The sequence below is a fragment of the Callionymus lyra genome, chromosome 5, assembly GCF_982586985.1.
Source record: "Callionymus lyra chromosome 5, fCalLyr1.hap1.1, whole genome shotgun sequence".
Lineage (NCBI taxonomy): Eukaryota > Metazoa > Chordata > Actinopteri > Syngnathiformes > Callionymidae > Callionymus > Callionymus lyra.
In genome coordinates, this window is record NC_141822.1 from 17275848 (window position 1) to 17417259 (window position 141412).

Here is a 141412-nt window from a genome sequence, read left to right on the forward strand (position 1 = left end):
AAACGCCTCTCGCACCGGTAACAGGACCACTGCTCTAGCACAAGGTTAGGTAGAACTTTATTGATCTCTCAGGAGGTCTCCTTCAGAAAATTGTTTAAGTTACAATTGTTACAAGTCTTTATCAACAAGAATGTTTGGTTTTCTGAACTTAAACGTTCTTAAACTACGATGATACATGGAGTAGAAGGCCTGACAATTGGATTATTTTTTTTTGGGTGGACTTTAAAAAAAAGCACAACATCTCTTGTGAAAGTAAACTGACGGTTAAAGTCACAACTTCCCACGTGCTTTTACAAGAGCAATAGTTAAAGCACTTTTGGTCGTCGTCAACTGTAGTAAAGTGGTTACAAGACATTTGGTATCAAGATGGGCGTGAAATATTTTGAATTTATTGAATACTAACACCTCGGTGTTCTCTTTGAATCCTCAAAAATGTGTCAGAATTAATTGAAATCCATACTTTTTTAGTCATAGTTACTGAGAAAACGGATTGTTTTTCCGTGTTTGGAAACTCCCACATAGATTCAGCATCTACCACGATAACTAAAAATAAAACGCTTTCAACAAATATTTGATGCAAGCTTTATTTGAAGCTTGGGAATTATTTTTAAAAAAGTATAATTTTTTCTTTTAGAATCCATGCAGTTTTAAATATCCCTCATGACGCTCATGTTTTGGCTCTTTAAGAAAAAAAGCTTTGTTTCTTTAAGTGACATCACAGATGATGATGAGTTTATTAATATGTATTTGTTCTCTTTGGTAATGACATAGGGTCAGTTTAGTTGAACTCAGGGTTGGGCGATTACATTTCACAGAAGTGAAGTGAAGAGCTATGATAAAAAAAAACTGAAACTGCCACTGAAATATAGAAATAGAAACTAAATATGATGTCAATATTTTCTCCATTTATTTTGAGGGCGAGACATTTTCACAAAAGTTACAAAAAAAAGGGAAAAAATCGAACACAAAAAAATTAAGAAAGTTTTATTTAGTTAATAATAATAAACACAAAATAATCTTTTTCGCTGTCGGGCAGAAATGTCTATGTTCTAGTCTGACCTCTTCAGGGCCGCATCAATACTGTCAAAGGGCCAATGTGGCCCACGGGCCGTTCTTCATGAAACGTAATCAGTAAAGGAACTGTTGTAAATAAAATGACTTTTTAAACTGTAATGAAGAGTTTAGTGATTTAAAAAAAAAAATCTGGATAGATTATTGCATGTGTCCACTTTATACTCTGGGGCCAAATCTGGCCTTCCAAGCCATTTTGTGTGGCCCGTCAGATGATATGCTCAAATCAAAGTAGATACATGTTCGTGGTGATATTGTTTTTAAAATAAATAAAATAAGATTAAGGACAGAGATTATGGATTTCAACAATCATAGAGACACGTCCTGTAAGAGTAGAAGTGAAGTTGAAGGAAACGAACACACAGATAATTAAGATGAATCGTCTGAGATATTATTTACTTACTTATTTACTTAAGATGAAAAGTTTGGCATATTTTTCAGCCTGCAACTCTTTAAACTGTTTAAAGATTACAGCCCATTGCGTGATTGAGTTTTACAATTTACTCTAGTTGTTAACGTTGTAAGCAAATTACATTTTGTTGCTCTTGATTATGATCTAAATTTATGGGATATTTCTAGATACATAACAAACCCATAGTTTCCAATGTAAAGTTAAGTAAGTAAGTAAGTAAGTAATTTTTATTTGTATAGCACTTTTCCAGACCAGGGTCAAAAAGCGCTTAAACAATCAAAACAATATTCAATAAAGTATATATTTTAAAGATCAAGATAAAACTGATAACACAACAGGAGTTCCAGAAAGTCAAATTATTTATCTGTTTTGGCTCAAAGGGGGTGTGTCTTGTGACTGTAACAGGATGATGAAAATGAATTCACCTCTTCTATAAAAATGACACCAGACACATTAAAAACAGGATCAATTCAACAAGGATTTATCAGCGATGAGTGCAAGGGTCCGCTCAGGTCACCGTGGGTTTGCGACTCACTCGGCACCCTGTGTTTATCTGTGTTTTTTAGCAGCGTGTGTGTTGTTGTGTTTTGCACATATCAGTATTGATCTGAAGCCACTTCCTGCCATTGTTTTGTCACTTCCCCGCTGTCTCGTCTCTTCCGTCCATCTTTTCCCCGGCAAGGAAGTCAGCGACTCAGAGGATACACAGAAGGAGGGGGGGGGCTGCAAGTGTGTGTGTGTGTGTGTGTGTGTGTGTGTGTGAGGCGCGGCCCCGGGCCCCTGATAAAAACCGGGACTGACTTAACTGGGCCAGAGAGATACTGATAGAGGAGCTGGAGGCCATATCAGCTAGAAATAGGGCCAACGACATCAAAACATCAACAAAGTTAGCAAAACAAATTGACATTTTGTTTCTGCAAGAAAAAAAACAAACATCAATATTTAGTTTGGAGACTTTTGGTAATTACTTGACCTGTGAACCTGCGTCTGGTTCGACACGATAATGAGAATGTTGTCCGTGTGTTCAGGCTCATTAAATAAAATACAGGATTTAATGGAGTTTGTTGTGTGAAATGTTGAGATACATTTTTGTATGAGAGATAAGATTAAAAACAGGTCGAATAAGTGTTTGTATCTGGACATTTATTAACCGTTTGTGAACCAGGAAATATGAATTGCTTAGATTAAAACATGCAAAAAAATGAAGAAAGGTTTTGTCATTTATATAGTTTTAAAAAGTCATTTTTTAGCTAAGTTAAGACAATTAAAATGTCTTAATAATTGTTGCTTCTGCTTAAATCATCAGACAATATTTTACCTAATGTTTGTCTCAACGTTTCAAAACACTTTTTCATTTATATTGCTTGAGAAACACATGAGTTGAAGGTAAAAAATGCAATTACTAGGGAAGTATATCAGTGCCATCAGAATATTCAATGGTTTGATTGTTTAATTTAATTTTTTTTCATTGATTTTCATTTTTTATTGAAATGTTTTTGTTTTTGTTTTTAAGCATCTTTTGAAACAATAATAATTTAATATTTAATAATTTGATTTAATAATTTCCATATTGAAAGGTTGAATCTATTATCCTCCATTTAATTAATTTAACGTCTTTCCAGTTTTATTCAAAAAAATAATTTGCTTTACTCATAGAGTTTGTGATTCTTATTCAAATGTAATATATAACTACTGAAGTAAAATATTTAAAAGGCTACCAATGTTTTTAAATAAGGGTTTTGACAATTTAAATCAGAAAATCAAACTTTATCATTCATTTTAAACAAGTTTGGCTTTTATTTCTTTATTTAATTGTTTTTAAAAAAAACAACTACCTTTCAATAAACAAATGATTCAATTAAATGATTCAATAGTTCATAGTTTAACATTAAAAATGTTAAATTTAATCAACAAATACTGTGATTGCACTGATACTACTATTGAACTTTAACCATATATGACAATAATGTATTGCAAATATTAACTTGTTGTTAATGTCTTTAGTTTGCAGGTGTGTGTGTGTGGGGGGGGGGGGGTGTGTGTGTGTGTGTGTGTGTGTGTGTGTATATGTGTGTGTGTGTGTGCAATGACTTCATATTGAGTTACAATACAATCTAATGACAAAAGCATCTGGGCGTGACGACCAATGTTCTGCGGCTACAATAGCTCATTGTGTGTGTGTCGTGGCCGAGTGTCACATTGAAAAGTGTGTTCGGTGAATATGTGTGTGCGTGTCCGTGCGCGAGCACGGGAAATAAAGCGACTTAAGTTTTGCTGCGTCCGTGAAGTTCTGAGCGATGTGACGGTCTATAAAAGAGTTTGTGTTACATGCGATGGATAAAACTTAAAACCTTCGCTCACAATACTCTTGGAATAATTCACAGTGTGGCAGCTTGACCCTTGACCTTTGTGACCCTCACGAGTAGAAAAAAACGTCCTCAGAGTTGAGTATCAACTTTGTAACTTCAAAGCTATTTGTTCTGGTTGTCTTATGACTGCTTTCTGCCACATTCCTTAGTGGGAAAAAAAGTATATTTTAGCTCACGAAACATTGATGTAAACAATCAGGTTTTTGCACTCATTTGCTCATTTGACAAAAGTCAAAATGTTGCTTTTCCTGGGATTGAACGGCAAACTTCATTACTATGATGATTTGTAACAGAAGTTCTGGATCAAACATCTAAAACTTATCTTATATGGTTCTCTATGGAAGTAAATCAGAGCCTTTAGAATATTGAACTGTTAAATTTAACATTTCAAGGTTATTTTTTTGCATTTTGTTTTTTTTCAAATGAACAAATTCAATAATTATAATATTTTGAAATGAAGTAATTATATTTTGACACGTAGAGTATGATGTTCTAAGTCCAATACTTAAACAATATTTATTCTTAATTCAATATTTTCAAATTTGCTGCCTTTTAAATTCAATATACAAATGTTGGTTTAATAGTGCCACCAGACAATACCAAAAGAGCCAATTGGCCAATCATGCGACACGCAGTCGATCACATGACGACGTAGAAGCACATGATCAAGAAGCTCAGGAGGGGAAAAAAAGAAAGTTTCAACATTTGAAATGGTAAATTGAACCATTCAATATTCTGACATACTTCCATATTCCCCGTCACGTTGATCCATTCTTAAGACCGAAGGCGACATCCTGAGTCGTTACCTCACTGATTCTAAAAATGACAAGCCGACCTCTCCCTGCTGTCTCTCCCCCTCCTCACCCTCCCCCCCCCCTTTTTCTCCCTGACCCTCGAGTACAAATCAAACTATTTATACCTTGTCATGAAACCCTGGGATTCCCCGCCTCTGTTTGTGCTCGTCTGTTGGACAAACACTGCTTGTTTGTCTCCTGCGAGGACCTGAAACATCAACAGTTTGGACGCAGGAAGACTCGTGTCAACAGAGTCTCCCGGTCAGCTGACCCGCAGACGCTCGCTATCACTGGGACGAGCGAGAGCCGCGAGGTCAGTCGTGAAGACAAATGTCTTGTGGTGGTCATTGTCATCTATTGTGAACCTGGATCTGGGGTACTTTATACTTGGAGGACTTCCTAAGAGGACTCCGGTTTCCTCCCGGAGCACAAAAACTTGTAATTGTTTGTGGGTCTGATTGTGTGGATATGAGAAAGTTTCTCTGTAATGGATTGAAAATGAACTCTTCTGTTAACACGACAGAAAGGATACCACAAACACATTTGTTTTCGGGGGCCTCGGGGTCACTTTGACCCTAATGTACTGCATTGTAATCCGTTGCTCCTCATAGTCCCCAAAAATATGGTATTTAAACAGAAATTGAGTGTCTTTTATACTAATTTTTATATTTTTCTTAACACACATTAAAAGATACGTCTAGATCAATTAATTTATACCAACTCGTAAGAGCAGTTGTTAATGTTGCAATGTTTTTCTGCCCTGAATTTTACCTTAATATTATGATATTGGAAATACTTGGTTTTATTTATCCATTGAAGAGTCACAGAATGTATCTTAAAAATCTTTAAAATATACGAAGATACCATTCTTATTAGCTGGTATGTTCTTCCTCATGATAACTGCGGCTAGCACTGTTATCAACGAGCTAAGCTAGCAAGTATAAGCATTCACCTATAAAGTTCCTTCTCGTTGAAAACATTTCATTTTTTCAAATTTCCTTTGAGCCTTCTTCAGACCTTGGCTCCTGTAAGGGTGTACAAACTTAATCACAAAAGTTAAAAAATCTTTCCACAGTGGGCAAAAATATTGTATATTATCTGTAATTGTCTATAATTAATGTATCATAATTATGTCTTTGTTTGTTCACCCATTATATTCTTCTCTTTCGACAACACATGTTTACTCTCTACAAAATATCCTCCTTTTTTAATTCAATAACACAATAACATAAACATTCATTTCCTTTTATTTGAGGCAACATGTTAGGTTTAACATGTGCCGTCTGTGATGTCACTCAAAGAAATGAGAAATTAATATGAATTGTATTATTATTTAAAGTGTTTGGGGCTTAATAATAAACCACTTTACTACTGTATTTCCCAGTGGAAATCGATCATGTTTTTGGTACAAAAAAATGACTTTAAAATGACTTTAAAACATCTATAATGTGAACACTTCCTTCAGCTTTTTTAAAAACCCTTTGAATAGATTTGGACATATTTTTTAAGCGCTCATTAAATGGACCGGACAGACGCCACCAAGTTATAAATAGATCATTTTTCAAACACTTCCTGTCTTCTTCATTCAATACGAGCGCGTCGTCCCAGAACCGTCGCCACATGTCGCATTGAAAGTGACGCACGCTTCCGTTCATTCTTGTAAAAAAAAAAAACCTCTCCTGAAGAGAACCGGTGTCACCTCCGTCCTCGGGACTTGGGGGGCGTCTGACAAGCGGGTGTCAATCACTCTAGCGTCTGTGCAGCAGGCACACGGGGGTCCCCCTCGCCCCCCAAATGTGGAGGGTTTCCCCCCAGACCTGGCCCGGCGTTTGTTCTGGCAGCATGCGGCCGATTAAAGGAGCGTTGATGTGATTGCAGGAGTAAGTGGATCAGTATTCGCCCGCGGGTCTGAATACCTCGACACGGGTGTGACGTCACAGAGATGATGATGTGAGTCTCCAGCTGTCTCAGCGGAGTGTGGGGGTGTGCGGGGGGGGGGTCGGCATGTGGTGTGTGTGACAGCTTAATACACACATCAAACAACTGTCAGCCCCCCCACACACACACCTAAACAAGAACACACACCTTCTGCCCCTTTTGGTGCCGCGAGTGTCACCTCACACAGCTCAAGTTCGTGGAGTAGATCTGGAGATACAGAGAAGCTCCTGATGTTTGTCAGCGTCGTCATTAAATACTCTTCCTTCCCTTCGGCTCTTACTAAACCATCTCCGGGCACACGATGTTGGCCGGTGTCTCTGTGGTGGGAAAAACATGCTAGGAAAAAAAACAAAAAACCCCAGGAAGCGTCCGGCAGAAGTCACGGTGTGTGGTTTACAACAAGGCCACACACACAACAACAACAAGCAGGGGGCGACGCACACACAGGTGGACAATGACGAGGAGGAACACACCAGAGTTGGAAGCTGTCGCTCTTGGAAGATGGAAACATAAATGTAAAAAAACGGGAGTCAGTTTTCCCGGTGGAATTACAAATATCTGCCGGACGAGTTCAGCCTCACAGCACTTGAAGTAAAAGCTTCACATGTTGACGTGTTAACTGCAACACAGAGACACAAGTTTGTACATGTTAGCAGATGTTAGTGCGTTCGACCAGTGAGTTCACCGTCTTCTCGCATTATGTCAGAAGATTTCATCTAGTTTGACTCTCTACGGCAAATATGGTTTAGAAAAATGTGTTTATTGAGAACAAATCAAAGGTTTATGGATGTTAAACACAAACAAATACCCAGAGGTAAAGTAGGTTAATGTACTTTGATGATATTTTAGCAGGAGACATGAGAGATAAATTGTATTCTGTATAAAAGTGCAGAGAAAAAGTGTGTTCAAGCCTCAGTCATGGTGAAAGCTGTGATTAAAGCTCATTGAAATGATAGCTTTAAACCTGGTATGTTCTCTCTTGTATGGGTTTCCTTTAGGTGCTCTGGTTTCCTCCCATATGACTGTTAAAATACAGTTACTTGATTCAACTCGATTTCCTGTAGGTGTTTGTGTGCTTTCGATGGGTCTTTCAATGAGCGAGCTTTCCAGGGTGTCCCCCACTTTTTGAATTGTGTAACTTCTTATATAGGTGTACCGATACTCTTCTAACAAAAAAAGTAACACACATTATGGTGCTTTTTTTTATGTTTTTCACTTCATTTTCATCTATAGAAGTATTTATCTGGGGAAAAACACATTGAAAATATAAACGATTTAGCACCAAAATAAATATCACTGAACTAAATACAGACACAAAAGCCTTTTTGAATAAATCAGAATTCATATTGCATTTGTATTTTGTCAAAATCGTTTAAAATATTGCTTTTACTTTTTAAGCAAAACAGAGCAGCTTAAAAAACCTTTTGGACTTAGTGAGTTTTTTTCCATTTTTTTTAACATTATTTTTAAATAATGTCGATTTTTATTTCTTTTAAATGATACCACATACACACATATCTCAACTTATTATACATTTAATTGAAATTAAAAAGCAGTATGATGAGTTATAACCGGAACAGAATTATTTTCTATAAACATCTGTGAAACAATAATCAATTATTAGCTATTTTCATCGTGTATCTAAAATTCCATGAAATATTTTGTGTTCGTCAACTTTAAACAGTAACTTCTTTGGTCCGAGCGAGAGTTTCACACTCAAGTCCCGCTGTTGAGAGGAAGTCAGAGATGGCGAGGAGGAGGCGAGCGATGAGTGATACAGTAGTTTTGTCTAAAGGTCGCGGCCTCGGCGCCACTGTTGGCTCTTTGCTGAGAGACGGAGCTGCCGGCTGAATGAGGCGACCCACCTGGACCCAATAACAAAAAATAACAACAGAGAGGAAGTCAGCTTCCAGAAAGTAATTCAATAACGTTGGGTTTTTTTTTACTTCTTATGCAACATTCAAGCTTTGTATTGAACGTTTAAATCAATCATGAACAAACCTGTTGTTTCCCCTAAAATATGATAATTATTACGTGAAATGCTACTTTCTTCAGTCTCTATGAAACTTAACTTTGTTGTATCGTAGCTCTAGATCGTAACAGTATATATACAACTATATATCTGTATATGTTATGTAATTGGTATCTTACCAACTAAAATAAATAATAAAACAATCTAATGTAAAAATATCTTTCATTAACACATGTTTGAAACATACTATCCTGTTAACAAATATTAAATCTCCTTTGCTGAGGTTAAGCAATTCTGGATTAATGTTTCTTGTTATGACGACAGGGACAGAGGAACTGAATAAAAGTGTTTTTATTTATGTTAAGTTTATGTCTAATAGTGTTGCTGCTGACACAGAAATGGTATTTGGTTCGAAAATGATGAAAACATGTCGTAGTATTAAAGTATTTGAAAGTAAAGTTTCATTTTTTCAGCACATCAGATCTAGCTAGCTGCTACATTTTACATAGAATTTAAATTAAAAAACACCTTTTTTAAGTCACTCACCTGTATTATCTTTTTCTTTATTAACTTCCATCAAAAAAGTTCCTTCTTCCCCTCAACGATCCATAACAAACTTGGTCACTAGTAATGACCTAAACCACATTTTTATCTGGTCTGTGTTCTGAGCCACGACATGTCGGTGCATGTACAGTCTCACAGATACAGACCAGCAGCAGGGATAGGAAGAGACCATTTGTAATTCGTGAGATCTGAGTAGAAACTGAACGACTGTCACTATTAATTGAAATGGCCCATTAAGGTGAAACTGTCCTGTCCGGACGTGTCTGTTCTGCCTGGTCTAGTTGCACTTTCACTTTCCAACACTGGATATTTGTATCTTTATCCAATAGTGGGTTTTTTTTTAATCATATTTATGTTCCTTATTGGGTAAAACATACATAAAACAATAGTTGCTGTTATCAAAGTTTTGCCATCATGGTCAGTGTCTCCTAAGTACATGTAAATGTATATATGTTTTTATTTGTGCTATTTCATAGCATCCATCTTTATATATATATATATATATATATATATATATATATATATATATATATATATATATATATATATATATATATATATATATATATATATATATATATTTTATATTAGTTAAGTTATTATTTTATATATTATTTTATATTTTTTATACAATTTTATATTAGTTATGTCAGCAATTTTTTAAGTCAATATTTTAGATTAACAATTAAATCTCATCTCCTTAGACGAACAAAACTGTTTATAATTATAGCGACATTATTTTATACATTTCATTATTAACTTCTAATCTAAATAAGTTATATTGATTTAAAAGTGCAATTCCATTGGGAAAATTAAAAAAAACAACGTATATATACATTTCAAACATTGCTGCAGCTTGTTTTTTTTAATCATCTTTTTTTTTGTTCTTAAATAATTGCATTTCTAATTAACAGCATGACAACATGACCAAAAACTCCTTAAGATATATATAATAAAAAAAACATTTATTTTAATTTTCACAGTAATAACCAAATATAACTGATGTTAAAATAAAGCTTCAATAAAATAAACTCATTTGTGTAAACAAAAGTTTTATTAGATATATTGGTCAGATCTTTTTACAAAGTTTTTATTTGTAACTTATGTGAGTTAATGTGCAGCAGATAGTAATATTCAGTTGCAATGAATGTGTGTGTGTCAGAGCGGGGAGGAGGTGTGTCGTGGGGTCGGAGGGGGGGTGGTCTGGGAGGGCTTAAGGCAGAAGGGGGTATAAAAGGCCTGCCAAGTCCTGCATGTAGCAACAGACATCAGCGTGTTGTCAGCCAGTGAAGAACTATCTCGAAGCAACAACTGACAAGCAGTGAAAATGGAGCCGACCGATGGTCCTTACGAGTACTACGACTACGAGGAGAGCGAGAACTCCACCATGTGCGACTACTCGGAGTGGACGCCGTCTTACTCGGTCATCCCGGTTCTCTACATGCTGATCTTCATCCTGGGCCTCTCCGGGAACGGCGTGGTCATCTTCACCGTGTGGCGGGCCCAAGGGAAGCGGCGAGCGGCCGACGTCTACATCGGGAACCTGGCCTTCGCCGACCTCACCTTCGTGGTCACCCTGCCGCTGTGGGCCGTCTACACCGCCATGGGCTACCACTGGCCGTTCGGGGTGGCCCTGTGCAAGATCAGCAGCTACGTGGTCCTGCTCAACATGTACGCCAGCGTCTTCTGCCTCACCTGCATGAGCTTCGACCGCTACCTGGCCATCGTCCACTCGCTGTCCAGCACCCAGATCAGGACCAGGGGACACATCCGAGCCTCCCTGGCGGCCATGTGGCTGCTCTCGGTCGTCCTGGCGGCGCCGACCCTGGTCTTCAGGACGACGAAGCACGACCTGAACAGCAACCGCACGTCCTGCGCGATGGACTTCAGCCTGGTGGTGACCAACAAGGAGCAGGAGAGCATCTGGATCGCCGGCCTCAGCATCTCCTCGTCGGCGCTGGGCTTCCTCCTGCCTTTCCTGGCCATGATGGTGTGCTACGGCTTCATCGGCTGCACCGTCACCCGCCACTTCAACACCCTGCGGAAAGAGGACCAGCGCAAGAGGAGGCTCCTCAAGATCATCACCACCCTGGTGGTGGTGTTCGCCGCCTGCTGGATCCCCTTCCACGTGGTGAAGAGCGCGGACGCCCTGTCGTACCTGGACTTGTTCCCGGCCACCTGCGACTTCCTGCGCTTCCTGCTGCTGGCCCACCCGTACGCCACCTGCCTGGCCTACGTCAACTCCTGCCTCAACCCGTTCCTCTACGCCTTCTTCGACCTGCGCTTCAGGTCGCAGTGCCTCTGCCTCCTCAACCTCAAGAAGTCTCTGCACGCCAGCCCCGCCGGCTCGCTGTCCTCGCAGAAGACCGAAGCCCAATCTCTGGCTACCAAAGTGTAGAAAGCTCCACCACGGTTCCAGAAGGATTCTGGGCGGACAATGCAGGGAGTGAACAGTGACAGTTTCAGGGGTACCCCTTCTCCCTCGGTGGACTAATGTTGGGGTTTCACTGGACATTCAGGCTAGTGGGTTTCTGGGTGCAACCACACACACCCCCCACTTCCTTCACAAGTGCAGTTCAGAGCTTAAAAACAAGGGACCAAACATCCAGCGGCGAGTGGGCCGTGGAAAGACTTTGACCAGAACTCTTGTGTGTCGCTCATGCTGTCCTTGTTTTCATTCGTAAAAGCACTTGAGGTGTGATATCAGGACCTCCAGCTCCGTCTGCACCGCAGCCTGGTGTCAAGATGTGTCGGCGTCTGATAAGAGAGTTGTAAGGAGAGACGTGGTGGTGGGGTGGAGGTGGTGTTGGAGGGGGGGGTCTGAGCTCCAGACAGACAGACAGATGGCAGCTGACAAATGTTTTCAGGCTGCTGCTGCTGCAGGGGCCCAATTAAAAGGTGACTGATTTGACAGTCCGTGTGATGGTGTGTGAACCAATGAATTTGTGTGTGAATGCGTTTGTTCCTTGACGGACACGTGATATATTTGTGAACTTGCATCGATTACCATGTTTTTTTGTTTTTTTTACAAAAAAATAAAAAACGATCTCTGAAGAAAAAAAAAAGTTTTCTTGTGATAGTTTGTTTCGTGGAATGTATTTTCTCCTGTCCAGTGAATGTGCGTCTTCCTGTTGCGGGCTCTGAAGGGAGGTATTCTGCCTCCCATTGTGTTCCAGCACAGCTCAGAATCAAAGTGTGTCTGCAGGAAATGCAACGTCGGACTTCTGTTTCCCCTCTCTTCCCGCGTTTTGAGCGAGCGCAAACCATTGGTCTTGTTTGCGAAGCGTCTGAAGACAACCGGTTGATTAAATGAATCATCACTTTGGATTCTCTTAAGAGCTCCGACAGAATCTGATTAGCAACAGCAGGGAGACGGATTGAGCTAATCCAGGACTGCTGATTCTTCCTGTAATGCCCGTCATGTGCGATGATGCTTCCTGTTATGAGGGAAAACAACAACATCCAACAAGCTATGGAGAGAGACTTAAAAACAGAGGCTGAAGTCTGTTTAATTCATCAATAATAATTACAAAAAAAGGTTGTTACCACCAAGTTCTCTAAAATAAAAGCATAATTTTTTTAGTTTGTTTCTAGTGTTGCTTTCCCATAATCCCCAGTATTTCTACATCAAAATGTATTGATTCAAGTAGATCAATCGAAACGATCAAAGGTCAATTCTCTAGAATAGTAAAGCTGCGGGAAACTCGGTCCAAAGCTGCGTACGCGGCACTAGCTGAAAGAAAAGGAATGAGTCCAGTGTCTCCGGACTCAAGACAGGTGAAACCCCAAAAACTCTCGTGGTCACTTGAAGAGAAAGAAGTTCTGCAGCTGCCATGACATTCACTCCGTCTCTTTCAACGCCGCCTCAGCTCTTTCATATCTGCCGCGGCTGCTCACAGGACGCCAACATGCACAGAAAAAGATGAGAGACGGAGACGGTGTGCCACTGAGTGTGTGTCTGTGCATGTGTGTGTGTGTTATGATTCTTGCTAACACAGCACTTTAAGTACTCATTCACTAATTCAGTGTGTAAAATATATTGGGAAATTCTTGAACCCTTAGTCATATATAAGCAATTCCTGAAAAGCAAAATCAAAATGACTTTTTGCTACTTTAACTTAATCACAATTGTTCAAAGTAAACCAAACTTGTGATCATGAAAACCACCACAAGCAACTTTATTCAACTTTAAACCTCAAGACACAAACTACTTTCTACATTTTACTTATGAAATGTCAACTTGTATTAATTTTCTGTCTTGATTTGAGTGTAGTTTTAATAAATGTAAAAGACAGAGACTGAGTTATGAGCAGTTAAACTATCAGGGTCAAGCTAATCACCGTTTATTATCCGTTAAATTGATGATAAACTTGCTGCTAGTAAGTAAGTAAGTAAGTAAGTAATATTTGTATAGCACTTTTCTGGACCAGGGTCACAAAGCGCTTAAACAATCAAAACAATACTCAATAAAATAGATTCTTAAAAGGTCATTTATCTTTGATTTATTTTGTATTAAGATAAATAAACATCTTGTAAATGCTAGCTTAGCGTCATTATTGGCCAATTTTAGCTTTAGCTGATGCTATCTTGTCAAGTTTATGTTAAAAACATGTTAAGCATTGATGCTAGCAATATTTGTTGGAGCCTTTATTCAATTACTGTAATTTATTTGTCATGAAAAAAATTGAAATTTTCTCGGATGAGATTCAAATTAAAAAAAAAGTCTTTAAAGTAGGTGATGAAATGATACAAAGTTCAGATCTGGGTCGGTCCACAGAGTTAGAAAGTTTGAAACCCTGTGTGAGAAGACAGACAAGGGAGTTCCTCAGAGTCATGGATCTTAAACTTCTCAGCAAAATTCTTATTGTGTTCAACAGGTAATACCGTACAAGGAGAGGTTCTTAAGCGGTCTTTGCATCCTGCACATGGCTGAACTGACAGACAACCTGTCAATCATGCAGTACCTGATAAAAAACATAAATCAACATGCGATAATGTTCTTATCCTTTAAGCACAGAATATTTTTAAGGCCTGAATGTGCAGAAGAAAACTTATCAACACTTTCAGTTTGAAGTAAAAATGTTTCCAATAGCAACACATCCTGTTATCTAAAATTATAATTCCAAACCACTTATACTGCTGCGTGAGTGAAACACAACCGCAAAGAACGTAATAATAAAAACAACACATGGTTAAATACACATTCGTACAGAGAGGGTTGATTTTACAAGTTTTCTTGTTACGATCTACTCCACCTGTCGACATGAAGGTCAAAATCTGCATTAACTCTCAGGGTTTCTGTCTTTTCACGAATGATGTGGTCACGTTACAAAAGGGGTTTCATGCCATCAGAACAAATGATCTGGTACTCGGTTCAGAGCCTTTGAGCCACATGTTTGTCAGACTCTTCTGAAGTGATCGCACAAATGTTTTCATTCCAAGATAATAACAGTGTGTTTCTGGAGACTCGCCCGAAGGAATCCTGCGGCAAAACCAGACACTCGCTGGAAAATGACAACAATATTGAAGCATAGACATTTTAGAAAAACCTTTTATTTGAAATACAGTTTCAATACATTACGACTTGATTGGTGAAATTATCCTTGATTACTATTATTATCTAAATGTAAGTGTGCTTGTGAGTTTGACTTGTTTTTGAGTAAATAATGTTAGTTTTCATTATGATATATAGCTATATAATGTTATGTTCAGAGATTCCTGATTTATTAGAATTATATATAATTATTTTATATACTTATTGAGTGTTAATTTTTCCTAAAAAAGGTCTGGAAAAGCGCTATACAAATAAAAATTGCTTACTTACTTACTTACTAAAATATAATGCTTCTCTTTTATTATCAAACTGAGGCTTTTCTTGAAAATGACATTTTTTAAAAAGTTGAATAAATAAGATCTCTCATGTGATACAGTAATATATTTTCCTCATATTGAGATTAAATTTAAAAAAAGAAAGTCTTAGACAAGAGCAGTTTGTTGTTGATAAAACTGAGACATGAGTGATAGAGTTCACACTTCCACTGGTGGTCAAATGTGTGCTGGTGGGGGAGTTTCTGCGGGGGTTTCAACCGTCAGAGGTCATTGTCATATCAATGGGTGATGAAGAGCTCTGGCCATTGTGTGAACCTAATGTATATCTCAGGCGTGCCTCCACGTGTCATAAATCACAAACTAATGAACCGGGTCAGGGAGAAAAAATAGGCAAAAAGGAAGTCTGCACACGTTTCTTCTATCACCCAAACAATAGTGGAGTAGGACTGACGCCAGCCAACTGGACCGTGAGCATGGTTTGAGTGTAAAGCCGTGTGATGAGGAGGTGACCTCTGAAGCGTCTTGGAGGACCCGAAGTTTCCTGCCGCCCGAGTCCGACTCCCCCAGCGAGGTCTCCGGAGGATGAGGGACCTCATGGACAGGATAGAAGTCAGCAGGCCAAGCAGGAAAGACTAAAAGTGCCGGCAGGCGTGTGGACAAGGGTTCCTGATCAGGGAAATCCTGCCTTAAGATACGGCTCACTAATTTTAGGGCTCTCAGTTTTGCCAAACCTGAGTACGACCTGATAAGAAAAGGTTAATGTACAAGATCCACTGGAAGATTACGATCGTGATGTTGTAGTCAAACACCGACAATTATTTCATTAACGACTTGTGTTGTTTAATTTCATTCCAAACAAAAGGATCTTAAAAACCTCTACTTGTAGGGAGTTTTCCTCTGAGAAATAAGAGACACCTGAAGTGACAAACTCTCCGTCTCCTTCTGTCTCCTGCGAGGACTGGCATTTCAAAGGCTTTCACACAAGATGCCCATCGTTAGGGAAGACACGTCGTTTCCGAGTGGAAGCGCCCAAGCTTGGGGAGACTCCGGATCTTATGTTGCGTGGGCCTGGAAGAGGATCATCTCCGAGCACAAAGTACCCGTTCATGTCTCTTCTCTGCTGCTGCTAAATGGAATGCCTGTGAGCTGCGGCAGAACTGCGGTCAGCTGCGCTCATTTATGGAAACATCACAGGTAAGAAGATAAAGTCATGGGTTGTTCGGAGAAGAAACCGTGAAGAATAATCACTAATGGAGCAACGTTCTCACTGACGGAAGAGTGGATTTTATGGCCCTTCTTAGAAAACGACTAAGTTGATTAAGGCGTTAAAATTCATCATTTCTTTTCATGCCTCGACACCAGAAACGCTAGCATGTCTTTCCTATGATGAACTTTGACCGACTTATGTGTATGAGTTTTGCTATAATCCTAATAGGGAGGGTTGGCCAATGATTATGACACTGGACACCCAACTTTAATCAAAATTCAAATAAATCCCAGAGTGAAGAATCTAAACTTGCCAAAGAAGTTTCACAAACTGACAATTAAACATAGCATTTGAGAGACCCGCCGCAGTTATGTGAGTGAAAATAATTGTGACTGTAAAAGTACAACTGACGGGTGTGCTGACACACAGGAGCCCACACATGACCTCTTGACATGACGGCTTCCTGACAGGTGGTGTTTTCAATGGAGGCCGAGACGTTGAAGGTCTTGAGAAAACGGGGAGAGTTCATCACTATAGAATGAGGTTAAAAACACCCATAAAATCCTAAATAAAGGCAATAAATGAATACTTTGATGTTTATATTTTCAATTTGGGAAGGTGATAACTGGATTGGACGAATCTACATGATTTGCAATGCTGAGTCAACGATGACTTGTTAACCGTTGTGGCTGATTTAGAAACAATGCTGACCCCTTGTGACAACAAAAGGACACGACTTCCCTTTTACTTACGTTCAATAAGTCGAATCAGAAACTTTTATTGCCACTGCAAACACAGCGTCGATTTTTTGTTGTTATTGTGGTATAATAATAATATTAATAATGATAATAATTATCTCATTTTTATTAATCATCATCATAATAATAATAATAATAATAATATACTGTGACATATTTTACCAACGGACTGTGTTATATTAAACTATTAATATGTTGTTATTCAATTGAGATTGTATCATTATTATTAATATTTACTTAATTATTCTTCATTGTTAAACAATGTTACTTATAACTTAGCTATATACATATAACTTCCATTATTGGTTGTTTTTTTTAATAGTCACAACACCAACTCAGCAGAAGGATTTTAGAAACTAAAAATAATAATAATTTATAAGCTATAAAAGTAAAGCGATCCTTTAGACTTTACTTTAGAATACGCTCTCTATACATATAATATCGTATTTTACTTGAGAAACGCTTGACTGCGAGTTAACGTTATCCCGGAACCGTTCTTTCCGTGCTGCAAAAGTCGGACTCATTTAATTGAAGGACTCTGTTAGCATAGATGCTAACAATACCGAGGCCTGTTGATTTTAAAGAAAAATGGTGTGAATAAACGATGCTCGGACGATTGCCATGGTGTCCCACAAACAGAAAAAACTTTGGAAGTATGTAGAGGAGGGTCGCTTGTTAAAACTCAAGTCGTATCTCCGCAAAAACCGGGACTTGGATGTCAATTTCTCCCGGGGGAAGCGAGAGAGGAGCCCGCTGCAGCTGGCCTGCAGCCTGGGGGACGACGCTGCGGTGCGTCTGCTGCTCAAAGGAGGTGCTGACGTCCTCTTTCGAGACCGAAAAGGAGACACAGCGCTACATATAGCTGCCAACAGGGCATTAAAACACGGTGCATCAGGTAAGACATACATTAGCCAATATGCTAACCTAGTTTCCAACTGAATTGAAGAGTAACTATTTCGTTTGTTTGCATTGCAGCCTTTAACGACCTGGTGGTTCCTCTCAGAGAGAATTGTCCAGAAGCCATGTTCACGACCAACTCAGCAGGGGTCTCACCTGAAGACCTGCTCAACTGGATGAAAAATTCTGGGGTATTTTCATAAACGTGTATATATTTTGAAGTGTTTCTTTGCAGGGTGATTGATAACAAAGTAGATTATATTTTCCCCAGGAAGCAAGAAATGATGGGTACAGACTAAGAACGCTTATGGGGTCTTGGTCGAGTTTTACAGTTTTTATGATGGTACATATGAACTCTAAATTATAGGCTACAGTTACCTTTATACAGTATTGAGGTAGAAAATGTAATGTTTTGATTCTTGTTTGAGTCTGGAGATTGGTGTGATGTTCCAGAGACTGACCACTGCCAAAGAGTAAATGATTAAGAAAATGATGTGGTGGTTTCTGCTTTCTATTTTACATTAACATCTCAGTCGTCAAGTTAACCATGACGGATAGCGGAGTTATACGTGACCGATTGTCAGTCCATATTGTTAATGATGGTGTGTCTATAAACATCCCTTTCCAGCTCTTTTGTTAGAAGGATGTCAATTATTTTGGTTTTATTTGGACTTGAACTTTCAAAAAAATAAATCTAAAAAGTGAACTTTACATGTGAAATTTAACAAAGTCTATAAAAGCAAATGTTTTATGTGTTGACAGGATGGAGCAGCGAAGGCGAGTCATTCTCCTAAGGTTGATGCTGAGAAAGTATGGATGGAAAAGCTATTTGGAGAATGCGAGGACGAATTCTGTGAAACATTTGGAGTTTATGATGGTACCTTCAAACCCAACGTATTAGTTTCTTCTTCTTTTTTGTTCAATCTTAATACTTATACCTATATTTGCACTGACAGCTGACGACTTCCTGCCGGTGGATGATGATGAAGAGGACTTTGGCGACTGGGCTGATCGGATCAGACAGGAGTATTTTTCAAAGAAGAACGCTGAGGCTCAAAGACTGGCAGCGTCTGGTTCAAGTCGGAAGAAGACGGGAAAGAGTAAACGAGAGAAACAAGAGCGAGAGCAGGAGGAGAAGAGCAACAAAGAGCTGCATGAACGTCTGCTTAAAGAACACCAGGAGTACCTGGCTCGAGCTTCACGTAAAGAAGAAGAGACTCGCCTGGGAAAGAAGCGAAGGTATGATGAACGATGTGAGGCTACCTTCCAGGGAGGCTCCTCGGCTGCCGTCACTAAACTGAGCTACGACGACATCCCATGGCCGGCACCGCTCGGTACAGTTAAGGAGATGGTGGACTTGATGCTGCACGGCGTTGACCGCAAAGACGTGCCGGTGTTCCGTAAAATCCTCCGCAAGCAACAAACCCTGTGGCATCCCGACAAGTTCGCTCAGAGATGTGAAGCTCGGCTGGAGGAGAAGGACAAGCAGAAGATCCTGGACACGGTCACGGCTCTGTCACAGGAGCTCAACAGACTCGCTCAGAGTCTCAGGACTTGACAGCATATCGTGGGATCAGCACTTTACAATTAAATAGATGCTGGAATTTAACTTGTCTATTTATTTATTGCTTATTTCCTCAGAACAAAGTGTTGTTTTTTTGTAAATCGTTTCTATGTATTCTTTACGAAATTAAAATATGATACACAAAACTATTCTAGTCCTTGTTTTTAAAAACTGCCTTAAAATAACAAGCATTTTTGAATAAAGAAAATTCTTTAATACACTTAACATCCTGAAAGAAAATTATAGAGTCATTAGACATTTCTTATTTACCACATTAATCCCAAACGAATCTAAAATGTATTTTAACGTTTCTCTTGCCTCCATCTCAGCATGGTTATAATCTAGAAAAAAAAGATGAATTGAACTTATTTTTATTTATTTATACATTATAAAATATAGGATGTTGTACACAAAGAAGGGCAGATGGTCGCTTTCTATGATGGAAGGGAATAAGTAGATGCGCCGGTTGCCAGATTTGCAAAAACATCCCCCCTTTTTGATGTCCTGTCGGCGCTGCCTGTTTCAAAAGGATTGTTCATAAGTTTGTAGTTAAATTTACAGAAACGATCGAGAAAACCTTCACCAGAAATATATTTTACTTCTGAACGTTACAAAATAAGTTTACATTATAACAAGTGAACATTTACTTGTAAGAAGTCTCGGCATTCATTTAAAACAAATGCATTTTCAAATAAGGTTTTTATTATCTATTTGTTTTATTATACATCCATGTATTTCAATTTGAATGAAATTGAATCAGACACCGTGGGTCATATTTATTTTAGGGGTAAATTATATTTATTGTTGTTTTTGCGATCGTCTGTCTGGCGATACAAAAAGTGGGATGCGACCAACCTGGCAACCCGGAGACGCAATCTGTGTCAATTGCCGGGCGACGGAGAATAAAGGCCGAGAGTCTATTTCTGACACCGGCGTGTTTTTGTTCAACGCACGTTTATCTTCATCCAACGATCTCGTCCTGAAGATATTTGTTCTGCGTTGTATTTGTATCGTGGTCGCGCCATCTTGCGCTGCGTGTTTTTTAACGCCGCTATGTCAGGTGTTCAAGGTTCCGAACCGACAGGATGATTCTTCTGCTGCTCCATCATCGATCCATAAGGTGCTCAAGGTGGATCTAAAACCTTCTTGTTTCTCTACATCCACATGTGAGCTCTGACTGCAGAGACTCAAGTGCTTCTAAAGTCCTAGTAATGCTGTGGTTTCAGTCAAAGATCAGCAGAATGTTAATTGGTTTAATGGGCTTCAGTCAACATTGTGTTCTTGTTCACTCAGAGCGCTGTAGGTGGAGCAGACGTGCGTGTGCGTGCGTGTGCGTGTTCTTGAAGATAAAGATGGAGTTCAGGAGTGAGGAGATGTGTCTGGCCCAATTGTTCCTGCAGTCTGGTTCCGAGTATGACTGCATCAGTGAGCTCGGGGAGCTGGGACTAGTGGAGTTCAGAGATGTAAGTATGTCGTTTTTACAGGTGACGTTTGGTGTTGTTGTTTATAGTGTGTGTGTTAAAGCAAGTAAACAACAAACCAAATTGTTTAAAGAATTAATCATTTGTACATTTGTATAACGAACCAATTGTTACAAATTCTTTATGAATTTAAGTCAGAATTTACCAAGAGAACAATGTAATATTTTTACACGTGGTTTTCCTTATATTAAGATGTTCATAATGAGCAACACAGCTTCTCAGCACTCAGTGTTTTGCATGTATAAAAACACACAAGTTGTAATTAAATACATTATGATTAAATAATGATATATTATTATTTTTATTATTGATTATTGAAGTATATCAGTGCAATAAGAATATTGGATGTTTGATTTTAATATTTCAGTGTTGAAATTTTGTTTTTTTTCTCCTATTTTTTTTATTAAAATGTTGTAATAAAAAAAAATCTATTTAATAAAATGTGTATATTGAATGGTTGAATTGGAATATATATTTTTTAAAGTAAATTTAAAAAAACAAATAAATGTTGTTTTTTTTACACAAAGAAATTGATTTTTGAAATCCAAATAATTAAAAAATAAAATGTCTAAATGCCACACAAGAACTGAGCTACTTGAACTGTCATGATGGTAATATTACACCAACGTTCTTATATTGAACTTAAAAAGCTATAAAAAATAGAAAAGATTCAATACAAAAAATAATTTGGCATAATTGGAATTATAATATTAAACTTGACATGAAACTTACTTATTTTTTTAACTTATGTGCAAAAATAAAATGTTTCAAATGATTTAATTCAATTATTCAATGAAAACAAATGAAACCTTTCAATAAACAAATATTAAATTCAATATATAAAATACAATTCAATGCTTTATAAAGAAAACAATCCTTAAATTTAACATAAACTTTCTTTATTCTAATGGCACTGATCGACTTCCATATGATTCTTCATTTCTCTACGATGCTGTATTAATTGTCTGATCAGAAAGACAGTAAAATGTGATTATTTATGATACAACAAAACATATTTCCAACCAGTTCATTGTATTTTTAAATACTAGCATTTTTGTTACTGGCTGAGTTATTACAGTATATTTTATAAACATTAAGTCCTGACATGCGAGTCGAAAAGAGAACAAAAGACAAATAATAATGTTTATTTAATCAAATTCACAGAAGTGTAATAAACCCTTCGAGCAATAGGATTCCTCAGAGATGGATCAGCCCTTTTCTTACGGCACTATTATAATTGCCACAAAAAAAGTATCCATGCATGCAAACAAAATGAAAAGTTGCTGAGTCAACATGTTTATATCATAGTTAAAGCTAATTTGCTGTAAGCCTGAAAACACTTCATGGCTTGAAAATCACTTTATCTTTCCCAGTTTCTCACCATGAATTCATGTGAAGCGTAAAATCATATTAAAAAAAACTACCATCCAAATAGTTAAAGTCCCTTAAAATATATTTTATTCAACATTATTTTACTGAACGTTAAATTGTATTTTTTCATTTTATTTGCTGGAGTGGTTCGTCTCTATCGTGGTCCTCCTGACATCTGGATCAATGAAGACGATCTGATAACTTCCGTAACGTTGTTAGATCCGTTACATGCGACTCTGGCCCGAGGCGGCTCAGCTCAGTGCAGAGCAGATATTGAGCGGCTCCGGCGTGACCTACCATGTTGCTCTGGTTTCAGCTCAACCCGAGTGTCAGCACCTTCCAGAGGCGCTTCGTCAGCGAAATCAAAAGATGCGAGGAAATGGAGAGGATTCTGGGTAAGACGTGAATCAATATAAATACACGTAAAACTATATATAATATTCTTGTATATAACCATGTTTAATTTCCTTATTATGGATCTAAAGTCATTATATTCATTTGGACCAAAAATACCTCTCAATATCCGAGTAGCTTTTCTTCAGGTGTGTTTTTGTTTTTTCACCGTATCTCCACGTCTGTGTCCAGGTTACCTGCTCCGGGAGATCCAGAAGGCCAACATAGCCGTTCCCGAGGACGATGAGAGTCCTCTCGCACCCCCGCCCAGACAAGTCCTGGAGATCATGGTCAGTTTGAAAATCATTTGACTACATTTTCATAAAGTGAACGTCACAGGGTCGTGAAATCTACAACTACTGGCTTAGTTTTTGAAGAACTCTGTCAATTATACACTGAACCTACGTCAACAACTTCTGTCGTCAGCAGCTTTCTTTCTTACACTTGAAAATATTGTATTTAGCATCTAGATTTTAAATTAATATGTTATATTTATTCGTTTTGGCTTCTTTTTTTTAAACTATAAATACCTATGAGCAAGTATAAAAATAACCTTTTTTTCTAGCTTTTATTTGTTGCTTTTAAATAAACCTTAGGTATTTTTCATTTTGATGTTTTTCTAATGTCAGGGGAGTCAAACCTAACTATATGAAGAGCCAAAATCGTTTAACTGATTCAGTCGCAGACGAAACAAAATTTAAATTTACCAAGAGAAAATATGACTCTGGAAGTATATCAGTGACATCACAATACTCAACGCTTGAATTTAACATTTCAAATGTTTTATTTTTATTTTTCAGATGTTTTTTGTTTTTTTGCATAATTTTAGAAATAATTGAATTAATTTGATTCTATATTCAGGGGTTAGATTTGTTTTTTTTTTAGTTCAATAAACTTTATATTAAAAGGTCGATTTTTATTTCATTCAATTACTTTTAATTTAAAGGGTTCAATTTGTTTTTTTTATTAAATTCATTAACTTTTATATTAAAAGGTTACATTTATTTTAATTAAATCATTAACTTTTATATTAAAAGGTTAAATTTGTTTTCATTAAATTCATTAACTTTTATATTAAAAAGTTGGTTTTGTTTTTATTAAATTCATTAACTTTAAGATTAAAAGGTTTTATTTTATTGAATTCAATAACTTTTATATTAAAAGGTTCATTTTGTTTTAATTACATTTATTAACGTTTATATTAAAATGTTTGTATTCTCAATAACTGAATACAAAGTGAATTATTTTACTACACATAGAGTTTGATATTCTAATTCCAATTATTAACATTTCTGAATTCAATATTTTCTAATTCTTAAACTTTCAATTCAATATATACAAGTATAACAACCTGTATAACCAACTTTGATATTGAGGCGGGCCACATAAAATGACTTGTCAGACCACATTTGGTCCCCGGGCCACAGTTGGATGTTGTGAGCTGGTCTCGTGCACAGTTTCACGTGGACGTTGTGTGCCGTGCAGGAGCAGCTGCAGAGGCTGGAGATGGAGCTGAGCGAGGTGGCGAGGAACAAAGAGAAGCTGCAGAGGAACCTGCTGGAGCTCACCGAGTACACGCACATGCTGAAGATCACACGCACCTTCGTCCACAGCAGGTCCAGGGTCAGTATGGAGAGACGGAAACACGTCTGTGACGTTCAACTGACTCCGTTTTAAGACTAGAATAGAATGTGAATTTGATGACTCACAGAGGCTAAGATAAAAAGATGTACAACATCATCACCTCCTCTTTCTTACGGCGAGAGTTGAGGCAAGCTAGTAGCTGCACTCGGTCGCCATGACTACGCTCATCATTCATTAGTGCGCTAACCAAACTGCAGCTCTTAAACTCCATGTGTGTCACATGTTCTCTCTCTGAACCAGCACGAGGCTCTGGGTCCTCAGTACGAGGAGTTCCCCACCATGGAGACGGAGTCCGTGACGGGATGCACAGGCATGCAGAGACTGGGAGCCAAGCTGGGGTGAGCGGCGTCGGTGAAACAAACATGGAGCACCTGAGCTACATGGTACCTCCGTCTGCAGGTTCGTGTCCGGACTGATCCAGCGCGTGAAGGTGGAGGCCTTCGAGCGGATGCTGTGGAGGGTGTGCAAGGGTTACACCATCCTCAGCTACGCGGAGGTGGACGAGAACCTGGCCGACCTGGACACTGTGAGGACACTTGTTACTGCTGATGAGATTCATTATTGAGCACTGAGCAACTTTGGCAAAAACATATATGTTGGACTCCATTCACCCTGTCATAGGTTCATCCATCCATCCATCCATCCATCCATCCATCCATCCATCCATCCATCCATCCATCCATCCATCCATCCATCCATCCATCCATCCATCCATCCATCCATCCATCCATCCATCCATCCATCCATCCATCCATCCATCCATCCATCCATCCATCCATCCATCCATCCATCCATCCATCCATCCATCCATCCATCCATGTCTATTCACCCTGTCATAGGTTCATCCATCCATCCATCCATCCATCCATCCATCCATCCATCCATCCATCCATCCATCCATCCATCCATCCATCCATCCATCCATCCATCCATCCATCCATCCATCCATCCATCCATGTCTATTCACCCTGTCATAGGTTCATCCATCCATCCATCCATGCATATGTCCATCCATCTATTATCCATCTATAGGTCCATCAATCCATCCATCCATCCATCCATCCATCCATCCATCCATCCATCCATCCATCCATCCATCCATCCATCCATCCATCCATCCATCCATCCATCCATCCATCCATCCATCCATCCATCCATCCATCCATCCATCCATCCATCTATCCATCCGTCCATCCATCAATTCATCCATTATTAAAACCATCCATATGTCCATCTATCATTCACATGTCCATCCATCCATCCATCCATCCATCCATCCATCCATCCATCCATCCATCCATCCATCCATCCATCCATCCATCCATCCATCCATCCATCCATCCATCCATCCATCCATCCGTCCATCCATCAATTCATCCATTATTAAGACCATCCATATATCCATCTATCATTCACATGTCCATCCATCCATCCATCCATCCATCCATCCATCCATCCATCCATCCATCCATCCATCCATCCATCCATCCATCCATCCATCCATCCATCCATCCATCCATCCATCCATCCATCCATCCATCCATCCATCCATCCATCCATCCATCCATCCATCCATCCATCCATCCATCCATCCATCCATCCATCCATCCATCCATCCATCCATCCATCCATCCATCCATCCATCCATCCATCCGTCCATCTATCAATTCATCCATTATTAAAACCATCCATATGTCCACCTATCATTCACATGTCCTACCATCCATTCATATGTCCGTATGCTCTTCCATCCATCTCTTCATGTATCCATCAGCTTGACCAACAGCATTATATGCACTGCACTCTTACACCACTTCCTATCCTCCTTTTCTGTGTATGAACCACAGCTTCCATCATATCTTCTGTTCCAGCTGCATGAGTTCAACACATTCTCACTGTCAGCCTGTTGGCCTTTCTAGGTGAATCTGTTCTGTGTCCAGAGTCTTACCCAAACATTACTTGGGGTTATTTTATATTTTAATACATCTTAATACATGAATTCTCAGCTCAAGTTTATTGTTTTTATCTCTGTCTCATGATGGTGTCTCATCTTTACAGGGTGAGATCAGCAAAAGTGTGGTGTTCCTCATCTCCTTCTGGGGGGACCAGATCGGACAGAAGGTCCAGAAAATCTGTGATTGGTAAGAATCTCTCACAGCGAGTGAAGTCACATGAAAGACTGATGGTTGATCTCGTTCAGCTACCACTGCCACCTCTACCCGCACCCCGAGAACGACGAGGAGAGGGTGGACGTGATGGACAGCTTACGGACGCGGATCCAGGACCTCAACAACGTAACGTTTGTCCAGAACTTACTCGGTGACACTCTGAGCCACACAAACAAACACTCTGGGGTCGGTCGGTCCGCAGGTGCTGCATCGGACCGAAGACTACCTGAGGCAGGTCCTGCAGAAGGCAGCAGAGTCTGCGTACAGCTGGGTGCTGCAGGTGAAGAAGATGAAGGCCATCTATCACATCCTCAACCTCTGCAGCTTCGACGTCACCAACAAGTGTCTGATCGCTGAGGTCTGGTGTCCGGTCAGCGACCTGGCCAACCTGCGGGGGGCGCTAGAGGAAGGCTCGGTGAGAACATGAACATTTATTTGTACTGGAGATGATCTCAGCCACACTTAACATTTGCTGGAATCTTCCTTCCTCAGAGAAAAGGCGACGCCACCGTGCCATCGTTCGTCAACCGCATCCCCAGTGCAGACACTCCTCCGACGCTCTTGAGGACCAACAAGTTCACCTGTGGGTTTCAGAGCATCGTGGAGGCCTACGGTGTCGGAGACTATCGCGAGGTCAGCCCAGGTGAGGAGGAATCTTCAGGTGTCATTTTTTAGGAAGGATGTGGAAGTAGATCAGTGCCAGCAGAATTTTTGGAATTCTAAATCTTTTTATTGAAATGTTTTTTTAAACATACATTTCTTTATTTAATAATTGAATTATATTATTTCTACTTTAAAAAAAATAATAATTTAATTAAATAATTTCTATATTTAAAATGCTTTTATTAAGGTTTATTTTTTGTTTTTGAGTAATTAAATAAAGAAACAGAATATTTTCAAATAAATGCAATTATACCTCACAATAATTCATATTCTTCTAAATTCAAGGTCAAAATGTTGGATTTCTATATTGAATTAAGATGTATTTTATATTTGAATCACATTTTTTTTAAACATAGAGCTTGAATTAGTCCAATAATGAAAATATATGTTTTCCAAAGTCAATACTTATTAATTCATAGGCTTTTTAATTAAATATAAAAAATATTGGTAAACCAACATTTATTATATATATTTATTTTTCATTATTCTAATTAAAATTAAAAAAAATACTATAATATGAAAATATAAATTGTTCATTCATTGTGTATTTATTAGAATATTTATTTAAAATAATTAATATATTATTTCAATACAGATGCTATTGAATTGAATTATTCTAAAAATAATGAAATACTTAAAAACTACATTTTAATTTCAAACACTGATTTATTCCATTAAATAACAGCTGCTAAATCACCAGCATCAGATATATTTCCTCTCCTCTGCAGCTCCCTACACCATCATCACCTTCCCCTTCCTGTTCGCCGTGATGTTCGGAGACTTCGGTCACGGGATCATCATGAGTTTGTTCGCTCTGTGGATGGTGTTGACGGAGAAAAAGGAGAAGAAAAAACGCTCCAGTAATGAGGTGTGTTGAGTCTTCAGAGCTTCTTGTTGTCACTCAGCTGATGCTGTGTGTGTGTGTGTGTGTGTGTGTGTAGATCTGGGTGATGTTCTTCAGTGGTCGCTACATCATCCTGATGATGGGACTGTTCTCCGTCTACACCGGACTCATCTACAACGAATGTTTCTCCAAGTCTCTCAACATATTTGGATCCAGCTGGAGCATCAAGGCCATGTTTGCCAGTCAGCAGTGGACGTATGTTAGCAGCACAAAAAGAAACTGCCGTCGCACACGTGACCCATCCATGCTTGACAACACTGTCTTTACAGCAACAAAACTCTTCAGACCAACAAGTTCCTCACGCTAGACCCCAACATCAGCGGCGTCTTCACCGGACCGTACCCGTTGGGCGTCGACCCCGTGAGTTCTCTGACGACACCGTTAGCATCGTGCTTGTGTTCAATGCTAAGAGACTGTGTGTGTGTGTCACAGATCTGGAACATGGCAGAGAACCGACTGTCGTTCCTGAACTCGTACAAGATGAAGATGTCGGTCATCATCGGCGTCATCCACATGAGCTTCGGCGTTGTGCTGAGTGTCTTCAACCACTTGTGAGTGTTTACACTTCATGGATTAGTGACAGGATTCTGCACAAGCATCCATTAGCTATAAGATATTACCCTTTAGCTATAAGCTATTAGCTATTAGCTTTTAGCTATTACCCGCTATTAGCCGTTAGCTATTAGCCCAGACCTGGGTGCCCGGGGGCCACATGCGTATTGACTGTATTTATGCGGCCCTTGTTATGTCAAAGTATGATCATGTATAAATGGTTCTAATGCATTAACAAATGTATTTTGTATTTAAAATTAATTTACATTTTCACATAACAGCTCCTTTTTGTCTGTAATTTTTTGTGTATATCCCTCAAAAAAATATTTTTAAATTAATTGAAGAAAAAAACTCATCTATACAAGAATAAGATTAAAGCTTATTTAGCTTAATAAATGTCATGGCCTAATGACGAATATCCTTTTTCTTTGGGGATTTTTTCATCTTTCTTTTTGCTTGACGGCCCCTAACAACATTTGCATAATTTAATGTGGCCTTTGAAGAATTTGAATTGCCCAACCCTGTATTAGCCTTTAGCTATTAACCTTTAGCTATTAACCTTTAGCTATTACCCTTTGGCTATTAGCATTTAGCTATTACCGTTTAGCTATTAGCCATAAGCTATTACCCTTTAGCTATTACCCTTTAGCTGTTAGCATATAGCTATTACCCTTTAGCTATTAGCCTTTAGCTATTATCTTATCATTTAGAACTTGTTAAGTTACACCAGTTAATAACCTCAAAGTCTTACTTGCAATAATGATGGTTTGTGTTGAACTGTTCACTACATTAATGCTAACATAATGACCACCTGATAAAGGTTGTAATCTATGTTGAGAAAAACGTGTATTAATTGCTTTTCCAAATATTTTTAATTTAATGTTTGTAATTGAAATATGGACTAGCTCAGAATCAACTAATTTAAAAACATTGCAGTATCTCAACAACTCAAAAGTACCATCACAAACCCTGAAGACTTAAATGCTCCTAATTTGACTAAAACAACTGTTTTCAACTTTCAGCAAGATCACCCTGTTCTCTTTTTATAGTTGCTTTTTTTTCATGAAAAAATATGTGTTTCCACATTACTTCATTTTACAACGTATATTCCATTGACCTTGTAGTTTCATACTAGAATTCTAGAATACTAGAAGTCAGACAATGCATTGCAAAAGTTAGAGAGTTTGTAAAAGAAAACTTGTTTTTGAATGATCTGTGTCAAAAAAACTATTATTCCGTTCTTTTCGGCAAAAATGGACACCTTGAGTATGATAGAGGTTCTAGAGAGTTATTTGTGAATATATTATTATAAATTGTATATATAAGGTGTCTCACATTAAAGCAAAGATGTACGTATCCAAAAAAAGACAAATTCATTTGTAAAATAATGAAATATATATTCATCTTATAGGAGGGTGAAAGCCAACACCTGATGCCACTCACCCGTCTCTCTCTCTTCTCCTTCAGGCACTTCCGACAGAAGTTTAACGTCTACCTGATGTTTCTCCCTGAGTTGCTGTTCCTTCTCTGCCTCTTCGGCTACTTGGTCTTCATGATCATTTACAAGTGGTTGGCCTTCTCAGCGCGGGACTCCAGCCGGGCCCCCAGCATCCTCATCCACTTCATCAACATGTTTGTGATGCAGGGGAAGGACATCACGCCACTGTACCCTGGCCAGGTCAGAGCAGCGGTCATCCAGATAAACGGTCCATTACATTCAACAATATCTTGTTTATTTTCCAGACCGGACTTCAAATCTTCCTCATTTTGGTCGCCATGTTGTCAGTTCCTGTGCTGTTGTTTGGGAAACCTTTTTTCTTCTACTGGCTCTATCGTGGAGGGAAAGGTCTCAGAAGGCGCAGGGTCCGTGTGAACGATTCATTTTTCACTATTTGATGTGTTAGAACGCTTTTTACAAAAACTGACTTGTGTTTCCTTCATCAGGGTTATGAGAGGGTGAGACGCGCAAGTGAGGACGACGGTTCTACGGTTCCCTCGTATGAAGATGAGGATGAAGAAGAAGGAGCGGAAGAAATGAATTGCAGACAAATTCTTCCCAAACAAGTAAATAAAACAGTCGTTGCTATCCTGAATAACATGTTTAAATATATTTTTATTATTGTCATTTTTTCTTCATTTTTTCCCTATTAATCATTTTAAATTATGATAAATTAAAGGGAAGGTAAATTATTAAATAATTGATGATCAGTTCATTTTAAAACATAAATTATTTTCAGCCAAAAAATTAAAAAGGTCTCAGACCTTCCTGCCTTTCCGTCTTTGATCCAAGATCATCCCAGAAACTCATGTTTTAAGAAATATTTAGAAAAAAATAAAATTGAGTATTACTCAGTACACCGTGGAGATTTTTACATATGACATTTGTTATCCATATTGTTCCCAATGCGATCTTAACACTTACTGCAATACCATATTATACCACTAGGTTGTAGTGTTATTAAAAAATACTTTTTTAGTCTATACTATTTTAACTTAAAATGTATTTATTATTTTAAGATGTTTAGCCTGTTCATGTGTCACAGCACCAAGACAGGTGATAATAATTATATATCCATATTGATGTTATTTTATATAAAAGTAAATAATCTTAAAGAAATGCGTTGGATATTTATATTTCAAAATATTTTTGTTGTGTCTTATTTGTTTTCAAATAATGCAAAAAATTAAAAAGCACCTTACTATTTTAAAAACCTTTTTAAAACGTGTCTGTCTGTCTCAGTTTGATTTTGCAGACGTGATGTTACACCAGTCCATCCACACCATCGAGTACTGCCTGGGCTGCATCTCCAACACGGCGTCCTACCTGCGACTCTGGGCCCTCAGTTTGGCTCATGCACGTAAGTCTTCTCCATCACGAGAACATCAAGATAGACTAAGGTTACATAAGAACATGATCTCTGATTAATAATTAATGTTCCTGTCACTGCTGAATCCAGAATTGTCAGAGGTGTTGTGGGCCATGGTGATGCGACTGGGCTTTAAGATCACCACCAAAGTGGGCGTGGCTCTTCTGGTGCCGGTCTTCGGCCTGTTCGCCACCCTCACCGTGTCCATTCTTCTGGTCATGGAAGGCTTGTCAGCCTTTCTTCACGCTCTCCGCCTCCACTGGTGAGTCACTTGTAAAGAAACTCTTTGAATAGAGTCACTTTTGGATCTTTATTAGCACTTCTGTTCTAGTGAAATCTAGGTTATACCTGTTATTTTCAAGTGATATTGTATTGTTATGTGACGCAGAGTTATTGTGTTTGTAGCTTACAATTTCGGAGTAATTTTTAATATAAAAACGACATATATAGGCCTGCTTTATTTGAAGATTGAAAATCCTTTTCATTTTTTATTTCAGGGTGGAATTCCAGAACAAGTTCTATCACGGGACCGGAGTCAAGTTCGTGCCCTTTGACTTTGCACTTCTGCCCTCTATATTCGAGCAGGACGGCTTACTTTAACAGAGGCGAGAGACTGGAGTCGAAAGAGGATGCTGGTCGGGAGGTGGGACATCACTGTGATATCACCAACTAGAGAAAGAAAATCCCTCTTGTAGCAACGTTTTTTCAATGTTTTCAAAGCTGTGCTGACTGCCTTACTATACTACCCAGCAATCCTCCGACTATACCGAGGTTCAAATCCTTCGACGATTTTCGCTTTTGGAGCCGATATATAGTTTGAATCACTTATTTGACATTTAAAATTTGCATTGTACTCTTTTGTGTTATTTAAAAGGTGTTATAAAAGAGCAGTAACAATACAGTGCACGTTAAAACTCTGTTGAAATTATATTTAAGCATCCTGACGTAGTGCCATAGAGATTTGCTTCTATATTCTATATTATGTGGGGGATGCCATCAGTGGTGCTGTTTAAATATGTCCCTTTTAATTCAGCCTGTACCTTTGCTCCGATGAAAGCCGTCCTCATTTAACTCCTCACAGGTTTATCTGACGTTACATGAAGAAAGCACTTTGCGAAAAATGATTGTACAAACGTTTTTTCCACTAAACGGTCTTGATGATGCCAAATGAAAATGCTCTTCAACTGTTAGCTGTTTGCCTATTTATTCATGATCGCGTTCGACGACTTGTACTCCTGAATTCACGTGAGGCGCCCCAGAAGTTTTTTCTCTGAAGGATCTGCTTTGTTGATGTGATTATCATGTTTATATGACTGTCTGATATTTTACCATTTTAATGTTCTGATTAAAAGTTTCAAGCATTGACTGAGCGTAAATTTTTCACATCATTAAAAATGTAAATGTATCTACATGTTGAAATAAAAAGTGTTGCTTCACATATAAAGAGAAGTATTTATCATTCCATAAACGTAATTGGGGTTAAATACTTAGTTTTAATGCAAAAAAATAATGTTATTTCTTCTGATTTAATATTTTTTAAAGCAGTTTGGTACATTAATCAAAAAATGTTTGTTTATTAAAGGGCAAGTTAAGTCGAAAACTCAACTCACTTGACTCGCATGTTTTAATTGTAGCTGTACTCCAACCCCGCTTTGTTTATACAATGAGGCCTTGGAGGTGAAGACTTCCTGGATTGATGATGCCCAGTGACAAACCTTCACAGACCACAGCATGGTTAATCTCCAAAAGAAAAAGGCGTTTTCAGTGGGCGGGGCTTAAGATCATTAATGTATATATTTAAATTAAAATGGAGTTTTGTACAAACAGACACATACTGATGAAACAATAGAGTCCAAGATTAATTTAAGATACAGTTAAATCAACACATTAGTTTCCCTTTAAATAAAACAACTCTTTAATTAATGTAACACAAAAAGGGTTTCAAAAGAACGAAAATTACAATAAATGTCCTCTCTATTGATGGGGGTTCATGAAATCTGAACAAAACAAACAGTAGAGCTAATATAATATAATAATAATATAAAATATTGTGTTTTACGTTTAATTATTGTCAAAACAACAGGAGCAGTCAATTAAAAATCAAACAATAATTAAAAAATATTAATATATTTAATCGAATATTTTGAAGTGAAGTTACACTGAAACGAACAAAATGAATTTAAAATTTAATTCGAGATAGGTGTGGAAACCATTTTTACTATGACGTCATCATCCCAGTCATCCTCAAGCTTAAATATTACAGTCAAAGTCAAGAGTGTTTTTTCCTTTTATTCATTGCGTGTTTCAATGTACTTTTTTGGGTGTTTTTTTCTTTTCTTTTTCTTCTTGACTTTCACTCGTTTGCATCAGGGTGGGCGAGCGTCTCAGGGGAAGGGGGGGGCGAGGAGGGCACAGTCCCGGGTCAGCCGCATGCTAACGCTAGCATTAGCGGAGGAGAGACTGACGCCTGCTAGCGGGTCCAGCTGTTAGCATCATCTCTCAGACCTTCACAACACCCTCCGCCGTCCCGGGAGCAGATGGACGAGCTGGTGAAGAGCCTGCCCTCGCCGACCCTCCCGGGGGTCCGTCTGCCGGGCTGTGACACCCACCGAGGCTGGCTCTTTAAATGGACCAATTACCTGAAGGGCTACCAGCGGCGCTGGTTCGTCCTCAGCAACGGCCTGCTGTCCTACTACAGGTAACCCGCAGATGTGGCCGCAGCTGCCGCTGGAACACTCGAGTATTTCCGCCTTAAACTCCCGTGAAAATGTTTGATATATTTAAATAAAGATGTAAACTCTCTATGACACTGTTGAAGATGCTCAGTCATCCTCAAAGTTAGTCACACGAAGCTGCTAAATAAGTGCTAAGAATTCAATTTTTTATAAAGGGTATTTTTTTACAGTTGTTTTTAAAACATGTAATGCCTTTGTGTTCCTAATGTTAGTAAATATTATTCCCGAATAACAATGTCTTTAATCCTACCAGGTTCATTTCCTTATCTTTTATTTATCTTATTTGCTTGTCATATTTTCTGGTCGTGGGGGCAGCAGCCCAAGTTAAGAAGCCCAGACCCCTCTCTCTCCCTTTTTACTTGGTTATGATATTTACTGACTCCTGTGAGTCCTGTGCTGTATCTCAAATCGCATACTTCTCTTAGTATACTAGAAGTTAGTATGCATCAGGATAGTGTACGTACTAACTAGTATGCAAATTCTCCACAGATAGTATTGCTGTGTCTCAAATCGCATACTTCTCTTAGTATACTAGTAAGTAAGTAAGTAAGTAAGTAATTTTTATTTATATAGCGCTTTTCCAGACCAGGGTCATAAAGCGCTTAAACAATCAAAACAATATTCAATAAAGTATATACTTTAAAGGTCAAGATAAAACTGATAACACAACAGGAGTTCCAGTACACTAGAAGTGAGTATGCATCAGGATAGTGTACATACTAACTAGTATGCACATTTTCAACAGATAGTATTGCTGTGTCTCAAATCGCATACTTCTCTTAGTATACTAGAAGTTAGTATGCATCAGGATAGTGTACGTACTAACTAGTATGCAAATTCTCCACAGATAGTATTGCTGTGTCTCAAATCGCATACTTCTCTTAGTATACTAGTAAGTAAGTAAGTAAGTAAGTAATTTTTATTTATATAGCGCTTTTCCAGACCAGGGTCATAAAGCGCTTAAACAATCAAAACAATATTCAATAAAGTATATACTTTAAAGGTCAAGATAAAACTGATAACACAACAGGAGTTCCAGTACACTAGAAGTGAGTATGCATCAGGATAGTGTACATACTAACTAGTATGCACATTTTCAACAGATAGTATTGCTGTGTCTCAAATCGCATACTTCTCTTAGTATACTAGAAGTTAGTATGCATCAGGATAGTGTACGTACTAACTAGTACGCAAATTCTCAACAGATAGTATTGCTGTGTCTCAAATCGCATACTTCTCTTAGTATACTAGAAGTTAGTATGCATCAGGATAGTGTACGTACTAACTAGTACGCAAATTCTCAACAGATAGTATTGCTGTGTCTCAAATCGCATACTTCTCTTAGTATACTAGAAGTTAGTATGCATCAGGATAGTGTACGTACTAACTAGTACGCAAATTCTCAACAGATAGTATTGCTGTGTCTCAAATCGCATACTTCTCTTAGTATACTAGAAGTTAGTATGCATCAGGATAGTGTACGTACTAACTAGTACGCAAATTCTCAACAGATAGTATTGCTGTGTCTCAAATCGCATACTTCTCTTAGTATACTAGAAGTTAGTATGCATCAGGATAGTGTACGTACTAACTAGTACGCAAATTCTCAACAGATAGTATTGCTGTGTCTCAAATCGCATACTTCTCTTAGTATACTAGAAGTTAGTATGCATCAGGATAGTGTACGTACTAACTAGCACGCAGATTCTCCACAGATAGTATGTCTCAAATCAAACACTGCTGCTACACACTAACAGGAAATGATGCGACAGCTTCTTCTTCTACTTCTATTTAACGATGTTTCAACCAGCTGTTTGAACGCTATCGCCGACACCTGCTGGTAGAACGTTTTGCAAGTTTGAAAGATGAAATAAAGAAAAAATATGAGAATCTAAATATTCGCGAGATATTTAAGCTGGTATCAGCCCCGAAGACGTGTCATCCTCCTACTGCTGCTGAAAATGCACCTGTAAATATATGAATATATATGCATTTATATATGACGTAACTTCCGTTTACAACATCACTAAGATGGCAGCCGTTTAGGATAGATAGTGTCCATCGAACCATACTCAGTTTTGTGGGCGTTTTAGTACGCCACTTTAGTGTGCATGGCGCACTCAATTTTGCATAATAAGAATTGAGACGCACTTACGCACTAAAAATACTAACTTTGAGTACGCTAGTATGCGATTTGAGACACAGCATTGGTTTTATATATGTCTAAGTCGACGACAAAATTTCTATTCAACGGTCCATTTACAGAACTATTTTTCACATCACACACTTAGTTCAAATTTATTATATTATAACCTTCATTAATTGTTTGTTTAATTAAACCAACTTCTGCTTCGACATTCTCTAATTTTCTTAATTTTATAATGTTCTTTTTTAATAATATTATTGTTATTACACATATTAATGAGTACAGTTGTTTTTAAATTATAAATTAAATTGTAATTAATTAAAAAATGTATTACTTTAGCTAAAATTGTAGAATATATGTAGAAAATTCGGGACATACTACATTTATTTTTTAAACGCTTTAATGTATAGTTAAAATTTCTAATCCAAAAAGAGTGTATCCTTTCTTCTGAGGGTGTTTTGCTTCATCTGCTCGATCTCAGGACTCAGGCTGAGATGGCCCACACCTGCCGCGGCACCATTCCCATGGCCACGGCCCACATCGAGGTGGGCGACTCCTGCCACCTGGTGCTGACCAGCGGGGGTCGGAGTTACCACCTGAAGGCCACGTCCGACGGGGAGTGTCAGCGCTGGGTCTCGGCCCTGCAGCAGGCCCGGGCCATCGCTGCGCCGCTGATGCATCACTCTGGTAAGAAGAGAGAGTTTTGGGAAGATTATATTATTGAGGGTTTAATTCCCGACCTCCGGCCGACTGAGCCAGGAAGTGTGCGGGAATGATCTGCAACAGATGGTCTGCCCGCACGGACAGATGCAAGGGTGTTTTTGGACTATTTTGGATTTACTGAGCCCTGATTAAACACTTTCTTCACCGCCTTTGAAAATATAGTAAACCGTGTATTCACTGATTCATCTTTAATGCTGTACACTTAAAGTTGCATCACAATAGTTTATTAACCCTATTTATATTTGCTGTTAACTTGTTTGTCTCTTCTTAACAAGCGTATTTCATCAACTTTACAAAGGTGGAGAAAGCTTATGAGTTTCCTTATATCGTTATATTCTCTTTTATTTTAGTCTACTTTGGTCTCCATCTAATGTTTTGATAAAAATTGGATTTGACTTTTTCAAAAACGGCTTGACTTTGAGTTGACCTTGCACTCTGGTTGAACATGCTTCTCAACCTCTCTTCTATTTTCTTGTCGTACATTCAGTGCACCATGTGTTTTTAAAATGTTAAATATTAACTTGAATAGATGTCGAATAAAATCAAAAAAATTAAAATGAACATTGTTTAAAACAAATCATAAATAGCATATATGAAGTACATTTAAGTAGAATTTATCAAAGAAAAAAGACAAAAATTAAAATTGCGATTCAAATTAAATGATTTTTTTTTTATACAATAAATGTGTCAGTTTGTTAGTTTCTATTATAAAATTTTACATTAACATGTCAAGCCCCAGTTCACAGATGTCGGTCTGGTCGTCATCTCTATCAAGACCACCAGAGGGCAGCATTGTAGTAGTACACCGCTAAACACCTACTAAAAACTGCTTAGATCAGAGGATTTAAAAAAAATCTAAAACCTTTTTTCCATCACTTTTTAAAATCATGTTTCAGATATACAGCCACTATTGTATATAGATAGAAAAGCCTGGTGTCTGTTCAGCTCTATTAGTCTCTGTTACACAAACGTGCGGATACACTTGCTCACGGTCACAAACGGCATCCTTCATCAGATCCCTCCCTCCATCCCTCCCTCCATCCATCCCTCCCTCCTCTTCTCACTGACTATGACGACAGCAAGAGCTGAATGAATTGACCTTCGTTTGGACTCCTCCTCCTGTTCTGGTGGCAGGAGACGCTCTTTCATTCAAAATATTTCCTCTCCATGTGGACAATAGCTGCGTTTTCTGTCATCCTCACTTTGTAAGTAGCCGATTACATTTGATCCATACAAATATTATTTTTTTTAAATCTAAGAGCAGCTGTTTGTGCATGTGTATTTGTGAATGTGCCACTTTGTGATCTGTGTACTCTAGTGTTGTGACAACGAACACACGCGCGCACACACACACACACACACACACGCGCACACAAAATTTACATTTTTACGCATTTAAAGTAGACCCTTATACACAGAAGGATTTGCTTGAGTGTTAGTTTTTATTTAGACCAAAACGTATTTTAACCGCAAATCATGGCCAGTCAATGCTTCCTCCTCCTCCTCTGCCACGTTCGCTGACATGGCTGGAGTCTATGATGGACGTGTGGTCTTTAAACTCTCGTCCACTGGCCTCACAAAATGCACTTAAGTGTCCACATGCACAGGAAGAGATTAAAGCTCCAAATAATTAGCAGGATTGAAATAGCAGAGCCGTTTAAGAAGATTTTTTTTTTTAAGGCTTTACTCACTGGGTGTCACTTGATTCTTGTGCGTTTAAATCAAACAAGATTTGTGCAAGACGAGCTAATGCTCCTAAATACTGCGATCACGGTAGTAGTTCTGTTGTTCAGAATTCAATGTACAGCGTCAACGTGGGGAAAGACATGAATGTGAGTCTAATGTTTGTTGTTTGTTGTCATGACAAATGTAATGTCATTACAGTTCAATAACAAGAATGCACTTCAACATATTATTTAGAATATTTATGATTTCACAAACGTACAAACCATTAAAGACTTTAACAATTAGTGTATTTTATTTAATTTAAAATGTATTGATAAGGCGCTAATTATTAGTAAATAATAATAAATGAACATAAATAACTTCATGTTTTTACACTACTATACAAGGTTAAAATATGTATTTTTCTTTCATTAATAAAACAGGATGCATTGCAAATTAACGATTTGACTGATGACGATTTTTATTAGTTTGTGTAAACATTTTTACATGCAAGCCATAAAACATTTCAAGGAAGATACTGTTACAATTCAATAACAAAAGCCAGCGGGGTTAAATCCTTTCTGAGTTAAGTCTGTATCATTAACTCTTCATTTAACTTTTTATTTTGCAAATACTTGTGAATACTAAAGACTAAAATATAGAGCAATCAGCTGTACACACTTCATTATTCAAGTCAACATAATACTTATAGTACTTGTTTTAATAGTGTTATGGTAGATTCGACCAATCACCAGCTGCGTTTCCATCCAGTCTCCTAATCTGAAAAAAATGCCTGATCTGATTGAAATTGCTTCATGAAAACTTGTCTGTTGGAATGAAATCATCCGATCTAAACATTTTTAGTGGAACTGAGCCACACCTACAGTGAGAGATCATCATACACAAGGAAGTCTTCCTAGAATAATTCTCATACACACATTTTACAGCATCACAATTCACACACACTAGTGTAAAGTCTACAAAAATCACAGCGCATCAAGTCTTGTTTCAGATCACTGAGAATTAGATGTCTGTCAGTCAAATGCTTGGAATAGATGTTAAATCCCCCAAAAAAGGCTCTTGATTCTCTTTGAGATTCAACACCGACTCACTCTGCTTTCCTGCTTGAAACGTTGTTCTGCACTTCCATCTATAAACATTACAATTAGTAAACATTTTGAAAGATAATAAAGTATATTGCAAGTGTTATCCTCAGTTTAATGGCTCTCATGACTGTCGAGAACATGACATTCAATCTAAATCTGGAAGTGGAGACAGTAAATCTATAACGTTCCTGCTCAGAAGGAAACACGAGTCCATCCGTCACCTGTGGTTTCAAGACCCAGACGTGAGTCACACAGACGTCTTTTTTGCTTGAAAATAACCAGCATCAGGATCGGGTCGTCCCACTTCTGCTCCGTCAACATAATCTCCCCTCACGAGAGGAGGAGGTTTAACATCCACACAGACATGGATGACCCAAATAGGAAGCGAGCCAAACTCCTGTGAGTTTGTCTTTCGTTTGAATAAAGGTTACATAACTGTTGAAGCACTTTTCACTTTTATTTTAATCTCCCTCCCTCGTGAGACTCTCCTCATCACTTCAGCCCAGATTACTCTTTTCTTTTGCTCCTTTAACGGGAACTTGGTCCTGCCTGAGGAAACATAGACTTTGACCCATATTCAGAGAACTTTTCGTCTCAGACAATGTTCGGTGCGAACCTACTTAGTTCATACATCAACTATATTAAGAATCTCTCAACTCACCTTTGACCTAAATGAAACCTTTTTTTGGGAACAAGGAAAACATGATTTAATTAATGATTATTTATTATTGATGTCACATTTGTGTCTCCTTTTGATGCAAAACTGATAAATAGGTTTCAATGGGATTTTCAGACTGAGTCACCATCTTTTTATTCCCTGTAGTATATAATAATATAGTATATAAATTAAGTAAATAAACAATTTCCCAAATTGATCTGCAGCTGGAGCTCCCATTGTCACATGTCAGCACATATGTTGCAGACCGCTGCTGCCCCCTGCTGTTCCATTGAGCTCTTTGCTATCAACACTATTTCAAACGCTAAAAAAGTATCAAAATAAATGCTTGAAATAAATGATATAGTGTCCTGAGTAATTTTCTGTTTTTTAAGATCGTCGTTTGGAATGTTTGTGGTTCTCCCATTGTGTGACTGTATGTAAGATTGAGGCATTTATATGTATTTATTAATTTATTTTTGCATCAACCATTTTAAATCACGGTACTTATAGAAAGATTGTTGCTTTGAACAAGCAAAACATAACAATAAAAGACTCTCCTTCCAAAGCAGAACTAAACATAACATCCCCAAAGAGGAAACATTTGAATAAATCCTAAAAAATATTTTTATTAGAGACGATACCACAGTCTGGAGAGACAGGAACGATAAATTGATATACTGTGTTGTAGAAGAAGAAAAACGGAACCAGCGATGTTAACAGGATGAAGGAGTGTGACCTTTATATAAACGACCTGAAAAAGTTCTTTATTAAAGTCCTGTTTATTAAAGAATCCTGAGCTGGTACCAAAAACCAAGCGTCCAGAGGCAGAACGAAGGCTGCAGCTGGACCACAGTGACTGAAGGTGATGCTGCGGCTAATGCTAACCTGAAGGTAGATAGAGGGAAAAAAAAAGAGAGGACGAGGGTAATGCGTCATCTTTTTTCCCCTCTACTTCTAAAAATAGACGAGCCCCTCTGATTGCACGGACTCACGTTTCCAGGGCAACGGTGTTTATTCACAGCTTCCGTTCTTGGTGAGGATTTATGTGGAGGCTCAGGGTGTGAATCATTCCTCCCTCACCCGTCACCGCAAACTCTTGTTTTCTAACATATCAAGTATTTCCAGTGAACTCCATCTTCCACCATGAGCACTCATCTGGTGTGTGTTGTGTGTTTGACAAGATGACTCCGGCGATGAAGGCCCTGGTCAGCAGGAGGATCAGGCTTTAACTCCTGCTGTGCTCAAGACTCTGGCCAGCAGGTTGGACGACCTGAGCACGTGTAATGAGCTGATAGGGAAGCACGGCGCTGCACTCCAGCGCTCCCTGAGCGAGCTCGAGGAGCTCCGTGGATCCACGGAAGGCACCGACAGAGTCAAGGCGGTCACCGAGCGAGCCACCCTCTTCCGCATCACCTCCAATGCTATGATCAAGGTGAGTCCAGGCCACAGGTTCGAGGTCCAGCCTCTTCACGTGACGTTCTATCTCCCGGTCGCAGGCGTGCCGTGACTTCCTGGATGTAGCCGAGTCTCACAGCAGAAAGTGGCAAAAGAGTTTGCAGTATGAGCGAGAGCAGCGCCACCATCTGGAGGAGACACTTGAACAGTTGGCCAAGCAGCACAACAGTCTAGAGAGAGCCTGGAGGGTGAAGCCCACCTCGTACCCGGGTGAGACACACACTCATTGCACTATAATCTCTGGATTGTAAAAGTTTGCTGGGTCAGAAAATTCATCTTTTTGATTGGACGAATCTTTCTGTATACTGTATACTGTGACAGCAGGAAAAGAAGAAGAGTTGAGGAGAAGAAGCTAAAATGTGACGGGGAAATCTTTATTTAGAAAACTATTAATTATAGAAAAATATAAGTTTCAAGACAAAAATAAAGGGCGAGAATGCTCTAGAATATTAATGTATGTTATTATTCCATTATTATTTAATTGTATACGTATACATATACACATATATAGGGGATGGATATATTGAAGGGTAGTATAGCTAACAAAATGTAAATATGTTTTATTTACTCTATTTTTATTTATGTCTTATCATCAAAAGAAAGAATGAAAATAAGAGTATTAAAATATAATAATTGAATTAAAAACTAAAATAACGGAGATAAAGACTGAAAAGGATGAAGAAAATACAAGATACAATAAATTTAATTTAGATGTTCATTCTCAGTTTTAATAAGGGCCACAAAAATAGAGTCTGTGTTGATACATAATCAAATAGAAAATGAAAACTCAATCTATGTGAATGTTTTTTTTTCTGTAACAAAAACAAATCCAATGTTCTATTGTATTTGTTATTCTTTTTTTCCGCTTATAATCAATTATTTGCAATGTACAATGTTTTATCGTTTAATAATGGTTTACATGTAATATATAACATTGTATTTTTGTCATTTTAATTTTACTTGATTAAAAATCTTTACATTTACAAATAATATTTAATTTCCTTGTATTTAAAAAAAACTTAATATTAATTTTTTTCTTGTGTATTTCTGTCTTAAAAAAAAGGTTGATATATGTTGCAATAAATGGCGACAGTGTGACCTCTATATCATTGCTCTTGTGTGTCAGGTGTGGAGCGATCTCAGGAGGGGGATGCAAGTGATGAGAACGATGATGCAGAGTTCTTCGATGCCATGGAGGAGTCTCCTGCGTTCATAACAGTGACGACCGGTGGTGAAATACAGCACAAGTGAGCAAACTCTCACATCAAGGAAGAGTTTAAATAACTGTCATGTGATCTAAATGTTTGTTTTTTGTCCACCAGGCGCTCAGGAAGTAACCAGAGTATAATGAGCAGTGGACTTCCAAATGACTGGACTCACAACCACAATGTAGGTGTTGATTATTATCTTGGAACTTTCAGATGAAGGATCGTTCTCTGTCAATGTTTTCTTTCTGATTTTAGTTCATACATTTGATGTATGGTTTGTGTCTTCAGGACAACTCAGGCTCCAACAACATCCAGCTCAGACGACCACGTCGCAGTCGTATTCCCGACAAACCCAATTATTCCCTCAACCTGTGGAGCATCATGAAGAACTGCATCGGGAAAGATTTGTCCAGGATCCCCATGCCTGTGAGTGCGCTTGTTTCACACACACACACACACACACACACCCCCACACACACACACACACACACACACACACACACACACACACACACACACACACACACACACACACACACACACACACACACACACACACACACACACACAGGTATGTTCATGCTTGTGATGCTGATGTTCTCCGCAGGTCAACTTCAACGAGCCTCTGTCGATGCTCCAGCGTCTCACCGAAGACCTGGAGTACAGCGAGCTGCTGGACCGAGCCGCTCGCTGCGACTCCTCCCTGGAACAGATGTGTCTGGTGGCGGCGTTTTCCGTCTCCTCGTACTCCACCACCGTCCACCGCACCGCCAAACCCTTCAACCCCCTGCTGGGCGAGACGTACGAGCTGGACCGAGTGGACGAGAGCGGATATCGCTCCATCTGTGAACAGGTAACCAGACCAACACTTGGATTCTCCGCCAACTCATTTTATTTGGTGTCAGTTCTTCATGTATGATCAGGAACAGAGAGTATTGACGTCGACAGTCACACCGGTACTTCAAATAAGAGTATAATGGATGCTGAAGGAAAGGAATTTGATGGGAATGATTGGTGAAGGAGACAGTTTGTTAAATATATATGTATAAATAATATATATATAATATACATTTTGTTCCACCTGCGACTCAGATTGATTAAACATTTGTGATTGAGTTTGTACAGAGTCCCTAGAGGCAGAAATGTAAAGAAAGACATCTTGAAAAGTTGAAAAATAGAGTTTTGAGAAGCTTAAAAGGTTGACTTTAGGCTATTTTTTAGCCAAACCTCTACTAAAGATCTTCTTATCTTTGGCTGCTGAGAGCCTCCGTATTATTGTGTGAAATCTGATTTAGTGATGGAGAAAGAATGACTAGACTTCTTGTGCTAAAGAGCGATTCCTGAAGAGGAAATAAACGCCCAGAGTCAAAAAATGCTTTGTGACTAACATGACTTCTTGATGCTATAATGCACTTGAGGAGTCTCTCACATCTGCAATGGTTGGATCTTTTCTAAAGAACTAAACGCATGTCCCTGAACTTGAGGCTAAACTCAAAGTAAATGGACCTGAAATAAATAACAGCAATTATGTCTCGTAATAAAAAACCTTAATGTTGTCCATTGTCCAGATATTTTAACCTTTTAGAGATCGTTTTAAAATTTCAAGATTTATTTTTTCTTCATCCATGTACCCTTAGGTACATCACATACTGTATATATACTTTGTCTATACACTAATATGATGGTTAACTTGGAAAATAAATGCTGTAGTAACACAAAAAAACTGAATAAATGTTGTAAGAAAATGTTTTAATAAAATTACTATGTGAAAATAAGATTAACATTTAATGTTATTATTAATTATTATTTTTATTATTGAGCTCAAATACGGTCATATTTTACCCACTTTCCCTGGTAAAAGTTACATTTTAATGTAAAATTTCTTGCAGGTTTCACACGTATAGTGTATAGTTTGGTCATCATTCGTTGTTCCTCTCTGTCAGGTCAGCCATCATCCTCCAGCAGCCGCTCACCATGTGATCTCACAGAGAGGCTGGACCCTCTGGCAGCACATCACCATCGACAGCAAGTTTCGTGGAAAGTATATTTCTGTGATGCCATTAGGTGAGAAAAACATACACAAAAAAACCCGCTGCTTAATTGTCTCTAACAATCTTTTGATTTTCCTTCCAGGACAAATTCACCTGCACTTCCACTCCAGCGGGAACCGCTACGTCTGGAGCAAAGTGACGTCAACAGTTCACAACATCATCGTCGGGAAACTGTGGATCGATCAGGTTCGTTTCTCTTGTCTTTTGGAGACAGAATTCATCGCTGTGAGTGTATCCATAGTGACTTAAAGTTTTAAAGATTAAAGAAATATTAGTATAAAAAATTTCAAATATTTGATTACTAATTTAATGTTTCCCTCAAGACTATAAAACATATTGCCAAATTAATTTCACTACTTATTTAACCTTTAGAGTTCCTTCTATTATTTAGTTTTATAAAAACGTTTTTTGCCAAAAAAATGTTTGTATGATTACAGTTATCTTATTACTACAATTACAACAAAATGTATGTTCATAACAAATTTTGTTTCAAAATAAAAGTAGATTGATGTTCATTTTGATAAGTGGCTTATTAAGATGCCAGTGATTAAGATAATCTAAGGAACAGAGATAATTGATGTCGACAATTATACAGAGACTTTAATTAACAGTCAAACTAAAGTCGATTGAAAGGCATTTAATGGTAATTCCTTCTGTTTATGAAAGTAAATAAAATAAATAAAACATTTTTTTATGTGATTATAGTTTGACATGCGTGATTTAGAATGAGTTTTTTTTCTGAAATTTCAGATAGAATTGTTCAGATTTTTAATTGGCAGTTGCTGTAGAAGTATTTCGCTGACAAACCTTACATTGTGTTTAAACCACAATAGGTGTAATTAATACAATATTATGAAAATAATGTCTAATGTGGCTCATAGTTCAAAGCAAAAAAAATGGAAAAGAACAAAAACTGTATTATGAACAGCGCTTGTTAATATAAGGACCTTCTCAGTAAATGTAAACAATAGATGTTACTTCCAAAATCTAGTGTGATGCATATTAAAGTAAGTTTGAAGGTGGAGTTAGTGGTTAAACTACTACTTTAAGTCTAAATTATGATCCAGTTAATAATAAGAAAACTTGTGTCACATTCTTATTTAAACTCTTATTTTCTTCTTTGTGATGTTCAATGTTTTTTTTAAGCAACACAACTTGGATTCTCTGTAAGGTTCTTTCTTTCCTCTGGCTGTTTACAGTCTGGAGACATTGACATCGTGAACACCAGCACGAAGGACACATGTCACCTTAAATTCTCGCCCTACAGCTACTTCTCCAGGGAGGCGCCCCGAAAAGTAAGACTCTTGGAACGATCAGACGTGAACTCTCTGTGAACGTGACTCTGAAATGTTCGCTTCATGCAACACGATGTCGTTCTGCTTGTCATGTTAGGTGACAGGAATGGTGGAGGACAGCAACGGCACCGCTCACTACATCCTGTCCGGCACCTGGGACGAGAAGATGGAGAGCGCCAAGATCGTGGACAGCAGTCAAGGCTGCAGAAGCTCTGAGGGGAAACAGAAAACTGTTTATCAAACGCTTCAGCCCAAACTGCTGTGGAGGAAATATCCTCTGCCGTAAGTTCCGCTCACATATTTGGACGCCGATAATCCCTTCGACCGCCCGCTGACGTCTTGTTCCTCTTCTTCTTCAGGGAAAACGCAGAGAACATGCATTATTTCTCCTCTCTGGCACTGACGCTGAACGAGCCAGAAGAGGGCGTCGCACCCACCGACAGCCGTCTGAGGCCGGACCAGCGGCTCATGGAAGCAGGTTTGTGGGACGAAGCCAACACACACAAACAACGGTTGGAGGAGGGTCAGAGGTTGGAGAGGAAGAAGAGGGAGGCCATCGCCAACCAGGCGCTGGAAGAAGGTGAGAAGAAAGAGATGATGGATGGACTTGTTTGCTCACTCAGTGTATGTTAGGTTCCATGTTTATATTGTCCACAATGTACCTTCTTCGTTTCCTAAACTGAAGCAGTTTTACAGTCACACAAGTGAATCTCTGGTCCACGTTTCTGCTCCTCATTTTCAGGGCAAGACATCGAGGGCTACCAGCCGCTGTGGTTTGAGAAGAGAACCGACGACGCCACTGGAGAAAGCACCTACAGCTACAGAGGAGGCTACTGGGAGGCCAAAGACCGTCAAGACTGGAGCCAGAGTCCAGACATCTTCTAGGACAAGACACAAAACTGATTCTCCTAAAGAAAAGTCTGTAGCGAGCTGGCGTCTTTTCAAAATGCATGGCCTCACACTTTAGCTGCCAAAAAACAGAACAGTAGAGATAAGAAACAGGATCTACAACATGGTTCAGATGCGTGGAACTTTGTCACAGTCCTGCACAGAATGTCAAACATGTCTAGTATGTATCAACAGACAGAAAAAAATGTCTCCCCAGAACTCACCCCGCTCTCCTGTCGGGTCAGTTCACTGGTGTTTAAAACCCTCGGATCGACGGACACCAGCATGCAAACGAAACACAACGAGACTAGAACCGACTCGATCCTTTCCTGTCACAGATGCACACACTTGGTCAGAAGACACATCAGGAAAACCCAGCTTTGAATCACTATGTTCTCTGAAATCTGTAAATTGTCGTGATAGACTGAAAGCTAATAAGTGGAATTGTGAAAAAAAGAAAAAGAGATATTTGTGTTCTCATCACTGTTAGGAGAGAAACATGTCGATCATCATACTTAAGAAGAGTACAGGAAGTGCAGTCGCCTCAAAGTTTCATGGAAATAATTAACCAAAAACCGTTCTATTGACAGCAAGAATTGGCTTTTTTTAGGCTGATTTGCACTGATGTGTGTTGCTGTTTAATTTAAACACCTTGAAAGTAAGGAAACAAGTTTGAAGAAGTATATCAGGGCCATCAGAAATGTTTAATGTTAACATGTTTTTTTTATTGAAGTTATATATATTTTTTAAGATTTTAATAATTTCTAAATTGAAAGTTTGCATTTTTATTAATTAGTTTAAAAAAGAAAAAACGAAATTCTTTAAAATACACATTGAGTATGATATTAAATAATTAAGAAATACATTTTATAACTTGAATATGTTTTAATTTGTAACCTTTTAAGTTCAAAATACAAATACCACTACAACTATACCTATACTACTAACTATACTTTAGCAATTGAATATAAAAGGCTAAAAATTAAAAAGTATAGTTACAGTTTCATTTATTGGAATAAAATTATCAAACTAAATCAAATACTAGTCCAGATGTTGCTATTTTTTTTCAATTAATAGAAAAAATTCAACCTTATCATTTGGAAATTATTAAATTATATATTTTTTTAAATCCAATGCTTAAAAAAAAGTTCCAAGTTAAAATCAAAAATGACGTAATGGTGTTGTGGTAGATACAAGACGCTTGGTGTCACTAACAGGATAAGCTCGTCATAATACATGCATGTCTTCGCGTATTGATCAACATGTTACACAACAGCCTTTGCTAATGATGTTTGCAAAGCTTTTTAAATATCTTTGGCTTAAGGGTGAACTGATGTGTCTCATGTTTACCTCTGAAACATCTGAGTTGAAGCCACCGCATCACAAAACTAGGTTTCCTGTTGAATCAGATCCATTCATGAACCCGAGCTAAGAAAAGAGGAAAAAAAAGAACGGCGCACTTATTATTCACATGATTTCTGTATCTTGCTGTAGTTATAAACACACTAGGCATATCCACATCTGTATTTAACTAAATATTGTAGATATAGATTCATCACATGTTTCTCATCTCTGAGGAAAAATGCCAATGACTTGAATATTATTCCACCTCAATAGTGAAGTGTTGTAATAAATAGTGAGGGGGGGCGGGGCTATTTAATATACGTGTAAAAGATGTATCATAATAAATGAGGATTCAAGCTGAAGCACAATGTTACACTGCAGGTTAAATTATGTGTGAATCAATAGGTTTCCGTGGCAACATATAGCTATGCATGATGTAGTAGGAATCCTCTTCACGTAGCTACTAGTGCGCGGACTCGGAAACATGATGTGTCAACTCACCATTTGTGCCCAAAGACCTGAAAGATTTTAAATCTTTTGTTTTTTTAATAAAAAAACCTTTAAAATGTAATTGTTCTCTTCCATGTTTGACCTGGTTGAATGTGAATTGTTTACATTAACGGATATGATTGTCAGACAAATAAACTCAATAACAGTGGGAAAAAAAGAAGAACAAGAAGTTTTTTTCATAAGAATGTTCCCCTTTTGAATATGATTTGGAAAGGATTAGTCATATTAAAAGTAAATGTTTATTTATTTATTTTCTTGGTCATTTGCTTTAAAAAAAAAAAAGTGTAACCATGACCAGCTTAGCAACCACAAACAACAGTTTTATTCCAGGTTTTAATCTGCACCTAATGGCCACTTTAATACATTTATTTGTATTATTTTTCCAGCTATATTTCGGTACTTCATTGTAAATTATGAGCATTCTAATTTTCCACAATTAAACAATTGGACATATTTACATTTCTATTTCCCCTATTGTTTTTTGTTCCCACTTTTATATATCTATATGATTTTATATAAAATGTTACATGTAATAATAATAATAATAATATAATGTTATATAAATTATTTATTTTAACATGCAGCAGCATGTTTTTCCAGAAGCACACAAACCATAACTATTCATACGATTTCTATTTTTAACGCCGTAATAGTTTTGGTCGTCCAGCATGTCGCAACAGAACATGTTGTCGTCGCCCTTTAAACATCCTCCAGCGCCGCGTCCTCCTCGACGTGTCCGCCAGGTCTCCTGTCATCGAGGGCCACTGACGCCGCGATGCTGCCTCGGTGCTCCAGGGCTGTCCACCTACTCAACCACCAACACGGTAAAACAACCGACACCATTATTTTCGAGGCGCAATAAACGCTCGTGTTAGCCAGCGTGCTAGCTTTAGCTAGCGCTAGCATGACAACAACAAGAGGTCTGACGTCATCATGCGATGTCAACGATGGATCACTTTTCAATGATCGCCGTTCGTTATTGTGTCCAAAGCAAAGAAGCTATTTCAAGAAATAAAATGGCACCAGGGACATTTATAAGATCGAGTTACAGCCAAGATGAATCGCTTGTTTACCACCACTTGAGATACACTTCCATAAGGATTCGCATTCAAACAAGTTTTCTCAATTATTGAATAAAAATGGAATTATCTGTAAATATGTTTACACATGAGGCTCTTTCGACATGAATCTGGTACAACTAGATATTCTTGCATGATAACAGCTCGTCTAAAAATGGTGTCAGTCTTGCTATGACCACATAAACCGCTTCTTAAATATGTACAACTTCTATTATCACATGATTGACCGTCTTTTTGTTGAGAATTACCTCAACAAAGAGAATACTTAGAAACATGTTTCTAACGTGTATTTACCGGTTGTGACACAGTATTTATGGCAATAATGGCCACAATAACTCTTGAAAATTGTTTAAAAAAAAACAACATAAAATCTGTCTTTATTAGATGCATTTGAACATACAATGTTTCATTTTTAAATGCATTTTCAAAAAGTTGAAATCCCAAAATGTGGAAATATTTTAATCATTCTGAAATTATTGTGTGAAAAAACAATTAAAAAATATAAAGAAATAGAAATGGAAGCATGTTCAGGTTGTAGTACATATGTCTTCTTGTTTTGCATTTTCTTTTTAATTTCCAGTTTTACTTTTCCACTTTGTTTTAAGAATGTGTTTGTCAATATTTAAACTAGAATTACACTGTCAGTCATTTAAAAGTATCTTGGAAAAAAGTTTCAAGACAAGCATCTTTTATATATTATACAAACCCAATTATTTTGAAAGCGTTTTGATACACACACAACAAATGGAGAGGCTACTAATCCTACTTTACACACACTTTTAAACAATCCTGAACATATTTGAACCAAGAAAAACATTTACTTTCTCAGGTGAAGTGATACAGAGACGACTTTGATTTTCCTCGTCTAACTTGTCATGATTCCATTAACCTCTTTGGGAAAAATTGAGTTTAGGGTCACATGACGATACAAGTAGTGACCAGTGTATTTTAAACCAGGACTAATCCAGTAGGTTTAGGTGTTCGTCAGACTTCAGTCAAATTTATTTTTATATTTATGTTCTCACAGAAGTTTTTTTTTTTATAACCAGTCAAGAGTCAATAAATCAAACAACTTTGTGTCGCAGTAGTTTTTCCACATGATTGTCTTCAGCGGTTATGTTTTGAAACCTGAGTCGGGTGACTCAGAGTTTACTTTTTTTCAAGACCCGCCCGTTCGGAACATTTCTCTCGCCCAGTCGTCTCGTCTGACTGGAGAACTCAGACATGCCGGGCCTGTCGTTTCCCTGCTCGGTTACATAATTGTTCCGTCATACCAAACAGAGTCACGTGAGGTTTGGCGGGGCTAGAAGAAAAAGTTCAGAGGAGGAACCGTCTCGGGAGCAGAGAGGACGACGAGTCTCAAGCATGTGTCTTCCTTACAGAGAGCACCATGAGAAGAATATGATCCAGGCCGATGGCTTCTCCAAATTCGAGGCGACTCTGCAAGAGAGCGGCAGGAGGAGGAGACCCCCCGCTGAGATGCTGCATCTGCTGTCGGCGGTCATCGTCTGGCTGGTGACCGGCACCACCATCTCCAGCCTCAACAAATGGATCTTCGCCGTCTACAACTTCAGGTACCCTCTGCTGCTGTCGGCGCTGCACATGCTGACGGCCATCGTGGTGGACTACGGGCTGATCAAGCTGCGGGTGGTCCGACACCGGGGCCCCGGCGAGCAGGACCTGACCCAGGGGGCCAAGTGTAAAGTCTTCTTGCTCAGCCTGACGTTCTGCGCCAGCATCGCCTTCGGCAACATGGGCCTGAACTACGTCCAGCTGTCGTTCGCGCAGATGATCTACACGACGACGCCGCTCTTCACGCTGGCCATCTCGGCGCTGATCCTGGGCAAGCAGCACCACGTCCTCAAGTACACGGCCATGATGCCCATCTGCCTGGGAGCGTCCTTCAGCATCATGGGGGAGGTCCAGTACGACCAGACCGGCTGCCTGTTTGTGTTCGCGGCCACCATGCTGAGAGGGGTCAAGTCCATTCAACAAAGTAGGTCACGTTTGTGTTTAACTGTAACTTGAAAGTAGGTCAAATTTGACAAAGATGTGATTTAAGTTTGAGACTCTTTTTATATTTTTGTTTTATTACATTATATTGACTCTGGTAGAGACATCTGCTTCTCTACTTTATGATCTAGATCGGACACGTGTCCATCTGGACCCTCACTCGAGAGGGTGTCTAAGATTTCATGAATCGTCATGGAACACGTCTGACCATCATTCTTACTAATGGACTTCATTTTCACTTGGCTTTTCAAGAAGTATTTTCCCACCTCAGACATGAATCTCTATAAATAACAGTTTTTGCAAACAAGCTGTCAAAATAACTTGTCTTTACCACCCCATAATACATAGAGGACACACCCCGCTAAGACAAAAGTTTGTCTTATAAATGTAGCTTTTCTATTGTAAAAATTGCCTAAATTTAACATTAAATTAAGGATTGTTATTTACTTGTGGATTCACAGAATGTGTGTTACAATCTTACATGGTATATCATAAGTCAAAAAGTAGTACTAGGTAGTAAGTGACTGAACTAAATAATATATTTGCTAATTTGGCTGGTGGAAATAACAATGCTAGCTGTAGTCAAAAGTTATTTTACTGTACATCAAAGTTGAAAAATGACTTTCTTTTATCCTGCTTAAGACCTTGGCTTCTGAATGAGTTAATTTCCTGTCATCAATGTCACTTAACCCTAGTGTTATTTCAGGGTCAAAGTGACCTAAAGGTCCTGAAAACAAATGTGTACGTGGTATCCCTTGTGTTGTCTCTGGGTTAAGGTGAACAACCTGTTTCCGGGCCTTCGGGTCACCTTGACCCTTAGATAACACAAGGGTTAAGTGTGTGTATGTGTGTATATATTTACTTGCATACTTTTTTGTAGTAGTATTAAAGGCACAATTTTTATAATCACAATCATTATAATTTAAACTTTTTGGTTAAAAAAGTATTGATTTTACATTTACTGAGACTGAAGCTTGCAATATGTCATTTACAAAACTATAATTAACAAAATGTAATTAGCATTTTAACGGACTGCTTTAAGCAAATTAAATGTGCGGTACTCTTAGAATGTTCAGGTACACACTGTTGCGACTACATGACGATGCCAATCACATATAAATACTCAACTGTATGTTAATAGAGGTCACGTGTGACAAAGGGGGGGCACACCTGTCCTCTATTAACAAGGTGAGTGAGTCTGAGTCACTCTAATGAAGGTTTCATTAAAATATTTACAATTAAAATGTATTCACGAGAACCTTTGAACAATGATTGATTTAATGATATTATTATAGAACATTCTATTGGTCACAACACTCTGAATGAGGCGTTCACTCGCGGTGACTCACTCAAGTGGAATCGTACTGAAACGACTTCAACGGTTTCCAAGCAAAAACATTGATACAAACACGGGTTATTTACACTCGTCCTGCTGGTTCTACCCGCCGATGATATCCTGTTGCGTGTTTACACAGTTTTCCACTTTGCTTTTTCTGTCGGTTCAGAAAGAGGAAGGGTGTGTCCGGTCCACATGTGTCATCCTCACCCAAACAAGTGAAGCCTTGTTTTGTTTTTCATTTTAACTTGAGGTCCTGGGAAAAAAAACGTCTCATGTGCTGAGACGTGCACATGATCTTCACTGATCCGATATTACCTAATGTATTTAAGAAAACCCTTGACGCCATTAAACTTCTCTAGTACATGAGATCCAAGTTGAAAATAGCAAATTAATTCTGTTATATCATTACCTTCTATGACTCAGACCCCTGTGTGTTTACACTCTTGGAGGTTTTTCCTTGTGACGCAACACTAAATCAGATTTTTCTTTAGCAAGTTCTTAAACTTCTGTACCACAAGGTCGTCGGTTCAATCCCCGAACGCGTACAGCTGCTAAATATATCTTCTAAGGGGCCAGCAGTGTTTAGAAAGCTGCTTTGTTGACCACGGAAAAAAAGTGCTGCTGTCGTCAAGACTGTATTGCCATGATGCGTTTTGAACATGTGAAACACGCTAGTGAGTCGAAGAATGTTGTCTCGTGTTACCTTAAGTTCTTTGTCCCTTCTTAGACGACCTTTCTCTGACACTCTGTAAATACATTGTGTTAACAGGTCAAGAACAATGTTAAAGGTCCAGCAAACGCTAATTTGTGAAATGTCAGCAGGTACCCAACAGAACTTTAAAAGCTACTTAACTTTTATTTATTTCCTTTCATCAATATCTAAAGAAAATGGATTTGAACTCTATTCTCATATTAATGGATAATAAATTAAACATTGAAAAGAAGGTTTTGAATTCACACTAAAAAGATAATTATATGGGTATATGAGTTCAATTTTCAAAAATGTTCTTTAATGTTATTCGTTATGGTGTAATAGTGGCACCGTTTTGGCTTCATAGCTCCAAGACAAACCCTGAAACTCATGAACAACCAAATAATGTTCTGGTTTTCTAATCCTTAAAAGCTGAGGCATGTGATGCTCTAAGCCAACATTGCAGTTATAAATAAGCAGAGTCGGGGTAGATGTTCCTTAAAGTATTGTGAGCAAGCTTGATTTTAAATTTAAAAAGTGCAACAATATCTGTTCTGCCTAGCATTGATATGCTAACTTTAGCAACAAAACCTTTTTTACAGAGCGTGAAGATGGAAGGTGCAGGATAAATATCTTTTCTTTTTTTTTGACATAATAATTCCAATTATTAAATAATACATTTTATAAATTCTATATTTATTAATTTGTAGCCTTTTGAACTTAAAATAGTTGTATATTATTGACAAAATTATTTGAATTGAACCTTTCAATATAGAAATGATTTGACTTCCTAAGCTTTGGAACGATCTTCATCTCTTTGCGCTTGAAGGATCTACTGACTCCTTTAATAAACATCTTAAGACGTTTCTATTTGTTCAGGCTTTTCCTTGAATTTCTGGAACTCCTGTTGTGTTATCAGTTTTATCTTGACCTTTAAAGTATATACTTTATTGAATATTGTTTTGATTGTTTAAGCGCTTTGTGACCCTGGTCTGGAAAAGCGCTATATAAATAAAAATTACTTACTTACTTACTTACTTTAAATAATTAAATACTGTTAAAACCCCACTAAGATTTCAATTAAAAAAAGCAAAGTTTCGTCATTTCAAATGTTAAATTTAACCCTTCAACAATGGCACAGACGTACTTCCATAGGTTGCTATATATATATATATATATATATATATATATTTTACAGTTCTGGTGGGTCCTCCGATCACTAAAATGTAACATTGTTTGTGTGAGAGCATTTGAAATCTAGATGTGAAATTAAATTAATTTTAAGTGAATATAATAAATATTAATATATCTAATATTAAGTGAATTTTCATTTAAAACTGAAATGAAAGTGTGTTGCAGGACAACTGTACCTTGAAATAGTAAACAAAGTGTAAACTACTCTTGAATAAGTGCAAGTTAAAGAGCGTTGATTGTTTGACATGAAGTCACTGATCTCTGCATCAAACTTGTCTCTCCTCAGGTATTTTACTCCAGGAGGAGAAGATCAACTCCGTGTTCCTGCTCTACATGATGTCCATCCCCAGCTTCTGCATCCTGGCCGTGGCCGCCCTGGCCCTGGAGAACTGGGCCCTGCTGGAGTCGCCGCTCCACTACGACCGCCACCTGTGGATCTTCATCCTGCTGAGCTGCCTGGGCTCGGTCATGTACAACCTGGCCAGCTGCTGCGTGATCACGCTCACCTCGGCCGTCACCCTGCACATCCTGGGCAACCTCAACGTGGTCGGCAACCTGCTGCTGTCGCAGCTGCTCTTCGGCACCGAGCTGTCCACGCTGAGCTGCGTCGGCGCCGTGCTCACGCTGTCCGGCATGCTCATCTACCAGAACTCCGAGCTCATCGTCAGCTACATGGACGCACGCAAGGCCAAGGCCGAAGCGGGCGCGGCACCGGCGCCGGATCCGGACCGAGCGAGTCCGTCGTCCTCGTGGTGTCAGAAGGCAGACGAGGAAGATCACGACAAGGCGGATTGAAAGGAGTCCTAACGGTGTCTAACAAAGGTGTGCAGAAAACACCGTCCACATCGTAGCTCGTCACGTGACCCCGAGAGATCCAACCTTCAGGTCTCCAGGGTTCCTCCTCACGCCCCGATGCATGTGTGAGCACGCCGTCATCAATACCTCATGAGGTCCTCGCACCACTGCGGGTGAACACCTCGACATTCATGTGATCTCTAGATCCTGCTCAACAGTTTGTTTGCACTAAGAGTCTCACGACTCAGAGTTGGCAGTTGTGTCGTTGAAGGCAGGAAGTCTAGAGGACCGTTTATCTGCTGATGTCGTCAAAACAAAAAATGTTTTTCTGAGGAGGATCATAATAGGAATTAGATTTTTGCTCAACTCTTGATGGGGGAAAAAAACCACTGTTGCAGTGCATTATGGGACGTGTAGTCCAACAGGTTAAGATAATGTAGAGGTTTCATTATGAGACCAAAAAACTCTTGCTGTACTTAATATGCAGGAGATGAGACGCCGTTGTGTCGCAGCTGAACATTGTGTGTCGACCTTTCAGGACTAGATTCTGAGTCGACACTTAAACTCTCACAGCTGATAACATATGGAAGTATATCAGTGCCATCACAATATCGAGTGGTTGCATTTAACATTAGAATTGTTGAAACTTAGATTAATTTGATATGTTTTTGTTTTTTTTATGCAAAAACTTTTTTTTTTCTAAATAATTTGAATCAATAATTTCCTTTTTGAAACGTTGAAATTGTTTATTATTTTTTTCAAATATTTAAATTAAAAATTATGTTTTAATTATTGTAATTTATATGTGTCTTATTTGAAAAATATATTCATAGACCTTTAAATTCAATACTGCAATAAATCACTGCAAGCAATAACAGTTATAATATTTTTGGAATTTAAAAATGCATTTTCTATTCAATTATTAAAATAGTTTGATAATGGTAAACAAATGTAATGTTCAGTATAGAAATATGGCAATTCATTTATTCGTTTTCTCTGGAAATATTCAAACTTAATTATTTAAAAAATAATTCAATGCTTGAAAACTAAACCTAAATTGAATAAAATGCAGGTCTAAACATTAAATTATATTAAATTCAACCATTTGATAATGTGATGCCACTGATAAACTTCCACACCACAACAATCAGTCAACTTCAAATAATTCTTTACATTTCCACTTTATGTAAAAGGGTTTTTCCAGCAATTTTGCTTCTCATATTCGCCATTTTGACTCTCCACTAACTTTAGATCCCTCCCAACATCTGAATGGCTTTTTATTAAACAAAAAAAAAGGGTTTGGTCTTCATCAAGTTTGTCCCCTTTGAATCAAAACTTTAATGGTGAGAGGAAGAAAGAATCTTTTTAACGTCTTTTTTTTTTAACAGATAAATCTTTCTTACTCAAAAATTCTAGACGGGAAAAGAGTTGTATATTTGATTGACAGGCAGGTGTGAGTTTAAAACTATTTTTCAGTGGAACCTTGATGTCTCGATGATTTCTGTGATAAATCTTGGGTCTTCCACCTTCAGTATTTCTGGTCCTGGATGACTGTTACCGGATCTTGAACTGGTACCTTTTAAGTTGGGTCCAGATTCTTTGGCAGCTTTTTAGGAGCTTGTTGAATCTTCAAGTGTGAGGAGGTTGTACTTATTTTCAAGACAAGACACTCGATTTGTGTCTCTGTGGATTCTCTTCATTTAAAGCTGGAATCTACAACTGAGCCCAATAATCGGTTCAAACCTTCTCCTCCCAGCTTTGAAGTTCCCCGCACAGTGGCGACCCCTGCTGGGTGATATTGTGTCAACGTTAACACTGACTTATTTATGTTTGTGCGCCATGTTTGATATGATGTGTATTTATTTTCGAGTTGGTGTCAAATACGATCACGTGATCATGCGTTGTTTGTCGTGACGAAGCCATACTTTTGTGTTGAAATATATCACTTTTCTGTTGCCATTAAACACATCCGCTGACAGCAGGTGGCCACTTAAAAAAAGAATCATATTATTTCATGACTTTTTTTTTTTTTTGGTTCAAACCTACTTGAGTTTACACTAAATTAGCTTCATGCTAGCTAACAGAACTCTTAGCTAACCTCGTGCACGTTTCTTAAATGGCCGCTCCAGCGCACAAGCATGCTAGTGCTACCGCTCTCTCCTTACTTAAGAACGCAGTCAAACATGTTTATTCATGAGTCAGTTTCATCTTCTAAAGATAAATTATATGTATTTTAGTGCTAAAAACAAAAAAAAATAGTCTTATTAGCTCCGAGCTAATAGCTTGTCACTTTTATACGAGCAACATTCTATTAGAGAACCGTCTTCCTGGTATTCTTGGAGCTGGTTATACATTTTAATATCAAATCAGTCTCTTTTGTGATGTTTTGTTTCACATTTTGAAAGGATAGGAATGTAAATCCTAACATTAAATTAGACAATTCTTGGCATATAACCTGCGTGTCAGATCATGTTATGAATAAATGTATTTTTTATTTCAGGGGAATAAGTTGGTAGCACTCAGAGCTGAGCAAAACATTTGATTTTCACCCAGTAATGGAGATAATTGGAGGAAATTGATTGTTTATTTTTAAGGGTGGAATTGTTAAGAGTTAGAAAAAAAAAATCCTGAAGGAAAATGTTGTAAAAAATCTACTTAAAAGTAAAAAAAAACAAATGTAATGCTAACATTAAAAAGATATATATATATATTGAGGTATCCAAGACACTTAAAAATACCTCCCTGCTTTTTAATTCAAATCGCTGACGATGCATTTTTTTTTATGGCTACTGGGTCTACTTTTTTTGGAATTGAATGTTGGTCATTATAATATCGCAGACAGTGGATCAATATAACTTGATTAAGTTAGTTACATTTAAATGATATCATATACCTCGGATGTGAAACTGTTTATAAATCTAAAGTCAACTGCACTGAGATGATAATCACTCGCAATAACATCCAGCATGTGAAATGAACCTTTAAAAAAATGACAACATCATCATTTCAACTCCTCATTGAAATCCATCCGTGCTTATATTCCTGGTTTGATGTTTGTGTTAATTTTTACGATGAACTTCATTGTCTAAGCTTCTGTATTACTTCAAAGGTCCAGTCGGATGTAAATAGTTATTTTAATATATTTATAGACATTAACGGCTGGTTTAGAAAAAATGCAATGTTTGCCTGATGCCTTATTGAGACGTCCATTGAAAGAAGAGAGGTTTTCTTCCTGATGCCGTCATGTCAGTTTGAAATGCTGCTGTTGAGAGAAATATCATTCATAAGAACACTGTTTGCTTACATGAAAATAAAGGAATTGGCGAAACAAATTGTCTTTATTTTCATAGCTTTACATATTTTATTAATATTAACATAAGTTGTCACAATTCTTAAGTCTTTGTTATAACTAAGTCTAAAATAAATCCAGAGAAAAAAACATTGTAAATATCTGCCATTAAATGTGTGTGATTCATTTAAACTCCTTGCATAGACTATTTTAAACTGTAATATTTAAAAACTTTAAAAACCTTTTTTTTATTTTATTTTTTTTTAATCAAAGATATTTATAGAATATTTAATCCCCAAAGCCTCTGCAATTTTAGTTTTCGTGCAAAGATCTTTAATTGTCGCTGATAATTTAAACAGAATAGTTGTTTTTTGTTGTAAATTAAGACAACCTTTTTGTTGTTCCAATGAATGTTTGTCACTGTATACAAAATGGTGGTGAAATAAAAGTAATTTTAATTGCCTAGAATGTTTTCAAGTGACGAATATGTCAAGAGTCAACATGTTTAAAACTGTGTTTGGTCTTAATATTGTTTTTATTTTAGGGTTATCAAATAATGTCTGGATAATTGGAAACATATTTTAAAACGAGTTTCATTATATATTTTCCTATATAAATAAAGCATTTGCAATAAGTCACCGCTAGATGCTGCTGTTTCATCTGTTTAGCTTTGATTAGTTTTCTGCCGTCTTTCATTTTTGCAACCGATTTAAATGTCTCCACAATTTTCCTCTGAGAAGGTTAAGACCAGGAGTGATCTTTCTTTTGAAACATTCTAAACTGATTGAGAAAATAATTCTACTAATGTTGGACACTGTTATTTTCTGAGGTGGGGTCGAAGGGGCAGCAGATAAATTGCAGAGACCCAGGCTCTTTATCGTCTGTCGAGAAGCTCTACTCCGAGTCTCTCCCTGATGGCCGAACTCCTCACTTAAAATCTGTCGCAAAGGTCCTTATATATAGTTATAAGATTATCAGGTAAATGAGAAACTTGGTCTTGGGTTTGCAGTTTAGTGAGAAAATCATCTAAAAAAACATGTTTCGGTTCCAACAAACGCTGCAGTGGAAACATAGATTTCTTCCTGATTAATATGAGGAATCGGTCACAATGAAACCTCATCATAACAGTTGACTTCACCCCGATAATCGAGGATCCAAAAAAGTGAGATTATTGTTTAAGATTGTGAGTCACTGAGAAATGTAAACAGCTGCTGCTGAGTTTGTGCCTGAATAAGGTAACGTAGCTGCTCTGGTCTCACACGTGCTCACAGTCTTTTTATTCACGAATATTGATGCTTGTTGAAGACGCTACTTGTTCCTTGAGGACGTTGTGACAGCGAGGACAGAGACTGATGGAGGCTCGGGGTCTCCTCCTCCTCCTAGGGTGGGACGTGAGGACTTTCTCGTGAAGTGAGCGAAACCCTAAGCACTCGCAGCAACAGGACCCGGACTCTCTGGACCAGAGGTGAGTCACTCGTGCTGCTTTGTTTTCATCAGAACTCACCGGGTTCATCTAGTTTCTCACCGATCCTCTCACAGGTTCTCACAACATGACTATATTTGTTCGTGTTTTCGCTCCGTGCTGCTCGAGCTCGGTCGCTAAGATACAGACGGAAGGTTTAACTGGAATAAACACTTTATTTCCACAGCACGTAACTTGTGGAAACATTTCATCCACAGATGCTTTCTCCAATGAACAGACTTTCTTTTTATATTCTTCCTTTGCCCTTTCTCAACAACATCACTTTCTATCTCTCTCTTATGTTTCTAAACTTTCTTAAATGCTCTCATATGTGTCAAACTTAACATGTTGACCAGTGCTTAAGATAAGATAAGGAACAGAGATGATTCTTTTAAAACACTGAACAGAAAACAATAAATTAATAATATAAATAATAAATTTAAATTGTCCTCACTATTTTCTCTTTTTTAAATGGAATGTGTTTCCAAAAATACTTGTTTTTTTGGTCAAAATATCTTACACGTTCGTGTCGTATCATATTCTGAGCAGTTGTTGGTAAATATATCTATTAATTAATTCAAAATTCTCGATAATATTTCCAACTGTTTTTAAGGATAAAGATCAGTCCAAGTCAAACATGGACCCTCCTGCTCGGACCGCCGAGGATCTCGCAGCCATTGAAGACGAGGAGGTTCTGAACAAGATGGTGAGAAATGAGTCGACAGAGATATGCACTAAAAATGTGTTACTCTGATCACAATAGTGTTGTCGTGTAGCTTCCAATCCAGATCTACTTCCTGATCCTCAGCTTGACTCACTGATCATTTATTTATCTCTCCTTTAATTCAACGTATGTTTAAATATCTTTTTTTTCTGCTGATACTCGTGGACAGTAGCTATGAAGCAGCAATGAGATTAAACATGTTTGTTTCTGGCTCCCTCTACTGTTAAACCAGTGTAGTTTCCCAGTTCTGTTTTAATGTTGTTGAACGTTAATAGTTCTCTGGGCTGGAGAAAAAAAAGGACCATGTTTGGCCCACATTCTGTACAGAACATCTTCAAGAGCCCCACCCACTCAGTTACTACCTCCTCCAAGTTGCTACTTTATTATAATTCAGCTTTTGTTTTTATTGTTTGTAATGTTATAAGTAGGGGTTATAAATATCGATACAGTTAAAAAAAAATTCTTCATCATTCTGAATCGACATTCAACCGCACTGTATTGTTTTTTTTTATTATACATTTTATAATTTTCTTTGGCTTTCAAATGACATTTTATTTTATTGTGTATATTTTTAATTAACAATTAACAGCACATTTTCATGGACTTTGTTGATTTCTATGTTATAATTACACTTCTGTCCACTAGATGACAGCAGTCATTATGTGCAATCAACCTGCAATGACTGAGGACAAGAGGATACAGTCTGCTCCTGCAACTTTTGAAGCTGATGTTTAGACATATTTTAGTTTCAAAACAAATAGAGTCATGTGGTCGGTAAATTCTACTGTTTTACCCACAGAATCGCAATATATTGAACTATATCGTATCGTTGCCACTGTATCGTGATCATATAATCAGATTCTTGCCAATACACAGCCCTAGTTATTATCAACCAATCTTGCTTTTATTGAGAGGAAAGACAATCAAATCATCATCAATTCAAATCATGTTTTTAAATCATGCTTATTTTATAATCATTAAGTGGTTTAATGTTTCCTTCGCCATCCCAGGTTACAAATAGCAAAACTACAAGAGATAAATACTCATTAAAATCTTGAGTAATGGACATGTACGTCTACATGGACCTGGTCTCTCTCTTCAGCTGGACACTGCAGAGGACTTCGATCAGAGGAAGCTGATCCGAGCCGCCTTGAGGGACCTGATGAAGAGGAAGAGAGGTGCGACTCCATTGCTCTTGTGACTCTCAGGACATTCACAACCATGACTTCTCCTCAGACAAGCGGGAGCAGGATCGAGGGTCCAGGCAGCAGGACCTGAAGCAGCAGGGTCTGAGCAAAGGTGGACCAGCAGTCGGAGGAGGAGGATCTCACGTGAGCCAGCAGCAGCCAACAAGCTGTGAGTGACGCCGTTCACTGAAATTCCTGTTTGTTTGTGGTTATTAATTATTGATTTTATTCCACTTTGGGCAGCCGCCGCTCCTGTGGGCAGGACAGTCGGAGGGTGAGTCGCACTCTTGCAACAACAGGATGGAGGGAAACTTGTATTCAGGCATATTTCAATGCAATTCAATGAGAGATTCTTTCTACTAGATTTCTAACAGTATCTGTTTTGGAATTGAAGTACAATTTATAACCGTTAATTTAATATTTAACTAAATTGTACTTTCACTCAAAAGAAAGTTCCTTTACACCCTGAAACTCTGCTCCAGGGTCTGAAAAGGAAAGTTTGAATGCAGCAGCTGAGGGACTGAACCTCAAATCTCATGCAGGCGTGTTGTTCCCTCTTTAGAAGAGTTGCCATGGAAAAGTGAATATTCAAGACTTAGGTGGAATTCTCTTCTGAATCAGTTGGGAATGTTAAAAAAAAAAGAAAGATCTCTATGGTCCTTAACTTCCTCAACCCCCAGAACTACCTCCGTTTCCAGAAAAATCAATTGTAGAGACAGTTCCACACTAATGACCTCCTACAGGGCGAAGGATGATGAGGTCATCTGTCAGCTCCTAAATGGACGAGTGGGTTTGAGTGTTTTCTCGATAACGCACACACACGTCGTGAAAAAAGTGCAGAGTAATAGAAGAAATCGGTCACTACATCACATCTGAAGCATCTTTAAACCAGTTTATATCCAGGTCACCTTGAATTGGTGAGAAATGTTCAGGTGTTAGAACTAGAATCCTCAATTCATGCTCAGAAATCAAATAAACCGTCACAACTTGCCTTATAACTAAATTAAAACCACTTTCCAACTTATTTTATAACTCAATAAACCCGTCTTCTTCTCACTCCCACTCAGGGAACTCAGTTAACCTTTTTAACATCCATTATGTTTGTGCATCTTATTCTTGGTTTACTTTCAGAAAATGTTAATCACAGACTGTGAAGCTCGTAAGTCAGTCTGGTCTGTACTTGGCTGTTTTTTACGGACTATGTAACGACACCTTTTAATCTTTTTATTGAAATATTGTTCATTTTTAAAGGATTGAATTGGGGTTTATTTTAATAATTGAATTCAATAATTTATATATTGAGCGGTTTAATTTTTTTCTTTAACAATTGAATATAAAAATGTGTGTATAAGAGTACCATAATGTCTGTATTGAATTTAAAAGGTTAAGAATTTTATTTAGAAAATGTATTTTTAAATGAAATTAGAATATTCAACTCTGTGTGTAAAACAAAAACCTTGTATACAATTTGAGAATTTTCAAATTCTTTAATTCTTTAATTTAATTCTTTAATTCTTAAATTCTTGAATTACTTCAATAAGTACAATTCAAAATTCAACCTTTCAATAAACACATTATAATCAACATTTTAATATAACAATTATTGAATTAAACTGTGTAAAAAATATAATTCAAGTCTTAAAAATGAACATTTCATCGTAATTCATAGTAAAATGTTAAAAATCAATATTCTGATTGTGATATACCTCCATAGAGGATTAACAGTCATTTGAATGTCAAACATGGGACATCAGAGAAGGTTAATGGAGACCTTCATGCTTGTGCTCCTCTGAAGGGTGAGTCCAGCTGCAGCCACAGCCCAGAAATGTCCTCCCGCTGCAGCACACAATGTTAAAAATGTCAAACAAATGCTTCTTGACTGGTGCCGGGCCAAAACAGAGCCTTATGAGGTAAGTTTGTCGCAACGACCGGCCCGTAGATTTACGCTCTGTTTAGCTGTACATAACTCTACTTTCTCTCTCTCAGGGAGTCAACATCCAGAACTTCTCCTCCAGCTGGAAGGATGGCATCGCCTTCTGCGCCCTGGTGCACCGCTTCTTCCCGGACGCCTTTGAGTATTACACCCTCAACCCCAACAAGCCCAAGGACAACTTCCAGCTCGCTTTCAGCACCGCAGAGTGAGCTCTCGCTCCTTTTATGAAGACCACGATGTTTGGTTTGGTCTACGATCCACGGATAAGGAAGTTGTTAAGCTTAAGGTTATGCTGACCAACTAGAAGAAAAAAAGACTTTTATTTTGAAGGAACTTTAACATGAATATATTTAGTACACAACAGTCATGTTAGTATGTGATAGATGTAAAGCTTTTAACTTGTAACTACATGTAAATCATTAAAAAAAATCAGTATATTTATAGATAGATAGATAGATAGATAGATAGATAGATAGATAGATAGATAGATAGATAGATAGATAGATAGATAGATAGATAGATAGATAGATAGATAGATAGATAGATAGATAGATAGATAGATAGATAGATAGATAGATAGATAGATAGATAGATAGATAGATAGATAGATAGATAGATAGATAGATAGATAGGCAGACAGACAGACAGACAGACAGACAGACAGACAGACAGACAGACAGACAGACAGATAGACAGATATATAGATAGATAGATAGATAGATAGATAGATAGATAGATAGATAGATAGATAGATAGATAGATAGATAGATAGATAGATAGATAGATAGATAGATAGATAGATAGATAGATAGATTAGATAGATAGATAGATAGATAGATAGATAGATAGATAGATAGATAGATAGATAGATAGATAGATAGATAGATAGATAGATAGATAGATAGATAGATAGATAGATAGATAGATAGATAGATAGATAGATAGGCGGGCGGGCGGGCGGGCGGACGGACGGACGGACGGACGGACGGACGGACGGACGGACGGACGGACGGACGGACGGACGGACGGACGGACGGACGGATGGATGGATGGATGGATGGATGGATGGATGGATGGATGGATGGATGGATGGATGGATGGGCGGATGGATGGATGGATGGATGGATGGATGGATGGATGGATGGATGGATGGATGGATGGATGGATAATATATAAAGAACATACATTAAAGGAAATAACGCAAAGAAAAGGATATAATAGCACAAGAAATGAACGAGTTCCTGAGTCTATTAGTGTTGCATTGTAAGTAAGTAAGTAAGTAATATTTATTTATATAGCGCTTTTTGTGTCGAACTCAATCACACAAGGGTCTAAAATATGTTATTGTCTTATCTTAAACCCCTATGTTAAGGTGAACATTAATCTACTTTGCTTTTGATCTAACCATCCGACTGGCCACTTCAAATGAATCGGTGTGGTATAGATGTAGAGTAATACAAGGACATTCAAGGACAGAGTCGTCTGTGTTACCAGGCTCCTTCGCCAACATCAGACAAATATTTTGAGCAAACATGTAAACATGGCAGGAAACACACGTTGAAACAGTTAGCCAGGTTTCTCAGGGAAGAGTCACAAGAAACGAAGATCATGAGAAACGACGATCATGTGGTTTGGATCTGAAATACTGTGATGTCTGTCTGTAGGAGGTTGGCCGGCTGTCCTCCACTGCTGGACGCTGATGACCTCATCCGGATGAAAGAGCCCGACTGGAAGTGCGTGTACACGTACATTCAGGAGTTCTACCGCTGCCTGGTGGAGAAGGGCCTGGTCAAGACCAAGAAGCGAGCGTAGACGCCTCCCTGGTTCACTTGTTGCTCACATCTTATCCAGATTACATTCACTCAAACACTTACACTGATGTATCAAGATGTAAGTAAGTAAGTAGAGATTATTTAGTAATCCAGAAGATTCGTCATTTCAATGTAATTCTGCAAGAGTGCTCCTGTCAGTCAACATCTGGAGATGAGGATTAGAGTGTTCCACCAGATTACACATCTGCACTCAACATGCACATGTTTCATAATATTGATGGTCGCTGTGCAAAACAAACATTCAGACACTGCTTCTCTGATCGCCATTAAATATTATTTAATTAATATTTAACATTATAAATATACGGACACCTTTCAAGATTTTTGACAGTCACAGTTAAAAACTATTGAATGAATGCTTTATTCCGAACATGTGTAGGTACATAAGAAAAAAAATGTTCAGACAATAAAACAAAATCAATGACATAAGAAATAAAGATAGCGTTAGTCAAACAATAATAGTCAAAACAATTATAGTCAAAACAAATATAGTCAAAACAATTATGATATCAAACCAAATGTCCAAAAAGGAGTAGGCTTATTTAAACCTACCCCTTCTTGACAATGCAATTAATAACCACATTTTTTATATGTTTTATATGAGACTTCCAGTTTATTTTCTCATCAATTATTACACCAAGAAACTTATTTTCATTAACTCTTTCAATATCCACACCATCTACTTGCATCTGTAATTGTTTACTTTTATTGCAATTGATGAATAGCATGAATTAAGTTTTATTCAAGTTTAATGATAATTTGTCACTGTCAAAACCACATTTTCAGTTTGCCCATTTCCGTTGTGATCTTCCCCAGCAGTTCATGTAAATCCCTCCCCGAACAATAAATGTTGGTGTTATCTCCAAATAAAACTAATTTTAATATTTTTGAAACTTTTCAAATGTCATTTATGTCAAGTAAAAACAATTTCGGACCCATTACTGACCCCTGTGGAACGCCACAAGCAATGTCCAAGCGTAATAATGAATATTCACCCAACTTCACAAATTGTGTTAATTAAGTAACTTCTCACCCAGTGCAAAACCGACCCCCTGATCCCATAGCATTCAAGTTTATTTATCAATATGTTATGATTTATTCTGTCAAAAGCTTTTTTCAAGTCTATAAATACCCCTGCTGAGTGCAGTTTTTGATCTATTGCATTCATGATCTCCTCAATTGATTCTTTTAATGCTAGTGATGTTGAACTGTTTGCTCTAAATCCATATTGGCTGAAAGTAATTTATGTTTGTTGATGAAATGATCTAATCTGTTGTTGAATAGTTTTTTCTATCTTCATTTAATCTGTAAACCATGTCTTTACGTTCGATTAAGTGTTGTGAAGTTTTGACTCAACAACAAACAAACTTAAAGATCCTTTTAGAGATAAAGATAATTTCAGCATTTATGTGATGCGGATGATTGTTTCTTAAGAGCAATCAATTTAGATTTCCGTGATTACACTAAAGACTGTGAGCAATTGAGCCAACAAGTAAATACGTGGTCGACAAGCATTACCACCGAATTTTGATTAAAAAAACAATAATGTATTGATTTTATGAATATATTTTTTATGAAAGATTGCTGTATTTTCTGTGGCTATTGGAAAAAAACAATTTCCCGAAGGAGACCTCCTGAGGGATCAATAAAGTTTTACCTTACCTTACCTTATTTATTTTGCACTGAATTCAGCTGCGGAGATAATTCGGAATCTTCTGTAGAGTACCGAGTACTTCGATCCCATGTGAACCCACAAGTCTAGGTAGATGGTCATAATGTTATGGCAGCTTTCTGTGCTTTGACTTGTATGCTATAATGCTTTAGCAACACATTTAACAGGATTTTTCAAGTTGTGTGAACACTAAAGACACAATAATGTTGGAGTTTGGCCAAAAGAATGTGAAACGGGAGCAACTTCTCTGTAAGTGCATCCATGTTTCTGGTTTTGAACTCATAATTGTGCTGTAGACGCGACCACAAGAAGGCAAGTCAACACTTTTGTTTGGGTATTTATTATTTATGATGATAAATATTTGATTATCTGGTTTGGGGTGGAGAGAGAAGAGAATCGAATACACCAAAATAACTACACAAACATCTCTCAAAGGAGGCAAAACAATATATTTAATTAAATACTACAAACCAAAAAAATGGTGATAATCTGAATATAAATTATATGTTTTCTTCTCTTTTACTTTATCATCCATTTAGTTGATTTTCAGTTGTTGTTTTTTGGGGAACCAAAGTAACAGAGATTGTTTGTTTTTTAGTGTCTGATAAAAAGTATACGCACACAAGTCTGATTTGCTCACTCAACTGCTCTGGTGGAGAAATCAAGCTCCCATGTTGATCAAGCAATAGTTCATCTGTGCACTGGCGTTCCTTGAGTTGAGTATATATAAATCAAGTTAATTTGTGTTACATTACGGGAACTGGGATCTGAAAGCCTTAACAAATTAATCGATATTTCAAATTCATATAATACAGGTTGTATTTTTTTTTAATGTATTTCTTTTCTCCATATAAACACAAAATTGAGACAGTTGGAGAAATGATGGCATGGAATGAGCGTTTTTTGTTGTTGTTTTTTTAACCTGGATGAAAAGGGACATTTAAAAAACTGACAACAGTAATGTATTTTCGATAGATCTTAAGAATGTTTCGCATTAAAAAACAAAATAACTTACCAAGACTACTACTTATACTACGACTTTAACTTCCACTAATATTAAATAAATAAATCATGCTAATAATCGTAATAAAAATACACTATATATATATATATATATATATATATATATAAAACCATTAAATATTTATAGAACTTGGTATACCATTTGTAGATAAGAATTTGGTTTGAATCACAGAAATTAAATCATGTTAATAATCGTAATAATAACACATAATAACAAATAAATGGTCCTTCAGAGTGTATATATATATATATATATATATATATATATATATATATATATATATAAAACCATTAAATATTTATAGAATTTGGTAGACCATTTGTAGATAAGAATTTGGTTTCAATCACAGAAATTAAATCATGTTAATAATCGTAATAATAACACATAATAACAAATAAATGGTCCTTCAGAGTATATATATATATAACCATTAAATATTTATAGAATTTGGTATACCATTTGTAGATAAGAATTTGGTTTCAATCACAGAAATTAAATCATGTTAATAATCGTAATAATAATACATAATAACACATAAATGGTCCTTCAGACTATATATAACTACTAAATATGTATAAAACTTGGTATAGCATTTGGAGATAAAAAAAATATGGTTTCAATCACAGAAAATGTTAACAGACATAAAGGCTTGTTTAGCCTCAGATAAAATCTCACTTCGATGTGATTTCTTTTTAAACAGGTTTATAGATATTAATGACAAAACTGCACTTGTGGATAAAACGCAATCGCTGGGTTGTTGACGTTGTGACAGAAGTTTTTTTTTAACGCAGTGTTGACGCAAACACGGATCGGATCGATGTGTCACTCGCGGTCCCATCGCTCCTGCCTGACTGGGTCGTGGAGCTGATGTCACGAGTGGGCTCCTGCGGCCCCGCCCCCCGCTCGCGCTCAGGAGGTCCACATACCCACGGAGGAGGAGGAGGAGGAGGAGTGTGGATCCTGTGCACGTCTTCTCTGCGCATTAGACGTTCGGCACCGTGATGGAGGTGGACGAGCACGCGAACACGCACGGACCTGCACCCCCCCACCATCAGTCCTGACCTGCTGTGTTTCCTCCTGCCTTTGTTGTGGATCCTCGTCCTTCATAGATCACCTTGATGGAGAGCGCGTGAAAAAAGGTAGGTCTCGATTTCTGGGCTGTATCTTAAAAGTGTTCTTCAACTCTGACCCCGTGTGACGCCCTCTGTCGTGGACCCCCCAAAAACTGTCTATTGACAAGTCATGCATTATTCAGTTCAAGGTGTGCATTTCTGTGCAGGACAGGTCAACAAAATGGTGGGAGGCTCTAGTCTACCTTGTGTCCTCTGCTGCTCAACTGGTATCAGACCCTGGTTCTTCATGATGTGATGAAGAGTTGAGCTCACCTTGAAGTCAAGCTAGCTTCCTCCTCCTTCAATCATGGTGATCCATGTTTTATTTTGAAGGTCTGTTGAATCATGGAGGTTCAAAGTAAGAAAGTGAGACGATGTGGTGTTAAGATGACCTGGTCTAGAAATGAGTTTTAGAAATAACCATTACTTACTTATTACTATCAATTTACTGTTTAATTGAATTCCAGGTCCTGTAATGCAGCCGACGCTTGATGATAAAACATGTGTTTTGAAACTTCAGACCTGAAAACTCTCTGAAGTACTGATAGATAGAGTGAGAGGATGATCAGAGGTCAGACGTGGTCAGACGAAAGACCACTCTGAGACAAAGTAGAGTACTAATGTAACTCGACAAGTACACAGCAATTTGGGGAGTAAAAAGTAGAAGAAAAAAACAAATCAAAGTTGATAAAAAAGAATGCATTAACATACACTAAATGTCCCTTTAATTAGTTTCTCATATTTGACATGTTATGATGCACATTAACAAAAAAATACAAAAAACACACTCTGTGTGTTTATTATAATTTAGTGCCAACTATATGCAATAAAGGATTTATTTATTAGGATATATCTTCAGCCAATATAATTGCTTTCAGGTTTTCTTAGCTCCTAAAGTCCTCTGCTTTTTTCTGCCCACTGCGCTCATTTGATTTAAAAAATACAACGTTGTCATTATAACTCCCCACTTCTACACCTTCTTTGCCGTGTTTGCACTTTACTACTGCTTATTGTTGTATTTTGGACTACTACTGTAAAAGCAAATGATTATTTTATTATTATTGTTATGTTATTATATTACTATCATCTTACTTTTTTGATTATTATTATTATTGTTGTTGTTTAATTGCACTGTATGTTTAATCTAATATGTAAGTAAGTAATGGTTATTTCTAAAGTGCCTTTCTGGACCAGGGTCACAAAGCGCTTTAACAATCAAAAACAATACACAGTTAAAACTATATACTATAAAAGGACAATGTATTTTTGTTCAATCTTTGTGTTTTTCTTGTTATTCTCTGAACAATCCAAATAAACGAATGAATAAAGGAATATTTTATGAAACATCAGATTATAGTCCAGCACATGAGTAAAGCTGAATACATAAGCAACATTATATCAATAGATGTAGCACGAACAGAAATAAAGTACAAATACACAGCGTTTATATAAAAGTCTTGTTGAATTTCTTCAGGAAATAATTTCTACATTTGCATGTGTTGTTGCAATTAAACTACTGTCAATCATGAATGATGACAGTCATCCTCTGAACACTGTCATCAGTGAATAGAGAAGCAGATGGAGTGAACGGATGCTCCTCCCATGATGCAACACTAATAGACTCAGGGACTCATTCATTCCTCGTGCTATTAGACTTTATAAAATTTAAATTTGTGAACAGCGGCAGAGCGACGGGATGATGTTATTGTACCCTTTTCTTTGTGTTATTGTGATCTACATTGTTTATATTTGATCTTTGTTCTTTTTATTTGCACTTTGTTCTTGTTTTTATGAAACTGTCGTCTGCTGTGTACTGGAAACCCAGTTTCCCGAAGGAGAGGGATAAATAAAGTCTATCTAACCTAATCTAATCAAACCTACTTATGAGACCAGAATCCGGTTAAATATGGACACCAGAATGTTAAGACCACCTTAAAAAGTAAAAGTCAGTCGACCCCCATCTTAGTTGGGACCAACAATGAAAGAGTGAGTTTAGACGGTAAGGAAATGGAGAGAAGCAGCTGAAAGTAAAATTAAACTCCACTGCAGTCGACCATTAGTGTCTTTCTCCTCTTTTAAAAGGGTCAGAGGGTAATTAGTGTTGCCGCAGCAACAAGGAAGTCATCCACAGGGACGTTCAGATTAGTTCCTCGGATCCAGCACCTGAAATCCTGACGTTCTGTTCCAGACTCCAGGAATCGTGACTCACCAAAGCGAGTCCCAAACTTCAACATCACAGAACTCCAACAGAAATAGAAACAAAGCTTTATTTAAGTGATGTTTTCTTGTGAATCATTTCAACAAATGTCGAGATTAGCTAATGCTAACTAAAGCGTGATTGATATGACAGTTATACAGATGTTGGAAATGTATTTTGATTTTCTAAATGTAATTTTGAGGGACATTTTGTGTTGTATATGTCAGATATTGTTTGGGCCACTATAGGTGTTTAAACGGTCCATTTTCAATCTGGAAACTGTTCAAATGAAGGGCAGGCATGTACAGAGCACTCCATTTCAAGGACGGTCATGTATGAAATGTATGTTTCAGTTTATTCATTTAAAAAGACAATGTGCAGTTACATTAAAAAAAATGGCTGCACCAGATTTAGCACAATGCTACTTCAATATTCAACATTATCGTATTGATAGTTCTTTTTAATATTTCTGTCAAGTGTGTAAAATACAATGGTTTGATTTTTTTAAATGTATTTACTATTTACATGCTGATATTCTTGGTGTTTGTTAATTGTTGTGTTGCAATTACAATTCCAGCTGCTAGATGGCATCAGCCATTACGTCCTCTGCAACTAAAGGAACAATTAAATCCCGGCAATGACTTAGGACAAGAGCATACAGTTTTTAAAGCTGATTTTTGGACATATTTTGTTCGGTTTCAAAATAAAATAAACGAAAGCAGTTACTACTTTGTCAAAAGTCATGTGGATTTTGTAACACCAGAGTCCTCAAAAGCAATATTACAAATAAATCCTTGTTGCAGTACAGTATCACAATATATCGTATAAGGTAAGGTAAGGTAAAACTTTATTGTTTTTTCCAATAGCCACAGAAAATACAGCAATTTTTCATTAAAAATAAATCAAGAACAAGAACAAAGAGAAATATATAGTATAGTTGTATTGTAATCCTATTCTTGCAATACTTACCCCCAGAACCTGTTGACCTTCATCCGTCCTCTTGTTTCTCGACAGGTAATGGATCGCATACAAAGAAAACCCAACATCCCTCCAGGGGTCCAACTACAAACCCCTCCATGCTTGCTCACTGGACCTGGTCCTGGTTCCTCCCCAGCGTTCCTTGCCCAGGACCCGACTATCCTGAAACCATCAAAGAATCCGCCCGGGATGAACCAACGAACCTGTGTTGCAGCAGAGATGAACGTCAACGCTCAAGGACCTCAGAAGTCCGGTCCACCTCCAGCGTCTCTGTCCAGCATAAGCAGGCCGAGACCGACTGCACTCGCGACCAAATCGGCTCCAAAAGTGGCCAGAATCTCCATCGACCCTCTTAAGAAACCAGATTCGATGCCGAGACACGACTCTTGCAACGTTACAGAGGCAACGCATCGTCTTCAGAGCCCGCCCGGACCCCAGCCCGCCCTGACCCCGACCTCGCCCCAGCCTCCTCACAACTCCCCCTCCAGTCTCAGTCCTCAGGTCGCACCTTCTCCTGGGAACACGTCCCCGAACCGGAGCGGCGGAGAAAACACCGACTTCAGGTGAGGGTTCTGTTCTGCATGTCGCACATGAGTGTGGGCTCAGCAGATACACACCTCTGTTCATGTACACAAGAGCACATCAATCAGAGCCGCAAATTTTGCTAAAAGCTTTATGATGCACTCAGACCACTACTGTCGCTGTTCGTTGGCCCAACTCCCAGAAAAATACTTGTGTTGTTGTCTTTGCCCGTGAACAGAGGAAGTGAGCTTCAATCATTCTGCAACATATGGGAAAATATCAGTTGTTTAATTGTTCAAATTCTGATTATTGATAGATAGAAAATAGTCACTTATAACTTCCTCAAATATCTTTACTTTCTATTTATCTGTCTGTCTGTCCAACTGTTGGTCTGTCTGTCTGTCTGTCTGTCCAAATGTTAGTCTGTCTGTCCAACTGTTGGTCTGTCTGTCCAACTGTCCGTCCGTCTGTCTGTCTGTCTGTCTGTCTGTCTGTTTGTTTGTCTGTCCAAATGTCCGTCTGTCTTTCCAACTGTCTGTCTGTTCAACTGTCCGTCCCTCTGTCTTTCCAACTGTCTGTCTGTCTGTCCAAATGTCTGTCTCTCTGTCCAACTTTCCGTCCGTCTGTCTTTCCAACTGTCTGTCTGTCTGTCTGTCCAACTGTCCATCTGTCTGTCTGTCCAACTGTCTGTCTGTCTGTCTGTCCAAATGTCTGTCTCACTGTCCAACTGTCCGTCCGCCTGTCTTTCCAACTGTCTGTCTGTCTAACTATCCGCCAGTCTGTCTTTCCAACTGTCTGTTCAACTGTCCGTCCGTCTGTCTTTCCAACTGTCTGTCTGTCCAAATGTCCGTCCGTCTGTCTTTCCAAGTGCCCATCTATTTTTCTTTCTGTTTTTATTTTAATTGTTGGCTTGTTGGCCCCTTACAGCAGTCACCGCTTTTGCGTACGATCCCTTGGGAAATTAAATTTTCCGCTAAGGGAATAGATTGTAAGTCGGGACAATTAAGTCCTTACCCTCTCCTGTCACTCTGGGATTTATCAAACCAAACCTGTCTAGGAGCACAATATAAAGAAGATATGATAAATCGTTTCTCTCGTTTGAAAGCAGTGTTTTCAGTCTATTTATTCCCTGCAGGGTTCACATCGTCACATGGAACGTGGGAACAGCCGTCCCTCCAGATGACATCTCAGCTCTGTTCGGACCAAATGTTTCAGATGGAGGCGTGGACATGTTCATCGTCGGGTGAGCAACGGTTTTCTCTCGTCAGCGACTGAGGAGGCGAGCCCACGTGGTCATCTGTCAACTCTCCACCTCCGTCCTCTTGTTTATCTCTGTTTCTGTGCCTCACTCTCCAGCCTGCAGGAGGTCAACTCCATGATCAACAAGCGGCTGAAAGACGCTCTCTTCTCCGACCAGTGGAGCGAGCTCTGCATGGACACTCTCAGTCCGTCCGGATATGTTCTGGTCAGTCATGCTCACAGCCGCCATCGGTGGACCGACATTAAAGGGTGTGTCCCTCTAGGTGGCGTCTCAGCGCATGCAAGGAGTCCTGCTGCTGGTCTTCTCCAAGTTCTGCCACCTTCCCTTCCTCCGCGGCGTGCAGACAGAGAGGACCAGGACGGGACTTGGTGGATACTGGGTATGTTGTCGATGCTACGGCAGTGATATTTCAGCAGGCACGTGTGTGACCTTCCCGGGTGTGATGATGTCAGCAGCACCTCTGCTGGTGTTGCAGCAGCAGCTGTCCACTCCTGGTCCTCTTGTCCCTGACCTTGTCTCTGAGCCACGAGCTGCATTGCTTCGTTTGAAGCTGCTTTTTAATCTCTTAATACCAACATAAACCTTTACACGTAGTAAGACAAGCGCACATCTGTCGTACGTGTGAAAAAACAAATGGAAATATTTCGCGATCAGCAGCCACTTCCTGTCTTAAAAAGGAGAAATTGTGCTTTTCAGGGTTTTTTCCTTTTCCAAGACAGGACTAAGAACGCAACTTAATATCCAACTCTTCTGACTCCCTCACATGTTTCAAATGTGTTTCAAGTTTTCCTTTTCAAGATGCATTAAGTCCCTCATCATGATGATGTTTTGAAGTTAATACTTTATAAAGTTCTCTCCGTCTGAAATCTCGGCGAACGAGAGGTTACGAGAGTGGAGTCCATTATGACGTATGAATGGCTTCACTCCTCCTCCAGCCAGCTGTAATCGTGCCCCACTTTGTTTATGCAACGAGTCCCTTGAAGGTGGAGACTGATGATGCGTGGTGACAAACATTAATGTTTGACCAATCACAGCAGAGTGGGTGTGGTCATGGTAAACCAGATCGTGTCACGGCGTGAGGATACAAGGTTAAGGACATATTTATAGCCGTGCGCGTCAGAACAAAAATGGCGAGTAACTTTGGGGAGTCTGTCACGGTCATCTGTGTGTAAGCGGGTGTGTGTTTTTTCTCCGAAGGGTAACAAAGGTGGCGTGAGTGCGAGGATGACAGTGTTCGGACACCCGCTGTGCTTCCTCAACTGTCACTTGCCGGCTCATATGAGGAACCTGGAGCAGAGGATGGAGGACTTTGAGAGCATCCTGCAGCAGCAGCAGTTTGAGGGAGGAGCTGCTACTGGAGTGCTGGACCATGAGTGAGTAGAATAGACTCAGATTAGTCTGTCTTACAAGGGAAGTTATTAACCCTGAAAACAAATGTGTTTGTGGTATCTCTTGTGTTGTCTCTGGGTCAAGATGAACGACCTCCCTGGCTTCCATAAAAACATATGCAGTGCTGGAGGTCGTTCACCTTGACCCAGAGACAACACAAGGGTTAACTAAAGAGTTTAACAAAATGAGTTAAATAAATCATGATATCTCGTTTTATAATGGACTTGAGTTTGTGTTTACTATAAGACTGTATTTCCATCATCTCCTCAGTGTCGTCTTTTGGTTTGGAGATTTAAACTTCCGCATCGAAGACTTCGACATCCATGTGGTGAAGTGTGCGATAGACAGCAATAAACTGCCCCGGCTGTGGGAGCGAGATCAGGTAAGCACTCTGAGGGAAGGAAAAGTTTATTTTTAATACAAGTCATTCGGAAAAGGGGACATTATTCACAGTTTTTTTTTGTTTTTTTTTTAATTTAGCCATTTTTATCTCCATATTGAAAGGAAAAATTTAGCCAAATACTTTAACAACAAGAAAAACATCATAAACATATATAGGAGAACATATGTGAATTGCCGGGATCTGTTTTTCCTTAATCAACTATAGTCTTACTTCAACTGTAAAGTGTCTTGAGATAACTTTGTTATGAGACACTTTAAATAAAATTGAATTGAATTGATATTAAAAACTTCTAACTTCATAGTATTTAAAAACAAGTTTAAGTAAGTATTGATGATGATGAATACTTTTCATTTAGTTTTTATATAATTACACAGCAAATGTTATTGTATGCACTATAAGTAATCTTATAGAGTTATTCATTCGTTTAACTACTACTGCTAATTATAATAATAATAAATAATAAAAACGACAACAAAAATAATATTAAAAATAATTAGGATGTATCGGAATTTTCTCTTGTAAAATAGTTTTAAATTCTTCCGGTTGAGTCTTGGTGGTTATATCCAGCAGAGGGCGCTGTTTAATGCATGTTTGTCTTGTTTAACCTCAGCTCAACATGGCTAAAAACACTGAATCCATCTTGGAGGGCTTCCTGGAGGGACCCCTGACATTCCCGCCCACATATAAGTTTGATGTGGGCAGCCATATATATGACACAAGGTCATTGACACTCTTAACTATCTTTAATGATTTCTAAATGCTTCACTGCCATGTATTTTGTCTTGTTTTTTTTTTATTCTCTCAGTGCTAAGAAAAGAAAGCCGGCATGGACAGATCGCATCCTTTGGCGTCTCCGTCGGACTGGGTCGCCCGTTCCCACCCACAATGCAGCGCTGCAGCGAGGCCTGACCTCGTGGTTGGGGGGTGCCACCAAAGTGACCCAGCATGTGTACCAGAGTCACATGAGCTTCACCATCAGTGACCATAAACCTGTTTCCTCTCTCTTCTCGCTGCATGTGAGGATCTTAAACACTGTTTGCACCACGATTGATGGACTTTATGTGTAAATGACGTGTTTTATTATCACATTTCAAGTTCCCCTTCAAGGTGGATCTGCCTCTCGTGGTTCTCTACGTAGACAAAGAGTGGCAGAACGTGTCAGATAGTACAGTCCGGTTCACCTTCGCTTCTAATTATCAACGGGGTTCATGGGACTGGATTGCAATATATAAGGTATTTATCTCCTGAGTAAAGTTTGCACAGGTTGATGCCAAGAGTAACAAAAGGTCTTTTTACAGATGGGATTCCGTCATCACAAAGACTACCAGGCATATGTGTGGGCGAAGGGCGAGAACTCAACACATGTGTGATGACAGAATTTACTCTCATGTGTTTCTGTTTGTTCATTTACTTTCACTCTTTTTTTGCCCAAGGTGACCTTCACAGAGGAGGATCTGCCGAGAGATGACTGTGATTATATCCTGGGATACTACAGCAACAACTTGAACAGTATAGTTGGATTGTCATCTCCCTTTCAGGTGCCCGGACTGTCTTCCAAAATATCCACGTTTACATTGGATTTTATAGAAAACTATACAACATAATACTGGTTTGACAGTCTACACTAGAGCAGCCAATCCAAAAGTGGATCGGGGGGTCATGGGTCAACCATGGTTTTAAATCTTGTCTACTCGAAGACAGATTACAAGTTAAATGATAGGCTACCAACACGTGTTGTAACTAAAATACACATTTCTATTTCACTCAACTTCATTTTCCTAGTGTACACATAATTATATCAGGGCTGCCAAGTCACACGCTTCTCACACCACACGCCACACTTGACATCTCTCACACTTATATTTACCCATTTAATACTTGATATTTAATATTTAAGGCATTTAATATTTACTTAAAGCATCACTTCTCACACAAGATAGAGACAACGGGGATCAAATGAACCTATACTTTGACTTTAACATGCTTACACGTTACATTTTAAAACGACTGCAGCAGACGAAAAACAATCAAATGGCTATATGGTCTAAACTATATGCCGATGCTAATATGCTAGTCGATGCTAACGGCTGCAAATAAAGATAAATAAATTGTCTTTAATTTGACGTAGCTGTACTAGAGCTTGATCATTTGAGCTGGACTGCAAAGGCAACGTTTGAGATAAATGACTGTATAACAGACTTATTTTTCCAACTAAATAATTAAAAGACATATTTAAATAAAATACTTTCATGTTAGCTAGTTAGCATTATGCTAGTGATATTATTGATTGCTCTTGAAGGCAATAGTCATCAGTGTAACTGAATGACAACACATTTAAAGAAACTGTTTTACAATTAAAATTATTCTTAACAAATAGTTTTTTAATTCACATTTCCAAAGTGTATACTTGGCACTAGATCTTGCTGTTTTCTGACGATAGGACATTGTTCAAGGCATTAATATTGTTTGCTGGGCTTAGATGTGACATTACATTATATGAATTAATGTATTCAAAGTATTGATATAATGTCGGGAAGTAAACAAGGACAGATTAATTGAGTCCATTATTAAAAGACAGTCTACATAGTATGTTTGAACATGATCAGCTTGTTGCATTAATTCAATATATCTTTAGCCCTTCCTTAAACACTTGGTTGACATTTAGTTCAGAGCCGACTTTAGTTAACCTTAACACGTGCACATCATAGACTTGTGTGACCTTTTAAAGTTAATTCATCAACCACATAGTAAAGATCATGTGCAGAATGAAAGTACTGCATTAGGTGGAAATCCTTTACTGTGCAACTTCATTGAGCTTTTAAACTCCTGTTCTTTTATTAATCATGTTGATTTTTATTTCCTATACACAACTATGGAAGTATCACTGACATCAGAATGTTGAATTGAATACGGAATGATTGAATTTAACATTTCAAATGTTAAAATCTTGAATATTTCAATTTAAATGTTGTTGTTTTTTATGTATTGCATTAGCAAATACCCAAAGAATACAGAGATACTTGATCAAATCTTTAGACCGTCATGGTGAAACTATTACACCAACAATTAAAGAATAATTTCTATAAAATTGTTGTTTTGCAATTGTTTTCATTAGAATATCAAAATAAAAACAGTTATATTATTATTTAATTATAAAAGAAGAAAAGAAAGACTATTATGTAAGAATAATTTAGGGATAAAAAAACAACTTTTAATAACAAAATCTAAAGTTTCAACATAAATTTAACCATTCTATATTTTGATGGCACTTATATACCTAAATACACATCAAGTCAAGCCATGATTAATAAAATAGAAGATATTTGAGCCAGGATAATCAAACTTTATTGTTTTGTTATTTGCTTATTTGTTTTATTAAATAAATCTGTAGATAGTACCTTACGATTAAAAGCATAAGTGTGATACATGAACTATAGATTTTTCAATTAAATGCAACAATATTTTACTTTTTAAAATTTTCAACAGATCAAGATTCCAGTCAACAGTCCAACAGCACATCATCCCGACAGCTCAGAGGTCAGCTCCGAGGATGACAGCACCCTTGTTCTGCTGGCACCAAACTCCCGTAGCCCAAGCCCGAAAACCACCAAGCACCATCGGCGCCACCGTCGCAGCCGCAGCCCGGCCGTGACCTCCAACCCCATCCCTGCCCTGCAGGGCCTCAGTCTCTGCCCGCCGGCCCAGTCACACAGTCGCTCTCCCTCGTCTGCTGCCAAGAAAGAACGGCTGGTTTCACCGGACCTTTTCTCATCTCCCTCCATCAGCCCCATCAGTCCCAGAAGTCCCGTGTCTCCAGGAAGTGGCATCACGGCACCAGAAGCGTTGGTTGCAGCCATTTTGGGCGACCACAGACCGTCTCAGGTTAGCCCGAAAGGCAACAAACAGACAACAAAAGGAGGGGAAACTTGATTTTTGGATCGATCAAAAAACCTACTGTAATATTCACATATTTGGAGTGTGACCTCGCACTGTGCTCGTAGAAGAAGCACACCGATAGACTCATGACGTTTGCAAACATTCCATATCATCACATGGCTTTTATCAACTTGTTTACCCATCATCTCATACCTTGTGTATATCTTGGAGTCGGAAGCAAACAGACTTCTTGGATCAAGTTCTACTGTGAGTTGAAATATCAAACAGTCGAGCGTATTGAATGTGAGTCAACATGACGACTTAGAAGCAATATGGTGTCACTTTACCTGGAGCGCATTGGATCGTATCATAGATTATGTCTTGTCATAGATAGATCATTGATAATAGACCTAATTTTGAACGTGAAACCAAATTGCAATATGTCGACGATAATGAGCAGAGGACGAACATTTATCATCTCAGTCCATAAATAAAGACCGTGGATCAGTAATCTTGCAGCAACTTCACTCAGTCGTTCTTCTTCTGCTCCATGACTGTTTGTTTTGTCTTAAGCTTATGTTGTTTGTTTTTTGCTTAATCTACTGTCAGATGAATGGAAAAGTCCTTTGGCCAGAAACTTAAAAAAATAAAAATAAAGTGTGAAGTGTTGCTTTGTTTCTTTTTGCTTAAGCTCTTGACACCAAACTAAAATATATCTTATCTATCCATCCATCTTTCAGTTTTTGTTTCCGACCTTTGAGCATCGTTGTATATTTCTCTGTATCAACAAATTATAGCTTTAGAATAGCATAGTTTTCCTGAAAAATCATCAATATGATAGTTGAGACCAGTCTTTTCTATAGGATCTTTTCTGTAATTATGTAATAAAAATTTTTATTATTACATTATATTTAATCAAACAAATAATAGAGCATTATTTATAAAATGGCAAAGGTGAACTTTCATTTAAATTAAAAACAATGACTCAAGGGCCACAATATTATGTTCTATAGTCTATATCTTTAAGTTGAGTTTTCACCTAAACATAACAAACAAATAATGCATTTTTTCATGTTTGAAGTCGTACTTTGAAGCATGTTTAATCTCTCTTCATTGTACATTAGTTGTATTGTCATATTTACTAAACTTCTGTTTGCAATACCTGGAAAGACAAACGCAAATGCTTTTGATACGAGAAGAAAAAAAACAAATAATCATATGTGAAACCCTAGCACATCTTTATTAATGTTTTGTTTACTGTCATCCTTCTTTCATCGGGGAATGTTTACAAGAGGCGGGTCACGTGGTCCCCGCCTCCCTCCATCATAGGCTGCAGAGGAGAAGCCTGGCCGGTCCTCGCAACTCTCCAGCCGTATATTAACAGCTGACTGGCCGCCAACAGTTCATCGGCTTGAGTTTGGAATCCCATGCTGTGTCTGAGTGAGACTCACAGGAGCTCGAATCCCAACAAAAAAAGTCTACTTTTCTCCACCGCGAGTCGCTTCATCTTCGCAGCTAGCTTGTGAGCTAACAGCGTGTTCCATCCGCCAACATGAACAGTCAACCTCAGAACGGTTTCCATAACAACTCGTCCGACGCTGAAGACTGCTTCCTCTTCACGTCTGAATCCGTAGGAGAAGGACATCCTGGTGAGTTTTTTAATCTAAATATCACAATATTCTTCTCGTGTCTGCACCATGTTAGCCTGTCATTAAGAGCGCATCATGTTGACGTCACTTGACCGCTCGACCCTCAGCTATTTCAACTCTATAAACATGATTTATCATTTATAAACCTACATTTTAAACAACCCTAAATCAAAAGTTAACTTTATTTTAATTAATCTATATTTTGATTTATTTGTATTATTATTTAAACGGACCCAATTACTCTTCAAACTATATTTTGAACATTAATATTGATTGTCTTTCTGTATAAACAGTTATTTTGTTTCCACATTTAAAAAAAAAAATGAAAAGAACATGGAACTGATTAAAAAGTTAAAAAAGGAAAGTAGTAAAAAAAAAAAAGAATGGTGGGAAAAAACTAAGCTAAAGTCAACAAAGCTTGAAACCTATTTAGTTTTCTGCTACATGTGGCAAATACATTTGTTTAGATAGTCCTGGCACTTGTTTAATATCCGCTTGCAGCGGCCTCATCTCAAGTCTCGGTTGACAAATAAAAAGTTAATTAACACTGATAGTGAAAGTTATAATAAAACATTAATGAAAGGAAATAAATAAAAAGGTTTTTGAATTTCCCTAGCCTTGACTGACGGAGCAGGGGTCCCCGATCTTTTCTGCACCTCAAACTGATCATCAGATAAAAATGTAAAAACATATTTATTTCATGAATTGTTCAAGACAGTTAAGTGCATGAGAGATACATCTCACCGAGATGGTGTATTAGAAAGAGCTCTGTTTTTTTCCTGCACCAAGACGGTCTCATTTTCCACTAGTTTGAAGGCTGATTGATAAAAATAAATAAAAGAAGACCTTAAGATTGTGCACAATTCAAGTCAAACAAAATTATGTTTCTTAAACATCTGAAATATTGAACATTTCAAATCTATTTAAATATATACAGTATATAGACTATTGTAAAATCAGAAACTGATATCAAACATGAGGTATTTTGAAGGTAAAGCCAACTTCTTTTGTGTATTTCAGACAAGATTTGTGACCAGATCAGTGATGCCGTGTTGGACGCTCATCTCAGGGAAGACCCAGATGCCAAAGTAGCATGTGGTGAGTATTTTTGAAACACGACATATTGACTGTGAAAATACCTTCTTTTTTTTTTGGTCACTTGTGGTTTAATGTCTGCCCTTTCACGATAGAAAAAACAAGAATAATTTTTACATATTCATGTCATATGTTACAGATGTTGAAGACTGATTTAATAAAACTATGATTTTGGGTTTAAATTATTATAAAGTATATTATTTTGTGCTTTCAACAGTTGCTGTGGCTGTAGTTACTGACATGTATGTACTTTATTCCAGAAGTACAAAGTATTTTAAACTCAACCATGCTGGATATAAAAGCTGTTTCGTGATCACAAAACCAATTCTCAAGATCTATTGTTTTAATTAAAGTGCTCGTCATTAACTTCCACTCCTGTTCCTCAAAGTCAATTGCACTTAGTCAAATCTTTCACTCGCTCCGTGTGTTTCAGAGACCGCCGCTAAGACTGGGATGATCCTGCTTGCGGGGGAGATCACCTCCAGGGCCAACGTGGACTACCAGAAGATTGTCCGAGATGCGATTAAGCACATCGGATATGATGACTCTTCTAAAGGTGAGGATTTGCTTTGTTTCAGGAACTTGACCCAATTATCCCTGACATAACCCAGCCACTCACGGCGGCACTAATGTACCATAATAACATTTTTATGTTGAATTTAAAAAGCTACCAATTATAAAAGATTCCATTTTAAAAATAGATTTATTTTTCAACAGGGTTTGACTATAAGACCTGCAACGTGTTGGTCGCGTTGGAGCAGCAGTCCCCGGATATCGCTCAAGGGGTCCACTTGGATCGTAAAGAGGAAGATATCGGAGCCGGTGACCAGGTCGGCATGCAGTTTATATTTACGCCACTAAATCCAGGATGTGTCGACAAGTTAATTTCTGCTCTGTTTTGGCAACAACAGCCTGTTATCTAATTATGTGAATATCTCACAGGGTCTGATGTTCGGATACGCCACAGATGAGACGGAGGAAGGCATGCCCCTCACCATCGTCCTCGCCCACAACCTCAACGCCAAGATGGCCGAACTGCGCCGGAACGGAACTCTGCCATGGTTGCGGCCAGACTCTAAAACTCAGGTCAGGAGATGAACATCATTAAAAAAACATGCTTCTGTTAAGTCCATAGTTTAGACACTAAATAAAAGTAGCTCATGCAAGGGAATCAGATCCAGCAGAATACTGAATGGTTGAATTAAGCAATTGATTTTTTATTTTATTTAATAATTTAATTTAAAAAAAAGTATATCTAAAGGTTGAATACGTTTTTTGTAATAAATGTGAGAAAAGAAAAAATATATATATATATTTATATATATTGAGTCTTTAAATCCAGTATAAAAATGTTGATGTAATAGTGCTAATTTATATAATGGGTATAAAATGTCTAATTTAAAAGGCTACGACTTAAAAAAAAAAAAAAATTGAATTTATTAGAATCCAATTAGAATAATTGGAATTAAAATATAAAACTATATATATATGTATTATTATTGTTATATATTACTGTATAATAAAATTAATGCATTTAGAAAATTATTTTAATCAATTAAAACGAATTAAAACATAAACCTATCAATATAGAGTTGTTGAATTTAATTATTAATAAGATAATTAAATGCTTAAAGAAAATTATAATAATAATGGTAACGATTGAAAGGTTACATTAAACCTTCTAATATTCTGATATAAACTACTTCCATAACATCCTGCACACACACATTCCATTAAAAATACATTGAAAAAATGTATTTCCTCAGGTCACAGTTCAGTACCGACAGGACAGGGGAGCCATGGTGCCGCTGCGTGTCCACACCGTCGTCGTGTCGGTGCAGCATGACGAGGGTATAACTCTGGAGGAGATGCGTGACGTACTGAAGGAGCAGGTCGTGAAGGCCGTGGTTCCCAAAGGTTACCTGGATGACCAAACCGTCTATCACCTGCAGCCAAGTGGCCGGTTTGTGATCGGAGGTCCTCAGGTGAGAGGCATGAAATCAAAAATATGTGTCTTGATATTGTCTAAAAAGAGGTAGTTGACTTTCCCTGTATACACATAATTTTCATTCATTTACCACAATTGCAATTGTGATGTAGTATATAAAATGTTATCACAACATTTGATAGAATACGTCAGTAAGACTAATTGATTTAGATTAGTTTAGATACACTTTATATATAATATATATAAACTTAAATTGAGTTTTGAACTGTAAAAGTAAAAACCTGAAATAACACAGCGCTGCATGAATAATCTGAAATGTACAATATAACGTATCATTACTAATATGATTATTAATATAATAGAAATATACAAATACAAATGCAAAGATTAAAATAAATGACTCAACCATTAACATGTGGATCTCAAGTCATGGAAAATAAAGTACAGATAAACAAGTTTTTGCTACACAAATGGAACAGTAAACATATTTTTTGCACCGAATAAAGCCAAAAAAATGTTGAAAAACACTGCAAAAGGTATTTTATCCGCGTTTGTTTTTGTCGCCACCTACTGTAGAGTCAGCGTAAGGGTTTCATTTCCAATACATCGCGATGTCGATTTAAATTTTAAAATAAATGTTCTGCCATATTTTCTACGCACACTTTTAATAATCATCCATCTGAATAAATATCCACACATTAACTCAAATACATGACTTATATATAATGAATCTTAATTTGTATTAAAATAAATTCCTTTATTACAATTTAAGCTCCATTTTGGCTACTCAGTTCCAGAGTTAAGTAGATTCTAATGAGTCACGGTTCCAACAGGGTGATGCTGGTCTGACTGGTCGTAAGATCATCGTTGACACGTATGGCGGCTGGGGCGCTCACGGAGGCGGAGCTTTCTCCGGAAAGGACTACACAAAGGTGGACCGCTCTGCCGCCTACGCCGCCCGCTGGGTGGCCAAGTCTCTGGTGAAGAATGGACTCTGCAGGCGTGTGCTGGTCCAGGTGAGTCAAGCCAGGTTTTCATAACGGCTGCTTTTGTTGTGCATGTCGTCTTGAATTCAATGTTGAATTATTAGTTTGGCTCATATGATCTGAATATTTATCTTCTCTTGTGTTGTCACATTTACTGATTTTGTGTTTTTTATTATTTTCACAATTTACGATTTTCTTTTTATGCAGTTTCATATTCTAATTCCAGTCATTCATAAACACATTTTCTGTATTCAATATTTTTAATTCCTAGTCTTTTAAATTCAATACAAAATGTTGGTATAATGGCGCCACTAGACAATACCAATAGAGTGTATTCAACATTCTCATGGCACTGATCTACTTCTAAAGGATTTAGGTTGTTTACACCACAATGGCATTTACCTTGTCAGGGTCGCCTCAAGATATATGTCAAGCAGCTCAACGTCTGTCCAAATATCTAATGGTTAAATGTTATCCAGGAGTTGTAAGAGTAAAGGAAAACAAGTAAATATCATATGACCTGTTTGATGTTTGCTCTTCCTAGAACTCATTTTACTGCCTTTGTCTTACCAAGTCTGGTTTGTGTCTGCTTATCCTGCGATACTTTTAAAAGTAAAACAAATATTTGGTTTAGAGATCTGGAGCTTGAATTTTTTGTTTAGATACTAAAAAGTTATGTAGAGCAAAACTCAAAAGTGTAAAAATGAATGTTTAAGTAGGCATTTGATGAGGTATTTGATCATGAGTCATTTAACACCTGCAGGACTGACCTTTAAAGCACCAACACGTAACATTTTAACACCATTATTATTGTTCTTATTTTCTGTGGTGATGAGTCGATCAGTGCCATTAGAATATTGTATGGTCGAATTTAGCATTTCAAGTGTTTAAACTTTTTTTTGTTGCTGTATTTTTTTTCAACTTGAAATGTTGTTCATAATAACTGAATTCAATAATTTAAATGATTTGTATAGTGATATTGTATATATACAGTATATATTTTTAAATGTAATTAAAATTCCAATAATTCCCCCAAAATATTTTGAATTCAATATAAAAATGTTGGCACAATAATATTTAAATCTCATCTGCCTTTTAATGTTGAATACAAGCAAGTTTTTTGCCAAGTTTTGAGAATATTTGACAAACATTTTTTTCAATAAATCCTCATTTGAAGGTCGCCTATGCCATCGGTGTGGCCCACCCGCTCTCCATCTCCATCTTCCACTACGGCACGTCCCAGAGGAGCGAGGCCGAGCTGCTGGACATCGTGAAGAAGAACTTTGACCTCCGTCCAGGAGTCATCGTGAGGTGTGTGCGCGTCTTCAGAAGGACTTGTTGAGCACATATTTAACCGGCTGTCGTCATGTTTTACTTCTGACCCCAGGGAGCTGGGCCTGAAGAAGGCTATCTACCAGGCCACCGCAGCCTACGGTCACTTCGGGCGGGACATATTCCCGTGGGAGGTGCCCAAGAAGATGAAGTTTTAATGACATGATTGCTTTTTGTCTCTTTTCTTCTTCTTCTCTGGTTCTTTAAATCTACTTCCTGAACAGATGCACCGTCATATATATATATATATATATAATTTAAATTATTGTTGATGTTCCATTTGCGTTGACTGCGTACCACATGTTAGATGTTTCTAGAATGTCTCCATTTAGATGAATTAATCCAGTGTAGGAAGTGTGCAGGAGATCAAGGTCCAGGTCATCTTGAAGTTTGCAGGAGGAGTTTATTGGGAGTATTTTTAGGATGATTCTTGAAACTATCTTCTCCTTCTTCGTCTGATGAAACCACAGTCTTGTACTGGATTAATTCCAGCCTTGAAAGCTATAAAGTACAATCATCAACATGCCATTGAGCAAGACCACCGCTGTGCCGACCCTTCAGGCCACAGTGAACTCTGACGTTTTACAGAGAAGTCAGAAGCTGCTAATGACCTCGTGGTTCTGTCGGGCTGCACAGTTATTCACTCAGTTTATGTGAGTTCAAATGTGACTTTACCAAATAAAGCCAATATCCTACTGACGATGATGAAGGTACAACGTGGCATTTAACCTTCCGAAGACTTTTAGTGTCACTACAGATGATTGTGGAGAAGTTAATACTTGAAATGATTCATGGATTCAGGTTTTTAGAGAAGACATTTGAATATGTTTAGGGTAACAACGCCTCAAAAATCATACACAACCGTCCTAAGATGTATCTAAATTATGTCTTTTCCAGTAGATGCATAGATAAGATTTAAAAAAAAGCAGATTAAGAAGTCATTATTTTCCGCTGTCATTCTCAGCAGTCAAACAAGGAGCTAACGTGTGATTCAAAATGTCATCTTTGATCTGGAAATGCACTTAAATGTGACATTGAAGCCAAATGTTTCCAGACACCATTTCATCTTAGCACTGTAGTGGATGTGTTGTGAACTTGAGCTTAGAGCTGAATGAGACAAATGAGCTGCAGCTGTAGCCCAAGTCTGAGCCAGGCTTCGCCATTATGTCCGCAATGTTTGAAGGTTGTTTCCAGTTGAGACTACACGCTCAACCGAGGCTGCTGAAGTCGGATTTAGTTTTCGTCTTTTTTGTTATCTGGCGACCTCTAGTGGTTGAACTACAGTGGTGTGCCATAAGTCAAGAATGCGTTCCAAAGACTTGATCTTACAATCTTTGCATCAACTGTTTGCATCAGAGAGGAATTATTTGGTTGGTGTTGTACAGAGAAACCAGCCTGTTTACAGAATCTCATGTGAAGGTGTCGATGCAAAGGTTGCACTGTATTTTATTTTATCTTTTACAATTTAGAACCTCGTGGTTGTTGATTGTGTTAAAAGTGCCTTCTTCTTCTTCTTTTTCTTCTTCTTCTTCTTCTTCTTCTTCAGCCCTTCTTTCCCACCAAACACTCCTCACCACTCATTTTCAAGCTCTTCACTATTCCTCGCTAGGAACATATGTTTGATGATGAGATTCTCTTTGAAAGCATCAAAATAAACTGCACTTTGCTTGTGCTCGTAACATTGTTTTATGTATTTTAATCACACATGCATTCAATATCACACACAAGTGTTCACGCTTTTGATTTAATCCAAGTAGTTTGAATAGCAAATTCAACCTGCAGAAAAAATAACTTGAGCACGTCGACAAGCTTCAAGATAAAGCAGTTTATAGGCGAGTAAATAAGCGAATGATATTGAAGTATTTACCAAGTCATTATTTTCTCTTGAGTACAACGACAGGTATTGATTAGCATATGAGAGGTGATTGTTTATTACGCCCATCCTAAAACAAAAGATTAAAAACAACGTTATCTATTTTATTCCTTAAACATCATTTCTTTTCACCTACTGCAACACATCAGAGAGAGCTGTTCTGAAGCGGCTTCCAGGCCAGTCTCTGACAATAGAAGAGCGTCTGGTTTTGGAGGGAAATAAGAACGTGAGATAATTTTACAAGTTCAAAACACAACATCATACTGTCGTAGATGAACACTTACTCCACATTTGAGAGCGGTTGGTACGTCTCTGCACCTGTATGTGGCCAGTGAGCACGGCTCTGAGAGAAATTAGAACACCAGATGAAATGTGACCTTATGTTCTTATTAATATACATTCTTTAAATACATCGATCAATGATTCACCGAGAGTCTGTGAGTGTCACGTGACCACCAAACTTCCTTGAGGCAATGGGTCAAAAACAGTGTTTTCATATAAAATACTGACAGACTTTTTGAAATTACCAGAAAGATAAAACAAGAAGCGGACACAACAAGAGACTTTCAGGCAGAAAATTGGAAACTTGAGATTTTTCAACATTCCATTACAATATATTGACACTAGGGGGAGCCAGAAACACCTTTTTTAAATCATAAAGGATTGGAGTTTTAACATCCTAGTAATACCTTTATCCACAACACAAGAGGTGTATTTAACAGTTGACGGAGATATCTAGTGGAAAAAAAAAGGATTTGTCTTCTTCATCATAAACCATTGGTAATTAAACGCCGAGTAGTCGTACAGTAGAGTCTGTGAGGCATTTGTTAACAGGTAGCAAAGAAACAAAATAAATCAATTGTGTGAATGCTGGGAAGCATTCACACAATTGAGTTCCTGTTTCTCTTTATTCTTCTTTTTCCTCTTCCGTCTTCTGACCTAAACTTTGTTCCGCTTCTACTTTCACAAATTTCATCCGATTTGAACCGTTCAAACTTTTATCAATTCAGCTCGTTCCCGTCATTCAGGCTATGTTCTAGCTCTCTTTTATCTCTTCCCCTCTTTCTTTTATTCCACTTTTTCTACCCTTTTTTCCCCCCATTCATTTCAATGGGAAAAACTCAACTCAAGATTCAACTCCTTCCACTTCCTTCTATCACTACTTTCCACTACTAATTCCACTACTACTGCCTTATACTTATAGTTATACTTATACTTTTAATTACATTTATACTAATAGTTTTACTTATACTTATACTCCACTTTTTCTCTCTTCCACTCTTCCACATTTCCACTCCTTCACTCTTCCACTCCTTCACTCTTCCACTCTTCCACTCTTCCACTCCTTCACTCCTTCACTCTTCCACTCTTCCACTCTTCTACATTTCCACTCCTTCACTCTTCCACTCTTCCACTCCTTCACTCCTTCACTCCTTCACTCTTCCACTCTTTCACTCTTCCACTTTTCCACTCTTCCACATTTCCACTCCTTCTTCCACATTTCCACTCCTATTAGTACTCGTAGTACTAGTACTCATAGTAGTACTAGTACTACGAGTACTAATAGTACTACGAGTACTAGTACTACGAGTATTCATACTACTACGAGTACTCGTAGTACTACAACTACTAGTACTAAGAGTTATTCATAATGATAATTTTATTTTATTTAAAGTGTGTTATCATAACAAAGACTCACTCTCAAGACACTTTACAGTTAAAGTAATACTACAGTGGAGAAAGTAAAAACAGATCAATAATAAAGTACAGTGTGGCTGGAGCAGGAAAAAGTTCCTTTTAGAAGAACCTGGAGCAGAAGTAAACAGTTGATTAATCAAAACAAGAGCGTCCAGGTTTACTTGGTTGAACAAAGACCAAGATGACACGATTGATCAGGTGAAAGCAATCGTGGATAAATGAACACATGAGCTCCTCAACCAGACCCTGCAATGGATCACAGATTCACTGATGCACTGAGACAACAATGTTTTTAGAACCTATGAAGAACTCAAAGACAACATCAACAAAAACATGAAACATTGCTTAAGACTGTAAAGCTATGGCAAAAAAGAAATGTCCATTTGTTTCATGGCTTGATGGTCTAGTGGTATGACCCTCGCTCTTGGTGACTGAGATCCTGGGTTCAAAACCCGGAGGTGACATGAAACTGTAGTTTAGATACGTGTAGATATAGTTTGTGTATAGTCTGTGGAAAAGTTATCTTTTATCTCTTCCATTCTTTCTTTTATTCCTCTTTTTCTACCCTTTCCCCCCGTTCATTTCAATGGGGAAACTCTTCAACTCAACTTTCAACTCCTTCCACTGTAACTTACTACTTCTACTACTAATTCTACTACTACTACTTCTACTACTACTTCCACTACTACTACTTCTACTACTACTTCTACTACTACTTCCACTACTACTACTTCAACTACTACTTCCACTACTACTAATTCCACTACTACTAATTCCACTACTACTTCCACTACTACTACTTCCACAACTACTTCCACTACTACTACTTCAAATCCTACTTCCACTACTAATTCCACTACTACTAATCCAACTACTTCTTCCACTACCAGTTCCACTTCTACTAATTCCACGACTACTACTTCCACCACTAATTCAGCTACTGCTACTTCCGGTACTACGAATTGTGTGAGTGCTGCTCAGCATTCACACTGCATTTTCGTCCGGAAATGCACTCTTTTCTAGTTGATATAGTTCCTCTTCAATTTTAAGTGTCTGAGAGGAATTTTATTTGTGAAAAACACAACATATGCTTGTGCTTCTTCACAAATCAGGAAAAACAGGAAACACTAGATATATGATGTGTTTTTCAAGCACTGACAATGTGTTTTAGCTCCAGGTACCATATTACTTTCGTTTGCTTTGTGTAAAGTCAAATGGTTGTTTTTATTAGTAACATTTGTGTTGACCAGACTGACCTACAGGTGCGACCTCCTCTCCTTTGCACAGACCGATGAGGGTGCAGATGTACTGAGGGGTGGCGAGGCTCAGAATGGCTTCGATCACCGGCTTGCTAACTCTAGCTACGACCACCTCACACTGATCGTGAAGGGAGGCGGGCAGAATCAAACAGATCTCATCCAGAACCTTGATCACGGCGGCCTGTGAAGCATCAGTCTGTGAATGTTATTGACCGTCAGGTGAATTCTCAGAGTGCAACGAGACAAAGACATAGTTGGCATTTCAGAAGAGTGACTCACCTCGGTTCTTTCTTTTGGCAGCAGGCTCTCGATGGTCTTGATAAGAAAAATGCAGAAGGAGCACAAAGGAGTCGACGATACCTGTCACAAACAAATGTTAGGCAACCGTTTTCCATGACTCTCTAACGAAAGTAATCGTCTCAGTATTGTGCAGACTTTGTCATTCGTCATCGCAACTTCTAGATCCTGGTAGGAAAAGTTGTTGAGCTTCTTCTGTCCATCACTGGATTCACAAATGCCTATCACTTTGCAGACGTCCTCGGGTCTCTAGAGATAGAACAACATGATGAAGTGCATTGAAGTAACATTTGTTAGGAGAACAACATACGACAATGGCAGCGATGATGTGAAGAGCCACGGGCAGGATCTTCTTCATCTCTGCCCTACAGAGTTTCTCTGCACTATCAGGGCCAGGCAGGTACAGGCACAGATCCTCGATACCATCAACCAGCTTTTTCTGGGGAAAAAAAAACATTGTCCATTGAGTAGTTGCTACTTACTGTGATTGATACCGTATCCCTTTGTCATTACTTTCATGTCCCATAAAAATCTAGTTGGCTGACAAAACAGAAACTTTTATCCATTCTCTGTTAGCTACAGTATCTTACCTAGCAACCCTAAAACTATTTCAAATGACTAATAACATGAAGGCATTCAGATGTTTTTGTTTTACTATTTCCAGCAGAACAAGTCATAAAAGTCAGTGACAAGTACTTCAAAACCTTCCTGTATCCAGATGTTCCAGAACACCAGCGAATCATAATAATCTCTAATCTGTTATTCAATGTTTTGCCTGATTTAACTGTCTTTTATGTTTTACTGAAGTAATTGGACATCCTGGGTTTAATCAAGAGCCATGATCACCATTCGTATCAAATACCTGCCAATTTTCTTACCAGCTTAAATGTAAATCCCTATGGCAGGTTATATACTGTTCTTCATGCTGAATAAGTCTTTTATTTTCTTTGATACAAATAGATCTTTTGAAAACTTCATCTGGTTCACGAGAAGTAGATACGCGATGATAGAAAAATGAACTGCAGGTACAAATGAAAATAAAAAAGGAAGTGTTCACGTAAATAGGGAACCTTTCCTATTCTCTGAGGGCAGCTTGCAGGTGTTTGAGTAACATCCTGTCTTGGTTGCTCTATTTGATTGCCAACTGTGTGTAGCGCCTCTGTTCGTAGTAAAGAAAGAAGTTTGAGACCATGCGGCTCATCAACAACCCAAAGAAAACTATTTCTACTATTTTCTGTAAAAATATAGATTATTTAAATTCATTTTTGTTAAAATTAAATTAATGTAAGTTTAGTTTCAGTTCCCTTACCCGGCTAATCATGGCTGTTTACATTTGATTCAATTAAAACTTGTAAACAAAAAAAAAAAGAAGTGTGTCTTCTTTGAACAAAATAAAATCACAGTTTGTTTATTCAACACTGCACCCGGTCATAAAGCTTACATTTTTATCATTGAACAAATACCGTTCCGGAATCCTCCAGGAGTCCAGTTTCAACCACACTCACCTGGAACTCTGCATTTGATAGCATGTCGATAAGTAGGTCGAATATTTTGGCACAGTCGCGGCAGTTGTCCCCGACCTGAAGAACAAATGAAGTTTCACAAACTGCTCGCCAAGTTGAACCTTCTTGTGTACCTTTGCAGCCAAAGTTTGCTATGGTAACACTAAAGAATGAGGAACTCATATAAACTATTACAAAGTTACTTATTCATATGTTTATTAACAGCCAGATTAGCTAGCTAGCTATATACAGTATATATATATATATATATATATATATATATCATGTTTCATTTGCATTGAATACATTTATTCACATAAAATAAATCACACTTGGTTTTCAATTAAGGCTAAAACTGGCTGTTCTTGCTTACAAACTAGTATTGTTTAAGACGTTTATGTTGTTTTTAAAATGTTTTACAATCCAGAAACAGTCAAGTAGAGATTTACCCTAGATAAGCTACTCGCAGCATAAGTAGTGAAAAACAACCACAACACATTGTTCGTCTTCAGTGCTTGACACCTGATGCAAAACGTTTAGACAACACAGAGACGACAACACATGACTTACTCTCTGTGCGTCTGGAATTGTGTTCACGTCATCCGTTGTGGAAGTCAGAGCTGCAGGTGAAATCATGAGAGGCCTGGTGATGTTATGGTTCTGCTTGCATGTCATGAGTTCTTACCTGAACCTTGGAGACTGATGAAGATCAGAAGAGTCAATTTAAGAAGAGCGGCCATGTCTCAGGTCTTCACACCAGCACCGGTCAGGAGCGAATGTTCTTTTCATCAGAAGAAATTCACCTGATATCTGCCCCCCCCCCCCCCAGCCCCTAACCCTCACACCCCAACTACGAAAACAGTCCTCTCTGATAATCAGTTTTTGTTCTGCCCTCGTATTTTTCACTTGTAGTTTCTGTTCCTCTGACAAAAGGCTCCTGATAAATCTTATTTGCACATTTTTGGACGCAGCTGTGTTGACCGATATTTCACACAGACTTGACGCCATGTGCAATTCTTTCAGGAGTAACAAGATCCCGTGTTTTCTATAAAGTCAGAATCCAGATTTACCACCAGCAAGGAGTGGAGGGGCTTCTCACGGCTCGTTCTCGGACCGTGCTTGCCATTTTATTCGAAAGCTCAGAGGATGAAACACTTGAATACAAACTATTTGTTGCTGGACTCAGCCAGCAAAAATGGTTTTCTGTATGAGGCAGTGAGCGCGGCATAACAGCCTGCAAGGGCAAACCAACTCGCATATCTTGGTGAGGTCACTGTGTCTTAATGCACAAACTGTAATTTGTCGAAGAAACGAAACTCTAACCGGCAACATTCCTTCCAGCTCATTGTGAGCCGCAGCAAGCATGACTTCATGTTTATTGTGATAAGACTATAAAAGCAACGTAAATTCTTTAACAAATTCCTAAATGGAAATCAGTAAATGATGTTATTTCAACAAAAAAGCCTCCATTTTCCTATGTTAAAATGTAGTGGGCCTTTCCAGGGTGTCCCACCTCAAGTTCCCAGCAAGATCTTACAAAAATAAATGGATGCATAATCCTCACAAGAACCTTTTCTGAATGCTGAGAACTTACTCTCACTTAATCACGGTTTAGACTTCATAATACAAGTGAAAGAGGAATCGTCTCGACATCCTTGTTTGTGGTGATACTATATCTTTTATTTTAGAGGCTTCTTATTTTGAACAAATGTTATGATGTTTTTATTGTATTTTATACCTAATTTTCCAAATCTCCAGAGGGATTAATAAAGTAAATTAAATTTTAACGATTGACAAAATTTTAATTTTGGATATTGACACTTTAAGTGACATATTTTGTTGTTTTTGTTCTTTACTAAATAAATCATAATTTTAACCTGAAGAAAATGATCATTTTAACCAGAAAAAGAATATAATAGTCATTAAACTTGTATCCAAGTGTTATTGATCCTCAATATGTCTGAATAAGAAGTTGCAATAGAGAGACATAGTTTAGTAGAGAATCCAAATTAAAACTAAAAAATCTAAATAATGTGTTTTAAACTGTGGTTTTTACACTAGATATTCACTCCAGGATGTGTTTAGCGTATCACGATAATTTGTCCTTTATTATTTACCGTCTCTCTGGACAAACATTCCCCCACAGTCAAACTTTTGTTCTTCTCAAGTATCTGTTCCCATCACATTTGCTTTTCCCAGACAGACACAGATAAGAGCTCAAAAGAGAGTTTGTCCCACTAACCTGAACCTAATGTGCCTTATCTTGCCATTTAAATAATCTCCACAGTAAATGGTGAACACGCACCTGTTCCTGTAAGACTCTTTTACGACATATGAGAAGAATCTGTTGACTCAAAACCTTTTATGGTATGTCTGCCCTGACCAGAGTCTCTCACAGATTAACAAAAATATTTCTGATAACAAAGTGAAGTTGAGCATAAGTCATCAAAGTGTGAAGGAAACAAAAGTATTTTTTAAGGTGTGTCTGAACCAGGGATGTTTGTTCTAAAATAACCATCACGTCTTCATTGTCAAGATCCTGACAAAATTCCACTAAAAATTTAAAAATAATTCCAGTGGTTCAACTGGTCTGTTCGACTATCTCTAGTCATCTTCCTTAAGTAGTTTAAAAAAAAGAAATTGGCTGCGTGATTGTTCTGAGACAGAGTGACTAATCCACAGTCCAAAGTAACTTCTGTTTCATAACACGAGTAAATAATCCAGAACTATATTGCTTTTCAGGGTCGATCCAACCCAGCAGAGACAATTGACCTGTTACAACATAAACATTGACCAACGTGGTTTCAGCAGAGCCTGCTCAGTTTCTGCATTTTATCGCCTCAACACGAGGAAGTGGACGAATTACCTTGTCGCTGTCGCAAACATTATGGTCTTCTCAGAAGGAAAAGAGTCCTTTTTTTCTTTTTTTTTCTTTTTTTTAAAATCATCCATGAAAGTGGCTTTGAAGTTACTTATTTATTAACAAATACCTGGTTAATATTGATATTTGCTTTTGTCCATTAATCAATATTGAATGTAATATTTTCAAAAAACAAATAATATATTTTTTTTTTAAATCAGCTGACAAGTTTTTAAGTGATAATAATTCAAAAGAGTCTTACGTCAGATCCTCTGCATACAACCAAAGATATAGGATAAGAAATAAGTAAGTAATAGTTATTTGTAAAGATCTTTCTAGACCAGGGTCACAAAGCGCTTTAACAATCAAAAATCAATACACAGTTAAAATACAGACTTTAAAAGGTCATGACACATAAGATAGTAATTATCATTTATTACTATAAACTATCATTAAATTGGGTCAACGATTGATTATGTACACCCCGTGACTAAGAGAATAAACTTTATTTGATGTTGCAACTTGAAAATACAAACAATACAATACAAAATATTCTGCCTCTAATTGAACTCATTATAATACATTATCTATTGAATTGTTCATGCATTGTTTCCTTCTGGAACACGTGTGAAGGAAGACGAGAGAAAGACAAAATAATCTTTCTGTTCATGACTGGAACGACTGATGGAAACAATAATCTATAGATCACTATGCTTTGCTTTCATGCATCATCGCTTCTTTTGACTTCTCTGTTGTTTACCACGCATGTTAAATATACTCCGAGGCTATGCTTGAACTTTTCTCTCTTCCTTTTTCCTTGTTGTGCAACGAGCTTTGATTTGCACAGAAGCCGTAAAACACAAGTGTCAATCATTTTCCAGTTTTGGCTCCAGGGAAAGTTATTTATTTAAGACAACTAAAGGTTTTTGTTTAACTCGATTCAAGACTCAACGCTGAATAGAATTTTTTAGGACAGAGTACAATGAAATAAATATCAAACTATAAACTGTATTATTCTGTTTGTTGTTTTTGATTTGAGGTTTTCAACATTATGTCAGTGAACAAGAAAGTTGTATTTATTGAGAAAACTTTTGTGCAAATATTCTTGGAATCAGAAAACGTTTTTAGATGGTTGTGCAAAAAAAGAAATCTCAACTAAGCTTTATTTCATTTTATTTATAGGGCATTTTAAAACAATGGTAGTTGACCCGAGGTGCTGTAGAACAACATCAAATATGACACAAAATAGAAACAGTCAAAACAGTAAGATTATACAATAAAAGCAAATAAAAAAAGTACAAGGAAACTAAAAACAGAGAGTCTTTGTTGTGTTAAAAGAAATGGAAATTTAAAAAAAAAAAGGTATTTTTTGGTCGTCCAAGTTTAAATCTTGTATATTAAAGGGGTGGGAGGACTTTAGCCAGGCATTTCTGAAAAGTAGTTAATTTCAATTAATTAATGAATTAATTCAACAGATTGTATCTTCATATAGTATTTATTTTATTATATATTATATTATTATATTTATATTAATATATCAAACCTGCCTCATATCACTATATACTTGAAATTAATTATTTATTTGTTATTGTAAAGTAGAATAAGTTCACATCACATAAGTGTCAAACAAACCTTTTATAGTCTGCAATTTCCTCTTCAGTGACCAGTATTGATATAAAGTCATACAGAAAAAGTTGGAATTTCTTAAGGATGCTCGAAAAGATTATTTTTTTTACTGTCAATTTAATGGAGGAAAATGTTGCAGGAACAAGGAACAAGGAACTGACTTTATCGACAGCAGCTTCACCTGGTGGAGGCGAGGCTGTTCCTCCTCCTGCTCAATATAAGCACCATCAACACTCATCTCTTCACACTTCATCTGCCTGAGATACCTTCAAACACAGGCTCCTTCTCAACGGATACTTTAACAGACTCCAAGAGAATCAATATTTATCGTCTTTTTGCAGACATGCTTCTTTCTTTTCTTATCCTAGGCTTTTGCCTCACGGCTGCTCACACCAGTCCAACAGGTACGCTGCTTTATCTTGGCTTTAGTCTTATCGATATCGAAGATTGATTTAATGGATCTATAAAAGTGATATAGTGTTTTTTAATTGAACTTTTTTATACTCAAGGAGAAGGTCTTGGAAAGGAAAATTGGGGTCACGGACAAAATCAAAACCAGAAAATTAAAATTATAAACCAGAATTTCAGTTTTAAGCAGAAATATCTGCACTAAATAATCTGTATTTAAAGATTAAAATGACAAAAGACAGATGTAAATACAATATATTGTTTCTTATTATATTATGTCAATATAACTGATTGATCTGAGTTCTTATTCCTAAATGTGTTTCTTTTAGAAGCTAAACAATCATTATTTAACTTTCTTTACATTTTTGAATATTTTACAATAAACTATTATAGTAAATGCAAGATGAAGTCATGCTAATAACTTGATGAATGAGTTCCACAAGTCATCTTCTGAAACTCTCTCAGAGCATCACAGCAGCTCTCTGGTCCAGAGCTGTTTCGAGGAGGCCAAGAAGCTGGTGGACGATGCTTACACTTACTCCAGAACCGAGTGAGTCTCAACTAACAATCGTCAAATCATTCTGATTTAAAATGTCTTCGTGACAAATGAAACTATGGAAACATGTTCATTTCCAGGAGTCTGAGACGAGTCCGCAGGGAGGTCGTGGCTCCTCACCACATCCTGCGACTCCTGAAGCAGCCCCGTGGCGACACGCGCTCGGCCGTGAGGTCGGCGGACTACATGGGTCAGACCCTGAGGCTGATGCACGAGAGGACGCACCGCATCCACAAGCGCTCGCTCAACGCCACAGGTCAGTCAGACGCTGATGTCTGCACACGGTGGATGTTGAAGTCAGACATTCGTCACCTTACACCCCTGTGTGTTGATGTTTCAGACTTGATGACCGCAGAAGATCTGGCCAAGTTGGCCGAGCTGACCGGATGTGCTGCTCGGGTCCGAGACCCTCCGTGTGCGACCACAGCGACCATTGACAAGTATCGCACCATCACCAGCGTCTGCAACAACCTGTGAGTCAGAAGCTCATTCAAACATTATCAGTTACACAACTGCTGTTAGAAGTGTAGACGCAATGAAACAAAAATAAATGATTGATAGCAAATAAACTAAGAAAAAGAACTTGCACTTAAACCTATATAATATACAGTATATACATTGATGTATTGTAAGTAAGCAAGTAAGAAAGTAATTAATATTTATATAGCGCTTTTCCAGACCAGGGTCACAAAGCGCTTAAACAATCAAAACAATATTCAATAAAGTATATACTTTAAAGGTCAAGATAAAACTGATAACACAACAGGAGTTCCAGAAAATCAAGGAAAAGCCTGAACAAATAAAAGTGTCTTAAGATGTTCAGTCAGTAGATCATCAAACACAGAGATAGAGGAAGATCACAGTATGGCTTTCATCTAATGTGGTTAACTTGACTATTAACTTGGCTTCATTTATGGGTTTAACTAAACACAATTTATCTTGGTTTTTTATAATCATCTTGTAGTCACTCTTGCGCTGTTTTTAATGTACTGTTTCATTTTTAAATGATTGTTGTTTTTAATGTAACACTGAATGTCTGAAACATGTGTGTGATATGTTTCATAGACACACTGAAATATCAACATGTACTGTATGTGTAAAACTGTGAGCAGAACAATCCTAAAACTTTATTAACAATCAAATATGAACAGTTTTCATTACCTGTCACGCCTCCTGTCGGCACGGCAACATCTTGTGTCGTTGAATTTATCACATGTTGTGTTGCTCTTTTTTTGAATTGGAGAAGATTGACAAGTTGTTTTTTTTCATAGACAAACTGTCAAGTATATAATATGTGTGTTTAGAACTGTGACCGGAACAATCGTGCTGTGTTCAAAGACACAGAACAAATCCAGTTATCAAATATCAAGAGTTCAAGGACACCTTTTTATCACAACTTGTTTTAATTTAATTTAATTTAATTTAATTTAATTTAATTTAATTTAATTTAATTTAATTTAATTTAATTGTATTTAATTTTATTTAATTTTATTTAATTTTATTTAATTTTATTTATCACATATTGTTTTCCTCTTCCTTTGAATTGGAGAAAATTTCTCTTTTTGGAGAAGACAGTTGAGACACCGGAGATGTCTTCACGTCTCTGATGTGTCTCAACGCATCTTTCTAAACGCTGACATTTGCCAACAGGCAGAAACCTCGACTCGGCGCCTCCAACACGCCCTTCACCCGCTGGCTTCCCTCCCAGTACGAGGACAACGTCTCCGTTCCGATTGGTTTCAACAGAAGCCGGAAGATCAACAACTTCCTGCTGCCGCTGGTACTTATCACGACGGGTCACAAAAGGTCAAACAAAAAAAAAAACCTCTATAACCAAACAACGTCTCCTCAGGTGCGCCAGGTGTCCAACAACATCCTGAGGACGACCGACGAGGGCGTCGTCAACGACAGCGAGTTCACCCACATGGTCACGCTCTTCGGCCAGTGGAACGACCACGACCTCACCTTCACGCCCTTCTCGCCGAGCATCCGCTCCTTCAGCAACGGCATAAACTGCGAGGAGAGCTGCGAGCGCACCGAGCCCTGCATCCCCATCGAGGTGCGTCCACACTCTTGGGATTATTATACACTATACGTAAACGCCATCCTTAAATGAATGCTAAAAGATAATCAAAATATAAAGTATAAATTACTAGCTTCATCTAAGAGCTTAAACGTTTGAATACACATTCACAATCAACATTTCACTCAGACTGATTTACACTGTCTCAAGACAAGCTTGGAACAGACGTAGAGTCATGACAACGGTTATTTAAACGTCTGTTTGTCTGCCCTTTTCACACCTTGGGTCGTGGATCAAAAGAACGAAGCGGGACACATTCGTGAGGGGGGGGGGGCTAGGAGACAGGAACCCCCACCCAAGAACATTTGAATGATTAGAAAAGGAAACAAAGTAGGAAGGACTCTCCACAGGAGATTGTGACACAGGGGGTTCGAAGGAACCAATAGGGCGATAGGGGGAGGACCTCTCGGCCCGGAAATTTGCCTTAAATATAGCGATGTTTCTACAGTACGAGACCGTCTTTCCCGGAGCTATCGACCTGAAGAGCTGCTGGCAGAGAGCTCGTCCGATCGATCGTAAAAGCTTGTATTTTGTTTGACTTGAAGTGGCGAATAAATGACCCGGGACACTTTGCATTGACCATTTGTCTCCATAAAGCAAAGTATTAAGAACCGGAGTTGACGTTGTGTTGGAGCGACGGAAACGGACTCCAGTTTTGACCGTTTTAGAGTCCAGTGTTTACAATAAGAAAAAGGGATCGTACGTCGACATGAGTCGTTCCTGTCTCTCGTACGATTGAGTCTGACTCCGATCCACTCTCAGATCCCGCCCAACGACTCACGAGGACGCGGCGGCCCGGAGAACTGCATCCCCACCTTCCGATCCGCCCCGGTCTGCGGTACCGGATTCTCGGCCTACAACTTCGGAGGGGAACCGAAGACCAGGGAGCAGATCAACGCCCTGACCGCCTTCCTGGATCTCAGCCAGGTCTACGGCTCCGAGGAGAAGCTGGCCCTCAACCTGCGCGACCTCTCCAACGACGGCGGCCTGATGCTGGTCAACTCGGAGTTCAAGGACAACGGGCGGGAGCTGCTGCCCTTCCACCCCCTGCAGGCCAACATGTGCGCCACACGCAGGAACACCACCGGCGACAGGAACGCCAGAGAGGTTCCGTGCTTCATCGCAGGTGAGTCGCAGCGGTCAAGTTTCTACACGAACATAGTCAAATATTGAAGCTGCTTAACTTGATTTCGTTTGCGAAGGCGACGTGCGAGTGGACGAGAACTTCGCTCTGACCTCCATCCACACGCTCTTCCTGCGCGAGCACAACCGCCTGGCCCGTCAGCTCAAGAGGATCAACCCGGACTGGAAGAGTGAGACGCTCTACCAGGAGGCCCGCAAGATCATGGGAGCCTACACACAGGTACCTTCGACTCTTTTCGCCTCTACTTCAAATGATTCCTGGATCCAGATGGTCATTTGAGACACAGACAAAATTAGTTAAGTTGTTCCTTGTCGGATTATAAATACAAAATCATATTTTAAAAAAGGATATGACCTCCTTGGCAATAAAAAGATCTATCCTTACTCAGGAAACTTGTTATGGAGATTATCATTATTCTGAATAAAACTACAGTGTTGAGTTCAGCAGGGTTCCCGAATCTTTTTTGTACCATGACCCGGTTTTATGTCAGTATTTTATTCATGGAAGGACCTTCAGATATAAAAAAAAAAAAAGAAAAGAAAAAAGGCTGAATCAGCAAGAGCTTAGGACTAGTTAAAAAAACAACTTTGTATATTTGATTGTATGCTGACAATGGTGTTCTGTATGTGTGGGTCTGCTAGCTTTTACAAACATCGTGCCACAGTGTGAACATGTTTGTGTTTTAGCATTAATAATATGGAATGAGGACTCTAAGACAGACGCTCTGTTTATAAAGAGTTTGAGTTTTTTCATTTTTGCTAGTAACAGGTTGTTTTTTGTTGTAAATTTGACTAAAACGAGAATCTTTATCAGTGTTCCTTCATGATATTGGGTTTCACCGATTTTTTTTCTTTTGCACATAATAATACATACAGTATTTAATGTATAACTTTTGATTTATTAGAACAGCAGATAAGATAAGCCGTAACATAATAATTACTGCACACACCTCACTAATGGTGCCAATAAAACAGTGAACTCCCATAATGCCTTTCTGCACACTGTGTGGTCACTAAAATACTGTATTTAAATTCTTCATCTTTGTTGCTGTTATCAAAAGCTGTGATTGGTTGGCTGGGCGGCAAAGCATTGTGGTAGCTGTTCAGGTCACCGTTACTAAGAGAGTTGTTGGGAGGAATTCTACAATAAACACCACTAAGCAAGAACCTGCCACTGATTCGTCCTCATCCATCCCTCAGAGGTTCGTGTTCAACAACTACCTGCCACACATCGTGGGAGACGAAGCGATGAGGAGAAAGCTCGGAGATTATCCAGGATACAACCCCAACGTCGACCCCAGTATCGCAAACGTGTTTGCGACGGCGGCGTACAGATTTGCCCACTTGGCCATCCAGCCGACCTTGAGACGCCTGGGCGCCAACTACAGAGAACATCCCCAATTCCCCAGCGTGCCCTTGTTCAAGGGTTTCTTCACTCCCTGGAGGATCATCTTCGAGGGTGAGAAGGAGGAATATTTTGGGGGGAAACATTTGTGGTTCGTAAGACTTCATTCTTAAGCGCCTCTAACCTGTCGTCCAGGTGGCGTGGACCCCGTGCTGCGAGGTCTGATCGGCAGCCCTGCGAAGCTGAACACTCAGGATAACATGATGGTGGAGGCTCTGAGGGACAAGCTCTTCCTGTTCGTGCAGCATCTGGCTCTGGACCTGGGAGCCCTGAACATGCAGAGAGCACGAGAACACGGCATTCCCGGTGAGTCCCGTGTCCACCGTCATGAATGTGTGAGCGTTGTGAACGTTTTCTTGTTTAATAATTGAATTCGAAAATATATATATTGAAATATTTTTGTTTTTTAAAGCATTTAATTTTGTTCAAATAATTTAACTCAATAATTTCTTTAGTGAAAGGTTGAAGTCGTTTTTTTAATATATATATCTGAATTCATGAATACTTGCTGAATGATTACAAATGAATGATTTTTCACACATCATTTAATAAAATGCATTTTCTAAATTATATATATATTTTTTGTAGTGTTTAAAATGTAATATTAAAACGTTGCATTATTATGACAAAATATTTCATTGAATATAATAAAATATTTAAAAACAAACCGTGGGTCACCGTGACTCAGAGACAAAACAAGGGTTAAAAAAAACGTCGTGATGATAAAAAAAAGTTTTAACTTCTGAAATATTAGATTCCACTTTTTAAAGTTGGCACTGATATACTTCCATAAATCATCCCAAATAAAGTTCCTTTCACTGCATCATGATGGTTGAACGTCAGTGTGAAGGTCACGTGTCTCTCCTCTCTGCAGGCTACAATGCGTGGCGCAAGTTCTGTGGTCTGTCTCAGCCCAGGAACCTGGCCCAGCTCACGCAGGTCCTGAACAACGCCAACTTGGCCCGGAAGCTTCTGGACCTGTACGGAACCCCTGCCAACATCGACGTCTGGATGGGAGGCGTGGCCGAGCCGTTCGTCAAGGGAGGGCGTGTGGGGCCCCTGTTCTCCTGCCTCATCGCCAACCAGTTCCAGATGATTCGTCAAGGAGACAGGTGAGTGTTTCAAAAACACGAGATAAACTCAGGCAGGAATTGTTATATAAATAAATTTCGATCCAACAAATTTTTACTTTAAATGCAATAACTATATTACAGTAATACATTTGCAACGACAACCTTGTTTCACTAGGATTAATGATGACGTCTCGTCACTAGAGGGCGACAAACAACACTATAAGCGCAATTGTCGTATTTTAAGGCTTGTGTAACTATCATTTTTTCGCGGTAAAAAAAATTCCAGCTGGTTTCATTTTTTGTCAACATCCCTTTCTGTCCACTCTCTTATAATCACAACTTTACAAGCGGAGAGCTCATTTTCCTGACGCTTAAAAGTATTATTCAGGTCAAAACCCTTAAACTCATCACTTTCATTGTGGATCAAGTTTCATATTAGAAGGAGCAGTTTTTAAAGCAGAATTGTGGGACTGTTCGAGACCTCGACTCTTGTTTATTTATTATTCTCGAAAGGGAAAATGTTTTAAGACATAAAAAAGAATCTGCGTTTAATAATGAAATAAACACAAAATGGTTTTGAAAAGAGAATTTTTTTTAAATACTTTTTAGGTTCTCAAATATACGATTATTAGGACCATTTTATTTTATTACAAGATTAAAGTTGTATAAAATACATTTAATACCATAATAAAGTCTTGTGAAAAGTCTTATGAAAAGACGTTATTACCAGATTAAAGTTGTACAAAAGTGCATTTATTACAAGATTAAAGTCCACAGCAACATTGATAATAATAAATGCATTTTTGTACGACTTTAATCTGGTAATAAAGTGTTTTCATAAGACTTTATTATGGTATTAAATAAAAAAAAACATTTGAGAGGCCCTTATACTCCACAATACGAATGTATGGTGTTGTTTGTAAAACAAAAAGGTGTAAAATTCATCTTTATAATGGCACCAAAACATTATTATAACCAAATTAAATCAACACTTCTGATACTGTCACATACATCTTGACACGTTAGTTTGCGAGGCCTGATGACACGAACACGGTAGAAACGTGTCATCGACGCTGTGTGTTGATCAGTTGTGTTTCACATCAGGTTGTGGACTGAGCGACCGGGCGTCTTCACGCCGAGACAGAGGAACGCTCTGAGCTCCGCCACGCTCGCCAGGATCATCTGCGACAACACGGGCATCACATCCCTGCCCCGGGACGTTTTCGACGTGGTCTCGGGGAAGAACCCGCTGGTGCGCTGCGCCAACATCCGCCGCCTGGACCTGAACCCCTGGAGAGACAGTTCCTGCACAGGTAACGCTGGACGACATCTTTTCTCTCTGTCTCTGTCTCTGCTCGGTCCTTCATCTGTGACCTTTGACCTTGCAGGTGGACTGTGTCCGAACAAGATCGAAGAGGTGAGTTGAGATCACAAACCAGATCTTCTGGATTTTAACGTGGAATCTTAAAAATAGACAAATAAATCGATCACAAATTGAGTCAAAACCTTTGATGTTGTTCAGACTGAGCCGATCGTCATGAACCAAACCACACCCGGGTCCAGCGGCCTCACTAACAACGAGGTAGTTTTCCATCTTTTCAAATCTGTCTCCAAATCTCACTTAACACTTAACCAGTGCTTTTTCTTCCTCTTCAGGTGTAGAGGTATATACCTCAGATAACTGAGCCCGCAGCGCCACTTACAGGCAGTATAATAAAACCACATTTCAGTAACTTGGGCAGCCTACGTGCCTTGATGTCAACACAAGAAAACCTCCAGAGACTCGTCTCGCTTTAAGATTTCCCTTCCTGAGTCTTCTGCCACTTTTCTTTTCTGCCTCGATGTGTTTGTGTCGTACGAGGAGCTTCAATTAGTAAACCTGAGATTCTTCTGTTACATGGAGCCAGGTGTGTGATTGTCCAGAGTTGTTGTTTACAGATGTTTATGTGATTGTTTAATTCTTGTCTTGTGTTTTGCTTCCAATAAAATGTCGTGAGTTAGAAAAATATTTCTTGTTCTTCTTGAAAAAGTGCCTCTTAATCTTTAAATGAATCATTAATGATTTGAAAAATGGTTTAAAATTTAACTTACATTTTAATCTTGAAATAAATGTTTTTATTATAAAATATTATAATCGTAAATAAAACCATAACTTTTCATTCATTCTTTTCCCATCAATAATTTAACCTATTATTTAATCTATTCAACTGGCTATTCATCCCGTCATCATGTATGTATCGTTTCATCTATTCCTCACACCATCATCCATTCATCTATGCATCACGCCACCATCCATTGATCTATTCCTCATGCCATCATCCATTCATCTATGCATCACACCATCATCCATTCCTCACACCATCATCCATTCATCTATTCCTCACACTATCATCCATTCCTCACACCATCATCCATTCATCTATTCCTCACACCATCATCCATTCCTCACACCATCATCCATTGATCTATTCCCCACACTATCATCCATTCCTCACACCATCATCCATTGATCTATTCCCCACACTATCATCCATTCCTCACACCATCATCCATTGATCTATTCCTCACACCATCATCCATTCCTCACACCATCATCCATTGATCTATTCCCCACACCATCATCCATTCCTCACACCATCATCCATTCATCTATTCCTCACACTATCATCCATTCATCTATTCCTCACACCATCATCCATTCCTCACACCATCATCCATTGATCTATGCATCATGCCACCATCCATTGATCTATTCCTCACACCATCATCCATTTATCTATTCCTCATGCCATCATCCATTCATCTATTCCTCACGCCACCATCCATTGATCTATTCCTCACACCATCATCCATTCATCTATGCATCATGCCACCATCCATTGATCTATTCCTCACACCATCATCCATTTATCTATTCCTCATGCCATCATCCATTCATCTATTCCTCACGCCATCATCCATTAATCTATTCCTCATTCCATCATCCATTCATCTATTCCTCATGCCATAATCCATTCATCTATGCATCATGTCATCATCCATTCATTTATTGCTCATGCCATCATCCATGTACCTATTCCTCATGCCATCATCCATTCATCTATTCCTCACGCCATCATCCATTCATCTATTCCTCACACCATCATCCATTCATCTATTCCTCACGCCATCATCCATTCATCTATTCCTCACGCCATCATCCATTCATCTATCCCTCATGCCATAATCCATTCATCTATGCATCATGCCATCATCCATTCATCTATTCCTCACGCCATCATCCATTCATCTATTCCTCACACCATCATCCATTCATCTATTCCTCACGCCATCATCCATTCATCTATTCCTCACGCCATCATCCATTCATCTATCCCTCATGCCATAATCCATTCATCTATGCATCATGTCATCATCCATTCATCTATGCATCATGTCATCATCCATGTACCTATTCCTCATGCCATCATCCTTTCATCTAATTTTCCCACAGTCCTAAATTTATCTATTTATTCTGTCAGAATTCTATCAGCATCTATTCAAACTGTAATCATTAATTCATCCTGTCATCATTCATAAATATATATCCTGCCATCTTCAATTATACCTGTCATCATTCAGTGATCTATTCATCCAGTCATCATCCATCAATGAATATCAGTTCATCCTCAACTATACCTTACAACACTTATCTATCATACTGTCATCATACTTGAATCTATTCATCCTGTCATCATCCTGTCATCATCTATTCATGTATTCATCCTGCCATCACTTCATGTGTTTGTTGGGTTGTCATAGGAGTGAAGGTTCAAAGATGCTAGGCGTGACAGGAGGCTCCACTCTGGCAGAATAAAACATCAATTACTGAGCTGATGCTGGCTCTGGTTCACAGCTAATGGCAGGTTGTCTGGAGCTGCAGGATCCTCTCTAAGGCCGGGCTGGAGGTTTACTTTCCCTGAACTACAGAGGTCATCTGACATCTTCTCCATGGTGACGCTCTGACTGCTCGGAGGAAGAGCAGACTCCAGAAAGATAAGTAGCAGATTAAAAGTGGGATTAACTTGGATTAACTTCCCCACATTCCTGCAGTGGAGGGATGCGACGTGAGAGTGAGACAGGAAGAAATGATCTTCTGGGCGGAGAGACACGTTAGAACAACTCCTCCTTCTGGTAGCAATGTGTCCAGTGTATGTGAGGAGTGCCACGTAGTCCACCGTGAGTGTGTGTGTGTGTGTGTTTGTGAGTGTGTGTGTGGGTCTTCTGGCGCGGCAGAAGTAATGGAAACCTGTTATTTATGAAAGAGAAAGGTTTGGATTGAAGCTCCAGTTGTAGATCAGAGTCCGAGCTCAGAGGGTTTAGTCGTTTTTTTCAGCATCTAAAGATGACTCTTGTTAACATAGATCTTCATCATTCATTCATTCATTCAGCCTTCTACTCATCCATCTATTTATCTACTCATCCATCTATTCATCTATTCATCCATCTCTGATTTTGCCGTTTCCAATATTTATTGTTTATTCTTTTCTAACCAATATAACTATCTTGTCATTATCAATGCATTCATTAATCTAGTCCTTATATATCCCTCTTATCACCAACCTATTCATCCGTTCGTCCACCTATTTATTCATCCGGTCATCTTCTGTCTATCCCTTCATCATCTATTCATTCTGTCATCTAATAATCCCGTTATTTCCAATTTTGTGATTTAATCCGATTCATTCATTTTGTCATCCGTCAACCTATATCATTATCCATATATTCACTCATTCATTTTCCATCCACCCATCTATTAATCCTTTCATTCTTTATATTGTGATAATCTACTGCCTCACTTATTCATTTGGTCATACATCCACTTTTTCAATTCACATTATTGCTTTATCACTCTTTCATATAACATATATACATCTATTAATCCTGTCACAAGTAATCCCATTATTCTGCCTCCTAGTCGTTCATCCATTCATCCATTTAAAAAAGAAGATTTCCTCATCACTTCATTGATCTCTGTTTATTTATTTATTCATCCATTCTTTCGCTTAACTAGCCATTTATAAACCAGTTATTATCAATACTGTATTCAGTTCATCCATCCATCATCCTCTCACCTATTCATCCATCTATCACTTCACCAGTGTATCCATTCATCCATTCATCTCTTCAGCCACCCTCGACCCTGTTTCACAAGAGCTTGACGAGGACGCTGTGTGCGAGATCTTCCTGCGACATGTTTCATCACACGGCACCAGTGATCCACATTCTCTGGCCCACTTCGAGAAAAAGTGGGTAGAATTCCAAGTCCGTGGAGGGAAAAATGTGTCTAATTCCACACAGATGTGAGGGAACTCTGGGACGAGGAGTTCAATGAATCTGGAGGAACATCGTTGACCAGCAGCTGGATCCGAATGTTTGTCTGGTGAACCAGGAGGAAAGTTCTGATTTTTTTCTAAAGAGCCACAGATGTGAAAGTATTTTAGAAACGATCGGCCAATGGGAAGCCGGCCTGGTGTGCGACTCCAGTTGGCCTTGTGTCAGCGCCGCAGCTTACACAAGCTGCAGGTCACGTGACCATGATGTTAGTCCTGGTTTGGTCCAGAACAATAGACCAGCGTCCAAACGTCTCTTCTGATGTATTTATAGACTTTTGATGGTTGACTAGGTTAGTTTATCCGTGTCATCTTATGCGGTCCGGCAGATGTTTGTCTCGGCGTTTACCGAACTATTATAGAGACTTTCAAATAACAGTCAAACTGAGGTTGAAGGAAATAAATGTGTCACGAACACAAAGACAAATAAGTCAATTTAAGGCTCCAAGTACTAAGACTTTATCATCAGACTAAAACTTTTTTTTTAATAAGCATTGATTATTTTTTTTATAATTTAATTCAATAGTTTGAATATTAAATGTATTTTTGTCTAAGAGAATGATTTTTTCAACTCATGAAGTTTTAAAGTCTAATTATATACATTTCATTTTTTCAATAGATTAAAATAGTTTTCTAAATCCAATAGTTTTTAATCCAAAGCCTTTTAAATCCAATGAGAAATATTGGTGAAATAGTGTCACCAGACAATAACAAAAGAGTAACAAGCTAGCTGATGGTTTTCTTAGTGTCATCACATGATCGTCTGCCAAAAGCTCCATCAAGTAGCTCTGAACTCTTTTGGTTTTGTCAATATTCTGATGGCACTTATATAGATACATAACACCAGCGGTATTAAATCATCTGTGTCCGGATCCTTTATCAACATTTCCTGAAGATTTAATTGACATTTATTAATCCTTAACTACACTACAAGTTAAAATATTTATAATTGGGTCAAATGAGTTGCTCCAGTTGTTCCACTTTCATGAACTCAATATTTCGCAACCTTGCGTATCATCGTCTGATACATATCTGATAGTAACGTTGTGTATTTAGTTAGGATTTGTTTACTATTGTAACTTTAAATAAATGTCTAAAGAGAAATGTGACACATGTATATCGTGGAAAAGTGACTTCAGCTCCAATAGTTACATATAAACTGTGATTATTCCTATTGTTAGATCACATAAAAATGCTATTAACTTCTAAAAAATATCTAAATATATTAAATCATGGTTCAACTGGTGAGGTCTTTTTCCTCCCGGACCTGTAGCTGCATCATGTTCACCTGGTTCTGTTTTCAATGTTTCCTGTCTGGTAGGAATTGCTTTCAAAACTTTAACTTTGATTTTTTTTTTTTCTTTTGAGCACCTGAAGATGTTTAAGAGTAACGCGAAGAGACGTGAAGCTCTAGTTCAGGCTTGTGAAATGCCCGAGATTGTTGTAGAAATGTAAGAGACCATTTTTCTTTATTTGATGTTTTTTTAAGATTTACTCGTCACGTATGGTCACAGATTCAAAACCCAAACAGCTGTGATGTTTAACTTTAAGAAACTAATACCTGATTTAATCATACTTGATGATTATTTTTGTCTGGAGTCATGTTTTTTATTTCTGTTTCTCACGGTGAACTTTTCTACGTCCAGTTAAAGTAGCCCGGATGAGTTCATGGTTCAATCATGAATGAAACGATGAGCTGGGATGTCATGAAAACATTTTCAAGAAAATCAAAATCCATATTTTATCAATGAAGTTGTCAAAATTAAAAATCAATTAAACCAATAATTCAGGGACAATATCTACAATTCACTACAAACAACTTCTCCTGACATTCTGGGTCAAGTGAGGGAATCATCTCTCCAGCCTCGGCCCCGGGGCCTCCTCCAGTTTCAACATACATATGTGAAGAGAAAAACATACTTCGCTGCACGTGACACGTTCCAGAGCAACCAGGAGGTGTTTGGGTTGAGATTTTATTGAATGTTCCAGCTCGGGAGTGCGTCTGCTTTATTTTAAACAAATGTGAAACTTTCATATAAATATAAAGTACTTTTAACAGCACTATATATATGAAGTACTCTGGATATCGACTCTGTAAACGACCTGTGGTATATATAGCCGGGTTATATCGGGTCACTCAAATCCTGTGATTCACGCTGGTCACTGTGGTCGCACACTTGCCTTTGTGTTTACTGCTCAGAGTTGTGTGATTGTTACTCTGTCAGCATGTGAGGAACCTCTCACGTTTTTCAAAAGGACGGAGTGAGGCGCCGCCGAGGGTTCTTCGGGAGATGGACGTGAGCTGAAGTGTTGCAGGGGCCCCCGAGCCGTCCCTGTTTGGGTCTGTGAGCGAGAGAGTGAAGCCGGTGCGGACGTGAGCGAGCGAACAGACCTCTGCAATTATAGCCGGGAGTTCATCCAAGAGTCAAGGGAAAGTACATTTATCACAAAGCTTCACTTGACACCAACGTCTTTAGGACGAAGCTTCTGTAAGATCAACATGGAAACTTGAAAGAGCAGTTACAGTTGAGTGCCACCAGGGGCGCATCTGATGCTGGTAATTAGTGAGATTGGCTGAGTGCACTGTTCAATTTTAATTTATTTAAAGTTCCTGTGTTTGTGTGTCACGTTTCATGAGGTAAAATCCCCATGTTGCACTGCAACAGTTAAAGCTTTCATAAAGATTAAAGTGCTAAAATACTGAAATGCTAAACTGACATTCTGCTGGATTGCAACGTCGGGCTAGTGGCTACATAATTTCTTTCTTTTTTGTCGAATGTTGCTCAGAAAATTGCAATTACTTCATTCTTGAAGTGGAGGTCATGATTTATATTTTCTTCTACTTTCTACTTACATTTTAAGTAATAGAATCTTAAAGCAAGAGATGTTCTTCTATACAGACCTGTTCAAAGTAACATTTTAAGTAATGGCATTTTCAATCCAGATATTTTATTTTATTTTAATATTTTAAACTTGTTTTATGCTGTTCAAAGTAACATTTTAAGAAATGGCATTTTAAATCCAGATTATTATTTTTTTTATTTGAATATATGAAACTTGTTTTATGCTGCTCAAAGCAACATTTTAAGCAAGGGACTATTTAATATTATTTTCTAATGATTTTTAGTATATTAAACTTGTTTTTTGGCTATTCAAAGTTGCATTTTAAGTAATGGCATCTTAAAACCAGATACTTTCTGGCTTGTGTAGCACAATGTTAAAGGTATTTTAAGTACGACAAAATACTTGACTTGAAAAACTGAAATTCAGCTAGATTGCATCATCGCTAGTGGCTACATTAAAAATGGACTTGTCTTTACAATTGCGGTGATATTTGGGGTCTTTAGATAAAGGGGGTGCGCTGGGTTAACTGTCAGGGAATTCGAAGCTCCACATTTTGTCAAATATAAATGTATTACTTCAGATGGTTGAGTGTGAATAAACAACAAAGATCATACAAAAATAAATGATCTTAACTTGAGTCAAGTTATACATTGAACTCATTGAACCAGCAAATGATTAAAGTCAACAAGTTGACACCAAGTGAGTGTCCTTTGTTAAAAAAAAAAAGAAAAAAAGTCGCAGCTCTGTGTCCTTACAGGAGGGAACAGATGAAATCTTTTGTAAACACGTTTGAAAAGTGCCAGACTGAGAAGTTATCAAAGCTTCCTGGCGGAGCCTCAGCAGACATGCGGCGGTTATATGAGCAACTACTTTAACAGAATCTCCACACACTCCTCCTCCTCCTCCTCCTCCTCCTCCTCCTCCTCCTCCTCCTCCTCCTCCTCTTCATCCTCCTCTCTCAGCCGCTCTCTTTTGAACCCTCACTGAGAGATGGACTAGTTGGAGCTTTGGAGGACAGGAAAAAAAAAAGAAGAAAAAACTCACTATGGGATTGCACATATTTGACCCTCAAGTTTACCTATTTCTCTATGTATTAGTGTCTTGTGTGCGGGCCGCGCAGCCTCAGAGGAGCCCCCCCAGCAGGGCGGCTCTGAGACAGACCCTGCAGTGGTCGCACAATGGGAAGGTCTTCAGTATCTTGAGTCAGGGGTCGGAGTACCAGCCGGCGAGACGGAGGGGCGCGACCCAGGAGCAAGTGCAGCCCAAGCCGGTGACCATCATCCGCGATGGAGACACTGGACAGCAGGACACGCCGGTCCAGCAGCAGCAGCAGCTGCCGGTCCAGAGACTCGTCAGGGGTCCCGAGCACCGGCAGCATCACCACCGTCCCCCCGTGGAGCGCACTGAGACCCAGAGGGACCCCAAAGTCAACGAGACTCAGGGCGGGCTCACCGTCAGTCCAGCTCGGGTCGAGGACATGATGGTGGGCGATGATCCCTACGACCCTTACAAGTCCCACGACGACAACCCGTACTACAACTACTATGATGCTTACGAAAGACCCCAGCCCCGGTCCAGGTCCAGGGCGGGATATGGCACGAATTACGACCAGTACGGTAGGTTTCGGTCTCTTGAATTTTTTGGTTGGTAAATTATTCTTCTTGAATAAAAAGTTCGCTTTGTTAAAAAAAAAAAATTAAAAAAAAAGTTTTTTTTACACGAATTATCAGTGACATGTGCAGGGCTGAGTTTCTGTCAACCGGGGACCTGGGCAGTGGTCCCCTGGTGGGCACTGTGACACCTTCTTTCTTTTTTTTAATGAATTAACGTATTTAATTAAAATATGTGCTAAAGGTATTTACCTCAATACAAATGTTTAGCACATATTTGGTTGGGAAAAAAAAAAAATCGAAGAAAAAAAATGCAAGTTTTCAGAGTTTTCCCTGGTTCTGAACAGACAAGTTAACGCTGGTACCTTCCAAACCTTTGAGTTTGAATGATCAAAAACTAGACAATTGTCCAAAAATATATAAATTATAAATAAAATGTATCATATATATATGTATGTGATTAAATCTGATATTTTTTTAGCATTTGAAATATCATTGATAGCAATAAGCCTATTGGGACAGCAGGTGGCAGTAGCTTTCTAGAACTCGCTTGCACAACAAGACAAATGATTCCTATCTGACAAACCTGTCAGATTGGTGTCTATTGAAATCTTTAAATCAGTTGTTATATCAAAATGATGGAGGTGGTTAAAGAAAAACAGAATCCCGTCAGTATTAAAACCTGCATTCAAGCTTAAAGAACAATTCATTTAAAAAATGATTCCACTTCTGCTCCCTCGACGGATCATATGATGAAACTCCCTGGGGTTGCAGCCAAGAACATTTATTTATTAAAGTCAGAACGTTTGCCTTTCTTGAGAACGCTGGACAAGAATTTCACTCCACATAGACATCAGCGTGAGTTGAAAAATGTGGTCTGGAACCAGTGAATGGTTGAGGAGGATGATGTCACTGCCACGATGTGCAAGTTTCTCTCGCGACTAAATACATAAAGATGTCTACTTCTATAATGATGGCCTTTTGTTTATTCACAGAGCACTCGGGTCCACCTCTCTAGACTTATACAACCTTTATTTGTTGTGTGCAGGTCTTCCCGACCTGGTGCCGGACCCGTACTACATCCAAGCCTCAGCTTACGCCCAGAGGGTCCCGATGTACAACCTCAGATGTGCTGCGGAGGAAAACTGTCTGTCGAGGTAGTGGACACTCTGCAGATAGGAAAAAGAAGGGGGTCGTTCAGAACTAAGGGGGGGAAAGATGGAGTGAAATGAAACAAATCATGATGGACGTGGGGTGGAGTCAGAGATGTCTGTAAAGTTTAATCATAGCTTGCTGCAAAGACGGAGACTGGTAAACACATTATCAGGAACCAGACTTTATTTTTCCACCCAACATTTAGTGTTTTCACTTCAAACTTTCCCCTTTAACTTGAGCTCACGTTTCTTCTTCTTCTTTTTTTTTTTGCAGTTCAGCTAATCGAGCTGACATCAGAGACTACGATACCCGAATGTTGCTACGCTTCCCTCAGAGAGTCAAGAACCAGGGCACCGCAGACTTCCTCCCCAGCAGACCTCGCTACTCCTGGGAATGGCACAGTTGTCACCAGTGAGTAGAACCAACACCCTGTCGCAGTCTTGGTTCTCTTCTGTAACTGGAGCTGCGTCCTCGCTAGGGATGTGATAAAATATCCATACACTGATATATAGTGTTTATTTTTGTTAAAGTTTTTAAGTTATTACTGTAATTTGGGGGGGCTTTCATGGTTAATTTATACTTTATTTTAATACAGGGTAGATTTTACAATTAACATGCAAATTAAGCATGCTAAAGCAACAATGAGATCCTGCAAAATCCCGGCAGTGACTGAGGACGAGAGGATACAGTCGACTCAGTTTTAAAAGCTGATCGTTGGACATATTTTGGCGTCAAAACAAACGAACGCCATCGTGTGATCTGTAAATTCTGCAACACCAGAGTTAAGTACTCGACAATACTACAAATATATCCTTGTTACTACAGAAATACAATATAATGCAATATATTATATTGTTGCCCCTGTATTGTTACATTTGTTGTTATACATATTGTATTGCCATATTTTTAAAATGTATTTATATTCAACTACATTTTCATTGTCATAACACTTTATCGCCTAATCCCCATAAGGGATTTTGTGGTCAAGAAATTAAAAGAATAATAATAATAATAATAATTTTGGGGGCATTTTTTAAATGTTTTTATTCTCTTGTTGTTGATGTTTTTCGGCCCCCAAAAAAGTCTCAGATTATATTAAGACCCCTGAGGGGTCTTCACTCTTTTTGGTGTTCAGCTGCAGCACTCAGACTCAACCAACTCTTCTTCGCCTACTGTTCCCATATTCCATCCCGCGACTGCCACCTGCTCTTCGACGGAGCTCATTGCTATCAGTGACAACTCAAATGTTTTACAACACGTGTAAACTCGAGGCCCGGGGGCCAAATCTATCATGCCAAGTCATTTTATGTGGCCTGCCAGATGTTTGGCTCAAAATAGATTCATGTTCATGTTGATATCATGACCTATAAAGATTATGGATATGATCAAGGATACAAGAACTTTCAAGCAAGTAAGTTCAAGTGATGTTTAAAGAAAGGAATTTAATGGGAGTGTTTGGTAACCGAGGACAGACACAAAGATAACTAAGATTAATTGATCCTCAATGTTCGAAAGGGGAATATTTAACTGCTGTGACTGCCCATTACTCTGGCGGCTGGAAAAGCTTGGCATCCTGTTTTTTTTGTTTCACATTCTTTCTATAGAGGTATTTAAATGGTACTTTTTAAAAGTTGCCTTTACTGGAGACTGCTTTAGATACATGGGTTCGAGGCTTGTGATACATCCGTCGTTTAATGTGAACCTGTTTTAATTTGAACCTATGAACTGTGCACACTTTTGTGTGTGTGTGTGTTGTGTGTGTGTGTGATGGAACTGGGGGATTCTGGTACAGAATCCTGAACCCTCAGCAAACAAATGCCATGTATTATCAAAGGCAAGATTTAGTAATTCCTCAACTAAATGAGGAAGGTGTAGAGTCAGAAAAAAACATGGATATAAATTTAGTCTGGATAAAACCAGTTCTATCCAGATGTTCTGTATACTGTATATAAAAACCCATTTTTTATTTTGTCCTTTAGACAATGGATAGAATACTTTTACTGTTTCCTCAAAAATAGAAACAGATATTATCACTTACCGATTTAGTGATTTTGTTTATCCAAAGAAAACTTGGCAAGGGAGTCAAGTTAACTTGGGAGGTTCCAGTTCTTTGGAAATTCCATTTCCCGGTGAAAATGATGTGACTGGACTTGACTTGACCTTCAATTGCGACTCCAGATGTCATAAAAAGGTTGGCGAGCCAAAAAAAAGGGGAGACGGCGGTGAATTATCCGAGTCACGTCGCACAACAATCAGTGCAGTGTGCTACTTATGGAAATGGAGCTGAGCCAGACCCCAGAAGTTCAGTGCGGTGTTTTCACAGGCTAATGATGTCACCCCTCGCTCTTGTGCACTTGAGACCAGTTTAAATACTGACCCAGCACAGATGGAAAGTGATTAGAAGAGTAAACAAAGCTGTTATTTTAGCTACATTCCCCGCAGGTAACAAATGTTAATCACAGCAGCATCAACAGGACGTGATTCTTGGCGAGCCTGTGAAAACGATGATGTCTAAACCTTTCTTTTGTTGAAAAAGAGAGGAATTCTAAAGAGATCTGCTGCTGATCCACAGGCACTTCCACAGCATGGATGAGTTCAGCCACTATGAACTGCTGGACGCCTCCACTCACCACTCCGTGGCCGAGGGCCACAAAGCCAGCTTCTGCCTGGAGGACACGTCATGTGACTACGGCTACCGTCGACGCTACGCCTGCACCTCACACACCCAGGTCTTGATCTCTGGTCAAATTATAGTCTCCACTTCAACGTAACGTCACACACTTATTTCAACAGTTGCTTTATGAAGTATTGGGATTTAAACAGACTTTTCAAATTCATTTCAAATTTCAAAAATCACTTGAAATAATATTCTTAGCATGTAGTCAGAAGACATGCTCGTGTAATAAACATGTTATATTATACATATAAGTAAGTAAGTAAGTAAGTAATTTTTATTTGTATAGCGCTTTTCCAGACCAGGGTCACAAAGTGCTTAAACAATCAAAACAATATTCAATAAAATATATACTTTAAAGGTCAAGATAAAACTGATAACACAACAGGAGTTCCAGAAAATCAAGGAAAAGCCTGAACAAATAAAAACAATAAATAAATAAGTGCAATTGAAGTCATAATTACACACTACAACATATTTAAATGTAATAAGAAATACACTGATTATATTATTTTAATAAGAACATTTATCTTCCTCTTCTATTAACAAGCTAACAGTAAAACATTTTTAGCAGCGAAGATATTAGCCGTTAGCAGTTAGCTATAGAATTTGTTAGTATAAAATCTCAGCAGAAGATGTAGATAATGCTTATTTTAAATTAATATTAAAGAAACTTACAAGGCAAGGCCAGATTTATAATCATAGAGGGGATTTTTAAAATGTTGGGTGTTTTTTTTTCCTTATTTATAGTTGAAGTAAATGTAGTACACAAAACCTCTGGTCATGAGTGTCCAGGCTTTTTTTTTTTTTACTGAGTTGTTTAATATATGAATAAAATCATCTTACTTAGAGGTATGAAACTAATTATAACCAACTACAACATAGGAACACTATTACATTTTTGCAGGAGTGACCAAAAAAGTTTTTGCAGAATTTTTTTTAATGTTATTTATTGCTCACTTAAATCTCATCTTTTCCTGTATATCAGTTTACAGTATGTCTGTACATTTAAATAATCATACTCTTCGAATCATTTTCTTTTCTTTTTTTTTATACATCTGAAATGTTCAACTATAATTAAACTCATAACTGTTTCAAAGATTCTATTGTACACTGATGGTTCAAAAATTAATGTTTTAAATGTTTAAAAAATGTTTAAAAAAAAAAAAACAACACTTGACCTACATGTGCTTGTGATGATTATCCGGCTGATGACAGGAGTATTTACTTAACTTCTGGCTGAGTTTTACTTTTTCTGTAAACAATTACAATTTCCAATCATTTTTAAAACATGTGTTTACATTTAGTGTCAATGGGTTTGTCTTATGAGCCTTTGTTATTAAAAGACATTTGTTGTTGTTAAAAGTATGTTGTTAGAAACCAAATGTTTGTCCTGAGGAAGAAAAAACCTTTTACAAGGTGATAATTTGTTTGGGCATTTGTAGCATTAAATGCCAATCGTACTGAGCTGGTGTTTAGAGTTGCTTCAGCCAGAGATGTTTTGGAACATGTTTATTTCCACAGCTCCAGATTAGTGAAAGCTAATTCATGACCAGCACTTTCATCTCTACATTTTCTTGCTGGTGGATTCATTTGGTTCTTAACCCTTGTATTATCTCTAACAAATGTGTTTGTGGTATCCCTTGTGTTATCTCTGGGGTAAACACATTTGTTTTCTGGCCTTAGGGTTGAAATAATGTTATTTATTTTGCGCTCTCTAGCGCCAGACTAACCAAGCCATGTTTAGTGTTGTTAGCATTAGTAGCAACCATTTCTTTAGCATTAGCAACATTTCAACAGTTTCAATCTCAGAAGACGTAATAAGAGGATTGGCAGTGATTTAAAGGTCAACATTATAAAATTATGATTTACTCTTTTTTCTGAAATAGTGTAAGTTCAACTGGCTGCTACTTCCATCTTTGATGATGGAAAGTTGGACAAAGTGTCTGCCGTGGAAACATTAGCGAAGTAGCTCCAGCGATAAAAGATAGGAAAGTATGATGGTCTTTGAAGTTGTTGTTTTCTCCATCTTCAGGGTCTGAGTCCAGGCTGTTATGATACGTACAACGCCGACATCGACTGCCAATGGATCGACATCACAGATGTGAAACCTGGCAACTACATCCTCAAGGTTGAGACGAATCATCACAGAAATGTTTCCTTCAGAGTCGTAAACGTGTCGTTCTGTTTTGCAGATCAGTGTAAATCCATACTATCAGGTGCCTGAGTCTGACTACAGCAACAACATTGTGCGTTGCAGCGTTCGCTACACTGGCAACTACGCTTACGTGTCGGGTTGTCACATGTCTCCGTGAGTGTCGGCTTCTCAGAGATTCACTTGTTATTGTTTCTATGCAATAAATTATTATTCTTTTCTTCCAGGTACTAAAGCGGCCTGGATGTGTGCGTAAACTCAAGTATTGCAACAACAGTGGAAATGAATGCACATAAAAAGGACATAAAAAGCCATAAAATATTTAAAATACTCTCAATAAAACAGGAATATTTTTACGTGATTGCAAGTACTATGTTATTTCCTGTTGTTTTTTCTTTAAGAGAAATGGATGTTTGTCTTCTGCCCATTTTGTTTGTTAAATTGACTGAGATTATTCATAAAATAATACCACATTTTTACCCTACTCTTAATGAAACCATCAGACTTACTTACTTTGTTTGCTCTTCGGTTTAGCTATACACATTCTTGTTTTGTACCTCTTTATCTCTTTGTTCTTCATACTTTGAAGGAGACTTGAAAAAGTAAATGTTAGCAACATTTCATTGATGCAGAAGAAGATTTTTTTGATATCACTGATGGACTGAAATGGATTTGCTGTGTTGAAATCAAAAGAAACTCCACTTGACTTCGTATTGAATTTTTACTTGAATAAAAGTTTCTTTAATATGTTTGAAGAATAACAAAGTGTGGGTGTGCATGACATTGAGTCATTTGGCATTTTTTCTCTCTCATCAAACATCCTCCATTTATACAAAACAGAAAGTACAAATACAACTAAGAATATCAAGATATTTTTTTACATTCGTTAATATAATTTCGAATTTTGATAGAAGGTTGTTACTTTCAGATCTATTCATGGTCAGACTCCTCCTTACATCAGTGATCTGATCCAGCCTTACACCCCAGCTCGGGCTCTGAGGTCTGTGGATCAGAATCTACTGATGGTTCCTCGCACACGGTTCAGGACCAGAGGAGAGAAATCCTTCCAGGCTGTTGCTCCTAAACTTTGGAACGATCTTTCTCTCTCTCTGCACTTGATGGATCTACTGACTCCTTCAAGAAACATCTTAAGACTTTTTTATTTGTTCAGGCTTTTCCTTGATTTTCTGGAACTCCTGTTGTGTTTTCAGTTTTATCTTGCCCTTTAAAGTATATACTTTATTGAGTATTGTTTTGATTGTTTAAGCGCTTTGTGACCCTGGTCTGGAAAAGCGCTATACAAATAAAAATTACTTACTTACTTACTTATAAATAATACCTAGTGGTTTATTTGAGTGAAAAGACTAAAAACAAGAACAAATGTATTTACTTAAACAAGGTAAACCATGGCAACATAATTTAACTGAATTGTGGTTTAATGGGTAACAACGATATTTATAAACTTTTTTTATAAACATAAATAAAAAAATAAGGTGGGTTTTTTTTTGGTTAAGACTTTTGTGCGTGCTTCGTCCTCCTGACCGCCAGATGGCGGCATTGGTACGGCAGACTTGTTTTGGATCCTGGACTTCTTGTGTCACTGGCTCCGGGAGAAAAAACCAGAGTAAACCGCCAGCAGTGTGTGAGTGAGTGTGTTTTGTTGCTCGTGTGAATGATTCGTCAACGAGAGAGTGTCGTTCACAGCACTTTGACGGACGATGCATCAGGTCAGCGTCTCCATTCCTTCGTTCCGCTCGGAGAACACGGCGGTGGAGCGAGGATACACGGTGGGTCTGCTCGCTTATCTGATCCAACCCTCCCTCTGTTTGGAGATAAAACATCTCTCAGGCGCCATAGCTTCCTATTCGGAATCAAAAGAGTTTATATTATCAGTATTGTAGGTTGTTTTCCAGTGTGTTGTCCAGAACAACCATCTCGTCCTGTCTTGACGTCACTTTCTATTTTTCCACTGACCACTGCAGACGCCTCCTGCAGCTGCTCCAGCAAATACTTTTAAAGCAATAACATGTTTAAACGTCAGAAACTTTATTATTAGCGCTGAGAAAGATTATGATATGAAGACCTTGTAAGGTTAAGGTTGGCTCAGATCCAAATGTGACTTCAAGTCTGTCAAGATTGTTTTATTTAAACTTCCAATTCCAACCTTCAACAGTTCTTGTTTCTACTCTCTGGTTCATCCACTTGTTGACTTTTCTGCCCACAACTTCCCTCTGACCAAGAGCAAGTCCAGCTAAAAGTGACATTTAAGGGAAGAATATTGGAGTCCAGAGTTCATGTAGTTCGTAGATATGAAACTTCATGTGTTTTTTTTTTTTCTTCTTCATCATCATCTGACAGATGTTTCCTGTTGTTTTAGCCGACGTCAGCCTCTGTTGTGGACGAGCCAAGAGTCGCTGACCTTTTTCATTGATTCAACGTGCTTTTTTTTGTTTCAGGTCTTTAGAATCGATGTGTTGATGAACGGAAGACAGCACCTGGTTGAGAAACGCTACAGTGAATTCTACACTTTGCACAAAATGGTGAGAAGATTCTTCTTTTCAACTCGTACATAATATTTAAATATATACATATATTTACCTTTAATAAGACCTTTTTCTATGACATTGTTTTTGGTAGATTATGTCTGTCCACCAATTATAAAAAATACATATTTATATGTTGAATGCTGGGGTATAAAAAACAGAATAAAAGTCAATGGGTTGGATCTGGTCTGAAGTAGCTGGGATGTGCTCCAGCCCCCATGACCTTAGGAATTAAGTGGTTAAAAATGAATGTATAGTCAATGATGGTTTAAAAGAAGAGTACAGGTCAATCATAAAAAATATTGCTGCGTACATATATTTCTAAACATTAAATGTTTTCCTATCATTACTGGAAAAGCGCTCTACAAATTTAAAAAGACAGGTATTATTATTTAATCTGAGTTTTCACAGCACCTACATTCTAACCTTAAAAATATACAAAGCTAATGAAATGGACTGAACCGAAAAAGGCACTGGTTTTAAGAACAAATCATTAAAAGAACATGATGATGACAGAATGTTTGGTAAAATATTACTCATGAAGTATTAGGTTATTCAAGGAAATGTGTCATTAAATACTGGGTGTTTTTTAAATCTACACGTGAAATAATACATTCACTTTGAAGGTTCTGGTAAATTGAGGCTGACAACAGCAACAATTTAATGATATCTTCAATTCTTTTCAGTTGAAAAAGTGCATAAAGCCGCCTGAGATTCCCTCTAAACACGTCAGGAACTGGGTTCCAAAGGTCCTGGAGCAGAGGCGGCTCGGCCTGGAGCTCTACCTGCAGGTACACTGTCGTCCCAACACGCCCCCTGCCGGACATCTCCGTGTCCTGAGCCTCCTTAATCCAAAGAAAACACTAACGCTATAATTCAAACGTTGGCAGCTCTTGAAATAAGCGGTCGTTCAGTCTCTGCAATTTGTTGTTTTTATTCAGACTATAATTATGGAAAACGAGGCTCTTCCCAAGATATTCCTGGACTTCTTGAATATCCGACACTTTCCTTCGGTGCCAAAGACGGAGAGCTGCGGGTGAGTCTCAACCGAGCGGTTGCAGTATTGTTTGTTGGTGGTTGAAGGGAGTTCCCAGTGTGCCGGGCGGGGACGTGGCTTAACCTCTGCTTCACATCCTGCAGGTCGTTCGACACGGAGTCGCTGGAGTCCAGGTGAGAACTCCTGTTTGACTTGATCTTTTTACGACTGTTTATTCACTTTTGTTTGGTTATTTTTGTCAGTAAACTTTCACATCAGCCGGTCCTGCTCTTCCTGAGAGACCCGTACCTGCTGCCGTCAGCTCACGGTGAGTCTCTGAACCTCTCGTGTCCTGAAGAGGTCGACAGTTGAACTGCTGATGTGATATGAAATGTAGAAGATTTATAGCCAAGAATCGCCCACTAACGTCAAACGATCTTCCCTTCAGACTCGTTTTCCAACGTGGTGATCGAGGGAGTCGTTCACGGTGTCTTCTACCCGGACCTGCAGCCTAGGTAGAGGCCCCGGGTCGCACCGGAGAGAAAGAGACTGTTACGAGCAACTCGAGAAAACCTCATTTTCCCAAATGTATCATGACAGAAAACCTAGTTACAGGTTTTCCTCCAGGTACGGTCTGTCACAGCAGAGACACACGTGTGTGAGTGAGTGTGAGTGAGTGTGAGTGTGTGTGTGTTTTCATTCATTTAAACGTGTATTTAAAGACCAGCAAGAATTGAAACACAAAACACTTTAATTCGCCTTCACAATGAAGGCTCGGTGAAGGTGGTGAAGCAGCTCATGGGAGCACGAAGGGACACTTTGATGCTGCTGCACTTATGTTTGACTATTAGCACTGACGAGGGATTCTTTAAATCAACCACCGGTTCATTGGGTGGAGCACTGAGGTTTCACGGGGAGGAAAAAATAATGACCTTAAACTGAAATGAATGAAGAAAAGAGGAACTAATGGTGTCATTTTGAGTTTAGTTCACTTAGTTCAAACTCTGTGGGAGGATTTTTAACACTTACATCTATTAACAGTAACAGTCAGTGGTGTGAAACAACATTTATAACATTTTATTGTACTTGAAATGATTTGTTTTTAAAAAAGATATGCTGACTAAGCAGCTGCCTTGAAGGCTCAGGACAGTGAGACCTTCTGAAGGATTCAAGGGAGCGTTCCATTTGTCATACTCGTGTAACGCAGCTGCACAGCTCACCCCCAAATATGAGAAATGTACCTCAAATAATCAGTCTGGACGAACATTCTTATATACTCGGAGAGTTAAATTAAGTTTCCTTTGCACCTTCAGCAATAAAACATGATCTCTGGTATTACAAAGTCAACCTAGTGATGCGTAAGGAACGCACCAGGACGACACGCTTCAGTTTCATTATCGTTCCACTCCATGGGTTGACAGATTGCAGAAGTAAAAAAAAAGAAAAAAAAAGTAGAATTTGTTTGTATTTCCAGCACTATTATCAACTATGAACACTTTGATGTGTAAAGATGCACCTCACAGACGCGGCTATGCTAACAGTGTGATCGACTACATTTGAGGTGTGTGTGTGAGTGAGTGTGTGTGTGTGTGTGATACATAAGGGATCTAGTTTCAGACATGAATTCAGTGGCGTGACTAAATATTTTTGTAGAAAAACGGTTGACTTTGATATGCAAAACTAAAGTGAATCCGATCTTGTGGATTTTTCATCATCCGATTTTATCACATATCAACTTCTTTAACGAGAATGTGAATTTCCTCCTGATCTTCTTGAGAAGCACATTCTGTGGACAGACTGGCCAGTTTCTGACTCCAACTTTCAAAATGATTTTGTTGTAAAGGGACTTGAGCGTTACTTTTTAAAAAGCAGTAGAATATTGTGCAATATTGAAATTATAACTTTATACATGATTTATTAACACTATCATGTTGCATGTGATGATTTTGTCGTTGAGCTCATGATCAAACCTCATAATCATAAGGACAGATTTATTATTTAAATGTTTATATTGTTGCTTTGTGTGTAGCAGAAGTGCCATAATGTCAAACTGTGTGATCACTGAGCACTTTAGGATGAGTGACACTAACACCAATAAAATCACGTTGCATTAATCACCAGTGGAAACTGTGTTTTTATTCGTTAAAAAATACTTTTATTCATCATGATTTTTAGGCATCGTTCAAATCACACTTTGAACATTTTTATATAATTCTGAAATTACTTTCTTAGCTTCAGCTTATCTAAAGAAAATGACGAGGAAAAAGTTGCACAGCAATGAAATACTGCAAATTGTTTAAAAGTAACAAGGGTTTTGTAAATTAGAAAAATATACTTTCTGCTCAGAATCTTCAGTAACATTGCGGTCGTAAAGACGTCTACAGTTCATCGTGACCGACTTCATCTTTGAGGGGGTCGTCCACGTTTTGTTCCACCTGAGGTTTCATGTTGGCGAACTCCACTTCTCGTGTGAGCTGCTCCACCGGAGGAAGACCCACCGCCAGGTTCCGCATCGCGATGGCCGTCATTAGAAAACTAAAAAAAAGAAGAAGTATTGAGAAATTCAACTGGTCAATAAGGCAAACACGCAGTACTCACGCTCGTCGTATCGTGTAGTATTTCTTCACAGAAAATCGCTCGAGTCGCTCGAGCAGACCGGCCTCGCGACGCTTCTTCACCTCCTTTATCCGCCGCTGACGCTTCAGGAAGAGTCGAACAACCGGATCAGTGGCGTTGACCTCCGCGCTGTCTTCTGCCTCCAGCAGGGGGAGCAGCTCCGGCGGGAGCGGCTCGGTCTCTGTGGATGAATCATGTCTGAGTTAGTTTTGTAATCAAAGAGCACGCTTTCATTCAAACAAAGATCGTGTGTGAGATGTTTGTGTATCGGATTAGTTGCCAGACGACACCCGCGTTACAACATTGAGCAAGAATTCTGACCTAAAGTTCACTTTTTGTGTAACTTACTGATAAAATACTGTTTTTAATGGTTCTCTTAGACAAATGACCCCAGAGACAGATTTGTGGATTTTAGTGAAATGTTAAGGGATGCTTTAATGTTGGTGGTATTTAAAATTACTGGATCCACAAAACTGATAGTGGTGATAAAGAGTATCAGAATATTGAATTGTTGAATTTAACATTACACATTTGTAATACAATTATTGAAACAGTCTAATTATGTATTGTTTTCTAAATTAATGATTGTCTTGAAAAAAAGTTTAGTTTTTTAAATAAAATATAAAAATGTTGAAACTATTAAATCAAATGTGAATGCTACGATTTAAAATGTGTAAATATTTTTTTTTTTGTATTATTATTGTTGGAATAAGAATAACAAACTCAAATAATATATATTAGTTTTGAAAAAAATGTAATCTTTTTAATTCAGCCTTTAAAATAGAAATGCAACATGGCAAATTCTTGCTCAGGGAGACTGTGTGTTGTGCAAGCAAGTTCCAGAAACTGTCCCATTTTGATATCATAGCTAAACTAGGTGTCTACATATATATTTAATTACATAGTGAATTGTATTGATGTTGGGCAATAATATTGGTTAAGAAAATCTCGATATGGGTGTAAATGAGCTGCTTGGCAGAGGTCTGCACCAAGAGCGGCTCATGTGAGCTGCAGTGGTGCTTGCAAGAGGTGGTCATAATGAGGTGGTCATAATAAGCTGGTCCACCTGTCCCGTTGCGGATGCGCTCCTGCAGCTCCTCCAGCCTGGTGAAGTTCTGCAGCAGCGTCACCTCCGTGGTGTTGACGTACACGTACATGTAGCTGGACGGCTCCTCCGACACCGTGTACACTTTGTGGTACTCTCCGGCCGGAACCTGCAAACACTGATCAAGGTCAGCACGTCTGTGATGTCATCAAAGTGCGTCGCTGGACCTTGGTCTGCTCGCCAGGCTGCAGAGTGATGTTCTTCTTCTGCTCCACCATCTCCACGTTGACTGTGCCCTGCAGGACGTGGATGCTGGTGTTTCCCAAATCTTCACTCACAAAGTTTTCTAAATGAAGTCCTGTCAGATCAAGACATCAGTCAGTGTCTACAAATACCATAGAAAGACACTCAAGTGAGTGCAGACCTCTGCCAAGCAGCCTATTTACACAGATACGTTTTGTTTGACATACTAGATCCCGATATTTATTTTATCAATTCACCCTTGATAGCTTTTTAGCCTTTGAAATATTACTGGTAGCATCAAGCTCAATGTAAAAAAAAAAAAGTAAAACTGAAAAGTAAGCATTTCATTTATTCTATTATTAATGTATTTATTAAAAGGTTGAATTGTTTTTGTTATTTTAATCATTTCATTTTAAAAATTGAATATATTCCAAAATAACTTTTACACAGATATATTTCATATTATGATTTCAGTAATCAAACAAATAATCTTCTTAACTCAATATGTTTTTAATTCAATAAATGTAATAGATTTAAAAATATATACAGTATATTTTGAAAATATTCCAATTTCTTTAAATTATTTAAGTCCAACCTTTCAATTTAAAAAGTATTTAATTCAATTATTAAATTAAAACAAATGTAACCATTCAATATACAATTTATGAAATTCAATGATTCAACAAAATAATGCAATATCTTTTTAAGTATTTCAAGTGTTTTATTCGATTTTTTTTAAATGCTTAAAAGAAAACAACGTTCAACAGTAACAAGTTTTTAAATGTTAAAATTGAACCATTCAATTTTTGATGGCACTGGTATACTTTAAATAACATTTAATGCATTTTTTATATGTTTTAACTAAGACTAAATTGTACATTCAGCTTGAATATTTAGTTTTTGAGACGGCTAAATACAAGTCTCAAAGAATGATGTATTTTTTAATATATATATTTTAGTAGTTAGCGTTTTACGTTTGCTATCATGTGTAATCTGTTTATAATTAAATAGGTTATTTGCACATATTTTATACGATTAAAATACAAGGTTCTGTGCTAAACAATCACCTGGGAAATCAGCGATGAAGACGATCTCCGTCTGGTTGTCCAAACTTCCTTCTATCTCTGAGAACTTTTTCCTCCAGGGGGACAAGTCCACCAGCAGAGGCATCAGCCAGGGGTTCGGACGGAAAGGCGACCACTCGGCCTTCACGATGTCCACTCGAGGATCGAAGATTCTGGGAGGTGATGACGGATTTGATCATTGATGAGACGACAGATCTCCTCTCAATACAACTAACACTTTATCTAATTTGTTTTTTTTAATGAGTCTGGAACTTCATCTGCTCAACATCATGGTCCAGGAAAGAATCTGGAGTTCTCACCTCTGCTGGAAACGTTCGTTGATGGAGACCCAGATGTCAAAGTAGATCTCAGGATCCGTGATGTTGTATCGAGGCAGTAAGTGACTCAGGCAGGTGGAGTACTGCTTCAGCATGTCGCCGTGGTCTTTCCAGCGCCGGCTGTGCGTGAACACCTGAGTGAGACATTCATTTATTTATTGTTTTTTTGGTCCAAAATATTTTTACATGTGATCTTATCCTAAGTTAGAAAACTATGGAAGTATATCAATGTCATTAGAATATTGAATGATTGAATTTAGTGTTTCAAGTTTTTCATCTTTGTACCTTTTTTATTGAAATGTGGTTGTTTTTTGCATTGAATTACTTACTTTTTTAAATAATTGAGTTCAATTATTTCTGTATTAAAGGTTTGAATTAGTTTAAAATTATTGAATTTAATAATTTATATAATGGAAGGTTTAATTGCTTTCTTAGTTTTTTTCATCACTGAATAAAAAGATATAAAAGATATTGAAATAAGATAATGTAAGATTTGTTTACGCATATCAAACAGTTTTACAAGTTTGATATGCTAATTTCAATCATTAAAACGTGTTTTTGATTTTGTAATTCAACATTTGTATCTTCATACAATTAAATTGTAAATATTTTCCTATAATAGTGACACTATTTTCTATATTGAATTTAAAAAGGCTACAAATATTTTTAAATGAAAGAATTTGTCAAATGTTTTTAAACATGGAGTTTGTTCAATAATTCATTGTTTTTTTTGTGCCCTTAAAAGATAAGCTCCCAGCATATCAAACAAACGGTTTGAAGGCTGCAACATCCTAACTGGAACTTTCTATTAGAAGTTAACGGTGATCTCTGACCTTCCCCTGTGGATCAATACAGGTGTTTTGTAACCTACCCCTGGGTTCAAATATCCAACGTCCCCTGTTTTTCCGTCTCTGTAGGTGATCTTCACATGCTGGTGGCTCCGCGAGTGAACCATCATGTCCCAGGAGTATCCGTACAGACCGTTGGTCCAGTTGTTGTAGCCCTGTGGGGGAGGAGAGGACGAGAGCACGCTTGAGTAAAAATCCAATCCTTCATTCTTTATTTGTCGTCAGGGTCATTGTTCCGGTTTCGATTTCCCAACACTGACTGACTGAGGAAAGATAAGGATTTTGTCCAAAGCAAAGTTCAAACTTCTTTTTTTAGCATGTATAGAAATCTGCTGCTGATTGACTTCGCCCGTCAGTCAAAAAAGATTCCCACTGATGGTTTTTTTAAAGATGAACATTGTGATGGCCTTCCTAATTACCATCTGGATCCACAAATCTTTTAAAGGTTGCGAGCAAGTTGCGAGGCCACTTCTGCCCCTGATTTTCCCTTAAGCTCATTGAAATCATTAAAAAAAAAGTGTATTATATAAAAAATATTAGGTGAGAAATTTAAACGAGCTGCTTGGTGAAGGTCTGCGCACGTAGTATTCTACTGTAGTGATAATTGAAGGTCACGTACCCGAGTGATAAAGTGGGAGTACGGGAGGAACAGCTGTTCCGAGATGTAAAGGATAGTAAAAATGGCCGCCAGCTTGTGCTTGAATCTCATCGTTTTGGGAGCCGTGGTGGTGTTTTGGCGTCTGCCGTCGCTGCTGCTGCCGGTCTCCGGGTAAACACAGGAGCTGCTGGGTTGGATGTCCGTCGAGGTCAGGGGCAGGAGTGACTTGAGAAGTGCCGGGAACGGAGCGAAGAATCTTCTGGGCCAGTCGGTGTAGCAGAACAGGGGCGTGGTGGCGAGCATGGCGTATGGAAACATCCCTGAAAGAATGTTTTTTTTTAAGGTTAAAAAAGATCAAAACGATTCGTCTGAGGAGATCGAAAAACCCACCGATGCTGAAGAGCTGTGAGTTCATGCAGTGGAAGTAAGAGACGAAGAACATGGCGTACGGACGAGTGATGTCGAAAAACAGAAGGTATCCGGCGGACAGATCCAGGATCAGGCCGCCTCCGTGAACCACCAGCAGGTTCACCAGCTCCACCGGAAGAATCGTTCTGGAAGAAGATGGAGGTTCAAAGTTTTTCTGAAGAAATACATGGAAGATAGGGAGAGAAGACACACTTGAACGGATCGAAGAGCCAGTGATGAGCCAGATAGGACATGGAGTAACCCTCCACCCAGTCTGCATCCAGCTTTTTGATTCCAGCGATGAAGTAGACGATGAAGATCTAAAGGAAGAATCCTGGTTCAATCACTCGTCACAACACTTAACAAGTGAAACAAACCTGAGCTCTCAACAAGGTGTAGTTCCACAGAGGGACGTGAGCGTTCCTGATCGAAGGTCTCCGCAGACCATCCATCGACCTTCGGAAAAAGAAAAAAAAAAAACACAATCAGACCCTCAGGAGTCTCGCGGAAAAAAACTTCCACTCACCAGTATCTGTTGCCGTCCATGAGGGTGAGCTGGAAGGCGATCAGGCCGTAGAGATACGAGTGATTGTTCCAGGCGGTTTTGTCCAGGAAGAAGACGTACCAGTAGGTGGAGATGAACATGAGGCAGGAGAGCCTGTAGAAGCAGCCGAGCATGATCCCGGACGCTCCTGCAGGATCCACCATAATAGTGTCAATAATAACTATTAACTCATCATTTTTCTATCACTAGGGCTGTGTAGTGACAAGAAACCATTCATCACAATCCAGGGGCAACAATACAATATATTGTGATACTGTAAGAGTAACAATATATTGGTAGTATTGTCTTGACTCTGGTGTTGCAGACTTTTCAGACCACATGACTCTTGATGAAGTCGTAACGGCTTTTGTTTGTTTTCAAACCAAAATATGTCCAAACATCAGCTTATAAATCTTCTGGAGGCGACTGTATCCTCTCATCCTCGGTAATTGCCACATTGGTGACGTTGGGTGTTCATCGTTGGCTGCCGAGGACGTAATGACTGCCGTCATGTAGTGGCCGGAGGTTTAATTGCGACACAAAAATGAACAAACGCCTTGAATACTGCATGTTTGAATTTAAATCTAATTATTTAATTTTAAACACGCTTTTTTGGGAAAAATCAAAACAATATTCAATAAAGTATATACTTTAAAGATCAAGATAAAACTGATAACACAACAGGAGTTGTAGAAAATCAAGGAAAAGCCTGAACAAATAAAAACGTCTTAAGATCATTATCAAAATCAATACTGCTGTCAAATATTGATACGGTTAAGCAGAAATAAAATATAGGGATAATCAATGTATCCATTATTTCTTTAACCTAAATCTATAACTACAATCAAACTTTTTGTCAAATATTGTGCCTATATTGTGTCTAATTTGTGTGTATCCATACCAACCTACTTTGCTGTGTAATTACTTGTAGTGTTTGCCTTAAGGGGAGAAAGAAGGAAATAGCACGTCTGGTTTTTGCTCTTTCATCTTGAGCCCAGACCGCCCCCCTGCAGAGACAGAACCCCCAACACCACCACCAGCACCAGTGCTTCCTTCACTCACCGACAAACATCACCACGTACACCAGGTACATCCAGTCCAGGGGCAGCGGCTGAAGGAAGTTGAAGAGAGGGAATCTACAGATGGCTGCTCCGTCAAGGTACCTGTAGTCCAGGTGACTGAGACCTCGCTCCTGGGTGATGTCGATGACCATCAGGAACCCTGTGGACGTGAAGAAACGTTGTCACACTTGTTCATGGAAGATTCTCAAAGGGTTTTACCAAAGAGACAGCGGAAGATGCCCAGGGACGCCGGGTCAGCAGGTCGGTTCAGAAGAGACACCAGGCTGTGCCAAGACCTCAAGTCGTCTCTCCTGAACCCGAATATTCGCTCCATCTTGGTTTTAGTCGATTCTTTATCCTTATTATTTTCTTTCTGCGTAGTCCTTTCTTTCCCTCCACTGCCAACGTGAGCCCCTGAAAATATTTATCCAACATGATGCACATTGTTTTTCAACCATCTGTCACTGACTTGACTCACCAGCGGTCGCGTCTCTGGTCTCCATTCCTCCCTGCGCTCGTTCAGAACCAGGATAAAAAACAGGGCCGTTGTTGTTGTGTCCCGGACCAGGTGGAGGTGTCCTGCCAGACCCGACGGTGGAGTTACGTGTCACAGTCGCACGCACGCATCAAGTGCGCGCAGAAGTCCCGACAGGAACAGGGGGAGAGGAATGTTGTGGAAAGGAGCTCTCGTCGCTGATTGGCTGCTTGTTGTCCTCGCCGTGACCATGTTATTGCGTCATTTCCTGTTGTACTTTTTTGCCTTTTATATTTTTATAATTGGGTTTATTTGCTCACTGAGTTATTAAATACATATAATGTAAGGAGAGAATTGTAATTTATTTAAAGTTGTATTTTGTTTTTCCTTTTTTTTTTACAGGGCAATGCGCCCCCTGGGGGAATTTGCTGCAACTACAGGTTTTCTTTTTATTTTATTTATCATTTTATTATTAGATTGGATAAACTGTCTATTTCGTTTAGAATATTTCGCATATGTATCATTTAATTGCAACGTATGTGCTCACTAACAACCTACTTTTTCTTTAAAAAATAAAAAAAAGTTTAACGTATAAATTCTATTAAAAACTACTCAATAAATCCATCATTGATATTAATTTATTCGAATTTAGAAACGTGATAATAAATTAATAAATACTAAATAAATAAATGCTAAGTCTTGTATTTAAAAAAGGCAGTAATCCGCATACAAGACAAAATAAAAACACTTGTGATTGGTTACGTTTAACAAATAAACAGATGAAAAGAATTAGGTATTGTACAGTATATAGTGGATATTTTATGCACTTTATTTTTATAACGCAGAATATGTATCAATTTAGGAGACCTTGTTACTAGAGTAAGAAGACACCAAATATTTAATATTACTTCCTTTTTTTTCAACGCTTTTGTCATAAATGATCCGGAGATTAACAATGATGAACAATGTAAATTACAATCATTGTAATATTACAAACTGCCTTCAAAGAATAACCAGAGCTAAAGGCGTAAAGATTAAATTCGATAAGCAAAAGTTGTAATTCCTCTATGTGCCACACGGAGACGCCGCTGAGCAAACTCTCTCCCAGAGAAGAAGAAAACAGAGAAGACAACAGGATAGTTACTCTCCGATGTCTGATGGTCTGTTGACGTTTTCTGTAACTAAGAAAACAGGTTAAACAAATAATAGTCGATACTTGTGTTCTGCTAGATGTAGGGAGTGAAGGTCGCCATGTTTCACAGTAGTTGATATGTTGTGTGTGTGTGTGTGTGTGTGTGTGTGTGTGTGTGTGTGTGTGTGTGTGTGTGATATTGCCAGGTAAGCTAGTTCGCGGCTTCCCTTCAGTCGACTGGTCAACATCACCAGCTGCCTGACCAGAGATTATCATCGACTGATTCCACATTTTTCATCACACCATTCCTGGTGAGTTGTTCTATTCGTTTATGTTTACTCTACCCATTCAGTGTGTTAACCTTTGACAGTTGAGGGTCTGTAGTTTTACATGAGCCTTCTTAGCTCGCTTACTACTATCAAAACACTTTGATTGATCAGTGTCCAGGTCATGACCCGGGGTTGTTGGACTAGGAAAGAAAAATGGGAAAATGTGTTTTTAAACAAGTCTTGTCGAGTTAGAGGTAATAATTAAATTCCTTTATTGATTCTAAGCCAAAACATGGTTGCAGAAGTGAGATGATTTCAAGCAAAATATATTTATAAAGTTTCATCACAATATTTTATTTTCCATTCGCCAGTCTATGGTTCCACAGTGCACACATGCCGAAAGTCTTTCTATGAGATGAAAAACACATGGAACTAAAGAAAGAATTCTTATTTGAACTTAATTGATTTGTATTTGCTTTATGCAAGTTGTAGTTTAAAGGTATAGTTTAACAAAAATTCAAACACTCATTTTCTACTCCCCCTCATGTCGACTAAGTGTTGGGATTATTTTAACAGTAATACGTTCCTTTTTAGAGTTATAGGCAAAAATGTATCTTCATTTTGATGTTGGGCTGAAGCTCGAATATCTGTCTTCTTCATCTTTCTCCAAAATAACACATTTAAAAACATCCAAATACCTCCGTACTGCACGTCTGTAACGTCCCTCTCGTTTTGAAGACCCAACAAGAACTCAAAAGTTTAACGAGTCTATGTTTTAAGCTTTTTTTCTCTCAAAAATAATCTCAAATCGTTGACATTAAGGATGAAAACAAAATGAGTGACATTTGAATTTATGGTGAACTAACCCTTTAATTTCTGTAAATGTTGAAATTACCAATAGATTCTTGGGTCACATACGATGCAGCCCACATTTGCAAAGTTTCAACAATCTTGTGATTCCCTTTGTTGGCAGATTTTATGTCTTCTATCTTAAGTATTATTTTTTCCTAACTTTTTCTGTTCAAAGCTGGGGATGGGAGGTCTGGGCAGCAGGTTACAGTCTGCCACTCGAGGACAGGAAGAGACGGGAGAAGGCGCAAGTTCTGCCCGCAAACATGGATGTGATTGTAGGAAGAGGAAACGAAACGCACAGTGTGACTGTGAGAGCGAGCAAGACGAGGACGAGGCCATTCTAGACACGCCACGCAGGTGAGTCACCTTCATGATCGCATTAGGCCAAAAGTGTGTCTTATCCTGTTTTTTCTTCTTTGATAGGAAAAAATTAAAAAGCACATCAAAATACATTTATCAAACCTTATTCTTAAATGGAGAAAACAGTGACATCCGTATCTGTGCGCTGGGACAAGAGTGGAATCTCCATAAAGTCTACCTATGCCAGGTAGTCACAGAGATGCTTGTTCATTTCAAGTTTTTATTCATAATAATCCTACTTCTTCTTACAGTCGGGATATTTCTCCAGCATGTTCAGCGGATCCTGGAAGGAGTCCAACATGATGGAGATCAAATTAGAAATTCCCGACCAGAATATTGACACTGAAGGTGAGACGTCTGTCTGCGAACAAGCTGTGAATTCTTGATCAAATCTCTTCATCTGTGCAGCTTTGCAGGTGGTGTTTGGATCCTTGTACCGTGACGATGTTCTGATCAAACCCAGCAGGGTCGTCAGTATTCTGGCCGCTGCTTGTATGTTACAGTTGGTCAGTGTCGTAATTGAATAAGGTTTGTGTGCGTGACACTCGTCTCATGAAGCTCACATCTATGACAGGACGGCCTGATCCAGCAGTGCGGTGAGACCATGAAGGAGAACATCAGTGCCAAGACTGCGTGCGGTTATTACGCATGTGCTTATATGTATGGTTTGGACTCTGTGATGAAAAAGTAAGCTTTTTTTTTTAATGAGTTATACTTTTGTCCTCTTGAAATACAGTTTGTGTCTGTCTCCGACACCATGATAAATTGTAAAATATCACTGAATCATGTATATTTTAAAGCGTATCTTGATTTTCCATTGAAAAACATAGTGAGATTGTGTGTTACGAGAGTAGAGCTGAACGATTAATCGCATTTGCGATATAATCGCCATATTCAAAAATGTCAAAATGACTTGACTGAGCGCAGCAAGCGGAGAGAGGCGCTTTAACACGTTGATCAGTGACGTCTAGAGAAGCTAAAGAGCCTACAGTGTTTTCAACAACTTTACATCCTGACATCGGTTCATTTGAATCGAGACGTGTGTGTGTGTGTGTGTGTCTGTGTGTGCTTCTCTGCCTGTGTGTGCTTCTCTGCCTGTGTGTGTGTTTATGTGCTCATCAAAGTTACCTTTTGCAATCACACAATTAAAATTGGGTTAATGTTAATATATTATTGTGTATGTCAGGAAATGCACTTAAACACACGAGAAACTGCAAGAATATGCAGTAAGTAAAAGAAGAACTATGACTAGTGTTTTCACTTTTCTTTACTCTGCACTGAAGTTTGTATGATTTATTATTGACTCATAAATATATATGTTTACATCACACTTTTAGCATGTTTTTTTTACAGTAGTTTTTTAGTATTTGCAGTGAATATGTTATGTTTGTTAACAAGTGTAATTAGAGTAACTAAACCTTCTCCCTTTATTTTAAGGTATGCTTAATTTTCCTTTATCATAAAAAATACTTAATAACTTTATCTTGAGAATCAAAGATAAATACATTTTAATGTAAAGTTAATCATTTATTGTATGAGAAAAAAAGAGGACATTGCATAAATAATCGCAATCACAATTATATTTTTATCGTTCAGCCTTATACGAGAGCATTTACTTTCTGACATTCTAACTACAATTATCTCCACCTACAGGTGCCTCGAGTGGCTTCTCAACAACCTGATGACTCACCAGAACATTGACTTGATGAAAGAACTGGGGTATTTATTCTTCTTATGATGATTGTATTTCTCGTTCACAACAATCTTCCCAAAGCAAACCAGCCTCATGCTGGTGTTTAAAGGCCTTTTAGTGACTGATAATGATTATTTTAGTCAACGACCAAAATAGTCCTGCGTCACCTGAGCAAGTTGCATAACCATGTAATGTATGTCTCCTTCTCTTCCTCTCAGACACTTTGAGATACACTATCTCTGGACAAACACACTTGTGCAGACATGATCACACGCCTCAACACTCTCGCGGCGACACGTGCACTCCCCGAGTCCGTATCATGCAGACCGACTGAGACACTTGTGCACACACACACTTGTATGCTTCCTGATATCAACAGGGTCTTAACCAAGTTGTCCTTCGCCTTTTGCCCCGTGTAGCTGGGATTGTCTGTAAACACTGTAAAGACAATTAGTCATGTATCAATCAGTATTACGAAGGAATTTTTCAATCTATAGACTGGATCGATCCTCTACAGCATATATTTCAAACTTAAAGTGATAGTTCACCCATAGTTATAAACAGGAATGCACGTCTATATGCTGGTCTCAAATCAGATTAACTTTTCTTCGTCCAAAAAAACATATTTAAAAACATCCAAATACCTCCATGCCGCTCGTCTGTAATGTCCCTCTTATATTGAAGCATCGACAAGAGTAATTTTGCCGAGAAAATTGAACAAAAGTATATATTTTTAGCTTGTTTGTAGCAGAAGCTACAAGGCTAACGTGCTACACAGACAGGAAACACTGGGCAACCGTTTAATTGACAGTCAATTAATTGGATAGAAGCGTTTGTTCAGGGTGAAAGAACATTAATTGAGAATAAAGATATATCCCTATCAGGTTTATACTTCTTATTATACGCAACGCAACCTTGACTCCTTCAATATTTTAGCCATTGACCTTTCTCTTGTTTTAAACAAACTGTTTGTTTAATTGAGTTTTATCCTTTTTTCAATGCACCATAGCCATTCCTAAATTATTAAACTCAGCCACATGTGTTTTAATGAGCAAAGAAAATGACTGTGTGTGAAAAATATATATTTGAAAACGCCCTGTGTGTCCAAAAAGTGTAACTGTACGTTTTTTTGGTTTGGTCAATGAAATAGTTTTGGTTAACTTTGCCCCAAAGATTATAGAGGCTGTTTACTGCAGACACGTTTCTCTCACCTGGGTGCCAGAGCTGAATTATTTCCAGTCAAACGGTTCTTGTTCCGTAACTAAACAGATGTGCCATGCAGAGAAAGTGTCTGAAAATGGAAACCTTTGACTTTTGTTTGTCCCTGTGGTTGGAAAAGCTGGCTCAACAGCCGTGTCTGTTTTTTACGAGATGTTTGACACAAGCCTTGAGTCTCTGAGGTTTTCCTTTAAAGGCTGTGACTCAGACTTGACAGAGACTTTTATGAAACGGTTAAAGTTGTTCAATTAAATCATGTTTTGTTGGCAATACCACGGAGAGAGAGCAGATCTTAGTGTTTGGATTATCTGGCTTGTAGAAGTCGTGTATGAGACGCATTTAAACACCAATTATATAATCTAGTTTACGTTTGTCGTGTGGTTGTTTACAGGCCTGAATTGATGGAACAGCTGATCCAGTCCTCGGACCTGTTCGTCATGCAGGTGGAGATGGACGTCTACACAGCTCTCAAGAAGGTAAGAAGTTCTTACTTCCTTCATAAACTCTTGAACTTGTTTTCTACGATAAATTGGGCACTAGTAACGTCACAGGTTTCCTCTTTATCTGCTGCCATGTAAGGATCAATCTTGACGAGCTGTCGCACTCAAATTCTGCTGCTGTTTAACTTTTCATCCTTCCATGACGCCATTTGTGGCTTTTAAACAAATGTAACGTTTAAGCCGTGCAATGTTGGTTCGTAAGCAACGTCAAACAGAGAATGTGAAATTTAACTTATTCATGAGTTACGACTCGTTCTAAAGTCAAATACTTGTCCAGTGTAGTAAAGTCAGAAGTTTGGGAAAATAAACACATATTTATTACTAAGCGTTAAAAGGACAAAACGAGCGTTAAAAAAAAAAAAACTACCTTCACACGTTTTCGATTCTTATCATCCTGCTAAATACATGGAAAAAACTATTGAAAACCTGAGTTTAAAACTTTACTAACAGTGCAACTGACACGGTTATTAACAAGAAAACTGAAGTTTAACGAGAATAAAACTGTCACTCAGAAACTTAAACTTTGCATCATCATCACTTCTTGGCGTTTGTCTGATTAAAATCTGTGGCTCACCTGCGCGACACATGTGCATATTCCTATTATATTCCTTGGATAAAAGCGTTTTACAAATAGTCATCATGTGATGGTTTATTAATATATAATAATAAGTGTTTTTTAGAAAGTGTCTCCAATCACGTCATCACACAGGGAAAACCGGCTTTTGTTGCGCTTTATTTTAACCTGCATAAAACATTCCCTGAATAAAAAATATAGAGAAAAAAAATGGTGACCCTTGAGAAAAGTGCGGTCGCCCCGGGTGAGCTGCCATATGCTCGTAATACACACAAATA

At 38.2% G+C, this 141412-nt stretch overlaps 14 protein-coding genes across 18 annotated transcripts in view; 12 read left to right on the forward strand and 2 right to left on the reverse strand.

The window, feature by feature from the left end:
• Positions 1 to 10396: 10396 nt before the first annotated feature.
• Positions 10397 to 12194, forward strand: LOC148079594 (apelin receptor B-like). The gene has a single exon (XM_087791215.1). The coding sequence runs from the start codon at positions 10448 to 10450 to the stop codon at positions 11516 to 11518; it is 1071 nt and encodes a 356-aa protein (XP_087647341.1). The 5' UTR covers positions 10397 to 10447; the 3' UTR covers positions 11519 to 12194.
• A 5242-nt stretch (positions 12195 to 17436) lies between these two features.
• Positions 17437 to 19512, forward strand: nfkbil1 (nuclear factor of kappa light polypeptide gene enhancer in B-cells inhibitor-like 1). The gene is made up of 4 exons (XM_087792505.1): positions 17437 to 17809; positions 17890 to 18002; positions 18574 to 18688; positions 18768 to 19512. The coding sequence occupies exons 1-4, from the start codon at positions 17536 to 17538 to the stop codon at positions 19367 to 19369; spliced, it is 1104 nt and encodes a 367-aa protein (XP_087648631.1). The 5' UTR covers positions 17437 to 17535; the 3' UTR covers positions 19370 to 19512.
• A 779-nt stretch (positions 19513 to 20291) lies between these two features.
• Positions 20292 to 32752, forward strand: atp6v0a2a (ATPase H+ transporting V0 subunit a2a). The gene is made up of 21 exons (XM_087791216.1): positions 20292 to 20504; positions 20669 to 20838; positions 22544 to 22622; positions 22813 to 22910; positions 24106 to 24243; positions 24505 to 24602; positions 24664 to 24790; positions 26323 to 26405; positions 26465 to 26558; positions 26635 to 26847; positions 26925 to 27075; positions 27824 to 27963; positions 28037 to 28194; positions 28269 to 28359; positions 28432 to 28550; positions 30019 to 30229; positions 30295 to 30414; positions 30496 to 30615; positions 31292 to 31409; positions 31509 to 31680; positions 31916 to 32752. Exons 2-21 carry the CDS (start codon positions 20728 to 20730, stop codon positions 32016 to 32018), a joined length of 2544 nt encoding a protein of 847 aa, XP_087647342.1. The 5' UTR covers positions 20292 to 20504; positions 20669 to 20727; the 3' UTR covers positions 32019 to 32752.
• A 1009-nt stretch (positions 32753 to 33761) lies between these two features.
• Positions 33762 to 49263, forward strand: osbp2a (oxysterol binding protein 2a). 2 transcript variants are annotated; one of them, XM_087791217.1, is made up of 14 exons: positions 33762 to 34116; positions 36781 to 36986; positions 41633 to 41883; positions 41948 to 42116; positions 43033 to 43153; positions 43229 to 43295; positions 43403 to 43540; positions 43722 to 43967; positions 45058 to 45178; positions 45248 to 45351; positions 46365 to 46460; positions 46558 to 46742; positions 46820 to 47040; positions 47203 to 49263. In XM_087791217.1, exons 1-14 carry the CDS (start codon positions 33956 to 33958, stop codon positions 47343 to 47345), a joined length of 2229 nt encoding a protein of 742 aa, XP_087647343.1. In that variant the 5' UTR covers positions 33762 to 33955; the 3' UTR covers positions 47346 to 49263. The 2 variants fall into 2 exon arrangements, with proteins under 2 accessions (XP_087647343.1, XP_087647344.1); XM_087791218.1 differs by having other exon boundaries at positions 33763 to 34116; positions 43229 to 43299; positions 43413 to 43540.
• A 628-nt stretch (positions 49264 to 49891) lies between these two features.
• On the forward strand, positions 49892 to 59645 carry slc35e4 (solute carrier family 35 member E4). Of its 2 annotated transcripts, XM_087791220.1 has the most exons (3): positions 49892 to 50026; positions 51664 to 52277; positions 55805 to 59645. In XM_087791220.1, exons 2-3 carry the CDS (start codon positions 51683 to 51685, stop codon positions 56311 to 56313), a joined length of 1104 nt encoding a protein of 367 aa, XP_087647346.1. In that variant the 5' UTR covers positions 49892 to 50026; positions 51664 to 51682; the 3' UTR covers positions 56314 to 59645. The 2 variants fall into 2 exon arrangements, with proteins under 2 accessions (XP_087647346.1, XP_087647345.1); XM_087791219.1 differs by lacking the exon at positions 49892 to 50026 and having other exon boundaries at positions 51509 to 52277.
• A 1300-nt stretch (positions 59646 to 60945) lies between these two features.
• smtna (smoothelin a) lies at positions 60946 to 68347 on the forward strand. The gene is made up of 8 exons (XM_087792506.1): positions 60946 to 61067; positions 61678 to 61770; positions 62891 to 62966; positions 63025 to 63144; positions 63219 to 63249; positions 64771 to 64885; positions 64962 to 65113; positions 66573 to 68347. Exons 2-8 carry the CDS (start codon positions 61702 to 61704, stop codon positions 66718 to 66720), a joined length of 711 nt encoding a protein of 236 aa, XP_087648632.1. The 5' UTR covers positions 60946 to 61067; positions 61678 to 61701; the 3' UTR covers positions 66721 to 68347.
• A 2065-nt stretch (positions 68348 to 70412) lies between these two features.
• Positions 70413 to 81843, forward strand: inpp5ja (inositol polyphosphate-5-phosphatase Ja). Its single transcript, XM_087792507.1, has 13 exons — positions 70413 to 70575; positions 73760 to 74286; positions 75381 to 75488; positions 75602 to 75710; positions 75769 to 75885; positions 76704 to 76879; positions 77166 to 77277; positions 77909 to 78018; positions 78104 to 78314; positions 78394 to 78531; positions 78597 to 78662; positions 78732 to 78836; positions 80785 to 81843. Exons 2-13 carry the CDS (start codon positions 73763 to 73765, stop codon positions 81226 to 81228), a joined length of 2220 nt encoding a protein of 739 aa, XP_087648633.1. The 5' UTR covers positions 70413 to 70575; positions 73760 to 73762; the 3' UTR covers positions 81229 to 81843.
• Positions 81844 to 82532: 689 nt separating this feature from the next.
• Positions 82533 to 89759, forward strand: mat2aa (methionine adenosyltransferase 2Aa). The gene is made up of 9 exons (XM_087791222.1): positions 82533 to 82823; positions 83844 to 83921; positions 84352 to 84474; positions 84636 to 84748; positions 84861 to 85004; positions 85685 to 85903; positions 86700 to 86882; positions 88030 to 88163; positions 88240 to 89759. The coding sequence occupies exons 1-9, from the start codon at positions 82727 to 82729 to the stop codon at positions 88340 to 88342; spliced, it is 1194 nt and encodes a 397-aa protein (XP_087647348.1). The 5' UTR covers positions 82533 to 82726; the 3' UTR covers positions 88343 to 89759.
• Positions 89760 to 89863: 104 nt separating this feature from the next.
• On the reverse strand, positions 89864 to 95622 carry sftpba (surfactant protein Ba). 2 transcript variants are annotated; one of them, XM_087791224.1, is made up of 10 exons: positions 95499 to 95622; positions 95384 to 95433; positions 94817 to 94891; positions 93622 to 93750; positions 93450 to 93560; positions 93294 to 93374; positions 93012 to 93195; positions 90342 to 90400; positions 90194 to 90259; positions 89864 to 90127 (listed from the first exon to the last, which is right to left on the reverse strand). In XM_087791224.1, the coding sequence occupies exons 1-9, from the start codon at positions 95551 to 95553 to the stop codon at positions 90203 to 90205; spliced, it is 801 nt and encodes a 266-aa protein (XP_087647350.1). In that variant the 5' UTR covers positions 95554 to 95622; the 3' UTR covers positions 89864 to 90127; positions 90194 to 90202. The 2 variants fall into 2 exon arrangements, with proteins under 2 accessions (XP_087647350.1, XP_087647349.1); XM_087791223.1 differs by having other exon boundaries at positions 93012 to 93210.
• A 3934-nt stretch (positions 95623 to 99556) lies between these two features.
• Positions 99557 to 107975, forward strand: mpx (myeloid-specific peroxidase). Its single transcript, XM_087791225.1, has 15 exons — positions 99557 to 99703; positions 100173 to 100257; positions 100344 to 100519; positions 100604 to 100736; positions 101914 to 102043; positions 102116 to 102322; positions 103109 to 103472; positions 103549 to 103709; positions 104690 to 104948; positions 105030 to 105200; positions 105769 to 106006; positions 107072 to 107280; positions 107356 to 107384; positions 107490 to 107549; positions 107624 to 107975. The coding sequence occupies exons 1-15, from the start codon at positions 99643 to 99645 to the stop codon at positions 107627 to 107629; spliced, it is 2289 nt and encodes a 762-aa protein (XP_087647351.1). The 5' UTR covers positions 99557 to 99642; the 3' UTR covers positions 107630 to 107975.
• A 7177-nt stretch (positions 107976 to 115152) lies between these two features.
• Positions 115153 to 122524, forward strand: loxa (lysyl oxidase a). Its single transcript, XM_087792508.1, has 7 exons — positions 115153 to 115799; positions 116842 to 116950; positions 117222 to 117359; positions 119521 to 119677; positions 121658 to 121753; positions 121818 to 121933; positions 122005 to 122524. The coding sequence occupies exons 1-7, from the start codon at positions 115229 to 115231 to the stop codon at positions 122009 to 122011; spliced, it is 1194 nt and encodes a 397-aa protein (XP_087648634.1). The 5' UTR covers positions 115153 to 115228; the 3' UTR covers positions 122012 to 122524.
• An 865-nt stretch (positions 122525 to 123389) lies between these two features.
• On the forward strand, positions 123390 to 127415 carry snx24 (sorting nexin 24). Its single transcript, XM_087791229.1, has 7 exons — positions 123390 to 123564; positions 124234 to 124317; positions 125007 to 125111; positions 125262 to 125356; positions 125461 to 125490; positions 125560 to 125624; positions 125745 to 127415. Exons 1-7 carry the CDS (start codon positions 123496 to 123498, stop codon positions 125813 to 125815), a joined length of 519 nt encoding a protein of 172 aa, XP_087647355.1. The 5' UTR covers positions 123390 to 123495; the 3' UTR covers positions 125816 to 127415.
• Positions 127416 to 127428: 13 nt separating this feature from the next.
• ggcx (gamma-glutamyl carboxylase) lies at positions 127429 to 134705 on the reverse strand. The gene is made up of 15 exons (XM_087791226.1): positions 134540 to 134705; positions 134281 to 134475; positions 134063 to 134221; positions 132983 to 133148; positions 132834 to 132912; positions 132670 to 132776; positions 132439 to 132602; positions 132070 to 132368; positions 131474 to 131605; positions 130585 to 130736; positions 130268 to 130437; positions 129185 to 129315; positions 128979 to 129126; positions 127895 to 128093; positions 127429 to 127831 (listed from the first exon to the last, which is right to left on the reverse strand). Exons 1-15 carry the CDS (start codon positions 134562 to 134564, stop codon positions 127675 to 127677), a joined length of 2283 nt encoding a protein of 760 aa, XP_087647352.1. The 5' UTR covers positions 134565 to 134705; the 3' UTR covers positions 127429 to 127674.
• Positions 134706 to 134900: 195 nt separating this feature from the next.
• Positions 134901 to 141412, forward strand: part of gmcl1 (germ cell-less, spermatogenesis associated) — a 10543-nt gene continuing 4031 nt past the window's right edge. Inside the window, exons 1-9 of one of the 2 annotated variants that reach the window (XM_087791228.1) lie at positions 134901 to 134976; positions 135875 to 135979; positions 136965 to 137146; positions 137213 to 137336; positions 137401 to 137497; positions 137558 to 137655; positions 137724 to 137836; positions 138803 to 138868; positions 140452 to 140536. In XM_087791228.1, coding sequence (XP_087647354.1) covers positions 136971 to 137146; positions 137213 to 137336; positions 137401 to 137497; positions 137558 to 137655; positions 137724 to 137836; positions 138803 to 138868; positions 140452 to 140536 — 759 coding nt within the window. In that variant the 5' untranslated portion in view covers positions 134901 to 134976; positions 135875 to 135979; positions 136965 to 136970. Of the gene's footprint in view, positions 134977 to 135650; positions 135697 to 135874; positions 135980 to 136964; positions 137147 to 137212; positions 137337 to 137400; positions 137498 to 137557; positions 137656 to 137723; positions 137837 to 138802; positions 138869 to 140451; positions 140537 to 141412 lie in introns of those variants that run through there. The other variant, XM_087791227.1, reaches the window with a different exon arrangement.

Coding starts and splice junctions, on each gene's coding strand:
- LOC148079594 (XM_087791215.1), top strand. CDS start 10,448: ATGGAGCCGACCGATGGTCCTTACGAGTACTACGACTACGAGGAGAGC.
- nfkbil1 (XM_087792505.1), top strand. CDS start 17,536: ATGGTGTCCCACAAACAGAAAAAACTTTGGAAGTATGTAGAGGAGGGT. Junction 17,810..17,889: donor ATTAAAACACGGTGCATCAG/GTAAGACATACA, acceptor TTTGCATTGCAG/CCTTTAACGACCTGGTGGTT. Junction 18,689..18,767: donor AACATTTGGAGTTTATGATG/GTACCTTCAAAC, acceptor TTGCACTGACAG/CTGACGACTTCCTGCCGGTG.
- atp6v0a2a (XM_087791216.1), top strand. CDS start 20,728: ATGGAGTTCAGGAGTGAGGAGATGTGTCTGGCCCAATTGTTCCTGCAG. Junction 22,911..24,105: donor GACAAGTCCTGGAGATCATG/GTCAGTTTGAAA, acceptor TGTGCCGTGCAG/GAGCAGCTGCAGAGGCTGGA. Junction 28,360..28,431: donor ACCCGTTGGGCGTCGACCCC/GTGAGTTCTCTG, acceptor TGTGTGTCACAG/ATCTGGAACATGGCAGAGAA.
- osbp2a (XM_087791217.1), top strand. CDS start 33,956: ATGGACGAGCTGGTGAAGAGCCTGCCCTCGCCGACCCTCCCGGGGGTC. Junction 42,117..43,032: donor GAAGCCCACCTCGTACCCGG/GTGAGACACACA, acceptor CTTGTGTGTCAG/GTGTGGAGCGATCTCAGGAG. Junction 43,154..43,228: donor GGTGGTGAAATACAGCACAA/GTGAGCAAACTC, acceptor TTTGTCCACCAG/GCGCTCAGGAAGTAACCAGA.
- slc35e4 (XM_087791219.1), top strand. CDS start 51,647: ATGTGTCTTCCTTACAGAGAGCACCATGAGAAGAATATGATCCAGGCC. Junction 52,278..55,804: donor GGTCAAGTCCATTCAACAAA/GTAGGTCACGTT, acceptor GTCTCTCCTCAG/GTATTTTACTCCAGGAGGAG.
- smtna (XM_087792506.1), top strand. CDS start 61,702: ATGGACCCTCCTGCTCGGACCGCCGAGGATCTCGCAGCCATTGAAGAC. Junction 62,967..63,024: donor CCTGATGAAGAGGAAGAGAG/GTGCGACTCCAT, acceptor ACTTCTCCTCAG/ACAAGCGGGAGCAGGATCGA. Junction 63,145..63,218: donor CCAGCAGCAGCCAACAAGCT/GTGAGTGACGCC, acceptor CACTTTGGGCAG/CCGCCGCTCCTGTGGGCAGG.
- inpp5ja (XM_087792507.1), top strand. CDS start 73,763: ATGGATCGCATACAAAGAAAACCCAACATCCCTCCAGGGGTCCAACTA. Junction 75,711..75,768: donor GTCCGTCCGGATATGTTCTG/GTCAGTCATGCT, acceptor GTGTCCCTCTAG/GTGGCGTCTCAGCGCATGCA. Junction 75,886..76,703: donor CGGGACTTGGTGGATACTGG/GTATGTTGTCGA, acceptor TTTTCTCCGAAG/GGTAACAAAGGTGGCGTGAG.
- mat2aa (XM_087791222.1), top strand. CDS start 82,727: ATGAACAGTCAACCTCAGAACGGTTTCCATAACAACTCGTCCGACGCT. Junction 82,824..83,843: donor CGTAGGAGAAGGACATCCTG/GTGAGTTTTTTA, acceptor TGTGTATTTCAG/ACAAGATTTGTGACCAGATC. Junction 84,749..84,860: donor ATATCGGAGCCGGTGACCAG/GTCGGCATGCAG, acceptor AATATCTCACAG/GGTCTGATGTTCGGATACGC.
- sftpba (XM_087791223.1), bottom strand. CDS start 95,553: ATGGCCGCTCTTCTTAAATTGACTCTTCTGATCTTCATCAGTCTCCAA. Junction 93,375..93,449: donor TTGCGATGACGAATGACAAA/GTCTGCACAATA, acceptor TGTTTGTGACAG/GTATCGTCGACTCCTTTGTG. Junction 90,260..90,341: donor CAACCGCTCTCAAATGTGGA/GTAAGTGTTCAT, acceptor CTCCAAAACCAG/ACGCTCTTCTATTGTCAGAG.
- mpx (XM_087791225.1), top strand. CDS start 99,643: ATGCTTCTTTCTTTTCTTATCCTAGGCTTTTGCCTCACGGCTGCTCAC. Junction 102,323..103,108: donor AGCCCTGCATCCCCATCGAG/GTGCGTCCACAC, acceptor ATCCACTCTCAG/ATCCCGCCCAACGACTCACG. Junction 103,710..104,689: donor TCATGGGAGCCTACACACAG/GTACCTTCGACT, acceptor TCCATCCCTCAG/AGGTTCGTGTTCAACAACTA.
- loxa (XM_087792508.1), top strand. CDS start 115,229: ATGGGATTGCACATATTTGACCCTCAAGTTTACCTATTTCTCTATGTA. Junction 116,951..117,221: donor GAGGAAAACTGTCTGTCGAG/GTAGTGGACACT, acceptor TTTTTTTTGCAG/TTCAGCTAATCGAGCTGACA. Junction 121,754..121,817: donor CTGGCAACTACATCCTCAAG/GTTGAGACGAAT, acceptor TCTGTTTTGCAG/ATCAGTGTAAATCCATACTA.
- snx24 (XM_087791229.1), top strand. CDS start 123,496: ATGCATCAGGTCAGCGTCTCCATTCCTTCGTTCCGCTCGGAGAACACG. Junction 125,357..125,460: donor CCAAAGACGGAGAGCTGCGG/GTGAGTCTCAAC, acceptor CACATCCTGCAG/GTCGTTCGACACGGAGTCGC. Junction 125,625..125,744: donor CCTGCTGCCGTCAGCTCACG/GTGAGTCTCTGA, acceptor TCTTCCCTTCAG/ACTCGTTTTCCAACGTGGTG.
- ggcx (XM_087791226.1), bottom strand. CDS start 134,564: ATGGAGACCAGAGACGCGACCGCTG. Junction 132,603..132,669: donor TGGCTCTTCGATCCGTTCAA/GTGTGTCTTCTC, acceptor ATCTTCTTCCAG/AACGATTCTTCCGGTGGAGC. Junction 130,438..130,584: donor AACGAACGTTTCCAGCAGAG/GTGAGAACTCCA, acceptor ATCACCTCCCAG/AATCTTCGATCCTCGAGTGG.